The sequence below is a fragment of the Cryptomeria japonica genome, chromosome 6 (genome assembly GCF_030272615.1).
Source record: "Cryptomeria japonica chromosome 6, Sugi_1.0, whole genome shotgun sequence".
In the NCBI taxonomy this organism is placed as follows: Eukaryota; Viridiplantae; Streptophyta; class Pinopsida; order Cupressales; family Cupressaceae; genus Cryptomeria; species Cryptomeria japonica.
The window spans coordinates 244,494,280-244,638,458 of NC_081410.1; the positions used below are offsets into that span (position 1 = coordinate 244,494,280).

Here is a 144,179-nt window from a genome sequence, read left to right on the forward strand (position 1 = left end):
GTTTGAGTATTTGCCCTATTGTTGTGTTGTATGCTTGTTTGTAACCTGTCTAGAACTTGATTCTCCTAGCTCGGGGGTGGCTTCTGGTAAGCCTAGGCTGGGAGGTGAGCATCTCATGGTCACAGTCCTAAATCTTACATGCAGGTGGCTTGGGAAAAAGACTAGGAGTTGCAGTTTGTTTGGTTGCAGATATTTCAGACTCAGATTTTTATTTAAATGCAGAAAAGCAAAGAAAGAAAATGTAACTTTATGATTTGTAGCAAAAAAAAAAAGCGAAAATGTATATGTAAATATAGGGCTTAAGTTGATTCTTTTTCTGTTTAAATAAGTGTATTCTTTTATTCTATGTGTAAAGATTAAGAAAGAGAAGACTGGTTAGATTATTCACCCATTTGTATATATGGGCTATTGAAACTTATTATTCTGGAAAGCAATGTAATTTTTATTTATATTTTGATGTCTATTATGTTGATGTAGACTACATCTAAATCTGGTCTGTTAACTTGTTTATTTACTGCAATATTAAAGAAAAGAAAAGAAAAAAATGCATTTGGTTTCATTATTTACTTGTATAGTTTAGATTACTGTTATTTTATGACTGTTAAAAAAGAGAACTAGTATTTTTACATTGCTGTAGAAAGTAGGATGTATGACTACTAAATAAGAAGATAAATAAGACCTATTCTTAATGCTGTTAGAAGACTAAGAACAGAATGTTTAATGGTTAAAATCTCAAACCAATATAAGGGTTTTCAGCCCTATTACTTTAACATTTAAATTATATATATCTATAGGTATATAAGTATATATATTGAAAAATATATACCTATATATATATAAATATATATATATAAATTCCTGTATGTGCATACCCCTGCAACAACAAGAAAAGAGACATATTTTGAACTTGTGTATCCCTGTTACAAAATATATAAAAGTATTGCATGCTGCTGTGTTAAAAAAAAATAATATTGCAGAATAAACTTCTTAATCCTATATATATATATATATATATATATATATATATATATATATATATATATATATATATATATATATATATATATATATATATATATATATATATATATATATATATATATATATATATATATTTCTGCATCTGAAAACATACTCTGTGGATGCTTGTAAAAAAAAAATATAGACATATATGTTATGTTCTGATCATAGCAATGTTTATATGTATATATAAATATATATATACAAATATATATATATATATATATATATATATATATATATATATATATATATATATATATATATATATACATATTCATATAAGATATTGTGCACCGTATATATATATATATATATTTGATATTCAAAAAAAAAACACATCATATAATATTTAAAAACCACGAAACATTAAAATATTTTTTTTTTAAAAAAAAAGAGATGTGGAAAAACGCAGGCACGAGCTGCGGGCCACTGTGTGTAACACAGTGGACGGCCACGGCCGAGCCACTGTGCTACACATAGTGGGCGGCGTCGAAGGGCACCGCACTGTGTGTAACACAGTGGAGCGGTTGCGGCCGCCACTGTGCTACGCACAGTGAGCGGCGCCCGCCACTGTGTGTATACACAGTGGGCGGCGGCTATGCCGTCCGCCACTATGCGTACACATAGTGGGCGGCGTTGCCGCCACTGTGTGTATGCACAGCGGCGCCCGAAAACCCCACCCCACTTCCTCCGCCTCTTCCCACTTTGAAACCCTCCGTCGTGCCCTAACTCTGCCTCCGTACCTGCAATCACACCACTAAACAACAACAAAAAAAAAGGTATTAAAACCCTAACCCATTTCGGGTTAGGGTATAAAATGATAAGAAATTAAAACAAAGTGTAATATATAGAAATGCAACCCTAACCCAATTTCGGGTTAGGGTTAGCATTTTAAGAATTTTATATATATATGGGAAATTAATATTGGAATTTTAAACTTTGATTTTAATATATATTTGGGGTTAATTTAATAATTGAATTATTATATGTTTCCATTCTTTAGAAAATTTAAATTTTAATATAGTTAATTCAAGGGGGTTAATAATAAAGGATTAATATAGTTGGATAAACTATACGTTAAATCCATTAATATATTTAGTTAATCAATAGACTTTCCCCCATATATTTGGACGTTAGGAAAATTTAAAAAGGAGGGATTTGTAAATTTATGAACCTTAAGCCCTTGAGACCGATTTTTGGTCGGACCGAAATTAAATCATCGAAATTAAGGGGTTAGAAAAATTAGAATTGGCTTTAGCTTATTGTCGGTCTTAGTGGGCAAATGATCTTATAGAAATTCGAACCCTCATCGGTTGGATTTAAATAATAAATTTTGCATGAGCATCAATTAATTATTGGTATTCTCATTATATGAATGGGAATGATTAAACTCACGAAGATAACCAATTAACCTTTGTTTTTAATTAGCGACAACTTGAGTTTGGTAATTGAGCTAGCCAATAATCCGTGATACTAATTTAATCTTCACTAAACTAGTCGCTCGTTCGAGTTGGTTAATTAACCCAACCTTAGTAAACAATTTTATTCTCACCCTAGATAAGACAAAACTCTAATAAAGTTAATATTATTATTAGGATATATTGCGAGTTCTTGATGTCAAAAATAAAAATTTGTTGTTCCGTTTTTGTGCCCTAAAGTTTGGGCACGACAGAAAAGGCATATGAATGTAGATAGAGCGAATGAGGGATAATGGAGGATGAAGGATAATGGAGGAAGATGGATGTACATGGATATAACTTGCCCCTAATGTAAAGTGCGAAAGGATAATGGATTACACATGACGCCTGTTTACCAGGTTTTCATCATGGTACTTGCCCAAGGCGCCACAAGAAGTGGTTTTCACACAAGGACGAATTTATTTCTTTTTACTTCTTTTTTTTCACTTTTTTTCATCATTTTTTTCTTTTGGAAGATAATGGAGGCATGAGAGGAGATGGAAGAAGGACCCCAATGTCTCGCTGCTTTGGATGGTACCTTTAGAATATGAGTTGCAATAGACCATGGCTATGAAGCTATGCTCAAAGATGTTGGCAGGATAATGAAATGAAACTAGGGAAAGGATTTATGCAAAGGATTGGATAAGAGGGATGGAAGGGTGAAAAAGAGGTGTTGGATAATGGATGGGATGTTGGAAGAATTGTGTATGGCTAGATGGAAATGCTGGAAAGATCAACATTGACACACACCTTGAGGGATGGTGGACATATGGAAGAGAAGTGAATCTCATATTTTAAGATTTGGATGGAGGAAAGGTTATAGATTTTGGGGCATAATAACCCAAAATGGATGAAGGAGGTGATGGAGGAATAGACTCGGAAGGTTTGGATGGAGGAACAACAATTTTGGATGCTAATTTTGATTTTTCTTTAGACTGTTGTGCTTCAAGAAGCCGCTTAGGGATCCACATGGTTTTTGATTTTTCATGCTTTTGTAGTTCCTTAGAGCGCATTGATTGTACAAGTGCCTTAGGAACCCATGTAACTTTTGACTTTTCTTCTTTCTTTGTGGGCCTTTGTGGCATTTTGTATTTTTCTTTTTCTTTTTGGATCATATTTTGCTTTGTTTTGACATGCTGATCAGATGGGACATGTTGATCCTTGAATACATGTGGATTACTTGACTTATGACTTTTATGCTTGGCATCCAAATTGCTTGGAGGGAGAAAAGAATGTGTGGATAGATAGGAATGATATGGAGGTCTTTTAGATGGATGGAAGGTACTCGAAGATGTGTGCCTTTGTTGATCCTTCGTAAGGGATGGAGGGATATAGGGACCTAGAATGGATGGAAGTGATGATGGGGAAAGCATATATTTGGATTTAACTAGAGAAATGTAGGATTTATGAGGGATACCAACATCTTGAGAGTGATAAATGTAGCCATAATAATCAAGATTTTCTTTTATAGCAGGGGGTTCTAATATACCTTGTCCATGAATGTCTAACCCTTTTCTTTGATAATGCATGCTTTGAAAGATCTTTTTAACAAAGGGTTTCTTCTTACTTTTGATGCTAGAGGCAAGTCCATTTTGAGGTGGAGGTGGCTTGCAAGGTATGATAGGATCATGAAGTGAACATGTAGGATTATGACAAGGAGATGAAGGGATACTTTGATCTTGACATGGAAGAGGACCATTGGATAAGGTGTTTGACTCTTCATTTTGAATAGGATTGTTTGAAAAGGTGTAAGAGGCATCATGATCTTGCCTAGGAAGTGGATTAGGAATGGGATTTGGAAGGATGCTTTGTTCTTGATATGGAAAGGGATCATCTCGGAAGAAGTGAAAAGGTATAATGGGATCATCATGGGATTCTAGTGAAATAGGATATGTTTCAATCATTAGATGGGATTGAGGAGTTTTGGTGTCTTGATCTTGATTTATGGTAGGACTTATTCTTCCATTTTCTAGTTTATCCTCTTGACATGGAGTCATTTCTAAGGAAGGGATAGGATTTTTCATAGGCGTAGGGGATTCTTGGAAGGTCTCCATATTTTGACATGATGGGGAAGCATTTTGGAAATGGCCTTCTGGAGTGGGTACGTTTGGAATTGAAGTGTATGATGGCATAGGATTTGGGATTTTTAAATCTTTAGAGGAACTTGTATCACTATTTCCATTAACTTGGATTTCCATAGGAGATAGCCCTTGAAGGTAAACATGAGAAGTTTCATTGTTTGAAGGAGATGGTATGGATTGTTGCTGAGAAGTTTTAGGAGATGAAGGCATCATGGAAGGGATGGAAGCTACATATGGAGCCTTGCTAGACATAGGTTCATGATTTTGATTATGCTTAGAAGTAGTTCCTTCTTTTTCTTTAGGTGAGTCATTAGGATCTTTAATTTCAATGACACCATCATCAAGGAGATCTTGAATCCAATGTTTTAATTCCATACACATTGAAGTCTTATGTTTGTTATTCCTATGATATACACAATAACTACTTCAAACTGCACATCCCCATGTGGTCTTTTTAGGCAATATGATAAGATTGTTCTTAATAAGCTCTTCCAAAGATGACTCGATAGATTGCCCCAAAGGTGTAAACTGTCTATCTAGGGAATAGATGTCTTTTTGTCTTGGTGAAGGTGTCTCATGAGCTTGTTTGAGATTTATCTTTTGATTGTCAATCATTTGTTGGTATTTGCTTGTCAAATCACATAATCATTTTAGCACTTCTTGAAGTTTCTCATACTTGATATCATACATTTGTTTTTCAAATGGAGTCATTGATTTATTTTGTTGGATTGTCATATATTTCTTCCTTTATATCTTGAAGCATTTGAGCATAGGTAGCCATGGGAATTGGAGCTAAGGTATCCAGGAGATTCTTACTTTTGTCAAAAAAATTAGAAGAGCTTTTGGTTTGAATAGACATTTTTAACCGACAGGACTGAGAGCGAGATGTGTTGTAGAAGTCAAGATCAAATTGTAGCTAGTAGTTCATTTAACGTAGCGATTAAGAGAAGTAACTAAGATCTGGTCTGGTTTCAGGAATGATCTATCCTGTGTAAGACGTTATCTAAGTTAACTTAGGTTTGATAAGATGTTTGTTTGAACTAGCTTAAAGATGATCGACAAAATCATGCAACGCAACGACAAAGGTACACTATCAAGGTTGTTTATGCTCTAGAGGATGATAACCAGTTTTAGACTCACTGTAGACTATTTTGGACAGGTTTGATTGTTCTGGACTAGCAAAATCAGGAAATCATACGATAAAGGATTGGACAGAGACGAGATTCTGACTGACAGAGTTTCAATGACTGACGACTACTAGTTTTTGATAAGGATTGATGTTTCAATGACTGACAGAGACCAGTTTGGACACAGACAGATTTTATCACTGATTTTGTTTGTTGTTTTCTCCAGTTTTGGTATTCTAGTTTTAGTTTTAGGGATGAAAACATAGAAAACACACAAGATATATAATAATTCAATCACAACACACTAACCATATGGAAGTTGGCTTAGAGAAGAAAACCTTTGCTTGCTGACTTAGGTACACACCCAATAGCTAATCAGAATACGACCGTTGAGTCTCACGCAATGGATTCTCAACGCCGTATTAGCCGACTCCAAACGCTAATGGGGGTAGGATATGACAAGTGTCTTGGGAGAGTTACTATCTCTCTTGCACAAAGATTATCAACCTTTCGGAGGTGAATCAGGTAGCTTCTATCTTATAGTTCGTAGTTAGGAATTCCGTTTGAAATTACCCCTTGAAGTCACACAAGCATGATTGAGGCCTATAGCCCAACAAGGTACCGAAACAAGATGTAGTCACGTAAAAGTGATTGAGACCACGAGGCCCTACAAAATGCTCGATATGAGAGATCTCAAAGAGAAAACTCAAATAATCCCATCCTCTGAGACTTTAATCACCAGAGGCCTATTTATTATAGTGAGTTGGAATGCTCAGGTCCAGCTGTAGTCACTTGGGTCGTTCTCACAGGGTGATTACTTTTTCCCACTGTGATAGGCCCGCTAAAGGTACACAAATCTCAAAACATAGAAAAAAATTTCGAGGGTCTAGATTTTTGATTGCCTATAAAAGACAAGAGCATACTCTCCTACCTCTTAGATTTTTCTGAAAACATGAAAGACAGATTTGTTCATTAACTAGATAGCAAGTTAGGTGCCTAAAAAAAATGAATTTAAATAATACACGATATTTGGTTGATTCTCTTTAGGCAACCTGCAAAAACAATGCATCAGTAGTCATGTTGTTTTTTTATTCTTTGACAGGCGTATGTTTGATTGATAAATTCTTTGTCAAGCGAACCTACAAACATTAAAAGCCCAAAATTAGTTTCCAAAATAATATTAAAAAAAATCATCAAAAGAAAATTCTAGCATGCAAATTATAAATTAAACTAATCTAACAAGAATTTCCATTTTTATGACTATCCTAGTTATGACAGTTTTGATAGTACTGCAGTCTGTCATTTATAACTTTTGAACCAAAAATAATTTGGAAAATCACTTCGGTGTAAATGTGGAAAACTTGGATTTACAAAACATATTAAAATTTGGGTTAGATCCAACGGTTCAATAAAACGTTATTTTCTCCGTACCGAGACCATTTTTGACTGTCACAGAAGAATAAGTAAAATGACAGTCCTGCACTCTATCAATCATAACTTTCAAACCCAAAATATTTAGGAAAATCCCTTCGGTGAACCTGTAGAAAACCTTTTTTTACACAACATATCAAAAATTGGTTTAGATCCAACGGTTCAAAAAAAAGTTATGCTCTCCAAACCAAGGCCATTTTTGATTGTCATAGAAGAACAAACAAAAAGAAAGATTTTTATTTGCAAATTTAACACATGTTTATTAGTTATAAAAACCAAACATTAAATTTGTTCAATAAATATTATGAATCTTGTATTTGTGGGTTCGAGCCCCACGGTGGGCACCAAAAATGTGTGTGTGAAAAGTGAACCTGTATTTGTAAGCACAACACTTCAATCAAGTCATTACATGCATGGTTAATCAGATATAATCAATGAATAATAAACCATAACAAATTGACCCATTGCCTTCTAAAAGATGAGAGTATAAGATTGCTCTCAGATTATAAGCAATACCAGTGACTAGACAACATCAAGACGAAGGATTTTATTTATATGAACATGATGAATGCTAGATGGATGCAATATTAATCTAACAATATTTTGCAATATTAAACTAAATGATTTAATCAATATGAAACAATTAATATTCAATATCTCAATGAAATCCTAGAGCAAAAACAGAATAATAACAATATATTCTCCAGCCTTTTTTTGAATGAGAGATGAACCTGAATTTATAGAAAATTCAGAAAGAAACCAACGGCTAAGATTAACTGATGATGAGCAGTCAAGATTTTCCAAGAGGAAGCACAATCCAGGTGAATTGATATGATTGGATGCTTTCATCAATTTTAAAGGAAGTTGAACTAAATTTAAGATTAAAATCAGGAAAAAACTGATTTATTCTCTATTTCATTCAATTTTAATATTTAATTGTTTTAATTGCTTTCTTTGAGATTATCTATCAATTTTTAATTTTTTTTTTTAAGATTATCTCCAATTGTTTTCTTTTTTCAAATTTTTAATTCTTTTTTGTCAATTAATTCCTTTTTTGATTTATTTCCATTTTTGAAGATTTGTGCTCATAATTTCCAATTCCTCTTTCTTGATTTGTTTCCTTTTTTGAAGATTTAATGGCAAATTGATTTATTTAATTAAATATGCTAGGATATTTAATAAAATAAATAAGATAATTGTTTAAAATGATTTACTTGGAATGATTTAATTAATTAAATAAATATTTAATTAATATTGAGTGATTGATTTTGCCATGTGACATTGGATGATTAAAGAATTAATTGTGTGCTCAAGATTGATTTAATTGCCTTTGGTTAGGACCTTGGTGATGTTGTCAAGATTAGGGGCTCATGGTTTAGATGACCATTTTTCAGGGTATTACATTTATGAATGAGGATCTCAAGCACAATAGGACAAACATCAACTACCAATAGAATAAAGAGCATTAATTTTTGGTAAGTTTGTTGTGACCTCTATTTATTCCTCATCAAGATTTGGAACACGTGTTCAAGGACCCCATCATGAGTCTACCCAATGAACATGATAAATGTTTTAGCTATATTGTTATGGATGAAATAAATAAATATGCATGTTCCTTTGCTACTCATCTTGAATTCAATGCACATCATCAAGCAGAATTAATTTTCTAAGAAGTGATTGGGCTTCTTGTGATTGCCCTAAAAAAATGAATAGTAATATGTACAACATAATCAATAGTTTATCTTGATAGAGATTATCCTAATTGTTACATATTGAACTCATCCCAACACAAGTTATCATGATGGAAGAACATCCAGACTAATTGATATCAAAATCGACTAAAAATATTTCCAGTTTACTTTTCCAATTTTAATTTGGTTTGGTGATCATTAGCATCTCTAGACTAAGAACACTTTGTACAATCAAATTTGCTAGAGTCCAATTTTCGGCAATTGCAGATTTTACACTCAACAAACACTTCAATGGAAACAATTGTTTAGATGGACGTGGACGTTAGATACTTGTCCAAGCAAGGGTATATGATTTCATTTGTTTGCAACCATTGTGGAGGCTACAAGCGACGTAGGGAATTGAGAAGTTTATAAACCAACACATATGTGAAGTTATATTCTGCCATCACTTTGACCCGAAGGTGGTTGTATGGTATTTGGCTACTGTGTTTCCATTACTTTTGACTTAGAGGCAGTGTAGGACAAATGAAAAAGGCACACAACTTGGAACGTTGGGCAGCATTCAGCTTGGAAGAAATGTGTGGCCACTGAAATCTATCTTTAGCTTTCCATTTTCTTCAAATAGGACAGCGTAGGAAGGGCAAAAGGCCACACTGACTAGAACATGGACCAATCCATGATTAATCAATGAGTATTTTTAAAATCTCTTCAAAAATCGCAAATCTTATGGGTGACTGTTGAGTAGTCCAAGAGGGAAAGGGATCGGCCAAGAAAGGTGAATGAGGAGTCATTTGTAAAAGTAGATTGGTTGCAGATTTTAAAAGGGGGTCGCAACAGAGATAATGTGTAGAGTTAGCGATGGAGAGAAAATAAGGGTGTGGGCAGAAAAGGAGAAGAGCTACGTTGCACAAGAGGAGATAAACATGAAGGAAAAGAAGAGTGATAAGAGAGAGGTGAGGCATTAACAGTGAGGAAGATGTAACCTAGAAGAAGAGACACCGTGAAAAACAAAAGAGACAAAGAAGAACAGTAAAAGAATAAGGGTGAATAAAAGTCTATGCTAGATCAGGACTAGTAAAACCGCATGCAAGGAGGAGGAAAAGAGACGACATATGAGACAAGGAAGGTTCTACATGAATATAAGAAGGGAGATGCATAGGGAAGGATGTGAGTAGAAGAAATAGAAAGGTGAAAGGTTGCAAAAAGAAAGAGTAGAAAGAAAACATATGACATGTGCACAGAGAAAAGAAGGGACTGCGAAAAGAGGAGAGATAGAGACCGCATAGGCCACGCGAGAGAAAAGACAAGAGAAGGATGGTGCACAGAAAGTTGAGAAACACGTAAGTGTAGGAGATAGTTAGAAGAAAAGAGAAAGCGTATGGTTTTGTTAACCAATTGAACAGAGGAAGAATGCAAAACCTTGAAAAATGACAATGTTAAATAGACAGAGGAGAGTGTGGGCATTGTAGATAGAAAGGAAGATTCTTTGAGCTGAGCGTGAGCTCTAAAGATAACAGAACAAGTAAAACTTTGTTATGACTGAGATGTAAATTTGAATTCGTATTTTGAATTAGTTTATGAGTTGATTTTGATATTGTGAGTGTTTGTAATTTGTTAGGTTCAAATGGGATTTGAGTTTATTTGCATATTTTACAGGAAATTTAGTCTATGGCTTATCCCAAATCCAGTCTTGCATCATATCAACCACCAATAATGGGCATAACAAAAAGGGTGAATTAGAGGTAGTAAGAAAACCTTAGAGGGTAGTAAGAAAACCTTGAAAAAATATCTTTTAAAGTATAAATTCATATGCATGGATTAAATAGTTGCACTTTGCATAGTGTTCTTTCAATAGGTCCTAGCATATAACTCTTGGAATATTTTCATGCTTGGTAAGAGGTGTTATGATGTCCTATTTTAGATTCATTTAGTGTTCATAGATAAAGGATTGTTGTTCATAAAGGGAATGAATGCCATCATTAAATCATAATGGTGAAAATTTTGGGGCGTGGGGTCATCTTGAATTAGTTGGTTCATGGATATTGTTGGTGTAAATAATTATTCATCATGGATATTATTACACTTACTTAAGTTTACTTAGGATAATGCATTTCATAGTAGTTTGGATATGAGACACTTGGGTGTTTGTGCCACATTGGGATAGTGTGTGTAGGAGAAATTCCACCTCTTATGGTGTTGATCTTGTTATTACACTATCATATCCACTTATTGTGGAGTGATAATTCCACCTTCGGTGGGTGATCCACCTCATGTGGAATATTATATTATTTCTCCTACCTACCCACACCTATTTCCTACCTACCCTTGTTTCTTATTGAGCCACATGTCATATTTGTGTGCTCATACATATCCCTAGCCTTGCCTATATAAGCAGGCTCATCTACATTGTATGCAACAGTTGTTGATCATTTTCTATTGATGAGAATACAGTTTATTCTTATCCCATATTATGTCTCTTTCATGTACATTTCAATGACTTCTTGATCTTGGCAAAATCCAACAGATATAAACTACCTACAAAGGACCTGACTTGAGAAGAATCAGTAATTCTAAAAAAAAAGTTGAATCTGCCTTGTTTGAGGGCAAGCAATAATTAGTAGGATAGACTTTTCATGTCTCCTTTTTATAATAACTTGTGTCATTGACCAAATTGCCTATTTCTTGTTTCCCAGATCTCCCTTCACTCAATTTTATGTAGGTGTTCTCCATCTCCCCCATATTTGCATTGGCCTAAGGTCCCCAAGGCTTACAAATGTGGAAGCATGTGTAATTTTCTAAGTTTGTGTAAGTCATTAAAGTTGCAAAGTTTTCCTTTCCTCTATTTCTATTAGGGTATTGGGCTTCCCCAGACTTTCATGCCTCTTATTTCTTATTCGCTCTCATTCCTTATCTCATTGGTAGTTTAAAGATTTTTATATGGTCATACCTCTCTGCTAAATCCCACTCCCTCACAAGCCTAAATGTCAGATAGTCAAACTTCCTCTCATCAACATGACTCCCATTCAAACCCCAATCATCAATTTATGGTATGAGTCATGGAGTACCCCAAACATCCAAACTTTGATATTCCCACCTTTTTTTACTAATCACCTTGAACCTACCTCCTTGCATGACCAAACCATTGTTGATGCTCAATTGCATGATGCGCCCTCTAGAAGATTTTATGAGCATAAAATGATCATTTAATAATGGCGATGTGGATCCACATGGACCTTTAGTGGTACAAATATGGGAGAAGACCTTGGCTACCATTAATGTGGTCGGTAGGGTTTCAAACCCTACAAGAGCTCTCATCATTACTTTAGATGATAATTGTAGGTCATGGAAAATGTTTCCCTTGCCACTCAAGTACACCCAAACACACATGGTATAGTTTCAAGTATTATTATACGACATCAATTTAATTGTTTGGTATATATACTATTAACCACGTATGTGTCGTTAGATCTTGGCATTTATTATACGTTTCGACATTCCTTTTGGTGATATTAAGAAGTTAGTATCAAAATGAGGAATTATCATAATTTATTTTTTTAAATCCTACCTAAAAATAATTTTGAGCAATTGTGTTCAAATTTTTAAATTTGTTGGAGGTAAAAGGATGAAAACTTTGAAAATCTCATGTGCTAAAGGATGAAAGCCCTCTTTGTTGAAGGATCAATATCACTTAGAGGTTGTATTTGAGCTTTGATAATAATATGCATGACATCATAGTTGTCATGGGTTCTAGTATTTTATTTCCAATTTGTAGTTGCAATTGTTTAGTCATTATTTCCATCATTGGTGTACATTGTTTTATTTTTCAGATGTTGTTGTCACTACCATAATTACATTTATAATGTATTACAATCTCATTAATGCAATGAATACTCTCCAACCTATTTTATATCTTTATAGGCTTGCTTTGTAACTTGAATAACTCATGTTAATACATAAATCATGTTTTGTAATATGGGTTTGTGTTAGATTTAACTAAATTATATAAATTCAAATTCTTTTTACTAGTTAATCAATAATAATGTGTAAACTATGAGAACTCTAAGGTTTAGCAATACTAGGTAAAAATTTAAATTTGAAATCAATCTTTAATGGTGAACCCTACTCATAGATTTAGGGTTGTCGGATTAGGGCAAAATAATTAAATTTGTAGCTCAACATTAAGCCAAGAAGGTTGCTATGTAAACATTAATGTATTTTAGGACTTTGAAAATTATTTGTATTAATATTTTAGTTGAGTACAATGTTATCAAAGCATATCACTTAAAATATCTAGCAAGTTGTAGGGGACTTAATAAATATTACCATCAATATTTGGCTCGAGAAATTACAAAATGAGCATCTATGGAGTACAACAGAATCATCACCAACTCTTTCCATTTTACCATAAAGGAATATATCTTAGGCTCAGTCTTAGCTTGAAATCTCAAATTCATTGTCCCATGAAGATAAACCAATGCTCTCATTGGTTGTGAGCCTATTGGTGATGGAAAAGACTTATGTGACAAAGGGTGGGGTAACTTGAATGATCACGATCCTCCTCCCAACATAAGTTTTATAATTTTGTCTTCTTATTTTTTATCGTCTCTGATTGTTATATGATTTTGTGAATACTTGCAGCCACATAATACTTTATTTATTAGATTAATCTCATTTACATGATAAGACGTGACCTTCCATTCTATCTATATTTTAAAAATATAAATCAAATTTACTTCCCATAATTATATATAATTCTACTTAATTAAGAAATCAAACAAAATCATTTATAACAATAATTTTGAAATGACATTTAACATATAAAAAATAAACTAAAGAATTAGTGAAAATGCGCCTAGAGCCCTTGGAGTACCTGATACCCAAAAAATTTCCAAAGGTTTTATTTGATTATATATTAAAATGAGTACAACATGGATGATTTTCAGTGTGGAGCACTGTGAATATGATTCTAGATACACGTGATCCTATCATGTTGGGGGTCTTATTGATTAAAGAATAATAAAATGAAATAGTTCGGTAATTATTTTAATACAAACAAACAATAATAGTGAAGGAGCAGGTGACATTAATAATTACATTAATTAATAAACATTAGTGGTGGTGGGGCCGGGGAAGCAGAATTCAAAAATTATTTTACTCTGCCAATATAATTTAAATAAATAAAATTTAATATGTATTTTCGTAGCTCGCATCAGAGTTGACGTGGGAAAATCCTGAGCGAGTTATGAAAATTTAAATGGTCCTCAACTTGGTTATGACACATGGAGGAAGCGGTGGACATATGGGGCCTGCTGCCGATTAATGAGTCTCCTTTGTGTCTCTTCCCCTGCGCCTGCACCATATGACCTCCCGCCACACATTTGTTTTTCCCGTTGCACTGCAGACACCCAGTAGAACTCGTGCTCATGCTACCTAATTCTTGTGCTTAAACTGTATTAATGTGGAACGACTGTAAAGCGGAGTTCTGGATTCTAAATTTAATGGACAGATTATAAAGAGGAGTTCTGGATTCTGTATTAATGGACAGATTATTCATTTATCTTTCAGTTTCGTAATGTCATCCGACACGTTTGGTGAGAAGTTGTTTTTGGAACTTAAAATGTATGATTTTGGCGCACTGATTTGCTCAGCAGATAAGTGGGTTTTGCGCGTTTTCGGGCATTTATAGACTACTTGCTCTCGTGCACTTTATTAAAAGCATTCGTTGCTGTTAGAGGAACAATTGAGTTGTTGTGATGATTTTTGTGAAGTTTCTGGGAAAATGTGTCTGCCACATTGTGCTATTTTTGGTAGAATATGGTGCCTCTTCCGGCTTTTAGTCCAGTAATGGGGGTTTATATTTGGTGGAAGTAATTTGACGCGTCCGTACAAGCAAATTGGTGCATTTTTGTGTTGGTTTTGGTGGAGCGGTTGATTTCTGCTATTGGTGGATGGAGATGTGATGAATGCTGACATGATTAGCTTGGATAACATAGGATTCAGGATCTTCCCTACTGGTATCTGCCGTGCATTGGTATAGCGGATTAGTTGCTCATTTTTGCTGTTTTCCGAGGGAAGTCTTGTGTGTGCTTGTGGCTAAATGGAGTAGTTTGGACAATTTTTTTGTGTGATGTGTGCTTTTGGAACCCGAATCTGCTGTATTTTGAAATAGTTGAGCAAAGCAGTGGATTCGTGCTCTTGCGAGATTCGGAGTCGAAGTGCAATTTAAGGCCAGCACATGAGTTTTTGCAAATTTTCTGTAACATTTGTGGAATGTAGTGGTGCTAAAGCGGTGGCTCAAGTAGAAAAGAAAAGAATGTAGGGGAGTAGAGCAACTCACACTTGCCAAGGTCGTGCAGGAGGCGCTGAAATTTGAGACTCGGGGGAAATATATGAAGAAAGATCCACCTGGAACGGTGGCTTAGGAGGAATATTTATCGACGGCATTAAGTCTTTTGACTTTTACCGGACGGAGAGTTTCTCGCGCCCAATTAGGCCTCCTTTTCCAACTACTAAGATGGCAGGTCCCTGATTGCAACGGTTGAAAATATAAACCACACTTTTTATAAAGTATAAAATTAACAAGCACGATCAAGGTCCTTTTCTTCTTGCTGATCTAGTTCTCTCACGAGATTAGATGTCCTGATTTTAAAGTTTCCAGCGATGATGATGTCTAGATTGGCATGGAGGTGATGTAGGCGAGATTCATACCGCTTTGTCTTGTATGATGCGTACTATCAGAGCTCCTGAATCTAAGCAAACGACCACATTACTGGTCAGCAGACCTTTTTATGATGACAGTTTTTTGTTTTCAAGTGGTTTTATACCTGTTTTAGACATTAATTCTCTGATCGGTTGACACAGGTGGCCGTTAAATGTCGGCCTCTAACAGCAAGAGAACAGAGCAAATGCCGGGAAATACTCAAGGTAGCTGATGAAAAGGTGAGGTGCATATTTTGAAATGTGCCAAATAATCCTCCTCATAAATTAGATTAAAGGATTTATGTCAGTTTTGTTTAGCATTTGGGGTTTGGTGTAATGTGGTGTTTACAGGTGGTGGTTGTTTCAGACCCGGAATCATCCAAGGATTACCTTGATCGTGTACAGAACAGAAGGAAGGACAAGATATATGCCTTTGATTTTGCCTTCGGGCCACAATTGACAAATCGAGTATGTGTCTTAAACCTTTCTCATTTACTAGAATTCACCTGCTCCGTCTTCTGCCCTCCCGTTGCTCACGTTTAAGTAACATTCAATTTTTTTTTTCTACCATCCCAGCCCCAGGGTTAGAGATTAGAGTGTATGCAGACTTTTATGGTAGTAATAATCTTTCATTCATTGAAAATTAGCTTGGCATTTGGTCATGTCATTCCATTTCAAACAAATAAGAGAATGTAGATGTTTTTCGGAAACTTTCAGTAAGATCCTTAATGCATTGTGAGATTTCATATGATTATTATCCAAAACACCGAGTGACATGCCAGTGGGAGGTCAGCTGTTTGAAACCTGGGCCCCCGTTTGTCCTCCTCTAGGCAGTTTAAGTTATCTGAGGCAGGGGGGGTTATAGAGGTAACTCTTTGCAAATTGAAGTCACTGATTCTCCTCTGAAACAAACAAAAAAACAGATTGTAGAATTAAGTGCTTTAAAGTTTCCAAACCCTGGTGAATTGTCAAGGTCTTGTTTGCTCACGCCTAAGCTTATTCGTTAGCCCAACCTAGGGGTACAAATTTTAAACAATATATAGAGTAAATGGGAAAGAAATGGCATGATGGGTTTACGCAAGGGGGGTTGGAGGTGGTGGGAATCGAAGACGCCAAATTGGTTCTTGGCTTGACTATGACTCAACAAACAACCTTGATATTTTACCTTTTACAATTTGCCAATTGCTTAGAGAGCCTCTTTTTGAGACATTTATGAGTATGCTGGTAGTTTATCTACAGTCTTTCAAGAATTATCCATATTTTTTCCAATTAGGAGAATCTTACATAACCATTCATACCCCTTTGCATTCTATCATTAATTTCGTATCGTTGTGCTTACACTGATTTGCATCTAGGTCCTTGCTACCATGAGTGAATCCTTAACTCACTGAAGTTCAGTTGCTTTACTAAAAACAATTGTAAGGTTTTAGATTATCACCACGGTCCTGTTGGATAGGCTTTTAATGAACCTAGGTTCCTTAATAATTAAATAATTTCACCAACTTTGAACCCTAAGACTTTGTGGGTTCCACCCCTTTTCAGTTACTTATGAAGGGACACTAGAGAGCATAGTCACAGGACTCGCTTGGACTCACCCAGACTTGATGAGTCCAGATGCAAGCTAAGCCTGCCGAGTCCTAGGGACTCTAGACTCGGAATCTCCGAGTTTGGTCAAGTCTTGGCAGACTTGCAGAGTTTGCAAGGCTCACAAGACTCGGTCAAGATTGGGGAGAAAAAAATTAAAAAAAGATTTAAGAAACAAAACAAAATTGTAAAGCGTTTCACTGACATTTTAGGTGCTTTTTTTAATAAAACTTACAACCTTTCAATGCTTGTTTAGTTTATGACATGCCCAATTAGTATTCTCCCCATGTTTGTCTTCAAGTCGAATCTCATTCTCTTCATCATTATATATACAAGAAATATAACATTTAAGTATAAGACACATTATACTGTAAGTTATATTTCATGTATATATTGGCAGAATGTTTGAGAATGGTTTCAAATCTCTAGAAGTTGTAATGTAGATTCTAGGTTTTATAAGATTTTATAAATTTTCACTTAGTCGAATTTCAGTAATCAGTAGGTTCCTATCAACGTTCTTTCGCTCTCTCTATCTCACTCTCTTCATCTCCCGTGAACTCTAGACCTATCTCTCTCCCTATCACTCTTCCTCTAGTCCCTTGATTCTGTTTGTAAAAATCAATGATTCATTCAACTTGATTCTGTTTGTAAAAATTTAAAAAACCTTTGTGAATCTTACAGGACACATAAGAAGGGTGACGGATCTTCATCCTTCCACTGTCTGTATTTTGGAGCCTTTGGGACTATGTGTAATGAATCTAAAAGCAAGCATCTTACAGTTTACCATGGTACAGAACTTAGAAAACCTTATTGACAAATGGACTTTTGTCCTTTATAACTATGGGCTAGTTTTCACAAAGTTCACAATGCAACTCATAACTATTGATGCTTATCTACCCTGTTTTATCATTTTACTGAATGCATTTCTAGAAATCATTTATGAGTTCTTTATATTGAGTTGAAGAGAGAGCATGGTACTAATACATATATTATATAAAATATGAAATATGAACAAATATAATCTTCAATTGTTTTTTTATTTAATATTCTTAGGAAGCAATATCGACTTTAGAGGATGCATTCATATTTTTAGTGTGCATCATTAATTGTATGTCTTATTATGTTGAACTGCCAATATTGGTTTATTCTCTCTCCTCTTCGTGGGTCAGCATTTTTAGTGCATAGTTCTTTTTATGTTTCTCTGCCATAGTTGGACTACTCTCGCTTTTTCATAATGACAATGGTAGTGTAATAGCTTAGGGATCTCATAGTATATGCTGTGAATTACGAATGCAATGTACCCATTTTATATAGGTATGGCTGCATCTTCTCTAACTAATAAATTATCTGCAAAAATTATCAAATTTTGATCCTTTGATTTTGGGCTTTAATTTGTTTATATTTCATGAGAGGGCGATAACTATCACTCGATTTTTGTTTTCACACATAAAAAATTGCCTGATTTGAGATCTTCTTTCTCTTTGTTGTTGAAAGTAGAATGCTCCATTTTAGACCTTTAAAATAAAAAGAAGTTAACAAGAAAATGGATACTGCATTTCATCTGTTAAATTGGTAGTCTCAAATTTGTAAACTGTGGATAATTGTATTAAGTTCTTTTTTAATTTGCAACCATATTCTTATCATGTTTAATTGTCAGGATGTGTACAAAACTACAATTTTGCCTATGATTGGTGGAGTCATTCAAGGCCTCAATGCCACTATATTTGCTTACGGAGCAACGGGAAGGTATCTTCTAGACTTTGTTGAGTTTATCTACAATGTGAGTTGAGACTTGAAACATCAGAATTTTGTCATGCCAGTTGCACATTCACTACCAACAAACAAACAAATCTGAGAAAGAAAAGTGAAATAAGTACAATTTTCTACCCTAGGCAATCATGACACCAGATGTACAATGAGTAAATTACTACACCTATTTTAAAAATTGTCACCTTAAAAAGCATCCTATGTTGTGTTTTGTATTTGTAGCTTGAAACATCAGAATTTTGTCATGCCAATTGCACATTCATTAGCAACAAACAAACAAATCTGAGAAAGAAAAGTGAAATAAGTACAGTTTTCCACCCTAGGAAATCATGACACCAGATATACAATGAGTAAATTACTATACCTATTTTAAAAATTGTCACCTTAAAAAGCATCCCTGTGTTGTGTTTGTATCTGTAGTAATTGCATTTTATTGGCATCTATCTAGAAACATTCACAATAGAAGATTGTGACCAAAATTGTCAATTTTTTAATTGTCTATGACAAGATTATCTAGGAATGCAGTGCTCATCAACTTTGAATAAAACTGAACATGGAACACCATGTGACATAGGCAATGTCATTGGCTATTTCAAGTTGGCCACATAATTGCAATCCAAAATAAATTTTAGACCTGGACATTAGCTGACCTTATACGTCCCACATAATCTTTATGTGAGGGCGCAAAGGTTTTTCAAAAACAAGTTAAAGCTCTTGGATATCAACTTGAGGCTCTCCAAAAGTTACATCCCAGGTTTGGTGGATGTGATCTAAATATACTCTCTATACCTTATATATTTGAATTCTCAATTTGGCAGATTCATTGCATGAGTTGTTAGTATTTTGCATGAAAATTGTTGATTGTAACCAGGTAGAATGCGGATTCCAATTGCCTTAAGGCAACATTGGAATCCGCCAAGGGCTAGGCCCTTCTCCTCTCACACGCTACTCTTAGGGCTGGGCCCTTCTCATCCCACATGCCACTCTTAGGGCTGGGCTCTATACATCACGCACTCCTTAACACCACGCTACTCCTCAATACCACGCTACGTGCAAGATAACATGCTTACATGAATAGGGACGACCCTATCTAATAAAGGGTTTCGGTTAAAGTGATGCAAATAAATTAAAGGTTATTAATTCATCATAAGCCGACTTGATTAGGAGTGGTTGCTCTCCTATAAATAAGACATATACCTCTCACAGTATCAATAATGCAGTTTCAAGTAAATGTGAAATATATCCTTCTTGGTTAGCGAACTCCTTTGCAAGCAGTAGATCACAGCGAACTTCATTCATAGGCAGCAGATTATCAGTTAGGTCACAGCGAACTCCATGTATGTGCTGATCTAATTGGTGACCACAGCGAACTCCATGTTGTGCAGATCTAATTGGTAATCACAGTGAACTCCATGTATGTGCAGCAGATCTAATTGGTGATCACAAGTTATCATCAAAGACAGGGATCTCCATTGAAGGCTCAAGCAAAGGACTGTGAACTAGTTGAAAGGTGCATGCACAGCAAGACAAGTTAGAAGGACTGTAAATCATGATCACTGCCAACAAACTAGGTGTGTAGTCTTCTATATCATCTTCCTTGTGACTGCAACTTCTATACTCCAGATAAGTGTGTAATTGTCAATTGAATCTAAAACCATAATCAGATCTGAGGATCTTTTCTGGCTGGGTTTTTCCTCCTAGGAGGTTTTCCCAGGGTAACTTTTTCTTGTCTCTTTTGCATTCATTTCTTACTATGCTTAAATCTGAAAACCAATAAATCTAATTAACCTAGTTAGAAACAAATTTTGATTTTCTGAGTTTCATCTAATCTGAAAGTACTAAAATTAACATGGTATCAGAGCTATAGGCTAGATCAACTTTCAATTTTCAGAATTAGTACTCCTTTATTTCCAGATTGTTGTCTCATTCACAGGTCAGGTTAATGGGGCTAGAAGTTGAAGATAGGCTTGATGGAAATATCAGAGATAGGTTCGTACTAACCAGCGATCAGATTTAATCATGTAATTTCAGTCTCTTGTCCTTTCCTTCTTTGATGACATGTTTGTAAATATAAGGATCTCTCAATAAGACGAATTTGATAACAATGAAAACATTAAATGTTAAATGAACGAATCTTCTATTTTAGTCCTTGTTGAACCAATTATTATAAGAGGATGCTTGGTTAATTAAGATTGTTGTTAAGGGCTTATTATTTTTGGTTGCAACTTTATGTACTGGTTAAGATCTGATTTAAATAAGAGTTGCAAATCTGATTGTGAAAGGGTGTGTCTCTTGCCAAAGAACATATATGATGAGGAGGTGTGACCTCTCCCTCATATGAGAGACATAAAGGAAAGAAATCAAAGCATCCAGTGATATCACCTCGGATCGGATTGGATCATAACTATTTTTAAGTTACAGGTAGTAACATCTTTGTTCTAGGTGGTATGCATGGGGATGTGCTTAGTGCATGCTTAATATATGATACCTAATAATGATCTTATGCAGAATTTAATAATAATATTAATATGGACTGCAATATGTATGACAGTTATACTTAATTTCATTCATAATACAGGACAAGTTAGTATACTTATAGCCTAATGCTTGTTACTACTGTCAGTATTTAAGAAAGTTGAGAATGGAGTTGTTTCCAAAGAGGGGCAGTCTAAATCCAATCAATAGGATGATTCCCAAGATAGGGTAAGGATTAGCATCCCGTAAACTTTGAGGGTATGGTCTCAAGATAGGGTAAGGGATTGGAACTGTAAACCTTGAGGGAGCCTATTGTATCTTGGTCTCTGAGCGCTTTGGTAACATAGCCATCCCCTTCTTCCTTAGAACTGAAGTAGTAACGTAGGTTGACTCTTGCATTAAGAATTATGGATGATAAAATTAATCATCTAGTATGATATAATTAAGTTCTCTAGTATGGTAAATGAACAATTTACTTATCAATAATTGATAAATTAATTGAAGTCATAAGTATTTTGAAATAGATTAAATTATGGTTAAAACAGACCTAAACCTAGTAGGGGAAATTTTGTGTACGTGCCTGTCTGTGACCTGATCAATTAAATACTAAAATCAAATATGGAAGTATGCCCACATTAAATATCTAGTGCTTAATTGTTCCAATGAGTGAGATCAAAACAAAGAAGAAAAGTTGAACTTCATATATTTGTAAAGACATTGCGAACTTGAATATTTCCTCTCTGTTTTGAACTTCGTTTAATTTTTGTGTGCCTTTATCTATGTGCGTAAGGGAAAATAAGCCAGTTACATAAGTATCGCTGCTAATTGAGTAAATGAAGTATTCATTAATGCCATAAATAAATGAGTTAGGAATTTATTGTTCAATGCTTGTATTTGCTGTTGGATATCTAGAGTTACATAAGTATCGCTGCTAATTGAGTAAATGAAGTATTCATTAATGCCATAAATAAATGAGTTAGGAATTTATTGTTCAATGCTTGTATTTGCTGTTGGATATCTAGAGGTTGATCTGAAATCCCTTATCAGAATTACCTTATTATATACTGTAGCTTACTAATTGCTATTGATTCATGGAAGTATAGGCTCTTACTATCATTGCTTGGTTAGTATCTTCATTGGTAAGTATATTTCTTGTAAACATTCTATTATTACTTCCTCACTTATGATCTGATTGAGTTTTGACTATCAATTGAATGATTCTATAATAGTTACATAAAACTGACTTTTCAGTTGAGTATTTACTATCATGAAGTGTGAAGTATGGTGATGTACAAGTTTTCAAGGTTATGTGTTACAGGCTGGCTCTTTTAATTTGTGTCATATAAGTATTGTCTCAGCATTCTATGGATCATTGGTTATACTGTTAAAAAGAACGCATCTAACTTATCATGAATGTTGTGATCCTCACCCAAGGTCATTTTTATATAACCTCATATAGTAGGTGATGTATGTCGAGGAGCAAGGCCTTACTGACATCAGAAATCCATAAGCTTGGATTGATGTGACTTCAGAGGGAGCTTTGAAGTAAGGCATAAGGATCTTCTCACTCAATTAGAAGAAGTTTGAAGATATGTCCTGATCATAATTGCACCATGGGTCCAATTCATAAAAGGTGAAGTTGGCATTTCCTATCCTTGTTTATGAATAATTATGATCTATGATGCTTGGCTATCAGTCTGATATTGAGGATTAAGAGGGAGCCCTATGACCTTCAATAAAACTCTTGGTATGAAAGAGTATTTGATAAGCCTAGGGTATTTGTATAGATTCTAACCTGTTCCTTAAAGTATTTGAAATGTTAATTCTGATGATCAAACTCTGACATAAAAATAGTCTCATGATTTAATATAAGAAAGAATTAGCTCAGAATTGAGATAGAAGATCTAAACCTAAAATGCATTACTTCTAGGTTAGAAGTGTGGCAAGGATCTAATGAAATTATTCTAAGTCAAGTTTTCTATTGTTGTGTCAAAATTATGGATTGTAAACTTATATGGAAACTAACTTGAAGAAGTTGAGTATGTTTGCAGCCAACTATGATCTTGCAAATTCATCTGAATAGAGGCAGGTTGATTGGCGAGTGCTTCAGCTAAGCATATTGTTGCAAGCAAGCATATTTTGATGTTTGCAAGACACAATTGATTATGGGCTGAAGTTGCTTAGGTTCAGATTGGTCAAGAAGTGTTACGAACAAGGAAAACACTTCAAGCATTCACCCGCTGCGATCTCTTGGACCTACAGGGACAGTCCTCAGTTGCATTAAGTATTACTGTAGTTAAATACATTGTTGCAAGTGTTGCATCAAGAGAAGCAGTGTGGTTTCTCAAAATTCTTGTTATGCTGTTTTGATTTATTATCAGAATTGTATAGTGATACCTGACAATTCAGTGTTTTATGGCAGGACAATCCTGTGTTGCAGATGTTCTCACCAAGTCTCTTGAAGCTTAAGATAGACTTGGAGCTATGGAGAACACCGCCTTGGTTGAGAGGGAGTCTCAACCTCTGTGATACATTGTGTTGTATCAACCACCCTCTGCGGACAATGTAAGGTGGTATTGTAAAATTCTCAGGGAGAAGTGTAATTGGTAACCATCCTCTGCGGGCAATGTAAGATGGTATTGTAATCTTCTCAAGGAGAAGTATAATTGTTAACCATCCTCTGCGGGCAATGTAAGATGGTAGAAAAAATCCTCTCCACCCTTTGCGGGCAATGTAAGGTGGATCCAGTCTATGCTTGTGTGCGAGTTGGAAGATTATGTTATGTAGTTCCATTCTATGCTTGTGTGCAAGATGGAAGACTAAAATATTTCGATTATGTTTATTCCATTCTTTGCTTGTGTGCAAGATGGAGGACTATGTTTTGATTCCATGCTTATGGAGAGCAATGATTATGTATCTCCACTCTATGATTGGGTGCAAGATGGAAGATTATGATGTTACATTCTTCTTTGGGAGAAGACTGAGGTAAAACAATGTATGATGGATATACGCGATTGATGGCATGGAAAGACTCCATGATGTGCATGAATAATTGTGCATGTACTCATGACTTGCAAGTGCGCATCCACTCTCCACAGGCAGTACAAGATGGATACTATGGGCTACTATTTGTGGCTACTTGTTGTGATCCTCTCTCAGGAATATTTGAAGTTGACAGCTAAGTTCAAATTACAATTTAAACATTGTATGTATTACTTAGGGTTGGGCCCTAATCTTGTAACCAGGTTGTAAGATTATCCTTCTCCCTAGTTAAGAGGGAGTGTTGATTGTAACCAGGTAGAATGCGGATTCCAATTGCCTTAAGGCAACATTGGAATCCGCCAAGGGCTAGGCCCTTCTCCTCTCACACGCTACTCTTAGGGCTGGGCCCTTCTCATCCCACATGCCACTCTTAGGGCTGGGCTCTATACATCACGCACTCCTTAACACCACGCTACTCCTCAATACCACGCTACGTGCAAGATAACATGCTTACATGAATAGGGCCGACCCTATCTAATAAAGGGTTTCGGTTAAAGTGATGCAAATAAATTAAAGGTTATTAATTCATCATAAGCCGACTTGATTAGGAGTGGTTGCTCTCCTATAAATAAGACATATACCTCTCACAGTATCAATAATGCAGTTTCAAGTAAATGCGAAATATATCCTTCTTGGTTAGCGAACTCCTTTGCAAGCAGTAGATCACAACGAACTTCATTCATAGGCAACAGATTATCAGTTAGGTCACAGCGAACTCCATGTATGTGCTGATCTAATTGGTGACCACAACGAACTCCATGTTGTGCAGATCTAATTGGTAATCACAGCGAACTCCATGTATGTGCAGATCTAATTGGTGATCACAGTGAACTCCATGTATGTGCAGCTGATCTAATTGGTGATCACAAGTTATCATCAAAGACAGGGATCTCCATTGAAGGCTCAAGCAAAGGACTGTGAACTAGTTGAAATGTGCATGCACAACAAGACAAGTTAGAAGGATTGCAAATCATGATCACTGCCAACAAACTAACTGTGTAGTGTTCTATATCATCTTCCTTGTGACTGCAACTTCTATACTCCAGATAAGTGTGTAATTGTCAATTGAATCTAAAACCATAATCAGATCTGAGGATCTTTTCTGGCTGGGTTTTTCCTCCTAGGAGGTTTTCCCAGGGTAACTTTGTCTTGTCTCTTTTGCATTCATTTCTTACTATGCTTAAATCTGAAAGCCAATAAATCTAATTAACCTAGTTAGAAACAAATTCTGATTTTCTGAGTTTCATCTAATCTGAAAGTACTAAAATTAACAAAAATGACAGCAAAAATTACAGATCAATTGAGTTTTATACTACATTTAATAATTAGGTTTAGACTTTAAATTACGGGAGTATGCACGCTTGTATATGAGGATTATCTCGATAAAGCTATCCCCATGCTTTCTATCATTTCACTAAAACTTTCATTGCGCTTTTAGAAAATTTGGTGGTTGATATATTCCAAAAACTAGGACATTTCGCATCCTTTTAATATTTTTGTTATAGCATGCCCTAAAATGAAATTGCACTGCAAAAATGAGGGATGTCACCCAAAATTATGATGTGTGGATGATTTACTTGTCCAATCATGTAAAATGGTCTACAATGCTTCATTCAAAATGCTGAATGTACAGACAGAGTTTGTTGATTAGGTGCATTAGACATCTGTTGTTATGCGTCTAATATTTCAAATCAGAGATGGGTGGATCTAGACAGTTTCCTCATATCAGAGCTGGTTCTTCTATCTACCCAAAGATAATTTATTCTCTCTTGAAAAATCACCGCGTATGCTAAGATTGCTAGAAGATCATATGGCGATTCCAAGGTTTCTTTAGTTAGGTCTTGACGCGTGGATAAGCTCAATGGGCATTGTGATTTGCTGGTAATACACAAAGGGACTTACGCTTGGATTGTTCAATTCACAATGAAGGTTTAGACAATGAAGCTCTATCATTCGGGACTTGGATCATGGAAAAAACTGAAAAGGAGACAAGGGTTTAGAAATTCTAATCTATTCCTGAGAATTCAAGAGACGATATTGATTAGGTGATCTCAATAACCACACTTGGCTTCGCCTTGCTTAGGATAGCTACACAAAGTGGGTGCAATCTTCAAAGGACGTGCTTATGATTTGGAAGTTAAACATGTACAAAGGAAAGCTCAGACTAACTTTGCACAGTGAATGAAAATCATCCATTCACCAAAAGTACGAGCGGAGATACACCATAAACCAATACTTATCAGATCTTTCATTCATTTAACATACATGAAATAAAATCTAGACTATTTGGTGGAAGAAATTGAAAACCTTGCTTAATCACTCAAACTATAGGGATTACAAAGCCTTAAGAGAAAGCACACATGTAATATATTATCTGGAAATGACCTTCATGCAACAATATTTCAAAAACCTCACACTCTCCAAATGAGAGGAGGCAACCTTATATAGGCATACAAAAGTTTTGAATGGCCGAGATCGAACAACGATCAAGGGCCCAGATTGAAAGATAAAACCTTAATTAGGGTTTCCCAAAACTAACTACCCCTTGACCAATGAGAAAAATATATTTGGGAACACTTGTTCTTCTTGCTAAATATGAACCAACAATGAAAATAGAAGGTTGTTGCATTGTGAAGTGTGCCCTCTAGAAGCTTCTGTGGATAAGTCAGGTTCATTGAACCTGGACATGTTGACTTGGAACAATCTGATTGGTTGGAAGATGACGAGATGCCACCTCAACGCATTGGATATCCTCTTGAATTCTCCAATTTGTGCAAAGAAATCATCTAAGTATGGAAATTTGTTTCTTCTTGTCACCATTTGATTCTGATTGGGAGCTTGTCTTTAATCTTTTAGGAGATGAAATCCTTCAAGAAGTTGTCCTGATTGCTTCCATAGGTTTGGGATTGTAGATGAAGTTCCCCAAGAAGTCTGAAATTCTTTTCTATATTTTCACCAAGTCTGAGAACTTTTCTCTCTTGTTATCTTGAAATTCTTTAAAGTGCCTTGAATCTGGAGAAGAATTCCTCTAGGCATTCGTCATAATAGCTCTTCCCATACTTAGCCAAATTTTGGCCATCTCTATGCTCAAACGAACCTTGTTCGTGGATTTGTCTTCAATTCTGAATTTGGCTTGAAACTCCATTTGTGTTTTCTGCGATGATCCCACCTTAGCTCTCATTCAAAACCCCTGCAAAACCAAAAGAAATTAAGTTAGAATCCTCATTTTGAGCTCGAATTTTGAAGGTTTGATGGCAAAGTGTGCTCTGATTCTCCACTTCCTCAACATTTTTAGCTTTCAACAAGCTGCGAACACTTAGAAATTTTAGAAACCCTTGAAAACTCAATCTGATTTGAAGGTTTGGGAGTGAAATTTGTCTTTGATTAATTAAAAAAAAGAATAACTTAGTCCCAAAATCTGTGAAATAAATGTTGAAATCAGATTGAAATTTTGGAAAATATGTGAAAATCAGACTAAGTCCCTGAAAATCTCCTCCAAAATTTTGAAAAGTGGATTGAAAACCACCGAAGATGCCTTGAATTCTTGATCAAAAGGTAAGGAAACAAACTAGAATACCCCTGTCACCTTGGGAAATAGATGAAAACCCTTGTTTGCCTTCTCTTCAATGCCTTAGAAAATTTTCAAACTGCTCTAGAGGCTCTGAAAATGCTTTGGAAAACCTGAAATAACAAGTGTCTTGTTCTCCAATTTCAAACTGCTTGAATGAGAGAAATGAATGAATGATTCGCTATAAGTATAAACTCCAAAGAGTTCAATTTCTGCATTTAGAAACACGATTCATCCTTCCCAAATCGAACTTATCTTGTTTCTATTCTCGTGATCTTATTTCTTTATCAATTTTAGTTCTTTGAGAAAGTTTCTATTTTTGATTTCAGTTGAGTTTAGTCACTTGGGAAAGTTCTGATTTCGAATCAAGTCTGAGTTCAGTTCAATAAGAAAGTTTCTATTTGGAGATTGATTTGAAAAAACTTTCTTCTTTCCTTTAGCAGATTTTGAAACTTTATTTCTTGAATTCTTTGTTCGAACTTAAATACTTGATAGCTGGGTGGATTTTGTGAAGTTTTTTTCTATTTGCACTTGAGGTAGGGCGGACTTCACTGATTTCATGACTTCTTATCACCTCCATGGCAGACTTTGCCACATTCATGACCCATCTCTTTGGGCGGCGTTGAGGAGACTTGTGCACCATTCTTGTTATTGCTTCACACCCCAAGGCGGACTGTGTGATAGTCAAGAACCAAGGTGAGGGCAGACTTCATTAACCTCATGCACCTTACATTCAACCAAGGGCAGACTTCATCCATCTTAGCCACCAAGGAGGGTGGACATGGTGAAGTTCATGCTCATATCTTAGGCAGATTTCATCATTTCCTTGCACCATTCACAAGTTACTTCTTACATTCTTGGGCGGACTTTATCAAAGTTGTCCACATTTCACTTAATCAAGGGTGGACTTCTCCACACTTAGGAACTGCTGGTTGCAAGGTAGGACGGACTTGCTAGCTGTTAGGAACCTTGACACATGATTCAGGGTGGACTTGGTGAAGAATGTGCACCACTTATTATTTCTCTAGGGTGGACTTCATCTCTTCCATGCACATTGTTAATGCATTAGTAGCTTCTGCAAGATAAGATTTTCCTAACTCGTTAATCTCCTCCATTCTGTTTTGGTTTACTCATCTATGCTATTAGATTATCTGATTTATGCTTTCCGAACTGAATATGTTTATCAGATTGTAACTTTGATCTTGATTATGATATTGATATTGGATAAAGATGGTTTAGATCGATGACCTGCTTAACATAGTTAAGCGTCGATCTAAATGCTATTAGTTATCGGGCTTGTTTGCGTTGACACCGATTCATTATCGGGTGTGTTTATATCGATCTGTTATCATTTGCTTTGACACCGATTCATTATCGGGTGTGTTTATATCGATCTGTTATCATTTACAATGGCACGGATTAAGTTATTATAAACACTGAGTGAATCGGTAGACAGTCACGACCAAGTGACATCTTGGTCGGACATGTCTAAAAGACATGTCCGATCAAGGTGCCACTTGATCGTGACTGCTTTACTATATATACATCATTCAAAAGAAAAGGAATGACATTGAAATCGATACATGTTTATCCTCCTTACCTGCAGAAAAGAAAGACGATAATATTATTGTCATAGCAATAATACCAAAATCTTAAATACACCATCTAGCATATAACTTGTTCATTAAATTGGAAATTGCAATAACATTTACATGGTATCAGAGCCACGTTGATCGAACTTGAGGCTATTCAATTTTGTGAATAATTTAAGAACAAGGTTATATACTACATCACATTTCTCCAATGGCCAGCGCTATCAGATTCGAAGACAGACTCGGAGGTGGCGATGATTTTTCAGCCTGGAAGTTCAGAATCTAGATGATCTTAAAAGAGAACAAAGTAGATTCATTTGTTCAAACTAAAAATGACCAACCTGAAAATGAACCTGACGAAACAGCACGGATTGAGGGAAATGAAAAGGCCATAAAAATAATAGCTGATGGGGTGAGAAACAACATAATGCCCATCATAAGAAAACATTAGACAACCTATAAAATGTTCAAAGCACTTGAAAGCACATTTGAGATATCAAATGCAAGTCGAATTCTGGCATTAAAACGAGAAATAAATCATATCACCATGAACAAGGGGAGACAATCAACGCCTACTTTATGCGGATATCAATTCTAAGAGATGAACTAGCAACTCTGGATTATGAGATCCAAAGCAAAGAGTTAATACCAAAGTTACCCCGAGTTTCCGGGACGGGGACGGTAGGGGACGGCGGGACGCGTTTCCGGGACGGCAAATTTTTTTGCCAAATTTGGGGACGGCAAAGGGGACGGCTATTAAAATATAGGAAATATTTAAAATATATAGGAAAATTTCAAAATTCTAAATGTTCATATGAAAACATGGATAAAGCATGCATACATACATTATATTCATATGAAAACAATAAAACATGGAAATGGCATGTGTATGATACTATGAAAAGTTGAAGACATTTTAGAATGTAAATTCTGAACATACAACATTGTTAATACTCAATAGACAATATGCAATTATGCATTCATAAATCAGAATTTCAATTCATTCACATTGTCAATATGCATATCATAATAGATATTAAAGAAATAACATACAAAATGTCAAAACAAAGAGGTTAAATTTTCCCTACTTCTATCGACGCGGTTTCCCCCCATATTTTTCAACGGGGGTTTGGGGGCAGTGCCCCCAAGGTGGGGTCAAGGGGCAGCGCCCCTTGCGCGCTCCCTGTCGCGATACAGGGCGGGGTCGAGGGGCAGCGCCCCGCGAGGCCAAAAAAACTTATTCTTTCATAAAGGTGTTGGGTGTTATTTTTCTATTAACTCGTCGAGTTTGGCGATTTTTGGGCGATTTTCTAATCTCTGTGTCAAAATGCCCAAAGGCTGCACTGCTGCCATATAGTTTCATTGTCAAAATTATGAATTAAATTAATGTTATCTTTTAATTTTTTTATTTTTACTAACAATTTGAATTAATAAGGGGCCTATATTAGAAAATTTTTTAAAAAATTTGAAAATACAACTTTTTTTAGTTTTTTAATATTTATTAATGGCCTTAGATAAGGGGGACGTCTAGCCGTCCCCGGGACGGATTGGGGACGTCCCAGCCGTCCCCAGCCGTCCTCGGGACGTACGGACGTCCCCCAAGGCTAGGGCAGGCGTCCCCCCGTTTCGGGGACGTCCCCTAAAAATATAGGGCAATTTGGGGACGGGGGGAAACGTCCCCTGGCCGTCCCCAAGTCCCCGAAACGTCCCCGAGACGGGGACGGGGGTTTTCAGGTCGGGGACGCGTCCTCGGGTAACTCTGGTTAATACTCATTGCTCTAGATGGGTTGCCTAGTGGATGGAGTACATTCGTCCAAGGCATCAGTGCAAGGTCCAAGTATCCTAAGTTTGAAAGATTAAGGGACAATTGTCTCCAAGAAGAATCAAGATTGAACAAGATGGGAATAAAACAAAAGAACATAGACGAAGACCTTCAAGTTCTAAATACTAACACAAATAAAACAACATTTAGGAAGAGGAAGGGTCATCAAGGTAAGAACACTTCAAAGAGAGACCTATCACATATTCAATGCTATAGGTGCAATAAGTTCAAACACTTTGTTGCAAAATGTCCAGAGAGAGCCAAACAAGCCACATTTGCCATAGTAGGAAAATCTAAAAGAGAAGATGACTCCCATAACTATGTCCTCTACTCAGCACTTACAAGCCATGCATCAAATAAATCTAACTCCTGGGTGATCGACAGTGGCTCATCCAGACACATTACAGGGTTTAGAGAAGTGCTAGACTCCATGACAGAGGATAATGATGAGGAAGTAACCATCGGAGATGATTCCTCACATCCAGTTAGAGGAATTGGTTCTTGCACCATCAAACTGAAGACATGCATATCATTGCAACTCGAAGGAGTACTATATGTCCCCGACATCAAGAGAAATCTAGTCTCCATATCAGCCCTAGAAGATAACGGATATAGAGTAACCTTCATGGAGAACAAGGTGTTGGCTTGGCCAAGAAAATCTTCCATCAAGAAAGCTAAAGTCATTGGTCAAAGACAAGGCTATTTGTATGAGCTGTGCACAGAGCCCAACCTAGCCCTAATTCATGAAGCAACAAATGCAAATGAGGTCTGGCATAGAAGACTAGGCCACCTGAATTATAGAGCTTTATCATCTATGGGAAACCTTGTCACAGGTTTACCTAAGTTGCAGCAATATCATTCAAAGGCATGCAAGGGATGTGCCCTAGGTGAAAATATCAAGGGTGCCTTCCATAATAGTACTAGGAAGACAAACAAAGTTTTAGAGTTAGTTCATTCTGATGTATGTGGACCAATGTCCGTTCCCTCTCTAGGAGGATGTTTGTATTATGTAATATTTGTTGATGACTACTCTAGGAAAACTAGGATCTACTTTCTGAAGTGTAAAGAATCAGAAGAGATCCTTAGTAGGTTTAAAGAGTTTAAATCACTGACGGAGAACCACTCAGGAAATAAAATTAAAATCCTAAGGATTGATAATGGGGGGGAATACACATCAGAATTATTTAAAGATTTTTGTAAAAACTCAGGGATTAAGAGGGAGCTAACAATACCTTAGAATCCTCAACAAAATGGGGTAGCTGAGAGGAAAAATAGGACAATTGTAGAAGCTGCCAAAGCCATGATTCTTGATCAGAATCTAAATATCAATCTTTGGGCAGAAGCAACTAACACTGCTGTGTATATACAAAACAGATGTCCTCACTCACATCTTGAAGATAAAACTCTTGAAGAAGTATTTACCAAACTAAAGCCAAATATCAACCACCTTAGGATATTTGGGTGTCCTGTCTATATACATGTACCTAAAGAGAAAAGGCTAAAACTAGAACCTTCTGGAAAAAGAGGAATACTTGTAGGATATAGTGAAACATCCAAGGCCTATAGAATATATATACATGGTCAGAGAAATATTCAACTTAGTAGGGATGTAATCTTTGAAGAAGATTTAGCTTTCAAAAGAGCCCTAAGTACAATAGAGCCTGAAAACTATATCCCCACTCCTAACATAGAAGAAGATCCTACTCCTGAGCTTTAGAGGGAGAATCTTGAGGAAACTATAGGTGAAACTCCAATCCTACCTAGAGAAAACCTCAAGAAAAGACCTCTATGGGCCACCAAGACTGTAGCAGAAGCTCAGAAGTTTGTTGCTCCTTCAGGAACCTTCAGGGAAAGCAAAAGACCTAATAAATTCACTAGCTATGTTGCTCTTTTGAATGATTTCTCTAAAGCTGAACCAAACAATGTATCCGATGCACTTAAACATCAAGTATGGAAGGATGCCATGTCTGAAGAGTATCAGTTCATTATGAAGAATGATGTTTGGGAGATCGTTCCTAGGCCTACTAAGAAATCAATTGTTTCATCAAAATGGCTGTTTAAAATCAAACATGCTGTAGATGATAGTATTGAAAAGCACAAGGCCAGATTTTGAGCTAGAGGGTTCTCTCAAAGGGAAGGAATAGACTATGAAGAAACCTTTGCACCTGTGGCCAGATATACTTCAGTAAGAACATTACTAGCCATTGCAGTAGCAAAGGGGTGGAAGGTGCACCAGATGGATGTTAAAACAACATTTCTTAATGGTGAGATCTCAGAAGAAGTCTACCTAGAGCAACCTGAAGGATTTGAAATTCAGGGTGCAGAGTCTCATGTGTGCAGACTCAAGAAAGCTCTCTATGGGCTTAAACAGGCTCCCAGGGCCTGGTATGAAAGAATTGACACCTATCTCTCTACACTAGGCTTCTCTAAAAATGATGCAGATCCAAATCTCTACTACAAACAAAATAAAGGTGATATGTTAATATTGCTTCTATATGTTGATGACTTACTAATCACAGAAGAAGATCACCTCATAAATCAATGTAAGAAAGATTTATCTAAAGAATTTGATATGAAGGACTTGGGACTCCTTCATTACTTCCTAGGTTTGGAAATATGACAAAATTCTGAAAATATTATACTAAACCAGGGAAAGTATACCTTGGACATTTTGAAGAGATTCGTAATGCATAACTGCAAACCTATGACCTCTCCCATGGAAACAAATTTACATAAACTTAAGGAAGCATCAGTAGAGTCACAATCCACTGACCCTACTCTTTACAGACAGATGATTGGGTCTCTCATGTATCTAGTGATTACAAGGCCAGATATCTGTTATGTAGTCAATGCCTTAAGTCAGTTTATGTGTGAGCCTAAGGAAATCCACTTGATTGCAGTGAAACACATTATGAGATACTTACAAGGTACTCTAAACCTTGGTCTCAAATATGAGAAAGTCGATCTAGACCTACATGGATTTACAGACTCAGATTGGGCTGGGAGTGTGATTGACAGGAAAAGCACTTCAGGGTGTTGCTTCAGTTTAGGATCAACTATGATTTCTTGGATCAACAAAAAACAGTCTTCTGTAGCACAGAGTTCCACCGAGGCCAAGTACATTGCAGCTTCCATGGCTGCTCGAGAGGCAGTATGGCTTAGGAAGTTGCTTGTGGGACTATTTGGTGAACCCATGAAACCCACTGTCATTCACTGTGACAACCAGAGCTGCATAAAGCTTTCTATAAATCCAGTATTTCATGACAGATCTAAGCATATTGAGATTCCATACCATTATGTAGGAGACATGGTAGACAAAAATGTGATCAAATTGGAATATGTTAGTACAGGAGATCAAACTGCAGATATTCTGACCAAACCACTTTCTAGAGTGAAGGTTGATCACTTCATAAAAGGTTTAGGTATGATAGAAAGGTAATCTGCTTTGTAAATAAGATGTTTAATGTGTAAACTTCTTTTGTCATGTTGAGACATTCTGGGTTTCACCCCCTGTGTTCATATCTAAGAGGTGACGATCTCTCAGCTTATGAACACTTGTATGTAGACATCATAAGGTGATGATCTTATGATTCTCTAAACCAGTTATCATGTTGGATCTCTGGTATGTCATGGATGTGCCATGATGGTGTTGTGATAAAACATTTGTATAAAATGTTTGTGCACATATCACAACCTGGATAAGATGAGAATCTAACCATCCTCATATGTTTATCCTTAGTATTGCGTGTTTAGGCAATACTGATATTACGTGTTTAGGTGATATCTTGTCATAATGAAATGATGAATCTTTTATATCACATGGTTAGGTGATACTCTATGTCACATGCTTAGAGTGATGTTTAATATTTGTATATTATGTCCTGATGATACTTCATATCATATGTATAGATGATATATATTCTTGGAGACTGACATTATGGAAAAAGAAATGTGATGTAGGTTACTTTATCTATCTTCCAAAGCTAAGAGGGAGTGTTAATGCATTAGTAGCTTCTGCAAGATAAGATTTTCCTAACTCGTTAATCTCCTCCATTCTGTTTTGGTTTACTCATCTATGCTATTAGATTATCTGATTTATGCTTTCCGAACTGAATATGTTTATCAGACTGTAACTTTGATCTTGATTATGATATTGATATTGGATAAAGATGGTTTAGATCGACGACTTGCTTAACATAGTTAAGCGTCGATCTAAATGCTATTAGTTATCGGGCTTGTTTGCTTTGACACCGATTCATTATCAGGTGTGTTTATATCGATCTGTTTTCATTTGCTTTGACATCGATTCATTATCGGGTGTGTTTATATCGATCTGTTATCATTTACAATGGCACCGATTAAGTTATCATAAACACCGAGTGAATCGGTAGACAATCACGACCAAGTGACATCTTGGTCGGACATGTCTAAAAGACATGTCCGATCAAGGTGCCACTTGATCGTGACTGCTTTACTATATATACATCATTCAAAAGAAAAAGAATGACATTGAAATCGATACATGTTCATCCTCCTTACCTGCAGAAAAGAAAGACGATAATATTATTGTCATAGTAATAATACCAAAATCTTAAATACACCATCTAGCATATAACTTGTTCATTAAATTGGAAATTGCAATAACATTTACACACACCACATTCCCTAGGGCAGACTTCTTCACACTTGGGAACCATATGCTCATGACCTTAGGCGGACTTCATCTCAACTTGTGTTCTTTCCCCATCATCTATAGGGCGGACTTGGCCTGATGTATGACCCTTTGGAGGGTGGACTTCAACATCTGCCTGCACTTTCAACTTCATGATAGGGAGGACTTCAGCTTATTGGTGACATCTCACAAGCCAAGGCGAACTTTATCATCTTCATGACACAAAACCTTAACCAAGGGCGAACTTTATCATTTTCTTGAACCATGGTGGGGGCAGAGTTGGATCCTCTTCAGGAACCCTCATGCTACTTCCATACCCTTGGGCGGACTTGAGAAACTTCATGGCTCAACTCCAAGGCGGACTTCACCAACTTTGTGATCCACTTTCATGACTTCCAAGGCGGACTTTGTGAAGATTGTGCACCAACTCATGGCGGACTTTGCCAACTTCAGAAACCAAGACAAGGGCGAACTTCGTGAACTTCATAACCCATTGCTTCATTTTCAAGGCGGATTTCACCAAAATCAGGAACCAAGGAGGGGCAACTTCATGAATTTCAGGAACCACATGATCAAAACTTGAAATTTCCATAACTTGTGCAATTTTTGTTAGATCATCTTGAAATTTGAAAACCACCTCCCATTTATCCATCAAATTCCTCAAGATCCCTAAAATTTAGGAACTTAGCTTTTTTGAACAAAACTTGATTTTCAAAGGAATTTTTTGATCATTTTCAATGTAATTCAAAGCCGATATTGCAAACCCTAGATCTACTTTCTGAAAATAGAAAAAGCAAGGTTCCCTAAAATATAGGAAAAACTTTCTAAAAATAGCTATTTTGGGGATTGTTCTCAAAATGCAAAAAACGAAACTTTCTAAAAAATAGGAGAAAGCAAAAAGCAAAACTTTCCAAAAATAGAAAGTTGTTTAAATTAGCTCAAATCAATTGCGATCTTCGTCCTTTGGGCTTTCTAGACACAATGACGATGTCTAGACTCTGTTCTAACCATGGCTTGCACACACTGACTCATAATGTTCAAAACTCAGGTCGCTCAAAACCGACAAACTTGACAATACTGATGCAGGAAGGTCACAAGGCTCTAACAAAAACCCTAGAAAGTAGGAAAAAGGGAGGGTCCCCATTTGCAATGGGGTGGTGTGTGAAAAAGGTCACAACAATACCACATTCTTATTTCAAGTCTTGGGATGCTTCCTTTTGTATCCTCCTAAGAACTTAACCATGTAACTTGGTTTGACCATCCGTTTGTGGATAGAAAGCCATTGACCTCGTCAGTTTTGTAGCTATCTTTTCTCACAATGTATTCCCAGCAATTCTCCACAAAGTGGGAGTCTATCTAATACAATGGAATTTGACAATCCAAAGTATATCCATATATTAGTAAAAAATAATTCAGCTACCTTATATGATTTAAGGGTCTTTTTAGAGAAAGTACACACATCCAGTGTTACAACTTACAAGACTCTGCTGGACTCAGCTAAACTCTGCTAGTCGAGAGGTGAGTCACCAATGCAGAGTCTTTGGGACTCTAGATTCGGACTCGCAGAGTCTGGCAGAGTCTTGGCAGACTTGCCGAGTCCCAAGCCTAGGACTCTGCTGCCCACTCAAGGTAAAAAGTAACAAAATTTAAAAAAAAAAGCACTTTGACGATTTTTTTTATTGTTGGTTGTATGAACTCTTCCCTATCTGCCATTATATTGCTGTTCAGTGGTATTGAAGACATTGGCTGGGTGTGAACCTGCAAATTGCAAGGAAGAGTGATCAGGAAGTTTGTGTAGCAGTAGGGTCGTGGGAGCCAAGGAGCATTATTCATATTGCTGAGGATTATTAGTTGAGGGTTTAATGTATTCTACTATTCTCAGATATATATATATTGGTCAATGGTATTGTCATGACTGTAATCAGTCTCCAGTCTGCTGCGACTTATATCAAGTCAGAGATTTGTGTGCTTTGTTATGTGTGTGATCTACCTATATGTGCACATTATCCTGAATTTCAAAGGTGCTGCTGTAAACATTGATTTTCAACATCCTAACCTGGAACAAACACCCTGTTTTGGTCATCTACTGTGAAAAGATATTACTGATGCATTTGTTGTCTGATTTATCTTCATATTAAGGGCAGAAAATAGTATTTTTCAATCTGTGCTTTGAATAGCAGTGTGTTAAAAGGGATTATTGTTACTTCTGCTCATTGTATTTCTATTATTGTTGAAATTAAGGCATCTTTGTTATGACAGCAGTCACTGTAGTTGGCATTTAGTAAATCATTGCTGTTAATAACATTTCATATATGAATGCCCAAGTGTGATAGTGAATTTGAATTCGGACTTTGCAATGAACACACTATAGACTGGTAAACCAGCAAAAAAACCTATCATGCAAGCCATTTGACGAAATTACCAGCAGTAGGGTAGTTGGAAAGTGAAACAAAGTGCATCAAATAGGGTGGCCTCTTACAATGGTATTATAGCTGGTGAACCTGCCAGCCTGTGGAGTTGAGTGTTGAACTTGAGTTGCAAGACAATTTGGAAAGCATTTAAACTTAGTAGATGGAGAACATTGGTTCTTTCTTAAAAAATTTCAATTATTCATTTGTGTGTATAGGTGAGGAACTTACATAAAGAGGATGAAGTGGGAAATTAGCTCTTTATATTTGAAATAGAATTGGAGTTCGTGCAATTTCCAAATCTGTCTAATGTGTTATTTCCTTCAGCTTAATTTGCGTTTATACTTATGTGATCAATTTATGGTTGTGTATGTGTTCAAACTTCAAAGTAACCTCTATTTCATTAGATTATTGTGTCTTTATGGTTTATTTACTAAAGGGTGCATGAAAGAAGTTTTAAATCCTTAGAAGACTCTAAATTTCTTGGGTTTTTTCAATTTGCTGTCTGGGCGCTGAGTCCAAGTAAAAAATCAGCTTGCCGAGTCCAAGGTGAGTCCGAGTCTTGTAACACCACACATCTTTCTCAATGGGTCCATTACTACAAATGAAGTTGTGCCATCTCATGGATATGGGTAATCTTCCCACAAAATTCCATCAAGATACTCTTCCAAGTTCCATGGTCTAGAAGGAACCAATAAAGACATGCACGTATTCAACTTCCTATTGCTAGGCTTGTTTATGCTACACAAGAAATGGCCCCATATGAACTTTGAAACTTAATTCGCATATTTGGACAATTACACGTATCTCTGAAGATTTGTAACTGTTATTATGATCTCAAAGGGATCGGCAACTTGTGAAATGTGAGCCTCTTTCATTACTGGAATTGTCTTTTCTTTTTGCACCCAGATCTTGGAGTTAATAATGTTCTTGAGGCCCAATCCCTGCTGTTTTTGGCTTTATAACATGCTGAAATCATCCTAACATTGCATTATGTTCATATGCTTTCATGTAAGTTATTGCACAAAAGGATCAAGTTGAGTTAGTGTACTTAATGCTGAAATCAAAGGAGTTCAAGACAGCATGTCAGCCTATTTAATATTTATTGTTCATTTGTCTCATGTGTTTAATAACCAAATGAAAGATCGTATGAAACCCATTCATTTATAGCTCCGCTCCTTGCTTGTTACAACTTTGATTGAGCTTACATATATTGAAGAGGTTGATGATCCATATGCACTGTGATTTCCAGTTTCCTTACACATCAAATAATGCTTCTATTTATTTATGACGTGCACAAGAGCATACAATTCTTAATCATAAGTTCAATAACACAAAACAAAACTATGAAATAATAGAATGATAACACATGAGCTTACATCCTTGGAGTAGGAAAGCCCCCATGTTATATTCACCAACATTTGTTTCTCCCTCCAAAGGTTGCTGAAAGTTAGGTAAAAGTCCATAATTTGCCAATTCACTGAATACTCACATGATATTCCACCAGGCGAGTATTTGAAAGTTTTACTTGTGGGTTTTTGAATGCTGAGTTTTTTGCAAGTACTTGCCAACTATTCAGTGAGTTTGATTACTTCACTTGGTGTGCCAACAACATGAAAGAAAATGTGGGTTAAAATCTTCATAACTTTTTTTTTGCTTCATAAGGTTTTTTTTTTTGCCTTTTAAAAAATTATGAAAATGGTGTGCACCATGAAGGCTCCACCCTTTGATCCCATCGGGGACATTGCTCCCAAACCCTCACCAAACTCATTTGATACATGGTGTAGCTATATTTTGCATAAAACTTATGTTCTTTTAAAAAAATTAAGTTTTTTTTAAAGTTACCAACTTGGAAATTTTTGGCTTGCCAAGTACGCTTCAAGTACAAGTCTACGAACTATAGTTAAAACCAATACAAGCTCATTGATATTCTTCTTTCTAAAGTCATCAAATGATTTTGGCTGATTCTTACCCCAAGTATAAGACATACTACCCACTATAACATATAGAGGTGCTACTATGGAAAATATAAATGATAAAATTTCCTCAAGTATTGGATTGCGCTCACAAAACTCCTTGTTTCACTCACATTGGAAGGTTTGTATTAGTTGATGTTTGCCTTGGCCCTCAAATTTTCCCTAAAAAAAATGAAATAGTCTTTCTACAAGCAAATTCTTAAGCTAGATAAGTGATTGTGTAAAACTTTGTAATGTCCCCTTTTGGGATTGCCCTAAATCTTGCCATAAAAATCACAAGTTCCATTAAAATAAGAAATGTAATATAGTTAGAGTTACAACTTTACCAATTTACAATGGTTTAGGCAAGATAAATCCTGGTTTAGGTCCTGCAATCATGTTAGACAATATTGGAAATATAATTCATAAGATCAATTATTTTTGCAAGGGTTAGGAATCAAACATATCTATATTAATAATCATCTTTACCCATTTAGACAAATCATGTAATGTCTATAGCTCATTTTTAAGAGTTCAACCATGATAGGGGTTGAATGAGGGGAACATGATAGGGTGCCCAAAGCATCCCTCACACTAGGTCTAAGGGTTGATAAAACACCCCCTTGGACCACATGTGGCAGACACGTAAGACATCCAACATGGGGCGGCTTACCTAGTGGAGGAGCTTATCTCTGCTCTCCTAATTTGTGTCACTTTATTCACCCATATATGATTGTGACTTCAACAATCAACCACCGTAAAGGTTGGAGAGGAAATTGCAATAGGGCACCTATAAATCCTCCTATCTAACCCCAAGGGCAGAATGCAATACCCCCTTGGCCCACATATGGCAGACATGTCAGTCATCCATTATGGGGTGGCCTACTTAGAAGAGGATCTCGTATCTGCTCTCCCTCCTTGTATTTCCTTGCTCACCTCCACATGGTTACCTATTGGGGAAATAAGTAATTAAATAAATAAGCTAGGAATCTACATTGAATAGCATCTCTTATTATTTCTATATCCAATGTATATATATATGAGAAATTATGTATTAAACATATTATCATTGTAGTGCATACCCAATATATGTAGAATACAAGTTTATCTGCAGGTTATTCAATTCTAGTGCTGTTTCAGGTTAAGTATATCTGATTCAACATGATTTCTTTGATGAATGCTGCCTTTTGCTCTTACTCAATGAGTGCAGATTAGATAATGATCTCCGATCTTTTTTCTGATTTGATCTTCCTTGATGCCCTCCCTTGAGTGCCGATCTGCAATGTATTTATATATCCCTCAACCGGTGGTGGAGGATTGTGTCTTTTCCATGGCCATGTCTCTTTCTAAAGGTGGCGTCTCTTATCCATCTGGCTGTTGCCCTGTATACATTGTTTTTAGTATTTTATATTAAGAAGGAAGTCCTCCGTGATTAATTGTTGTTTGTTTCTCCTAATCGCTGCCCTTGTGATGGCCAGCCTTTGTTATGTAGTGGTTATCTTTTATTATTTGTGTGCTTAAACCCTAGGTTGGCTTCTCATTCCTTTAGCTGTTCACTTTTAGTGCTGTGATTTTTTAGGCGGGGCATGACAAATTTCACATTTCTTTCCATTGAATTGTAATTTGTTTTCCTTTGAAATATGTGAAACTTTTTTTGACATTGGTCAGGTGTTGATAAAAAAGCTTGTTAAAATCAAAATGTAATCCAAGTAAACAATGACACAAGAGTTATTCAATGGCCTAAGAAGTTCATTCATCAATCTCATGAAAGCAACAAGAGCATTATATAGCCCAAAAGGAAGTACCAATTGCTCATACTATTGTTGCTTTGTTTTGAATGTTGTTTTACACTCATCCTCTTGCTTGGCACTTGGTGATACTTGAATTTCAAATTTAACTCGCTAAAATACTTAGCATGTTGTAGCTTATTTTAAGAGATCATCTATGTACCTTGAGGATGCATCCCTTGTATTTTTTGATCTCGTCTCCCATCAGAAATGTTTTGGGGACACGGAGATGGGTAGAAAATTTTATCTTGCCATCCCATATCTCCCCCAAAATGGAAATGTCCACAATACTGCAAAAAAACAAGAAGCAGAGGAAGATGGCTAGGGGACATGAAGATGTCCCTCGATTGTCCTGGGGACAATGGGGATGACTACGACGTAGACTTAAAAAAAAAAGAAAAGTTCTAGAACTTGAGTTTTTTTGTAATGGACACCCTAGAATGCCCAAAAACTAAACCAGCCGCTAATAGGAATTTGGTCAAACAGTTTGCAGCCAACTCCTTATTTCACCGTTTAATGTTTAAACCCCTTATGGCTTCGGAAATGAAATGCTTGTTTGTTTTTATGTCTTTGCATAGATTTGAAATCACATAACATGAACAAGAAGGAAACTACAATAATATGCAAACTGAAGATTGAACTACTGCTGATAAGATGTTATTTTCAGAATCAATGAAATCAAATACATGGCAGATTATCAACTCACTAATTATTCCAGCATTATTGACATAATACTCCAGCAATCATTTTCAATCTTGTTGCTACAGTGACATGAATAGTAACCGCGTGAATAGTACCCGTGGCAATATTAATTTGTTTTCAATAGGTCCAATATCTTCATAAAATCATCTCCTCAAAATGGCATAAGCATCGGACAAGTAGGGAAGAAGATATGAACAAACATTAAATCTGCCTGTAGCTGGAAATGCACTCAATCTGCCTGATAATGAAGCTGATAGCAATGGATTCCAAAGGCCAAACCCCAGGGGAATGACGTCTAGAATGTCACAAGAGAGGATAGACGTCCTCTAATGCCAAGAACGGATCTGCAACTCACACACACCAATTCTTCTCATATTCAACATGCTGAATGAAGCCACAAAAGCTTCCTTTTATTCTTTCTCCAAGGGACGACCCAACACACTTGAGCAATGTGGGATAAAAGATGTGCAATATAAAACATATTAAAATATTCACTTATGTCTCCCTTGGGTGCCCCTTTGATTTGCACACATCCCCATAAAATAAATATTAAAGTAACACTTTAATATTTTACAATTAAATTAAATGTTACTTTAATAACACTTCAGGCATTAAAATATATTAGCAATCGGACTTCGAATAGCGCGAGTGATAGCTTGTCGGAAAGCTCTCGCTGAGGAGTATCGAATCCAATCACCAAAACTAGCCTCCGTTGTGTCTTGCTGACTTACGAAAAATAGTAAGTATGCCTGAAACTAAGTAAATCAACTCCATTTTGGCCCAAACTAGAAATGACTAGGCCAAAACACTCCAGGATCCCCTTAAACCCTTCGTTAGCCCTCGGGACCATGTAGAGATAGGCTAACGCACATACACTTGGTCAACTGCTAAAGTGGGGACATTACATTTTTGCACTTTAATAAACAGGTGCACACCTTTAAATAACATTCAGACAATTATAAAAAAAGCCTAGTTGGCCCTAAAAATTGTGTGCCACCATATTCAGGTGTGTAAACTTTAATTTCACCATTCAACTGGCCCTAATAATGGCATCCAACAGCATATGGTAATGCAATTTTTGAAACCTAAGTATGTTTCCTAAAGCCTAGGTGTGCTCTAATGAACATGTCCACATATTGATATTTTGCAAACTTTAAAATCTATTTTCTATCCCGAAAGTGTGTGCCTAGGTTTTTTGATGCATTCTTTTTGACTTTGAAAATTGGTCCCTGATTGACTGTGGTGTGTGCCTAGGATTTCTGATTTTGAAATTTCTTATATTTTAAAATTTTCCCTATTTTTTGAATTGCTGCCCCTAGATGTCCCCTAAAAGATGGGAAGATGAATTCCTCGGAAATTCATCTTGGAAACAAGTCCCCTCGTTCCCTAGCATTCTCGTCCCAAAAACTTGGTGGAACCTAGCAGATCCATCAATCCATAGAAGGGGATGCCTATTTTGATGGTTATCTTGTCAAGGCATGAAAATCAATACAAATCTTTTCTGAGGTACATTAGATTTAGGAAAACCACATGGAGAAGTACTTCGATGAATTACATCTTGCTTTAACAAAGATTGCAATTAATTCTTTTCTTCATTAGCCTTCATTAGTGATTGCTGATAAAGCTCAATGTTGGGGAGAGAGCTATATCGTAGCAAGTGAATCTCATGTTCAATGGCTATTCTAGGAGGCATCTTTTAGGCTCTTGGAACACCTCATTGAACTGCTGCAACATCTCTTCCATTCTTATGTGCTCTTTATTAGTAGACATAACATGATGAGTGTTGCATTGAAGAAATTCATTAGTTTTCTTTTCTTTCAAAAGAAACAATTCAACTTTTGACTAGCATTTATCACCCTCTTAGCTTGAGTATCCCTTATTAACATAAGTTTTGATTTATATCCATAGGAGTTCATGATGTAGTGTTTAGTCTTCACCAATCTGTATTAGTTGGCTCTCGTTGAGAACATAACATGAGAAGTATTGCATTGAAGAACTTCATTAATTTTCTTATCTCTGAAACAAAGCCAACTTCTGACTAGCATTTATCAACCTCTTAGCTTGAGTAGCCCTTATTAACATAAGTTTTGATTTACCTTCATAGGAGTTCATGATGTAGTGTTTAGTTTTCACCAATCTGTATTGGTTGGCTCTCCTTGAGAACATAGCATCTCTCACATACATGTAAAGGCTGCCAAATACTGTACCACAAACAAGGGGCATGGCATTTACTATGATTTCATCAATAAATGCTTATGAATAACAAACTTTCATTGCATCACTTAGTGACCCGTATCTCAACTCTTTGCTTCATCCAATCCAAAGAATAAGGATTAGAATGATAATTGACTTTCAACCAAGCTTATCTACCAACTCCTTAGAAATTGGATTTGCTTGTTAGCAAAACTAAAAAGAATGATAAACTTTAGACTTTAAAATATAAGTTTTAACAATAAAAGAGATTTGTTAGTTCACCTTTTTTCTTGAGCCTCTTCGTTGTTCAAATATACCTCTCTATGCATGGAGGAACAAACTATTTTCTCATCCACATTCAAATCATAATCTATATCATATGGAGGAACAAACTATTTTCTCATCCACATTCAAATTATAATCTATATCGTATGGAGGAACAAACATGCTTTATCTGTATGCCCATCAACCCCACAGTGTCCACAATGTTTCTTCGTATTCTTCTTTGCAAAAGTATTTGTAACATTATGCTTGTTTTTCCATTTACCCTTTTCGCTTGTTCTTGGTATTAAAACCACCTTGACCACCTTGTTGTTTTTGCTGACTTGAAGAGGAAGATGAGCTTTTTTTTGTCTATCTCAAGATTATGGGCTTGGGAATGTTGACGGGTGTGCTCGTTTAACCACAGGCAATGACACAGATCATTGTTGCCTTCCCAACCATAGGCGATATACTGCTATTGTCTCCCCCGAGCACTACTTTTCTGGATAATGCAGATTAACTGTATATTCGATCTGCCTATGTATTGACCTGCTTGTCTTCTACACTCTACCCCAATTAGGAGGAAATTAACTTATATATATATACACCCGTTACTGTGAGTCTTCATGAAGAGTTGGCCTCTTTCAAAGTGAGGTGACTTTTGGACCGAGTCGGCATAAATATAGAGTCGGCTTCAATAGTTATAGATGATTTCGAACTTAGGAGATAACTCCCGCTGCTACTTACATCAACAATCCCTCTTAGCTAGGGAGGTATCTTTCCAAATATCCATGTCATGGAGTCTCTCAACATGACACCCACAATGGCTACACCCATCTATGGAAAAAAAGAGTTTATCATAGAGCCTCTCAACGTGATAACGTCATGGAGTCTCTCAACATGATGTCCACCATGGCTACACCCATATGTGGAAAGAAACACAAGTACAAAGAGTTCATCACAGAGTCACTCAATGTGATGTCCACCATGGCTACTCCCATGTGTGGAAGGGAATATGTGCACAAGTGCCCATCATGGAGTCACTCAACGTGATGTTGTCATGGAGTCACTCAACATGACGTCCACCATGGCCACTCCCAGAGGGTGGATAAACACAAGAAAGAGAATCATCACGGAGTCTCTCAACGTGATGTTGTCATGGAGTCACTCAACATGACATCCACCATGGCTACTCCCAGAGGGTGGAAAGAACCACATCTCTGTCTCAGAGATGGACAAGGGCTTTCACCTCGAATTTCTCTGTCTCAGAGAAAAATGCATTAACAATAGATAACATAAATCACTGATGCTAAGCCTCCTTCTCAGCAAGGGGTTCAATTACTAGTATCAACCTCCTGACCTTCTCGTCCAAAGTTGTCTTTGTTGGTTTGTTAGACTCCCTCTGAATGTTAATTCCTCCTCTTTGAAGAATTTGATAGTAATGACAATCAGTATGGGTTCTTCCTCTTCGAGAGATGTCTCCAGCTACCAACTCAGTCCCATTTCGATCCAAAATTATTGCCTTTCTTGATTTCTGTTAGCCTCTGCCTTTGCTGAACTCATTTTCACACGGTCTCTTGCAGATTCATTGAGGATGCGTGGGATAGTGAATTTGCGCCAAGAAGAACCAGACTCAACAAGTTAACCATTCACCACTTCGTGTTTCTTCATATATGTCAAAATTCATTATTATCTGGTGTTTATATACATGTTATGGTGGTGAACAAAGTGCTTAAAATAGCACTCATACGGTTCGCAACAAATAACAAATTATCACACGAATTGAAAACAAACCAAACAAATAAAACGACACTATACGGGACGCATTGTTATATGTCACAATTACGGGGCTTCTATAATATCTTTAACTTAGAACCGTCTTCTTTCCAATTTCCCTAGCTTGGAAAGTAATCATAGCAGAACTTGGAAAGTAATCAGCTTGATCAACAATGCAAGCCTGTTAATGCATGGTAGCTTATGCAAGATAAGATCTTCCTAACCTTCCTGTTCTGTTATTCATCTACATGCTTCATGTCTGATTTATATTACATATGATTATCGGATTGTACAAACATTGCTTATCATTAAGTTATCGGGTTAAATTAGCCGATACATACTTGCTATCGGATGCATAAACATTGGCACCGATTCACATCTGTTATCGGGCTTAATTATATCAAGCATATTTGTTATCGGGTTTAATGAATACACCGCTTCATTTGGCATTAAACATTGGTTAACAAATGCACCGGTTGGATTATATTCATCGTGCACTTTGAATCATCGATGTTTATCTGAAACGATTCATTAAATAGATCAGTCATTATATTATGATATTACAATATGCTATCGGGGGTTTTTTTGAACCGATAATCAGCATTGTGTTAATGGTATAAATGTAAAGGCACCGATCAATGGGTGCATTGATCGGTCATGCCTAAAAGGCATGACCGGTCAATACACCAATTGACCGGTTGCCTAAATGATATATATGCCAATTGAATTCATTTGGAGAAGACATAGAAAATATTAAATGATCTCTCTCCTTCAGACCTGCAGATAAAAATCAGAATTATTAGACATTGACATAATTCCTCATATCCATATATAGCATACATAGTTCATAACTTGTTCTTTAATTGAAATTGAAATAACTTTACAAAGCCAATGAAAGTTGACACCACGCTCTCTGCTACAAGCCTTGCATTGTAATGGTCACGGGCCTTTGATAGATCCGCTGCGCTGTGGTCTCGACACCTTCATTGCATGATAGACTCACCTGCTCAGCAAATGATAATATGGTGTGGAAGCTGTAGAAGTGCCTGGCATAGCTGTGTTACATTGATTGAGATAGATTCTTTAGCTGGCAGCTGTTTTGGGTCATCGCGTTGAGCTAGCTTATCATCGAGAGTTTCAGTTTCCATTGGCTCTCTCTAATCGCATCGGCCCATAATGGAATGAAGTTGACACCACGCTCTCTGCTACAAGCCTTGCATTCTAATGGTCACGGGCCTCTGACAGATCCGCTGCGCCAACTTCATTCCAGTATGGGCCGATGTGATTAGAGAGAGCCAATAGAAACTGAAACTCTCGATGATAAGCTAGCTCAACGTGATGACCCAAAACAGCTGCCAGCTAAAGAATCTATCTCAATCAATGTAACACAGCTATGCCAGGCACTTCTACGGCTTCCACACCATATTATCATTTGTTGAGCAGGTGAGTCTATCATGCAATGAAGGTGTCGAGACCACAAATAACCGCCACAAATATTTGAGTTTAATCTGGCCAATACGCTATCCAAAATAAAACGCCTCTCGAAATGATTGACAATTGAATTGGCATGTACACTGTTTGATGTGGGGCTATGTAGATACGCGGCCTCTACTCCTGTTGGATCGGCTTACACATGACTTTGAGCGATACCAAATGTAGGGTCGATATCAATACTCTAATGTTGAATAACAAAGCTCCTTCCATCATTATCAAACAGAGAGTAGCATTGCACTTCTGCTATAGAGTCGCCACTATGCCACTTTCATTCTATAGACTTGGAAGTCGCCACGACCTTTAGAATGTGTTAGCAAAGAATCAATCAATTTGAGCATGTAGAAGAGATGACATGAATACACACACACGTATGGCTCTCCTGTGGCTGTGCTGCCAAAAACTTCTGAATTGAGGCCCACTCCCTCATGCAACCCACGCTGCTTTTTATTCTCAAATAATGCTGGAAGATAACAAAATACCAGTCTGCTCTTGAATCTTCAACGTAGATCTCTGCGGAGGTTCTCCATCTTCAATGCACAGGCACAAGACTTCTATTGTTGCTTTGATACCATGTTGACGGGTGTGCTCGTTTAACCATAGGCAATGACACAGATCATTGTTGCCTTCCCAACCACAGGCGATATACTGCTATTGTCTCCCCCGAGCACTACTTTTCTGGATAATGCAGAGTAATTGTATATTCGATCTGCCAATGTATTGACCTGCTTGTCTTCTACACTCTACCCTAATGAGGAGGAAATTAACTTATATATATACCTGTTACGGTGACTCTTCATGAAGAGTCGGCCTCTTTCAAAGTGAGGTGACTTTTGGACTGAGTCGGCATAAATATAGAGTCGGCTTCAATAGTTATAGATGATTTCAAACTTAGGAAATAACTCCCACCGCTACTAACATCAACAGGGAACAAGTCTCATAAATGTCTTTAGATTTGGCCCTTATTTGACAATGCAGCCCACTTATGCACTTAACAAGCAAATTATGATCTATCTCTTCTCTTCCAATTCGCACACTTTGACCCTGTCTTTGCCTTAGATATTGCTTATCAATATATTTATCCTTTTCATAACAAATAAGATGATATTGTTTCTTAATCAATGTTTTGAATTCGTCACATTTATTTATTGGTGGTAATTTTCTCATAGCTAAGGAATTGTCATAACTTTTGAATCAAATTAATGCATGGCTCCCAGTTTTATTTTTGCAAAATACATTTGTTTTTCTTCATTGAGGCAATATAGACTGAAATATATCTCTAATCATGCTATCCACTGGTCAAGTTTTTCATTGTCAATTTCACCCACATATGGATGAATTTTTAAGTTGGCCTCCACTCTAAATGGAGTTGAAGATTGGGTGGTAGAGGACGCTCCTTCACAGGTTCTTAGGTCCTTAACTCTTCTTCCACTTTTAGAACTTCCGTAGGCGCTGCCACTCTAAATGCCTGTGGAGATTGGGTTTTAGAGGGGATGCTCCTCCTCAGGTTCCCAGGTCTTTAACTCTTCTTCCACTTTTGGAATCTCTATAGACATTCCCAACTTACGTATGAGTGGCTGCGATATTTTATTCATTAACCATGGACTTAGTGATATTTTAACAGCCTCCTCCAGTTTGTCGAATCTCTTATCACCATTAGTACGTCTTCCTCCTTCCTTTTCAAAATTCATGCCTTTGGTTTACAGAACTTTTCTAACTTCGATAGGCCTTCATTGATTCCTTACATACTCTAATGGATACCCACACACCCACACAACAATACTACTTTTCTAGTCAAATGAAACCACTTGACTGATGCAAAATAAGTACAGTTACAGTCATTTACAACATGGAAGCCCAAATGCCCAATGTCATATATTGCTTAAGTGTCCAATGGTATAATTCATAATTCAAACAGATAATCCCAAATGCTTCATAATTAAAAAATACATTATTGCTAAGGCTTCAGTTCATTCTCTATTCACGTGCATCTGATTTAATTGATGATAAATTCAGGCATGGTCAAATTTATATGACGTGTTTGAGTTTGATTGAAACCGTCAGTAATATACCTTTAAGTCATACATCCCGAGTGTCCAGATCACTTAGGTGCGTCCTGTTTCTGTGTTTGGCTTTTTGGATTTTTTTTAAACTCTCTTCTTGATCTTTGCCTTAGGGTATATAGTTTTGTGTCTTGTCTTAGTACCAGGAAATCTTCAATAATGAGCCAGTGGCAAAGTTAGCCAATTCATTAACCTGTTGTGATCCAATTTTGAACTAGGGAAGTGTTAGAATCCTAATCCACAGGTAAATTAAATGGGGTGATACTCCAAGATAGTCAATCATAAATCTATGCAATAGAAGGGAAAATGGCAAAACGCAAGACATTTACTCTTTTCTTTTTATGGTATAATGAAAACATAATTCATCTATATGTAAAATATGAGAAATATTGGGAAGCACATACATAGAAACCACAGGTAAATTCAGACCAAAAGTATAACATAACCACAAGCTCTTTTATTAATTGCTTCAAAACACACAATTATGTACAGCCTTGAAGGCTGAGGGATACATGGAAATGCAAATAAAGAAAATGCTAAGACCAGACTTATAGCAAAACTGCAGGGAGCTAGAGAACTTCTAAAGACTAAAGATATGTACAAAGAGGATAAGTTCCAATAGATACAATCAAAAGTGCAGCAATTAGATGTGCCACATGCAGTTATCTGGACCACACAATGTAAGCATAAGGTACAAATTCATTTGGCTTTTGAACTCACTTGACAATCTGTGATGATGCTCTATCATCCTCCATTCTTAACTGTTTTGATGCTTTGACTCTAAGCCAACCTTCGGGATCATTATGGGTGCAGATATCATTTGGGCACCAGTGTCATGGTTGCTTTGGTTTTTGATGTATCAACTGTGCATACACATTATCTTGATCTGGTGGTGGGCCAAGGTCCAGTTTGAAACAAAGTTACAAACAACGGTTGATGCTCCAGAGGTAGCCATCAGATCAAAAGGAGATCTTAAATATTTTCAGATTCCTTTGGGCTCTAAGGGGAAGGGGATATACAGTGTGAACTTAGTTGTGAGCATTGTGGGTGGAATTTTCTTCAGGGGGCTTCTGCCATTGGGTCATGTTGTCAGATAGAATGATGTCAGGTGCGATGTTGAGGAGTTCTGAGATCTGTGGATCTTTTGAATTAGCATGGATGGGAGGTGTGTCTCTCATTCCTTCTGCTCTTGAAAGAGGTGGGCCTCACAATATCTTCTTTGTTGGGTTGCAAGGAACTCGTGAGATCAATGCTCTTTAATTCTGCATGGTGCAATTGAGATGATTAAGGGTGGAAGGAACTTAGGGAGGCTGTCAAAACTAGACCTTCCTCAAGAACATGTGAATAAGACACGACTGGGAGTTTGCACCACTTTGTTTTTATTATTCACCCACAAGGCTCAAATCTTTCATGGTCCTGCAGGTTGTTGGATCAACTTGGATCTTTGGTGGACATTTATCTTAAGCTTCAACTGCATTGGAATATGGTAGAGTCAAGTTAGAAACAAATTATAAATAAAGTGAAAAGTTTTCTTCTCCATGCGGGGAGGTTCCCATATTTGGGGCCAAGGCAGGGGCTCTTGCTATGCAGGGACCTAAAAGCCCTTAGCGTCTTTATCTTGTATTTGGCCCTTTTAATTTTCATTCCAAGGTTAATGTTGGAATGCTTTTATCTTGTTTTTATTATAATTTTTTGCACTCCCAATTTCGCACTTGCAACATGATGTAAATTAACACATCTTTTCTTTATTTAGAATTCATGTCATGTTGAGTGTGGGGAATTTTTATGGTTTTTAATGCTGCAAATTGTGACACTAACAAAAGGGAATCTGTATTCATCTAGGTTCAGAAGTGTATTACATATATTGAGCATGCTTCATAACATTGTTGAAAATAGGGATTCGTTTTGCACTATATTTAGTTTATGACATTTTTATGCTTTTATGATGATTATTGTTTAACTTGCCAGAGTATGAGCTGTAGAGTTCTTGCATATAGGGTGTTGTTGAGTTGTACCATAAGAAAAATGAGAGGTGTATGGGTGCATGAATTGATTTTGTGTCTGTAAATGGATTTAACTATGGAAAGCACCTTAGGAGGGGAATATTGTGAATCCATTCTAGTCTATGGTACAGTTTTATGCTTCTAGAAATTTTTATATACCTACTAAAATTGAAAATCATATTACAGTTGGGATTTATGAAGGAATGCAATTAGCTGATTATTTTCATGGTCTTAGATTTGTGTCATTTGTGCTGTTGAATTGGTAGGAATTTATGCCAATTTTGGGTACAAAATGTCTCAGAATTAGATTCAGCTTCATAGCCTCTGTAGATTGACTAGAGTTAGCATTTTCATGGTTGAAATGCTTTTGTCAAACAACTCCCAAACCGGTGCAAATTTGACAATGATGTGGCCCTTCCAAATTGATTCCGTCATGATTCTAGTTGTTGATGTTGATTTGGTCGGATTTTCTTGACTTGTTGACCAAGGAAAACCTTAAATGCCAACATTTCCGTCATCCTATTTATTGCATGCTGATTTTGTTTGTTTTATGCATCAGAGAGAAGGAATGAGACGAATGCAAATAACATAACAGAAATGTGAATGCAAGTGAAAATTGCTAGCTCACCAAGTCATCTATGCTAAAGTACAAAATGAAGTGATTTTTGTGTGAATTTGCTTTGTGCCAGGTGCTTTTTACTTTGTTCGATTATCTTCATGGTTTCATTCTACCACTTGCCATTTATCCTTTAGGTTTAAAATTTATGGTACTAAATGTTTTAATATTAGGATTTAGCATTTTGTTAATTGAACTATGCTATATTTATTTCAGTTAGTTACCATAGATACTATGGTTCGTACCTACATATATAAATAGTAAAGTTATCGATATTAGTTTTCATACTGATATGGTAGAGATAGTATGGTGTTAATATTTTTCTTAAAATATAGTATTAGTTTTACATAAAGGCCACACACACACGTGCACACACACACATGTTTTAAGAACATGTTGAACATCTCAAGCAGCTTTACAAAACCATCAAAAGAAATGGTATTTGTCTATCAGAAAAGAAAATGGTCATTGGATAGACTGACATAGAATTTCTTGGTTTTCAGCTTGACAAAGGAAAGATTAGATTCCACCCACATGATAAATGCATTTCCTTACGAGCTTAAGGATAAAAAGAAAATGCAGAGATTTTTGGGCGGCCTCAACTATGTGACCACTTTTCTTCGATAATCTTTCAAGTGCCAGGAAAATACTACAAAGGCATCTCCAAAAAACATGGACCACAATAGAATGGCAAGTCTTCTCAGGATGTTAAATACATAAAGAAGAAATGTGTAGAACTGTGACAGCTTCAAATGCCCTAGTGCGATATACCATTGATTTTATACACTGATACATCTAATGATACATGATCTACAGTATTGACACATGAATATCTAGATGGTAAAAAATAAATATACAGCTATACATTAGGCACATTTTCCCATTCTAAGAAAAAATATCATACGAAAAGGAGATTTTGGCTGTAAAAAGAGATAGAGAAAAATTCAAAGTTTTTCTCAAAAGTTAAAACCGAATATTTTATGGTAAGGACTGATAGCTAGGCATGAGGAAACTCTTAAAGAAAAAACCAAATAAAGATTTGGTGCATTGGAGAATTGCAAGTTGGCAAATGTGGAGTTTTATCCTAGTCCTGAGTTGAGTTGAAATTTGGATTGCTGAGTTTTTGCTAAGTTTGAGTTTTAAAACTATGGCTAACATATCAGTGCAGGACTTCACCCTAAAATACTGTGTCAAAGTTGACGAAAATATTGGTGCATGTAATGCCTTGTAAATCAATCTGTCCTACTATTAATATTGTGGGATCATTCATACCCAACACTTTTTTCAATTTTTAAGTAGAGCATTCGCAGTAGAACTTTACCTAAATTTTTTTTTATTTTTGTGGAAAAGTTTAACTCTTTGTAACTTTGTAGTATTTAATACACAGTCCTCGTTCTTGGTTAAATAACCACTAACCTCATATCCATTTAGAGCTGATTGGAAGTCAATTATGCTATATGCAGCTTTCTTAGAAATAAGCCTGAAATCATCCAATATTTATCATAGTTTAAGTTCATATTACATGGCAATAGCACCTGACTAACTGCCAGTACATAAATTGTTTCATTAAAAAGAGAGTATCTCTTGAACAGGGAAATGCCATTTCAAAACTTGAGAAATATTAAGCTTCTCTTGGCTATTAAGATAATTTTTTAGTTTACCTTAATACAATACAAGAATTGTATTACATACTTTCTTCGTTAACTGCTTTATTTTCTGCATTATATATATGCAGTTTATTGCTTAGAAAATTCACCTTTTGCATCATATGTATGAGCTTTGTTTTTCTCTGTTAAGACAACGTAATTTTCTCTTTATAGCCCTATTTATTAATTATAAAGATTGAAAATTGCTAATGTTTCTGGCAGAATCAGAAAGAATTTATTCTCTACATGATATATTATGATTCACCTCAAAAAGTTAAGTGTTTGTATGAAATTGCATATTTAAAAATAATCAGTATTTTACTCAATAGTAAGATATGCATATTATGCACTTTCAATTAAACCTGTGTTATTATTTCCTTATAAACACTTTCTTTTATTTATAATTTGTGCTTTGAATCAAGGATTACATAAATATATAACTCAGCAGATAAGCATTTCAACACTAGTAGTATACAATGTAATTAAAAGATTCCATGGAGAAACGAATTCTGGTTCCCAGGCCAATAAAACAATCATAATATATTTGCAATTTTCTCCATTGACACGTCATAGCTTATGGATAGTACCACCTTCTTTTGTCAGTGGTAAAACCTACACAATGGCTGGGACTCCAGAGGATCCAGGACTTATGGTACTCAGTTTACGAACTATATTTGATCTGATTTCAAAGGAAGAAAGTTCTCTTGATTTTGATGTCACTTGCTCCTACCTTGAAGTATATAATGAGGTACATGATAGATAAATGGGCATCAGTAAATAGCTCCTTTAGCTACTAGAGCTTCTTGGAATTTAGGCTGTTACTAGGGACGATTATCTTGATAAACTTGGTATAATTTATTTCCGATGCAGGTCATATATGATTTACTTGATAAGTCATCAGGCCATCTAGAACTCAGGGAGGACCCTGATCAAGGGATAACAGTTGCTGGTCTCAGACGAATTAAGGTATTTTTAATTTTATCAACTAAATAAAGAATTTCTTTGATTCATGAACTTTTGCTTTTGTCAATGCTCTTTGAAGTTTCTGTAATGGCTGTAATTATAAATCATAATGGGTAGACGATATCTTACTTCCCAGATACCCAGTGTTTCTCCAAGTTTTTAGGGTTTCAGGGATTGGTTATTTTTCCGGATTTTGAGCATGGTGGGGGGTTTGCTATTAAAATATTATAAAAAGAAGCTGAAATGTTACAAATTATATACAATATATTGAATTCATGATGACATTTTATTGATCTAGTAATTCATATGATAATCATATAATTTTTTGATTGGAAGGTGAAAAATGGGGGTTTTGAAAGGTCCCCCAACCTTATACGGTAACAAAGTTGGATAGAACCATTAAGACTCCAAAGTAGAAAGATACAAAGATAATTTGAGCTTAAACAACAGTCCACATATATATAGACAATAGAAGACAGCAACTTAACAACAGACTACAACAAATAAACAACAAAGATACAATAAAAGTTCAAACTAAGGAGAGCTTAAGATACTCATTGCTTTTATGGCGTCCCACTCCTCAGCAATGAAATGAATGTAAACCTCTGGCAATTCCAATTCTGTATTCGTTTCTTCATTCATCCTACCTTTCTCCTGTATTTTGGATTTCTTGTTGGTTCTGGATCCCATGGAGTTATATCTTTCTTGGCCTTGCTTCCTTCGTTGAGCATATTCATGCTTGCTGCACATTTCTCAATAGTTGCCCTGGTTAGATAAGCAACCTTATCCAAATTCTCCTGCAGTGATTTGTTTTCAGCCTCCTTTTTAATCATTCTCTTTGAAAGGGCTGTAACCTTGTCTTTAGGTGCAGAATCCTTTGTCTAGTGAGTGTTATTGCTCATTCCATTTATGTACAGCTGTAACTTCCTTATGTTTCCTTAGAGTCCACCATTATCCTTCAGAATCCATTTTATTATCCCCTTGTGCAGACTAATATCATTCTCCAATGCAAATTCTTTGTTTTGGGGATCTTTTGGAGCTTATTTGTCAACCCTTTTTTTATTTATTCCAATAGTTCCTCTCATCACTTAGTTTTCATAAGGTGAGGTGTATTTAGAACAGGAGTCACTTGTACATCCTCAATATCAATTACAGGGCTCTTGCCCTCAAACTTCTGGAGATTTGAAGCCCTTGTAACCCTTATTGTGGCAGAGGGGCCGTCCTCAAGGATTTTAACATTGGTTGTTTAGGGGATTTTTGGGACGTCTTCTTGCCTCTACCAAGGGGATTCTTTTGGTAGGGATTGAAATTGATATGATACAACTTTTGAGTTTTATTTATATCAATGAAAGTTACAAACTACAAATGAATTGAGAATCATAGGTGAAAAACATCAATATGACAAAATGGCAATGGCCAAAGAAGATTAACTAGCTGGTTTGAGCAACAAACTTGTAAATTGGAGCCATAATATCATGGAAATTTCCAAAATTGCTTCTCATTACTAGACTTGCTTAATCTAACTAGCTCTTGCAACATGACCCCAACCAACCTTGGCTACATATCTTAATGTTCATTATGGCCACTTATGCTCTACATCATACCATGTTGTGGAGCTTTGCTTCTACTTAGGCGTTTTGTTGTTAATGAGGGATAAGGCATTGTGTACAACAACACGGTTTTCCATTCTTTTAGAGGTAAGTTTGCTTCTCTTGAGAGAGTGGATAAAGCAATATGTGGATCAATTTCTCTTAAGATAGTGGTTCCTATTACTAGCAGAAGAACTAGAAACTTGCGAGAGGAGGTGAATGGCAAGCATGTGGAACAATTTAGGAGGCCCATATAGTTGCCACCAATTAGTTATTTGGCTTGTCTTGTGCCAAAGTGTTTCAATCAATCTTTGGTTGAACTCTAGTAGCCATGCAGTTCAATAACTTTGTTATACTCAATTGTAGCCAATGAATCTTCCTTTGCACTTTTAAGATGCCCCCTTGCTAACCACTTTTTGTACTTTTTCCACTCACTGTAATTTGTCAAACAGTTTGCTTGCAAGCTGATTACTGGGTTCTCAGTTTGCAGTTTAATATGTTTTGTTTGTTGTTATTTGCTAAGTGAACTTTCAGATTTCATTCAATATAGGAAACAATGCATAACAATATACTTGCAATATAACATAAAGATTAAATGCTGATGACACATAAGCTCATTCAGATTTCATAGAACTTGTTTCAAGCCTTACAAATCAGAAATAAATAACATTGCAGACCTGGTAAGTCTTCAGTACATAATAATGGGTGCTCAGGATTGTAGCAGCATTAACAAAACTTCACCAGCACATATATAATGCCCAAGAATGATTCCACGGAACTTTGTACTGCAGATTCAAACCCTTTCAAGTGTTACAGCTGCCTGTAGCAGAACTATATAGCAGAGATCGTCCTCCAAACAGAAAATGTAGTTCCCAAACCCTTTCACACAATGTCCAACTGTCTCGCATCAAGCCCAGAAAGTAATATTATCAGACTGGTAATGTACGGCCAGCATAAACCAATGACAGCAATAAACTTCTTTACTCTCTCCTGGTAACAGCTGCGACCATGCTCTGTATACTCCTCCAGTAACGATGGGAAATGCAATCTCCGAACCACAAGGAACTCACGCCCAACTTCCTATTACTGTCACAGAAACTCTACAGAAGTTCGAACTGTATATATTTAATCTGCTAATGCTATCTTTAGACTCCGCTCAACTCCACTCCGAATTCTGCTATGAAGTTCGAACTATGAAATCAGTGTAAGTAAACCCTTTAAATTTGGTTTGTTACTTGTTCGCAAACACCAGTTGAATTTCTAGACTATATCTCTCAATAGCATAGAGATTGTTAGCGAAGAGGGTTTTTGTCCTCCAAGCCCATGAAGATAAACTCTCCAAATAATTTCATCAATTTCTTATTCAATCCAGCCTACTGAAAATGAACTCTTAAGAGTCTTTTATAAAATTCCAGCCCACGCACATCTCCAGCCAATGTAGGATAAATAGAAATGCTTCCCTTTTAATATTAGAGTCTCCAAGTACCTTTAATGAAGGGGAACTTTTAATATTAAATAACTTTCCCTTTAACTTAAGTCCCCATATCAGTAAAGTTAATGTTTTAATTTTAACTTTATAACTTAACTTTATTGATAAATAAATTAACAATCACAAACGATTATCAAAATCTCTAGTCGATATCAACAATTACCATCGACAATATATTATTCATGAGTCCATTGATGATCTAGACCTAGCCCAACTGGCTTACTATAAATGATAAGTATCCCAAAAACACATCAAAACATTTTAGAATCGCCTGCGACTAAAACTGTGTAATGTCCCCTTCTCCGCAGTGATTAGTTCTGTTGGCCGGCTTGTAGGCTAGTTGGGGGCAGAAATTAGGGTTTCCTATTTTCTAGGAGGATTCTTTGGTGATTTCAGGGGCTATATGTGGGAGTTTGACAGTTTGGATTTTGGATTCCTTCTGGGTTTTCAGAGAGCTTCAGGATGGTTCGACATGCATCTGCATCAGGTGACTTTTTCCAGACTTACTATTTTTAGTAAGTACGACTATTGCTCAGAATGTGGTTAAAATCACTTTGGAAACACTTACTATTTTTAGCAGTATGCTATTTTTAGTAAGTACTATTTTTAGCAGTTCTATTTTTAGCAGAATGTCAACAGGCTTGTTCAGATGGCTATTTCCGACAGGTTAGTTTGAGCAGTTGGTCTTCCCTCATTTTTTGGTGCTATTCTTGGCAAGGGTTCCTCAACTCAGTTCAGTGACTATTTCTGGCAAGGCAATTCTCTTAGCTTGTTTCCAGATATCCTTGGAGCTTGTTTTGGCAGGTTCAGTATTTGATGAAAAATGGTGTTTTAAATTAAATTATAACTTAAGGCAAAGGTTGGACGATTTATTTAAAAGGGGTTGCTTAAGTTATATTCATATATAAGTCATTTCCTTAATTATATATTGGGTGATTTATTGTTGAGGAAAAATACTTTATAAAGTGAAATATTAATACGACAAGATGGACGCCTTATGGAGAAATAAGTTAATTTTATAATATATTTCACTTATCTACCTTGGATTCCACATTATGATTTTATTGTCATTTTTATAAAGAATATTTGCTCCTATGAGAAGGTCGGTTTGGAGAAAGGAGAAATGAAATGTAATTTCAAAATAATGTGAAGTGAATGTGCATTTGGATTTGGCGTTCATTTGGAGGGACTGTGAATTTGAATTTGAGCCCTCAAAATCTATAAATGAGAGTCTTGGGCTTCTCATTTGGCATGAAATGAATTTGCATCGTTATGCTGCCGAATTGGTGATTGAAAAATCCGAGCTTCGAAGTATGGCTTCCTAGCTAAGTCTCAGTTTCGTAGTTGCAAGATAGTACCTAGCTGTGTTCATGTATTCCCAGTGCTATTGGTGAGTGAGTTGCAGATTGTGGAGTGTTTTGATTGAGATTGGAGTGTTTTCTGGTTGCTGGTCGCGGGACTGCTGAAAGTGTATTTTGCTCGCACCTCTTGGCTAGGCGATTCCATCATTCTGGGTATTGGCTCATCCTTCCTTCCTACCACTGGCGATGCATATTGTAAGTTTTTAGCATCTTATTTTGAGTGTGGATTTTTATATTGAAAATCGAACTTCCCAGGTTAAGCATGGGGTTTAGTTAATGCATTGGGAAGCGTGCAAAAATAAATATGGGTGTTTCGATGGCTTTCCTTGGGTTTGTTCTCATTGTGGCGGGTATAGCAATTGTTTAGAACAGATTTTGGGTGAACTGGGTGAGTAATGAGAGAGTTATGAGCATTTTAGTGAATCCACAAGCTGCTGGTTTCGCAATTCCAGCCTGCAGATTTTTGATGTTAGCAGAAATTTCATGTTCTTAATTGGATGTTCAGCATTACTCTCTTCTCACATTATCGTGATTATTGTAAGGTTAATTAGTAGTACTACTAACCAATTCTGCCTTGTAAATCTCACCGCGCTGAAAAGTGGAAGAGGTTGGCTTGCCGCTTATTTTCAAGTAAATTGTAATTTAGTCCTCCCACTGCATAAGTGGTTGAGTGATGTTTGATTGTAATGATCCTCCCGCTACATAAGTGGTTGAGTTGAGTTTGTTTTGTAATTTCAGTCCTCCCGTTGAAATATTGCGGTCGAGTGATTTGTGACTTGTGTGTTTCTCTTGGTTGGTTCGCCGCCAAGTTTCTTGCATTCCCGCTGGATAAGCGGAAGGGGCTGGCTTGCCGCCCAGTATTGTATTTCATTTCATCTTTCAGCAGTTTGAGATCTAATGATCCCCTATTCACCATATGCTCTCACCTTCCCACATAGGGCACTTGGTGATTAGAAAGTGGAAGGGTTGCAATCTTCAACAAGTTTTCAGTTTATGCTTTCTAACCTTAACGGGTTATTTGTTGTGGATGATTGTTATTGGCCTAAAAACAAAAAAAAAATAACTGGGATATTACAAACTGCCCAGGCCAAATATCCTCAAGATCCCTTAAATGTCTTGGTTAGCCTACTAGGCCATGGAGAAATAGGCTAAAGACAACATCATATAACGTGTGCTAGAAAGGGGATATTATAGCACTACATTTTCATTAGGTCATTCCTCACCTTGTGCTTGTCAAAGGTACAAGTTTGCTAGGTCTTCTTCAACTACCACTTTGGATTCAATGTATATACAACCATGTGAAGAGGGGCATTCAACTTCTTTTGTCTTTTGTTGATTTTGGATAGGATAAATAGAAATGCTTCCCTTTTAATATTTAAGTCTCCAAGTACCTTTAATGAAGGGGAACTTTTAATATTAAATAACTTTCCCTTTAACTTAAGACCCCATATTCAGTAAAAATGTTTTAATTTTAACTTTATAACTTTACTTTATTGATAAATAAATTAATAATCCCAAATGATTATTAAAATCTCTAGTCGATATCAATGTTTTAATTTCAACTTTATAACTTAACTTTATTGATAAATAAATTAATAATCACAAACGATTATTAAAATATCTAGTCGATATCAACAATTACCATTGACAATATATTATTCATGAGTCCATTGATGATCTAGACCTGGCCCAGCTGGTTTACTATAAATGATAAGTATCCCAAAAACACATCAAAACATGTTAGAATCGCCTACAACTGAAACTGTCTAGGCCAAATATCTTCAAGATCCCTTAAATGTCTTGGTTAGCCTACGAGACCATGGAGAAATAGGCTAAAGACAACATCATATAACGTGTGCTAGAAAGGGGATATTATAGCACTATATTTTCATGAGGTCATTTGTCACCTTGTGCTTGTCAAAGGTACAAGTTTGCTAGGTTTTCTTCAACTACCATTTTGGATTCAATGTATATACAACCATGTGAAGAGGGGCATTCAACTTCTTCTGTCTTTTGTTGATTTTGAGGCTGACTATTCTCATGGTAAAGTATTTCATGAACGGTGGCTTTCATTTGACCAAGCATGCTATCAATGCATTTGGAGATCTCTTGAAGGATGGCATTGTTGAGATCTCCAAATTTGATGAGGCTGAAAATACATGATATAAAAGATTTGATGTATATCACATTTGACCAGAAAACATCACTACTCACAATAACCCTCACCTTCTCTCGTTGACTTGGACTTGCTTTGCCTAGTCTATTCTTGTGTCATAGCATTTTAATTTTCAGCTTTAAGTGCAACACAAAATGAAACAGATGTTTGTTAAAACTGTTCTTTGAATGTGAAAGGGGAAGCTTCTTGTATAAAAACAATCCCAATCTGCACAATATATACTCTCTATGCACAATCTTTATAGTGTATCCTGGGATAGTTTAGAATAATTAAAACAAGGCATTTCAACACATCAGCACTAGATGAGATTTCTGGGTTTTTTGAATGAAAGAAATCCATACAACTACATAACAAACATTTACTTGGTTGTTGTTTTCCTCTCCTATCAATTGCTAGTTGTGATGAGAAGAGTCTCCCCTCTACACTCTTGTAGATCTTGAACAATGAGCATTTCCAAATTCATAAACAGATAGTCAAAGTGTCAAACTCAAATTCAATAATGAACATTTCCGAATTCATAAATAAAGATAGAGAAATAATGAACATTGTCCAAGATTTCCTTTAACTTTAAAATCTTCGTTTGGAAGATTTCCCGCCAAGATTTCCTTTGTTTGTGGATCTTGGTTATATTCATTAAGGATCTCTTCTTTCCAGTCCTTTGAGATATTGGTGATGACGTTGAGGTGAACCCGTCGGGATAGTGCATTTGCCGCCCCGTTATTTACCCCTTTCACATATTCTATATCAAAGTCGTAGGCTTGTATTTTGCTCACCCATTTTTGTTGTCTATCATTAAGGTCCTTCTGGCTCAGGAAGAAGCGTAGACTGTTATGATCAGTTTTCACACCAAATCTCCCACAGACAAGGTATTGGCGAAACTTGGCCTAGGTGTGCATTATGGCTAGCATTTCTTTGTCATAGATAGAATAGAGTTTTTCTGCTACGGTAAGTTTACGACTCTCAAAAGCTATGGGGTGTTTCTTTTGCATGAGTACGGCCCCAATTCCCTCCCCCGATGCATCACATTGTAGTTCAAAAGGTATAGAGAAGTCGGGAATGTCTAATACTAGACAAGTGCTCATGGTGATTTTGAGTTGTTCAAAGGCCTGTTGGGCCTGGTCATTCCATGCAAAAGCCCCTTTCTTTGTTAGATCTGTAAGGGGTGCTGCAATTTTGGAGAACCCTTTTACAAAGTGTCTATAGTAGCTGCAAAGTCCCACAAATCCCCTTAATTGTGTTAAGGTCCTAGGGGTGAGCCATTCCTTGATGGCTTTGATCTTCTCTTCATCTACACTTACTCCTGCTTCACTAATTTTGTGTCCCAGGTAAATGATTTCTTTCATTCCAAATTCACATTTGGAGGCTTTAGCATATAATGATTTAGACTCCAAGATGTTTAATACCTCTTCGATGTGCAGGAGGTGTTCTTCCCATGTTTTGCTGTAAATGAGTATTTCATCAAAGAATATTAGAAGAAATTTCCTCAACTGTTGCCTGAACGTATGATTCATACAAGATTGAAAGGTGGCTGGAGCGTTGGTGAGACCAAACGGCATGACCAAAAATTCGAAATGTCCATAGTGACATTTGAATGCTGTTTTGGGAACATCCTCTTTCCTCATTCTAATCTGATGATATCTTGACCTTAGATCGATTTTAGAGAAGTATTTTGCTCCATGGAGTTCATCCATGAGTTCATCAATCCTTGGGATAGGGTACCTGTTTTTTATAGTCTTCTTATTCAAGGCTCGGTAATCTATGCACATTCTCATAGTTCCGTCTTTCTTCTTAACCAATACTACTGATGAAGCAAAAGGACTGTTGCTTGGTTGGATGTGTCCCATTTCTAATAATTCCTTTATGTTTTTTTCAATCTCCTCTTTGAATTTGTGTGGGTGGCGGTAGGGAGTGGTAATGACAGGTTTTGCTCCTTCCTCTAATTCAATGGAGTGCTCAAATCCCCTTTTTGGGGGTAACCCCGAGGGAATGTCCTCGAAGACCTTTTTGTGTCTTCTAAGGATAGGTTGTATATCCCTTTGAATGTCTTGGCCTTCGGTTGGAGATTTGTCCAAGATCATACATTGGGCGACCCACTCTCCTTGATCGTGTCTAAGGATTTTCTCCATTTTGTTGCATGATACTATTTTTGGAGAGCCATCGGGCACCCCCTTCAATGTTATCTCCCTTCCTTCATGCTGGAAGCATATCTCTGGGTTTGGACTATCCATGGTAAATTTTCCCAATGAATTTATCCATGGCATTCCCAAAATGATATTGTTCTCTAGGTTTACCACAAAGAAGTTCCTTGTAATGGTATGTCCTCCCAAGGTGACTTCCAATTGAGGTATAATTTGAGTGCACCTGTCCAGGACTCCGTTGCCCAGGATCACTTTAAATCCTTCAAATTCTTGGGTCTTTAATCGTCTTTTTGCTGCTAAATGTTTGCTAATGAAGTCATGGGAGGCTCCGGTGTCCACTAATGCGATCACTTTCTGCCCCTTGATAGTTCCTTTGATTCTGAAACATCTATTCTCACTTCCTTGAGTGATTACTGCCAAAGTACTAGGTGTATTGTTTTCAAATCTGGTTCTTTTATAAGGTCTTTTCTCTTCTTGTATTTCTTCTGTGTTGTTTAGCTGTCCTCTTTTACAATCATGGCCTCTCACCCATGGGGTCTTGCATTTGAAGCATAACCCTTTCTCCATGAGCTCGTCTCTTTCCTTGCATTGGTGATTAAAGCTCCAAGGTTTTTTGTACAAGTGGCAAGGTTTTTCCCGGTGGTCTCTCTGGGGTCCCTCGTTCTTGTGCGGAATTTTGGTTGAGGTATTCTTGGGGACATTAAATTCGACCATCCTGGTTTTCTTAATGGCTTCTCCTAAGTTTTGTGGTTCTAAGGGTTTAACAAAATTCTTAATGGGGTCCTTCAACCCTTCTAAAAACATGTAGGTAAGCCTTTTCTGGGATAGGTCGGGGACCATTACTGACAAGTTTTGGAATCGATCTACATAATCTTCAATGGTCCCTACTTTCTTAAGGTGTGTTAGCTCTTGGAAGTACCATTCAGAATCTTTCTGGTTGAACCGACTGATGAGCCTTTGGGTAAACTCATTGTAGGTGGAGACGTTTTTGTGTCCTAGGGTAATGAGACCGTTATGCCACCAATTATGGGCATTGCCGGTTAAATGTAATATGGCAAATTTTATAGCATCTCCTTCGGTCATTGGGCTGTATGATAGGTAGGTGTCTAATTTTTGTACCCAAGCTTGGGCCACATCCTTCCCTGCCCCATCAAAACAGGGTAGGGACATTTTGTTAATTTTAGCTTTGAGGTCATTACACATTGGTTTCTTCCTTCTACCCTCATTTGTCTTGGACTCACATAAATCCCTGAAGGACACCACCCTCTGAACTTCTGGTTCCAACCTAGCATAAATTTGGGCAATTTCTTCCACCCCAAGTATGGCCGGTTCTTCCTCCTCCCTCCCCTGTTCTTCCCTAGGGAGAAATTCGGGAATTGTTTGCCTAGAACTTTGAGGCGATCGTTCGTTGTCAGCGTGATTAGAGTGTGTCTCTCTTCTAGGGTTTGACATATCTCTATTGTTGCTGTTGGTACTTTGGAGGATTAACTGGCTCATTCTTTCAAATTTCTCATTGGTTTGCTCCATGAAGGTCTGGAACTGTTTGGCTAGTTGATCAGCCATTGCTTTTGTTCCTTTCTTCCTCCGATATGTGATCATAAACGAGGAACGTTTCCCACAGGATGGCAGGATTATGCTCTGATACCACTGTATGTCCCTACTATTTAGAGATCATTAAACTTGCTGTCCGCTGACCCTCCTCTTTATTTTCCTGCAGTCCGCTGACCTTCCTCTTATTTCCCTGTAGTCCGCTAACCTTCCTCCTATTTCCCCGTAGTCTCGTGCCTTTCCTTTTTCTCCCCTGTAGCTTGATTGCTGCCTCCCTTAATACCCGTGAGGGGTTGTGCCCCTCCACGGGCCCCCTTCTGCATGAAGGGGTGAGGAGGTAACCGCAGCCTTAGGCTGTGTTTACCTACGCACCACTTCATGCGGGGTCACCCACCCTGTTTAGGATTGCTTTATTTTTTATTAAGTATTAAATGTTAATAAATAAATTGCAATTTATTTCCTTTTTAATATATTAAGTGTTAATTATATTTCATACAATATTTCCTTCCTTTTTAATATACTTCCTTCCTTTTTAATATACTAAATTATTAATTACATTTCTTTTTAAATATATATATATATATAAAATATTATGTATAATTTCCTTTTTTTAAATATATCCAAAATATATTCGAAAATATATTTAAATACCTTTCCATTGAAATATTAGTTATTTAAACAACATTCCTTTTATTATAATAAAATAAATATATTTCCTTTGGATTATTTATGTTAATTTATTCCTTTACAATATCCTCATCCCCGCAAGTGATTTTACATCTTGCGATACCGTAGGGTTATCACATAATGTCGCAATGAAAGTGTGCATATCTCCCTTAATCTCTTTTTACTTGTTAGATATTGATTTCTCAAAGTTTTACCATGCTTATGGTGTTGAAAGAAAATGTATTGGCAATGCTCTAATAAAGTTATGTTTGCAAAATTCTTTTAGGTATTTGCCAATATATTTCTTCTCAACTCCAAGTCACCTTCACCATCGGTCAGGAACTTATTCATATGTAATCTCAAAAAAAAAGTAATCATGAACATTCTGTAAAAAGTTATTAGTTTGAAATACTGGACTATGACATGACACTCTCACCATTGGATTGAAAAACATCATTAGACCTTGAGTTGACACACAGATGATGTCATGCCCCCGCCATGACACTCCTCACAACCTACCTTAAGGGAAAACGAATAAATAATATATATCTATCAGAAAATTGTCTTATTAAATAAGACTTCACAATTTTCTGATGTAACATGTTAGGCCAAAGATTATATGACCAGACAGTGATCATGCAGCGCATGGTTTTAAGAGTCGTGGACTCGCGAGTTCATGGGAGCCATGAGTCGACTCGCCAAGGACTCGCGAGGCGATTCCATAGGAAAGACTCGCGAGTCTTTTGCTTGGACTCGCGAGTCTTCATATGGACTCGCGTAGCCCAGAAAACACGCCGTTTAACCAATAAAACTCGGTTTTTTATAATTTTTTCCCCTCATTTTGCAGTTTTGCTTGGTTATAACAGGTTTGTAGGGTTTGAAGGAGGAGAGGAAAGAAGATAAAATCAGCAAAAGAGATCTAGGTAAGGATTTTTCCTCTTTATTTTTTTTTTCATTTGAATCATTTCCATGTTTTGAAAATCCAAAAACTCTTGAAAAACAAGGGGATATGCTGCCAAAAATTTTTCTATTTCTTTTCCTAAGTTATTTCCTCATGTTTTTTTCTTGTTTTTGCTTGTTATTTTTCCCAAATGATTCATTGTCATTTTTTTTTGTAGATTTCCATAAAACCTTGCTGATTTTTTTATTTTTTCATGTTAAATCAGCAATGGCAAGTTCAACTTCAAGGGCAACCCCAAGGTCAGGAAGACAAAGAGATAAAGCATGGAAATATGGGATTCCAGGAAGCAAAAAGGGGGAGGTCACTTGCACCGAATGTACAAAATGGATGACGGGTGGAATCAATAGATTAAAATACCACCTTGCACAAATACCTGGATATGGTGTGGAGGCATGCCCCAAATCAACTCCTGAGATTATTAGAGAGATGAAGGCCATTCTTGCTGAGAATGATATGCAAAAGGAAGAAAGACAAAAAACAAAAGAAGCCATGGCAGCTGCAATGAATCCCACATTGTCCACTTCGGGTCCCATTGGTCACACTCGTGGTCGTCAGTCACTTTCATCTTTTGGTCACAATGAGGGTGAGGCTAGTGACACTCTTGTTAGATCAGACCCTAATTTTTTTGTACCACGCAATGTTCCAGGTGTACAACATTCCCTTGAAGGTACAAGATGGAATAGAGAGAAGCATGAACAAGCAATGATTGCAACTTCAAACTTTTGGTTTTACAATAATCTATCTTCCAATGCAGCAAACAATGTGTATTGGGAAGGATTGGTTAATGCATTAACAATTGCGGGTAAGGGGTTTAAGGCCCAAACAATTCATGATTTCAGTGTGCCATTGCTAGAGAAAGCTATAAAAAATACGCAAGTTGTGGTTGATGATCAAAAAAGGTATTGGAAGAGAAAAGTATGCAGCATTTTATTTGATGGATGGAGAGATGGACATAATATGATTCTTCTCAACTTCTTGGTGGCTTCAAATGGTGCAATGGTATTCCTAAAGTCTATTGATGCCTCAAATGAAATAAAAAATGCAAAGACTTTGTGTAATCTATTGGATGGGGTGGTTCAAGAAGTTGGAGTTGAGAATGTTGTCCAAATTATCACGGACAACGCAGTTGCTATGTATCTGCAGGTAGAATGCTTATGGAGAGGCATACTACGATTACATGGAGTCCTTGTCCTGCACATTGCTTGGAGTTGATGCTATAGGACATTGAGAACATTGGATGGGTGAAAAAGGTGGTTGAAGATGCAAGAAGTCTCACCAAATTCATCTACAACCATACTTGGGTGCTTTCTTTGATGAGAAAACACACAAATGGCAAGGACCTTGTGTGACCTGGAGTGACATGATTTGCTAGCCACTTCATCACTTTGCAGAGCATTCTTAGTGCCATTCCTCATCTTAAGTAGATGTTTGTGTCTGATGCTTGGTTGGGGTCTGCATACTCCAAAAGACCTGGAGCAAAGAAGATTGTGAGCATTGTTTTTGATGAAGGGTTCACCAAAAGTGGAGAGGAGTTGATTGCAGTAAGTAACAAACACAAAAGTAAACTTTATACAATCTTGTCTATTTGCTGATTTTATTTTTTAGGGGTTAATTTTGTACTAATTTAAAATTTGTTTTCATTTTTTTAGTTTACAGGACCTTTGGTAAGGGTTCTTCGTATGGTGGATGGAGAGGGCATGCCAATGGGTTTCATTTATGAGGCCATGGATAGGGCCAAAGAGGCCATTTCACATTACTATCGTGGAAATAGAAGAAAATGTGAAATCCTTTGGCGCATCATTGATCGTAGGTGGACAAACCAAGTCCACCAATCGATACATGCCTTCGCCTACTTTTTGAACCTGAAATTCTACTTCTCTGATTCATTTAGGGCTGATGAGGAGGTCATGGCAGGTGTTATTGCATGCATTGATAACATGGCACCTGATCCTGAGTTGAGAGACAATGTTCTTGATGAGTTGGAGGTGAGATTTGACATTTGCAATTGCTCTATCTTTATTTATGAATTCGGAAATGTTCATTATTGAATTTGAGTTTGACACTTTGACTATCTATTTATGAATTTGGAAATGCTCATTGTTCAAGATCTACAAGAGTGTAGAGGGGAGACTCTTCTCATCACAACTAGCAATTGATAGGAGAGGAAAACAACAACCAAGTAAAAAAATTAGTAACTTAGTTCAATACTGCAAGAAGAAAACTACAAACTTGATTGTTACATTTTTTTCTCAATTCTAATATTTCTAAATGTTTTTTGTATATTTATGGTGCTGGCATGCTTAATCTTCAAAAGATAGCCATCCGTGTTTTGTCTCAGCCATGCAGTGCTTGTGGGTGTAAATGAAATTGGAGTGTATTTGAGAGCATTCACAAAAAGAAGAGAAATAGATTGACACAAAAACGGCTCAATGATCTAGTCTTCATTCTATACAACCTTCGCCTTCGAGTTAGACAGGTGGAGGGTGTTTCACATGAGGCCATTGACTTGGATGAAATTGATCCATATGGTGATTGGACCGTGAATGAACAAAATGATGGTGACGATGTCCTCCTTACCAAAGAAGAAATTGCAGAAATAGAGAGAGGAGCAGCACAAGATGCAGAAGGAACAAGATTGGATGAAATGGAGGATGAAGATGAGGACGAAAATGAGGATGAGGATGAGGATGAGGACTTTGAAGAAGAATCATCTCACCATTTAGATACCACAACACCCACTGCTACTACTTCTAGCTCAGGGCCTCAAAAATTGAGCTATATTAGGAGAAATACAAAGAGGAAGACGTAGTCTTCTGTTTAGTTTGTTCATTGTTGTTTTTCACATTTAGAGTTGGACATATCATTATATGCAACTTTGTAAACATTTATAAACTTATGCTGCTATTATACATTTTAGAGTTGAAACTATGAGTATTGTTGGTTGAAAATTTTGTACACTTGGGGAAATATACAAAATTGTGGTTTCAACCACAGTGTGTGAGTAAAACTCTCCTAATTAAGGGAAGACTCCCCCTATCTAACTACAACTTTAAAAATAAAATAGGATAGGACAACAATCTTTCTTTTTCTTTGAAGAAAGACAATATCTTTTTCTCTTCACAGAAAAGTGATAACGATTCGATATAAAACAGCAGTAACAACTTTCGAAATGAAATGAGAGAAAGGAAATGAAGTTTCTTGAAAGCTCAAAGACTTCCGTCGCTTCCTTTGGGACGAGACAACAATATCAGGCTTAAAGACTTGATTATATGAAGTCCTATCTACCCTTTTCTATACTAATTCTATTAAGAACAAATTATAACAGCTCAAAGACTGAAATATCTTATTCTTTTCTACTCAAAACAATGGGAAGTAGTATAAGCTCAAAGACTCACAGCTATTTCTCACAAAATCTACTCCTAAATTCTCTTAAGAACAAGTGAAAGCACAAAGACTTACAACTTCTCTCAACAGAATATTTATTTTAATCTTTATTAACCTCAAATACTTGCAGCACAAAAACTGCAAATCAAATGTGATTAAGCTCTTTAAGGAACACTTGCAAGAAAGATAATATAGAACACAAACTCAAGTATGTAGCACAAAGACTCAAAGGTTGAGCAATTTCCTTCTATTCCTTTCAATTCTTGAATTTACACATGAAAGCTCAAAGACTTCTTTGCTGTAAATTTGACAGAATTTTTGCTTACTTTCCCAAAAGATAAATATTACAATAGACCCCTCAAGTATTTATAGAAGAGGAGCCTTGGGAAAAGGTGGGAGGATCCTAACTAACTTGAGAGATTCTCTTAACCACCAAGACTTATTCAATAACTAACTAAGACTTATTCCAACTACAGTCCTAATTGGACACAACTTGTAGTTGCTTTACATGTAATTACAAAAGTGCAAGTAATAAGTTAACTTGCAATTAAAAAGTTATTTTTTTACATGTAACTTGTCAAAACGAAATTACAAATGCATAACTAAAACTATTCCATGTGTCTAAAGACACGACTCTAACTGTATCATCCTTTGTCTGTGCTAGAACTTGAAGTATTCTGGATTGGTAAAGACATCTTGAACCGGAATGGGAACTTGCATCCTTGTCTTCTTGCTTGGGGTAGTACTATCTTTTCAGGAGGGAAAGGGTTGCCTTCCTCTTTTCATGTCATGACCATCTTTGTCTTGAAAGCATTCTATGCTCTCAACCATGAATTGTTGTTGTATCTCTTCTTTGTATCATCCTCCAATCTTGAAACCTTCTTGCAAAATAAGGCCCATGCCTTAATCCATTGATTTGGTAGATCGTGTGTGGAAACCGAGCTAACAAGGGAAGAGATAAATTGATGCAAAAATGGGCTCACAAGTGAATTTTGGGTTTTGGAAGTTGCATTACATGTGTGGGGAACAAACATGCAACTTCATATGTGTAATGGGTAACTACAAGTTTGCACTTGTAATTGGACCTTTAAAACTCATTTTCAAGTGTTTTTTGAGTGCATTTTGGACCAATTTCGGGTTCTGGATGGCTGACCGCAGGTAGACTTTTAATGGGGAAAATGAATGAAGGTGTGAAATGAGTGGATGAAATGGTATGAATGGTATGTACGGATGATGGAAATGAATATGAAAAGATTTTGGGAAGATCATCTTCAAGAAAAAGGGAAGAACTTTCAACAAAAGATGGTTAAATCTTTTATCCGTAAGGGAAGAACAATGATTTTCATCCAACTTGTAATCGGGATTTAAAATCCCGAATACAAGTAAAGAGGGAAAATAGGGAAGAACAACGCAATTCACAAATTGCTATCAAAGGGGAAAATCTCTCTCACAAGACCGATTTTTGGGGAAGAACCAACATATTTACAAATTTACAACTAGAAAGGAAAAACAAGAAAACAAGAAAAAAAAACAAGAGGAAAAGGAATCTTACCTTGCTCCAATCTGAAAATGCCTCTTCAACAAGATGATTAATCAATCTTGGAATGAAGAAGACAATCCAATAAATAAACAAAAAAACCGCAATCCCAAACCCTTGCCACGTTTTTGAAAAACATCCTTTGCATAAAAACATGGTGTCAAATGCATGGAAAGTGGCCAAGACTCCTTCTAACCTCAACGCCTTAGCATACCAAGCCAAAACGATTCATAAGATTGCTGATTCGTGGCATCTTTAATGAAGAAAAACGTGTTTGCTGTTATAAACCAAGAAACCAGCAATCTTAACCTCCATGTGGCGTGAAAGGTGTCTACCAATGCATGAAAATAGGAAGGAATCTTAAACGCCTTCCTCCTCCAACAAATTCTCCACAAAAATTTGCTAAAAGTCCTTAAAAAAAACGTTTTTCCTTGCAAATCGAGTTTTTGGGAACAAATAGCAAGTTCGAATTGCATGAAACAATGAAAATCGGGTTTTTTGGAGGATATAACAAGTTTAAAATTTCACTTTTTCAACATGTTAGGCAAAATTGGGATTTTGTGACCAAATAACAAGTTTAAAATGTCAAAAATGCACTTTATAAGCAAAATTGGGTTTTTGGAGACAAAGTGCAAGTTTAAAATTGTCACTTTTTCATTTTCAAGGCAAAATCGGGTTTTTGAGAGAGATATGCAAGTTTAAAATTACTTGCAAAGGGGAAATAAAATCCCTACAAGTTTTTAATCACTTGCACACATGTAATAGGGGTTTAAAATTCCTATTACATGTAAAAACCATTAAAGTAAGGGTTTTTGGAAAGAATTACAAGTTTACTTGTAACTTAACCAAAAAATCTCTATTTTAACTAAAAAAGCCAAAAAACGACAAAAACAACAAAGGGGAAATAAAAAGCAAATTACAAGTTTTTATTTTTCAATAAAGTGCACATGTAATAAGCTAAAAATTTCCCTACAAAGACCAAAACATTGGAAATCATTAAAACTTGCAGTTCAAGGAAAATTCTCCCCCTGCAGTCGGGATTTTAAAACCCGAAATTGAAGGAAAGACATAGCAAACGAACCCAGAATGTGACGAAATTTGAAACGTAGTTCGAGGATGGGCTGAGGATTAAGCCAGTCCAAGGATTAGTCGAAATTTTGCCTCGGGAAGCGTGCCATAGAGTAATTTTTTTCATTTTTTCACAAAAAATTCATGTAATGGTCCTTCATTTTTGAAAACAAAAATGAGGACAACAAGTATGAATGATGAAATTTCAAATATTGCGTGTTTGTAGATCATATGACATGTGTAATGTTTTAATTATGGCTCTTAGTTCTCTAAATGCATTAATTTCTTTATGTTTTTTTTGTAAAACTACGGTTTTTTTTTTGCCGAGTCCTTGGCAAGTCTTTCGCGAGTCCGAGTCCGAGTGATTTTTGGTTTTGCGAGTCCGTGGCGAGTCCGAGTTTTATAACTTTGATGCAGCGACTAAGGAAGTTGAGAAAGGTTGCATTTAATAAACTAAATGAAAGACAAGTTACAGTAAACTTTTATTGCTGGCTAACCACAATTGATGCGTAAAAGATTTATATATTATTAATTGTGCCCAAGGCATTGCTGACCGACCACACTCTATGATTGTCTGGCATCCTTATAGCTAAATGTGTTTCCATCACCCAAGTATTATATATATAATAGATAGCGAAGGGATAAAACATATGACAACGATCATTATTTTATAGTACAGTAATTTATCTGTGCAGCAATTTCATTCTAGTAAAGGCTATGATTAGTTTACAAAAGGAAGCACTTATAAAAGACAAGTCTATTAATAATAAATGAACAAATTAAAATCAGTAATTAGTAAATGATTTAGTGATTAAATATGTTTACAGCAGCGATTAAGATTAGTTTTAAGGTTGAAAGGACAATTGCAAGAGAGCTGAAAGAAAGAGTCACCATTTCTGGAAAGGATATGACTAATCAAGAAGCACAACCTTTCACGCCCTCTTGAAGGATATATAGGCCAGGTTAATATGTCAAGCAGGCCATCAAGTGATCAGCATTGAATAGAAGAGGAAGAAAGATAGATCAAGTAAGAATCTGAATAAATGAATAATATTCAACATACAATCCTCGTGCATTATATAAGTGAGTGGGTCTGATGCACAATGCATAGATTTTGATCTTGCTGATCTACTGTTCTATATATCTCTAACATTGCTATTATGATATTGGGCATAATAAATTATATGGTAGACTCCTTAAAACTTCACACGACCAACCACCTCATTATGGAAGGTAGAATGGAACACATATGAAAGATCTAAGAACTTATGATACCTCTGTCATCACACACACAATTCCCCTCAAGCAGGACAGTAAACCTTTTAGGCAATGCCAAAGGCCGGTCAACCCACTATTGGAGCCCCTCATATACCAGGAAGTAAAGAAATTGTTATCAGTAGGAATCATATTCCCAGTATGCCATTCAATGTGGGTCGCCAAACTGGTCCCAGTCAGAAAGAAGAATGGAGAAATCAGATTATGTGTTGATTTCCGGAATTTGAACAGAGCCTCAGAAAAAGACAGTTACCCCTTGCCATCCCTTGATGAAGTTTTGCAAATTGTGAATGGGTCACAGATGATGTCCTTTCTGGACGGATATTCAGGTTACAACTAGGTACTTGTTGAATACGAAGATAGGTTGAAGACAACATTCACCACAAAGTGGGGCACATTTGCTTATAAAAGGATGCCCTTTGGGTTAATCAATGCCGGGGCCACATTTCAGAGGGCCATGGATATTGCCTTCAAAGAACTAATCGGAAAGTGTATAACCATTTACATGGATGATCTTATTGTGTCCTCAAAAGAAAGAAAGAATCATGTTGAAGATCTATGGAAGATATTCGAGAGGTGTCGAAGGTATGGGATTTCCTTAAATCCGAAGAAGTGCATATTCAGGATCATCGAAGGCAAACTGTTAGAACATAATGTTATTAGGGATCACATCCTTGTAACATTTATATATAATGTTCTAATATAAGGTCATAAAACCTTATATATTATATGCTTTATAAGCATATCCCATTTGAAATAATTATAATCTAATAACTATTAGATTATTAATTATTTATGAGTGGGGGTTATTGAAAAGGTGTGACTAGTGAAGTCACCCTTCCTCCTATATTTAAGGAGGTTCTCTCTCATTTGAGAGGTGTGTGAATTTGGAGCTTTATGGTGAGTTGTATCACTATGCATATGAGGTATTATTGGCCATGTGGAAGTATTGGAGGAGTGTCCCCAGGTTCATGTCTATTTTATGATAGACTATATTTGTAAGTGTTTTAATTAAATGATGCTTTATGGGGTTTTTTACCCGAAAGGGTTTTCCCCATGTATATCTTGTGTAATGTTTACATTTATGCATGTATGATTCTCATTTCATTTATTTTATATCTTGTTTATAATGATTAGTATCCTAAGATCCTAATTTCTAACACAAACTTTTGGGACACCTAATCACAGAGAAGGGTATATTGATTGATCCTGAATGCATAGAAGCCATTTCAAGAATCAATTTACCCACCAGCCAAAAGGAGTTGAGATCTTTGTTCGGAAAGATCAATTTTGTCAGAAAGTTTATCATCGGTTTTGCTGAAATAGTAAAACCTTTAAATGAAACGTTGAAACAAAATGCAAAGATGGAATGAACACCACAGGTAAGGAGAGCATTTGAAGAAATCAAGCTAGCCATAGCTGATGCTCTTGTCGTGGTCAGTTCAAATTACACCAAGTCGTTTTACTTATATTCTTTTGCATCAGAGCATCCCTGTGTTGCAATACTCATGCAGCGAACAAAGGAGAAAGATGAGCATCCTATAGCTTTCATGAGTTCACCTCTCAAGGGTGTATAATTGAGGTATCCCAGTATTGAGAAATAGGCTTATGCATTGGTAAAGGCCATTAAAAAGTTAAGGCACTATATTCTAAGAAGCAAAATTTTTCCCATCGTTCCTGATTTTGCGGTTAAGACACTCCTGATGCAAAATGAGCTAGGAGAAAGACAAGGAAAGTGGGTCATCACTATCCAGGAATATGATATTGAACTATAGCCGATGAAGCTAGTCCATGGACAAGCTCTAACACAAACTATGGCTATTGAAGGACCTGGATTAGTGCAACAAACATATGTTTTAACCGATACTCCACAAGAGGAATGATACCATGATATAATGTCATATTTGCTGAATCATAGATATCCCGCTCCCATGAACTCAGCACAGAAAAGAGCTTTCAGGCTCAAGTGTCAACGTTACATGCTCCAAGGATCAGTTCTTTACAGAAAAAATCATGAAGGTATATACCTCCGATGTGTGGGAAATGATGAAGCCAAAAGAATCATGGAGCACTTCCACTCCAAATTTGGAACAGGTCACGGAGGAAGTCAGGCAACTGCATACCAGATCCTAAGAGCATGATACTATTGGCCTGCTGTTTTCAAAGATGCTTACGAGCATGTAAGGATATGCCACATTTGTCAAGTTGCCGCAACATAGAAAAGAATCCCGCTATGCCACTACAACCAATCACAAAGGTGAAAATATTTGCTATGTGGGGACTTGATTTTATCGGTGCAATAAACCCACCATCATCAATGCAACATAAATACATTTTGACTACAATCGATTACTGCACTAGATGGTCTGAAGCTCAAGCACTGAAGAATTGTACAACAGATGTAGTAACCAAGTTTTTAGAAGAACACATTATCACAAGATTTGGATGTCCTAATGCTCTAGTGTGTGATAATGGGTTCCGCTTTCACCTCTTTAAGATTTTCAAACTGGGCATTCGATTATGGGTTCACCCTAAAGTTTTCTTCAACTTATTACCCCCAGGGTAATGGACTGGCAGAGTCAACCGATAAGAATTTGCTCAGTGTAATCAAGAAATTGCTAGAGAAGAACCCAAAAGACTGGCACACTTAGCTAAGGTTTGCTCTATGGGCAGACAGAATAAGAGCCAAGAAGTCATTGGGCACTTCTCCATATCATTTGGTTTATGGACATGATCCAGTTTTCTCGATCCAATTGAGGATTCCAACACTGAGATTTATGCAAGAATATTTGGATCCAAAAGAGAGAGTTCAGATTCGTCTCTCACAATTGTTATTGTTGGAAGAACAAAGAGACCAAGTCTTGGAGAATTTTGCAAAATATCAAGGGGTAGTCAAATGATGGTTTGACCTACGGGCCACTGTGAAAGCATTCAAAATCTTCGATTTGGTCGTTTATTGGGACAAAGCCCATGAGCGAAAAGGAGATCATGATAAGTTCGATTGCTTGCGGAAAGGACCTTATCAAATTGCAGAGATATTGGGAGAAAATGCATTCAATTGAAAACTCTGATAGGAGAAGACATTCCGTTGCCTATCAACAGGCAGTTTCTGAAGCATTATTTTAAGCCTTGAGTTCCGTGGTGGAATTTGTTTGTACATAGTTAGAGTAGTTGTTTTTCTTTGTTAGTTTAGTTGCTCTTGTTTCTTTAGTTTAGCTTGTCGATGTTTTCTTAGAGTAGTTTGCTTTCGTTAGTTTAGTTGTCTTTTCTTTCGCTTGCTTTAGGTTAGGAATAAAGAGGATTCCCATTAGCGAAAGGGTGATGTTGCATAACACACACACTCCGGTTTGACCTTGCTAAGTTATGTTTGGGGTATTCCTTTGGTAAATATTTGTGAACATTTGAATCTTAGATTAATTATTTCTAAAGTATCTTATAGTTAGGATTAGTACTTGACTAGAAAGGGAATCATCCATTGTGTCTCGACACTGAATCTTTCAATCATTATATCTTACACACTTAACGAATTCTCTGAGTCATTTTGGTCTCCTAGGAGAAGTCATGGCAAGAAAACATAAAGAAATCATCAAAAGTCTTACTTCAGCGCCACTATAATGCTCAAGCCCATTGTGAGCTTCATTTCTTACGAGCCAAAGTGTGGAAATATGTGAAAGGAAAAGAATATCAAAAAGAAGTAAAAGAAAAATGAAGAAATCAAAACACTTGGCTTTGGGTGTGAGGAAATCTCTATAAGTGTCCTCAATAACGCAACATAGATAGCCGGAAGTAGAGCAATCTCCGTGAGATTATAGAGATAACCTCGTCGGGGCTATGGACGTTCGCTGGCAGCGAGGCTCTATCCAAGGATGCTTTTGGAGTTAAGACAAAATAACACTTAAACTATAACTTGCCATGATGGAACCGAAGAGTCATCTTGTTCTCGTGAGACGAGAATGAATGCATATGCACACACTTATAATTGAAGGAGGAAAGATCTTGATACAATCTAGGATTCCTCTTCCTTTTTGAGTACCCTTCTTAGCCGGCAGATAAGTTAGCTATAATTAATTTTTGATTCTATGTTTGAAATGGGTTTTATCTTAGGAATCTTTAGGAACATTCCCCTCGTGGAGTCGCCAGATGTTGTGACCTTTTCACACATCACCCCATTGAGAATGGGGACCCTCCCTTTTTTCCCTGCTTTCTAGGGTTTTGTTAGAGCCTTGTGACCTTCCGACATCGATATTGCCAAGTTTTGTTAGTTTTGAGTGGTCTAAGTTTTGAAGTCATGGGTCAATTTGTGCAAGCTAAGGTTAGAACAGAGTCTAGACACCGTCAATGTGCCTAGAAAGCCTGGAGGATGAAGATTGCAATTGATTTGAGTAGATTTGGACAACTTTCTATTTTTAGAAAGTTTGCTTGTTGCCTTTTCCTATTTTTTAGGAAATTTTGTTTTTGGTATTTTAAGCACACTCCCCGAAATGGCTAGTTTTAGAAAGTTTTTCCTATTTTTTAGGGATGCTTTCTTTTTCTATTTTTGGAAAGGGGATCTAGGGTTTGCATCGTTGGTTCTAAGTTACATTAGAAACGATCGACAAATTCCTCCGAATTTCAAGTTTTGTTCGAAAAGACAAATTCCTCTGAAATTCAGGTTTTGTTTGGAAAGACAAATTCCTCCGAAATTCAAGTTTTGTTCGAAAAGACAAATTCCTAGATTTTAGGGATTCGAGGGATGGTAGATATGTGGTTTTCTATTTTCAAGGCAATCTGAGAAGAATTGTTCAAGATATGAGGATTTTAAGTTTTGATCTCATGGTGCACAAGTTTCTCCATGTCCACCCAGCAATGGAGTTCAATGGGTCTAATATTTGGCAAAGTCCGCCCAAGCTAAGAAGAATGATATGTTGTGAGGACATGAACTCAATAAAGTCTGCCTAATCTGCAAGATGATGGTCAAACATCTCTCCAAGTCCGCCTTGACTTAGTCACATGAAGAGCAAACTCCGCCCTTGATCAAAGTAGAAGTGCACAAGGCAGGGAAAGTCCGTCTAGCAATGGAATTCATTGGGTCAAGCAAAGTCCGCCCTCTTAAGAAAGAGAACTCATCAAGGTCCGCCCAACATCATATGTAAGGGGGCATGAAGCAAGCAATATCCGCCCTAAAGAAAAGAGCATCACATAAGGAAGATGCCTAACATCAAGCAAGTCCGCCCTATTTCCTTGCAAATGAAACAAACTTAACCAAGTCTGCTCAAGTTTGGAGAATGAAATCAATGAAGTCCACCCTCATAAGATACTTGCTAATTTGGAAGGAAAGAAGATGTTGTCAGCAAGATTTATCTTCCAAGTTCGAACTGACACAGATTTAGCAGGTTTTTGAAAGGAAAGGATTGAAGATCAAGTTCGAGCTATAACTGAAAATTGATTTAGAAACTTTCATTTTTGAACTGAGATTGAGAGTTCGAACTAGATAAGAGATGACAGTTCAACTAAAGATCAAATTAGAAACTTTCTTTGCAGATTTGAAGGACTGAGGACTAAATAGAAACGAATTTTTGGAAGATTTCCGAGTTTCTAATTAAGAATTCGAACTCTAATACAAATACCTTCTTCATTCTTTCATTTCTTCATTTGAAGTTTGAACTTTCAAGAGCAAGTTGAGAGTGTTTAAGAGAGATTTTGTGCAGGTGAAGGACATTTTGAAGAGTTTTGCAGGTTGGAAGTGATTTCAAAGGAGATTTCAAGTACAAGTATGAGATTTTCAACAATTTTTTACAAGTTTATACACAGATTTTGGAAGAACCTTGACTATCTGAAGGACAAATTCTCTGATTTTCTGAGATAGACCTCTGAGTTTTACCTTCAAGCAGCTTCTTTTCCTTTCTTCCTCATTCTTTCGAAGGTGAGAATGAATCTTATAGGCAGATTATTGGGTTTCTTACCTGATTCTTTTCAAAGTTTTCAAAGAGAAAGAACAAATCCAACTAATTTCCCCTATTTTCTTTCTCATTTTCTGCCCTATAAGCGAGTTAGAATGAATTTAATTGAATCTTCATGGACTTAGCTTGTTCTCAGATTCTGATTTTTGATTAAAATCAGACCTTCAAATTCCTAAGTTTGGTTATTTTCAGGAGTTTTTCTTGAGAGTTTTAGAATATCCAAGTGTTGAAAAACCCCATTTTAAGGCTAAGTATTGGAGAAAGAGTGAAAATCATGATTTACTTAGCTGCCAAACTCCAAAATCACACCTAAAATGCAGATCCTAACTTGAATTTATTCGTTACTTTTGCAGATTTGGATGACCTCAGAGGTTGGAACGTCACGCAAGGTCAGGATGAAGTTCCACGTTGACAAAGATTTCCCTCCGGAATAAAAAATGAACTCCAAATGGAAACAAGTGGGAGATACAAACTTAGGACACATCAACCTTCGAGAGTTAAAAAAGAGGATGCACGACATGTATACTCAATTACCCACAACAATTGCACGAAGAATGATGCGCAATGGGATAGTGCAGGCCGCTGGTTTCCTTCCAGCAATGCAGTGTACCGAATTGATTGCAGAGTGTTTTAAACATTATGACCCCAAAAGCTGAGAGATAATAGCGCCCGATGGAAGGATTCTTGCAAATATTGGAGAAGTGGCAATCATGGAGGCTTTCCGTATCCTTGAGTATCACAATACGGTCTATATGGCCAGGGATGAAGCAACCTAACAATGAAAATGTAGAAGAATATGAGGCTAATATCAACCATTCATGGTTGGAGAAACCTATGAAAGGTGTTTCCAAGATACCTAAGGTCTTTGTGAGGGCATATTTCAAAGAAGATTACAGAGACCTCATCGTTTTACTAAACAGAGTCATGGGCAGCCAGCATGGTGCTCCCTTCGAGCCATGGATGTACTATTTTATCCATGAGGTAACTGCTGGCGTTAAGATGATAAACTGGGCTAGAATCATCAGTGATAATTTGGATGATCAGTTGAGAAACTTGGAGAAGAATAGAACACTTTATATGAGTTCCTATTTGATATATTCTTTAGCCAGGACATACAAATATAGAGGCCTTGTGTGCAGAGGAGCTGTTGGAAATAAGGAGAACCAGTTCACTGTCTATGATTGTTATTTACAATTGCACTTGGAGGAGAAATTCCATTTGAAAAGAGTTAATGATGCATTCCTAATGCATATAACAAGAACCCTTCAGGGAGGTCTTCATTAGCGACTCTTCAAGAGAAATTTTTTTTTATCAGCAGGTTTGGGTATTGGTATATCCAATATCCCAGGTTCACCTACTTAAGGATCCAGGGATTCTCCGGACAGCTGTATAGACTACCCATGTTTCCTACAAACAGAATGGCATTACTTGAAGTAGTAAGACAGTTGGAAAACTTTATGATTGTGCAAAGAAAGAAACAAAAGACAGGTGCGTCTTCTCTTAGTATGGGAAATGGATTGGAGACATGTCCATCAACCCAAGCTGCTACACATACCGACAAGGAGATTCAATGGTACCCATTCTTTCAATATCAAGCAAGGAGCCATTTTGATCCTTTTCATTGGATGTAACAAGTTGATGGAGAAAGGTTCAAGCATAAACCAGACCTTGAAGATTATTGGGCTAACGTAGGTGATAACTTCAAGATCAAAAAGAGATTTTGGTCCAAGATTCCACTGAGCTTGATCAAGGCATTCGAGGTATTTCGAGTGGCAGACCAACTTGGGGAAGATAATGAATATGAGCAGCCACATTACGCCACCCTGAAGAATGAATCTCTTGCTCTAGTTGATTGGACATAATCTAAAAGATCTGACTTGGGTGATCTTATGAGACTTGCGATCGAATACTCCAAATGGTGGGCAACTCAGAGAACAAAGGAGCTCAAAGCAAGGAACGTTGTCTTCACCTATGATCTCATGGGGATTGATGAGTTCATGTCTTCGAATCACAGGAGTACATCAAGTAACCCAAAGAATCCACAGGGTGTTGGGTCAAGGAAGAGAAAAGAGTCCACTGAGAATTCCTGTTGGTTGAAAATTTTGTACACTTGGGGAAATATGCAAAATTGTGGTTTCAACTACAGTGTGTGAGTAAAACTCTCCTAATTAAAGGAAGGCTCCCCCTATCTACCTACAACTTTGAAAATAAAATAGGATGGGACAGCAATCTTTCTTCTTCTTTCAAGAAAGAGAATATCCTTTTCTCTTCACAGAAAAGGATAGTGATTTGATATAAACAGCAGTAACCACTTTCAAAATGAAATGAGAGAAAGGAAATGAAGTTTCCTGAAATCGCAAAGACTTCCGTCACTTCCTTTGGGACGAGACAGCAATATCAAGCTCAAAGACTTGATTATGTGAAGTCCTATCTACCCTTTTCTATACTAATGCTATAAAGAACAAATTATAACAGCTCAAAGACTGGAATATCTTTATTCTTTTCAACTTAAAACCATGGGAAGTAGTATAATCTCAAAGACTTACAACTATTTCTCACAAAATCTACTCCTAAATTCTCCTAAGAACAAGTGAAAGCACAAAGATTTGCAGCTTCTCTCAACAAAATATTTATTTTAATCTATATTAATCTCAACTACTTGTAGCACAAAGACTGCAAATCAGATGTGATTAAGCTCTTTAAGAAACACTGGCAAGAAAGATAATATAGAACACAAACTCAAGTATGTAGCACAAAGACTCAAAGCTTGAGCAATTTCCTTCTATTCCTTTCAATTCTTGAATTTACACATGAAAGCTCAAAGATTTCTTTGCTGTAAATTTGGCAGAGTTTTTGCTTGCTTTCCAAAAGATAAAAATTACAATAGACCCCTCAAGTATTTATAGAAGAGGAGCCTTGAGAAAAAGGTGGGAGGATCCTAACTAACTTGAGAGTTTTTCTCAACCACCAAGACTTATTCAATAACTAACTAAGACTTCAATAACTAACTAAGACTTATTCCAACTACAGTCCTAACTGGACACAACTTGTAGTTGCTTTACATGTAATTACAAAAGTGCAAGTAATGAGTTAACTTGCGTTTTACAAAAAGACTTTTACATGTAACTTGTCAAAAGAAAAACCACAACTAAAGATTACAAATGTGGAAAAATACAACTAAGTGTTGAAAAACACTTGAGCTGTAGCACGTGAAGACGCGAATCCTTCAAACTTCTGGATAATCATTTGTAGTTCATCGGGATCCGGTTCATGGGTGTTCTTGGCAACAACCATGGTCTTCACAATAGTATCATGACATCGGAGGAGCGCAAAGCTGTTTTTATCCAGGATGGACTGGATTTCATGCAAAAAGATTTGGTGCTTCATCAACATTTGAATTGAAGCGGCCGAGAATTGTTCGCTCCTCTATTCATTATGTATCCTCATTTGTAAATCAGCAAGAACTTCTTCTTCTGGAATCAACTCTCCATCCTGACTTAGTATGTTGCAAGAGGCCTTTTCACAATGAGAGACAATATTTCGAAAAATTTCACCCCGTAATCTCATTGTGTCACCAATCTCCTCAATGAGGGACTTAAGAACAAGGGCTTTATTTTCTAGAAGCTCTTCAAATTCCAAGTACATGACCCTGGAAGAGATGATGGCATGCTCCTGTAGAACGCTCAATTGTTGTTGGGGCATGGTACGCCAGATTGTCAAACTATCTTGAACACTTTCCAGATTCTTTTTGAAACTATCGGAAGTCTGATCCAGTTTCTCTTCAACGGTTTCCAACTTAGACATCATCTGAAAAATGTCTTTCATCAGTTGTGCAAATAGATCATGAAGCTGATCTACCCAGGAATCCAATGCTTATACCTTCTAAGCAGCCCTTTTCACTCCACGAATTGATTCTTGAGAACCGGAAGAACCTATGGAGTTACTCCCTTCAACAACAGGTTTTGTGATTTTATGAACAACTGCCATAAGTTGTCGGTTTTCCTCTTCTAGTTTATCTTTCTTTGCTAGCAGTTCATCACACCGCTGTACCAATGAAGCTACAGAAAACTGAGCATCATGATTAATCACCTCATGCGTTTGCTTACCCAATTCTATCCTTGTAACTTTGTAATCAGTAGCTGACATTTCTTCAATTGGCTTATCTGCAATGGGTTCGACAATTTCGGCTACCTTCATCTTGTTGCTGTCAACTGTTACTCTGGAGATAGTCTTGGCCTTTTTAGCAACCTTGGATCTGGACTGTTTTAGTTGCTGATAATCAAAGGCATCGAGAGAGATTTCTTGCTTCTTCCTCTTTGGAGTAAAAGAACTAAACCATGGAGGTAAGGCCATCAACTCTCCTTCTGTAGCAGCTGTAGGCAAAGGAGAAGCAGTTTCTGTTTGAATAAAAGTGGTCATCCTGGGAGGAATATCTGCTTGGATGGCGACCACGGTTTGCTCAGTAACCAATGGGCATGAAGATTGCCTCATGAATTCTTCAAAACCAGAAGTGGAGGTATCAATTTCTGACAGCTGGATACAAGCAGGAGTATCTTTAGGGACTTCGTGCACATTCTCTTGTTGATGATCAGGAGGTGGCTCTTATGCCGAAATAGGAATGGCATTCTGAGGAGATTCATCCACAAGCAAGTCAGGAGGAGAATGGGGCGTCTCAATGGAAATTGGAGGAATAATCTCATGAGGCGAGTCGGATGCGGGAGACTTGGGAGCATCATCAGATTGCTGCCCTTCTTCTGGATTATCCAGATTGATCACCTGAACATGAATTCGTGACTTTTGCTTTCCACGAACTGTCGCCTCTTCAAGAGGGAGCACTACTACCCGACTAACTCGCAATTTGATCCTTGTACTCGAAGATGATGCGCCTTGTTGTGAATCTGAATCTCAGACTTACGTCCAAGAGGCCCCGTAGAATTATCTTCTTTTCCAATCTTGATTTTTATGAGTCTAACAGCATTACTTTTCAGCCAAGCATTGGTGTAAGCCAAGATAGGTTGAAATCTCTCAAGAATGGATATGCACTACTTGTGTGACCATTGGATTAATGGAAGTGGAGCTTCCTCAACCCTTCGTGAAATATATTAAGGATCAAGTACGTGCCCATCATCAATCATCCCTTGTGGAATGTCCACCAAGTTCAAATCAACAACCTGCTCAACAGTGAGCCTGCAGTAATCCATCTTCAGAACCTCGACCTCTGTGCGGAGATCTACCCAGATATCCTCAATGCAATGCACGTGCACAAAGGATTTTTTGATCTTCTCCTTCATACCCCGGTAATCAAAATCAGCTCTGGACTTAAACCTTTTGAGCTTAATTTGCTGCATTTCGGTTTCTGTGGCCTTGGCTTTAACGGATGTGACAAGAGAATACCGGCCAATTCTTAGTGGGTTTGTTGTAGAGATCCCCATTCCAACCTTGTGTCTGGTAGACTGATGAGTGTGGACAGCCATAATTTGTCTTCCCAACTCCATAAGAATGATCTTATCACTTGGGTATCTAGGAAGCATGTATGGCTGCCCACTATAGCATCCGATTCTCATATAGGTGAAGGTCGGGAACTGTAGAAACAGGCATCCATACTCACTCACCCTTTTCCATGCCTCATCTGATACCCTTTTGTTCTTCAGAGATTTGTCAAAGTGACACATGAAGTAACCGAAGAATGCATCCTGGACTCTTCATGAACATGATGAACTGGTACATCCTAGACTCTTTATGAACATGATGAACTGGTACATGATGAACTGGTGCATGTCTAAGTGATGCTGCCAAATACACCAAGTATGAATTCATAAGTGATGCTGCCAAATACACCAAGTATGAATTCATATAGAAAGTCATGGTGGAAGGGACTGCTGCAAGTTGTTCACACAAGGCATCGCTGATGACTTCCCCTCATGATATACGATGAGATTGCTTTATGAACATGATGAATTGGTACATCCTGGTCTCAAAAACATTAGAATGTTCAAAGCCCATTATGCTGTTGAGGAGGGTTATGATGTCTCCTATTTCCCATTTGAAGTCACAGCGGTACAACTTAGCCCACCTTGAGAAGGTGGCTTGTGGCTCTTGGATCCACCTGTTGATATGTCGTTTACAATCTTTTTCCCTTTTTACATAATACTCAGCTGCACTCTCTTTGGAGATTTCCATGTAAACAGGTGCGGGAGGTATTCTGAAGACCTTCTCATTTGTGTCTGCATCAAGGGGGATTATTGCTTTGCCATCATCTTTTTTAATGATTCTTGTCTCCTTGTCAAAGTGATGGGCGCAAGCAAGAACAAATTCAGATTCTAGGGCAGCCACCGGGAAAGAAGATGCATGATGGATATGGCTGTCCAGCAGCCGCTGCATATTGTTATCTTGTGGATATTCCACCCTCTTGACAAACTCTAACATATCCACATGCCCTATTTCTGTATCTCCGATACGATCCAAAGGGGAAGAAACTTGGGAAGGCGCAACTTTGTTTTGATACTTGTCATATTTGTACTTCATCTTTTTTGGAATTGGAGATGACGACAAATCTGACATTGATTGAAAACTTGGAATACTGTGATGAAAACTTAAAAGTGTTAAGGCAACATCATATTCAGTTGCAAATAACATTCTTCCTTCTTCAAATGGGAAAAACTTCGACTCTTGACCAATTTCGGATCTTTGGGAAATTTTTGCAAGTATACAAGTTGGAAAGAGTACATGCAATCAGATTTTTAAAACCCGAATGCAAGTACACTTGTATATTTGCAAATGGAGAAATGGATGGAAAATGAGAATTAGACTTGCGGAAAATGACGAAAATGGAAAGTACGGATATGGGTGACATGAATGGATAGAAATGGGAAAATCCGGGAATGTCATTTTCATGAAAATGGGAAAACTTTTCAACATGTAATCCTGTTTTTAAAACCCGATTTTGAAAGGAAGGCTATTTCACATCTTTTCAACTTGGAATTTTAACCAAAAATGGTTAAATTCTTTAACCGTAAGGGAAGAACAAATATTTCCAGCCAACTTGTAATCGGGATTTAAAATCCCGAATACAAGTAAAGAGGGAAAATGTGGAAGAACAATGCAATTCAAAAATTGCATATCAAGGGGAAAATCTCTCTCACAAAACCGATTTTTGGGGGAAGAACAACATATTTAGAAAATTACAACTAGAAAGGAAAACTAAGAAAAAAAAGAAAACAAGAAAAAGAAAGAAAGAAAGAAAAGAAAACATACCTCGAATCAAACTGAAAATGCCTCTCCAAAAGATGCAACAATCTTGGAATGAAGAAGACAATCCAATAAATAGAGACAATCCACAATACCAAACCCTAACCACGTTTTTGCAAAACCGCCTAAAACTGAAAAACGTGGCAGCAAATGCATGAAGAATCGATCAAATAAGGCTCCAATCTCCACGTCTAGGTAGGAGAGTTATAAACGATTTAGAGGATTGAAGATTCATGGAACTTTCATGAGGTAAATCGTGGCATTTGAAGAACACGTTTTTTGCTGTTTTAATGCCTTATGACCAGCAAAAACGATTACCGTGTGGCATAAAAAGAGTTTCCAAATCCATAAAAATCGCTTTAGGATTCAAAACGTCTTCCTCCTAAAATCTCTCCTCAAAAATCGATTGAATCTTTCAACAAATTTGACTCCAATAACTAATTGGGTTTTTGGAAAAGAAGTGCAAGTTTGATTTTGCATGAACTTGTGAAAATCGGGTTTTTGGGAACAAATAGCAAGTTTAAAATGCACTTTTCCAACTATAAGGCAAAAATCGGGATTTTTAGACGAAATAGCAAGTTTAAAATATTCAAAAATGCACTTTAAAATCGGGTTTTTGGGAGAGAATAGCAAGTTTAAAATGTCACTTTTTCATTCCAAGGCAAAATCGGGTTTTGGAGAGAGATGTGCAAGTTTAAAATCACTTGTAAAGGGAAAATAAAATCCCTACAACAAGTTATATTTCACTTGCACACATGTAATAGGGGTTTAAAATCCCTATTACATGTAAAAACCATTAAAGTAGGCGTTTTAGAAAAGAACTACAAATTTACTTGTAACTTAACCAAAAAATCCCTATTTTAACCGAAAAAGCCAAAAAACAACAAAAAACAACAAGGGGGAATTAAAAAGCAAATTACAAGTTTTATTTTTCAATAAAGTGCACATGTAATAAGCTAAAAATTTCCCCACAAAGACCAAAACAATGGAAATCATTAAAACTTGTAGTTCAAGGAAAATTCTCAACCTGCAGTCAAGGAGAAAAAAAACCCGAAATTGAAGGAAAGATATAGCAAACGAATCTAAAATGCGACGAAATTCAAAACGTAGTTCGAGGATGGACTTATGATTAAGCCAGTCCAAGGATTAGTCGAAATTCTGCTTTGGGAAGCATGCCATAGAGTAAATTTTTCATTTTTTCACAAAATTTTTTATGTAATGGTCCTCCATTTTTGAAAACAAAAATGAGGACAACAATTCCATAAGGGCTAAAGGAAAGAAAATCACTGGAGATGCAGATGGGAGTAGAATGCACAAGTCTGGCAAAGGTCATTCGACTATAAGCACTACATCTACTGCTCTAGTAAGAATTGTAATTGATGAACAAGAACGGGATAGTAGAATGGGAGCTAATGAGACAGAAGTTACTCCTCCCATAATTAAGGAAATCATGGAGGAAATGGTTCAATAACCAATTCAGCTCCCTATTCTCACCAAGGTTCTAGAAGTTTAGAACCCAAAACCTCTGAGAGAATTCCTTGATGGCATAGTTACCACGCCTAAGAGAGTTGAAGATAATTTTGATGAGAGTGGCATGGAACAATCAACCATCCCCGATTGGTTGAGGGAAAGAATGAAAGCCAAGGTTCCTGAGGAGGTTCATTAGGTAGAGAATACAACAACATTCTTGGCTGAATTAAATAAACCAGCTGAAATAAGACCACCTAAACCAGCTAAGAAGTTCTCTTTGATTCAAAGAAATAGTGCAGGGTTCAGATTAGTACAGGTAGCAGTACCAAAGGCAGGAAAAACTTAGGACAACAATACTTCTAAGGACTATGAGGTCACTACTATAAGTTTGGGAAAGACCACCAAGATTCAAGAAGTACATGAATTTGATGATACCTGCAAATCCATGAAGGAGAGATTGAACAAGGAAGTTGAAAAGAGAAAGAAGGTTGAAGCTGAGAATGAGCAATGGAAGAGATATGTTCAGCATTTGACAAAACCCATCGATCGAGAGGAAGTACCAGTCACTCCAACCATACCTCTTCCACAAGAATCAATGAAAGATTATGAAAACATGAAGGACACTTTCAGAGAAGTCAAGGGATGGACTTCTGATGCCTCGGAGCGTGCTGACATACTTGTTGAGGACCTAGTATCAACATATGACTCCACCTCTTCCTTATTGAGTAGAATTCAGGACATAGCTGAAGCTTGGGAGGATATTGAAGATATACAGAACAAAATAATTCCATGTTTGAAGGCCATCAGAGGGCTTTCCCAATAGGATCTAGTAGATGGAAAAGTCATTCAACTCGGTGACATATATGATTTCAGCACTTGGTACTTTGCTTTGATAACCAGGGTTGAATCTTTGAGCAAATCCGAAGCTAAGTGTTTAGAGATAGAAAAGACTATTAGAACTATTCAGGACAAGGTCTTCCTCGTAGCAACTGAGATATTGTAGCAAGATGAAGTGCGAGAGAAACATTTACATGCATAGAATCTAAGGCCCAAAATTCAAGGATACTTCCTCAAAGTTTTAGGGCCGATTCTCAAGGATGATCTCACGAGGATTCTGAGATTCTTACTCATCGATGAGAACTTCCTAGAACAGGCGGTTGACTGGGAAAACACTCTCGCCACATGTACTGATGACGTGGACATAGTTGATTACCAAATTGGCAGTTTGCCAAGTGTTACCATGGAGGAGGTTCGACCATTAGTGTTTAGATACATTGCATCTACTGAAAAGGAAACTGGATGCCCACCTCAGTGAAATTAGCAGCTGCGCCACTTGTCTCCTCTTTTGTTCAAACTGTTAGGGAAAACACTCTCGCCACATGTACTGATTACGTGGACATGGTTGATTACTGAATTGGTAGTTCGCCAAGTGTCACCGTGGAGGAGGTTCGACCATTAGTGTCCAAATACATCGCATCTATTGAAAAGGAAATTGGATGCCCACCTCAGTGAAATTAGCAGCTACGCCACTTGTCTCCTTCTCTTTTGTTCAAATTGTTATTTTGGGAAACCCTAATTAGGGTTTTGATCTTTCAATCTAGGCCCTTGATCACTGTTCGATCTTGACCATTCAAAATTTTTGGACTCCTATATAAGGTTTCCTCCTCTCGTTTGGAGAGTGTGAGGCTTTTGAAATATTGTTGCAAGAAGGTCATTATCAGATAATATATTACTTGTGTGCTTTTAGGCTTTGTAATCTCTATTAGCAAGGTTTTCAATTTCTTCAACACCTTAGTTAGATTTTATTTCATGTTGTTAGATTGAATGAAAGATTTGATAAGTATTGATTCGTGGTGTATCTCCGCTCATACTTTTAATGAATAGATGATTTTTATTCATTATGCAAAGTTAGTCTGAGCTTTCCCTTTTGTGTATACTCAAACTTCCAATCATAAGCACATTCCTTGAAGATTGCATCCGCTTTGTGTAGTTGTCTTAAGTGAGGCGAAGCAAAGTGTGGTTTATTGAGTTCACCAAATCAATACCGTCTCTTGAATTCATAGAAGTAGAGTAGACTTCTAAACCCTTATCTTTTTTCATCCTTTTTGAAAGTCTTAATCCGAAAATCCAAAAAGAGAAAAGCATCAATTGATAAACTTGTCTAAATCTCAAAGTTGTGAACAATTCAAACGTAAGCCCCTTTGTGTATTACCAGCATATCCCCTTTGTGTATTACCAGCATATCACAACGCCCATTGAGTTTATCCACATGTCAAGACCTGACAAAAGAAACCTTGGAATCGCCATATGATCTTCTAGCAATCTTAGCATACGCAGTGATTTTGTTCAAGAGAGGATAAATTATCTTTGAGTACTTTATTCCAAAGTTCCCAGACTTGGACTCCGCTCAGACTCGGCAAGGCCGACTCGACTCGTGACTCGGCAAGGACTAGGCAAAATAAAAAACCCTTGAAATTTAGAGATTTTTAACGATTTAAAACTTGTTTCATGCACCCATTATTGAATAAAGCTTAAAGACACTATACATCATCAAATAGAAGCTAATTTGATCATATACATAAACATACATCCATCACATGCATAGAAATGTAAATTGTAGCTGAAGGAAATAGAAAACATAGATATATAGAGTTATAAATGTTGTCAAATGTATATAAAATCCATGACATCAAATGTTCCCAAACATATATGTAATTGTAAACAAAAACAAGTCTATAGCTCACGCTCTAGCTCATCCTCAACCTCAGAGTAGTCTATCTGCCTCCTACAAATGCGTCTAAGGTAGGTCTTGGATGACTGAGTAGCCATAGTCTCTGCCTGTGAGGTGCCACAATGATCAACATCAGTTGTGCTTGTGCCGGATCGTGCTCTATCCTCCTCTGCCATAGCCACAACCTCAACCTCTCTGTCTACCTGGTCAACCCACTCATGGTCCTCCTCAGTGAAGACGGGATCGGTAGACTCAGTGATCCACTCAGACTGTGGATCGATCTCCGCTAAAGTGATTGGAGATGAGTCAGTGTCCAAAATCTGTCTAGTCTTAAGATGGAGGTTGTAATGAACAAAAACAAGATCATTCAACCTCTCCACAGACAATCTATTACGCCTCTTCGAGTGGATGTGCTCGAACATGGAGCAATTGCTCTCACATGCAGAAGTGTTGCATGGCTGACTCAAAATACGGATGGCAATTTTTTGAAGGTTTGGGGTTGAGGGCCCAAACATTTGCCACCATCTATCTGAAATAACAAAAAGAAAAAAAAATCAAACTCATTTTCCAACTTTAAGGCTAGATTATAAAATCAAAAATTAAAATGCATAAGCCATAAATTTAAGAATCTTAAGTTTACATATATTTCTACCTGGCTCCAATTGTGTCCGAGCCTCTATGCACATGCTGCTTGCGAAGATTGCCCCTTCTCGATTATTATATTTATCTAGCTAAAGTGTTGTACTTGAGGTCGTGCCATCAGTACACAACTTTTGTACCACTGTATACAGGCCACTAAGAACCTCCTCATCCGCCTTGAAGTCATCACGGAATCGAAATGCCGGATTGAGGTAATAGGCTGCTGCATGGATGGGCCTGTGAAGCTCGTTCTACCATCTCCTATCAATAATCTCCCAAATGGGGCCATACTTATCCTCATCTCTTGTATATATGGACCTAATGGCCTCCTTGGCCCTATCCATACCCTCATATATATAGCCCATAGAGGGCTTCTCCCCATCAACAACTCATAGGAGAACTACGAGGGGCTCAGTGACCTACACATAATGTTAAACAAAAACAATTAAGTCACAAATTAAATAAAAAAAAACAAAATTACAAAGTTAAAATGTTAATAAATTAAAATTAAATTACTAAATTTTAAATTGTAATAAATTTACCTGCACGATTTCTCCACAGGGGGTCCAAAAACCTGGCTCATCAAAAATGCAATTTACCACATCTATCCCTGCAGTGGTCGCAACATAGGATGAAGAAGTCCACTCCTCACCAACAAACATACGCCTCAAAGCCGCCTTTGATTTCATCAAGGATTTCAGTGTGAGGAAGTTTGAGGCGAACCTTGTGATACCAGGACGAGCCAACTCCTTTTGCCTCGTGTATTGTCTCATAATGCTAAGGACCAATGCATGATTGTAGATAAACTTGCTGATATTTTTGGCCCTTTCAACTATTGATTTCACCCATTCAAGCTTACCAATATCCTCCAACATGAGGTCAAGGCAATGGGCCACACATGGAGACCAAAAAATTTTCGGATGCCTCTCCATCAAAAGTTTACCTGCAGCAATTTTAAATTAATTAGAAATTTTGATGTGTTAAGAAAATTTTAAATAATCATAGATGCCTCTCCATCAAGACTTGAAAAGTTCAAAGTTTACCTACAACAACATAACTTGCTGCATTATCTGTCACCACCTGCACCACATTTTCTTCCCCCACCTCTTGTATGACTTCTTCAATAGCCTCACATAAGTATGTGGCATTTTTCACATGTGAGGAAGCATCAATAGACTTCAAGAACATGGTGGATCCTGAAAATAGAGTTTCAACAAATCAAAATTTAATTTATTCAATGCATTTCGGGAAGTACAAATTAGAATGAATCATGATCAATCACCTCCGTAGGAAACAAGAAAATTTAGGAGTGTTCTATTCCTCCTATCCGTCCAACCATTTGTCATGATGGTGCAACCCTTTTGGCTCCAAGACTGTCAGTGGTCCTCTAGCTCAACTTTCATATCCTCAACTATTTCTAACAAGAGGGGGCCACTTAACTCAGCATCAATAGGGGCTTTAAACCCTGCACCACAAATGGTTATGGCATCTACCATGCCTGGCCAATAAGGAGACCTGTCACAAATAGATTATGATTAGACAAAGTAGAGTTCAACTTCAAACTATAATTTTTTTTTAAAACTTAAAGCAATCAAATCAAAAAGAATTACCTGGTTGCAATAAATGGAATGTTGCAAAAGTACCAAAACTTGCAAATTTGTTTTCTTGCAGCATCATGAACCTCCTTGTTCCAACCCATGCTCTCAAGCAAGGGTTGTGCCCTAGGAGTATTGCGTGGCACAAAATAACTATCCAACTTGGATTTCCGAACTCTAGGGCCAAAGGTAATAGTGCCACTAGGAGGAGTAGAAGTAGAAGCACTAGCACTAGCAGAAGCACTAGGATGAAAGGGAGGCATGGAAGAACCCTCTCCAACACAGCCTGCGGATGTGGATGCGGATGCGGATGCGGGTGCATGGGAGCCAATAGTGCTTAACTCTTCCAATTGCCTCTTCTTAGTTAACTTTTCTTGTTCATGTATTTCTAATTGGACATAACAAAAACGTTTTGCCTCAGTAGTTTGTTTTTTACATACCTCAATATCATGGCCAGGTATGCCGGCAATATGGTATTTAAATCTATTGATGCCGGCAAAATTAATTTCTTTACAAAAAAAACATTTTGTTTGATTTTTTTGTCTGCCAATAAAGTCTTTAGTATATTTCCAAGCCTCATCCTTTTTAGGCATTGTGAAAAATGAATGTTTTTTAAACGTGAAGGCTGCTACAATAAGAAAATTTTATAAAGTTATAAACTAATAGAAAAAATCAGCAAACCCTACTTTTAAAAAAAATAAATTGTAAATACATGTTTACAAAATTTTTCTTAAAAAATGTAGGGTTTGCACTTTGCTATTATTCTACTTCTCTCATTGAAGTCAAGCTAAAAAAATAAAAACATTCAAGATTTGGAAAGTTAACTGTTAAAATAAAAAATTTAACAAACAAATGAAAAAAATCCATTAACATATCTAAAAAAATCAACAAAATCTACAAAGTTTAACACTTACCTTTTTCAAATGAGTTCAAAAGTCTTGCTATGGACTCCTTGATGCTCTTAATGCAAGCCTATGGCCTCCCCGATGTTATTTGTGGTCTCCTTGATGCTCTTTTTCCCTGCTGGTTGTAAACCTATGGCCTCTTGTTTTCCTTCCTCTCTCTCACTTTTCCTCTCTTCTTCTCACAACTAGCAATTAGAAGACCTTTTAGGGTTAAATGAAAGAGAAATTTAATAAAAAACATGTCAAAAAGCTTTCATTTTTTTTGTTTTTTAAAATTGAAATTTTAACATGCCGTCGGCCGAGTCCTGGAGCTCGGACTCGGCGAGTTTTGGCATAACTCGCCTGACGAGTTATGGCCAAAACCCGCTGAGTCCGAGTCCCGAGTCAGCAAAACTCGCCGAGCTTGGCTCGATTCGCCAACTCGGCAAACTCGCCTGACTTGTGGCGAGTTTGGGAACTCTGCTCTATTCTAATGTTCGGTATATGATAAAACGCACACCAACAATAGGAAAGATGGATTTTGTATCCAACATGATTGAGGGGCCTCAATCAAGATCTAATTGGTAAATGATATCTCTATTTCATTTCTTACTTTACTTAGGATTGTGATTTTAGGGCAAAAACTAGGGCATTTAGGACATTACAGATGATAATGAATTAATGACAGTGATGGACATCAAGTAGTAGAAACATTGAGTTTCAATTTGGCATAACATGCATCATGATCATAAGTTGCAAGGGCTTCTACAACTCAAGCATACTATCTAGTAGAATGAAGTATGAAGCAAACTAGGTCTCAAACTCCAACTGGTTTGAAGAATTAGTTTCAAATGAAAATTTGCACCTCCGTTTGTCACAACCTTCTTAACTCACTAAATTTTGTCAAAGTTCTTGAGTGCATTGTTCATGGCATGCACACTCATGGCCTTATGTAATTGATTTTTGTTGATGCTAAGCATATGTTCTTCTATATCCATCCATCTTAATTCTGCTTCTCAACACTCAAATATCACAAATGCAGGATATTAAGCTCCTTGTATAGACATCGTAGAGGAAGTAGTAGATGGTATAATGATTGCTTCTTTGTATGATCTGATCATCTCAACCCTCTCCTCAAGTGACAGATTGCCACAAGGGTTAACTTTCTTGACCAAGTATTTGTAAGATGTGGGCATTAACTTCTGCAATGCTTCCCTTCCAATTGTCTAGGTAAATGTTTCATTTACAATGCCTACTCTCCCATGGATTAGTTGCTAGTTGCTTTGTTATTGTCAAATGAAACTACAAAATGGCACAAAGGGATTTCTCAATTCAATCAATTTTGATGATGTTTTTGAGTTATTTGTTCATGGCATGTTCACTTGTGGCTTTTGTTTATTGATTTGTTGATGCTAAACATTTGCTCTTCTATTTCCCCCTTGGCTCCTCCTCACTCGGCTCAAATGTCACAACTATAGGAGGTCTAGCTCCCCATGAAGGCATACTAGTGGAAGTGGTTAGATGGTACAATGATGGCTTCTTTAATAATTTGATCTTACCCCTCTCCTCAAGTGATAGCTTGCCACAAGGGCCAATCCCTTGACCAAGTGTATATAATAAGTGTGCATTAACTTTTTTAGCGCTTCCCTTACAATTGTCTAGGCAAAGGTTGCATTTACAATTTCTGTTATCCCAATTAGTTGCTTTGTTAGTGTCAAACAACACCACAAAATGGTGCAAAGGGGTTTTCTTGTTATACATACCCATGGCATATGGTGTCAATATATTGAAAGCACAATCAAATTGCAATATACTCCCAATTGAACTATAGGTCAATGGGTTTTGTTGGCCTCATCTGTTTCTCCAATGTCAAACCCACTTTCATCTCCCAAATCAAGGTCCTCATTGTTGCTCATTTTAGCACGTTTAAAGTGTAAGGGATTGGCAATGTTCTAAAAACTGTTTAGGGCATTAGAAGTGCAAAAAGTAACAAGACTTTTTACACATTGTAAGTGCAAAAAATCAGTACATTCAAGCATAATAGAATAAGAAAACAATTTTAAAACATAGAAGTATAGCAAACAAGGTTTTTAATGTTTTGAAATGGAAAGAAACAGTTTATTTGACTACAAGAGAAAATTAAAACACATTGTGATTGAACTAATTGTTTACAATACATGCAGAGTGTAAGTAAACAAAAATGAATAGAAAAACAATTGTTACAAACATTATACACAACAAAGAAAATAAAAACAATGGATGGATTGAGTCATTAACATACTTGATGATTTGAACTGCTTACACCTTCCTCTCTTTTCAGTTTGTGGCTTCTTGCTTGCAAAAGTAGATTATAAAGATACAAAATTCAAATGCTGAAATCATGGAATTCAAATGGGCTAGGGTTTTGGGTGCATCTTTGGATTGAGAGCCAGTTTGTGGCTTCTTGCTTGCAAAAGTAGATTATAAAGATACAAAATTCAAATGCTGAAATCATGGAATTCAAATGGGCTAGGGTTTTGGGTGTATCTTTGGATTGAGAGCCATTTAGGTTTTTCTTTCAAACTTTCTAAATTTTTGATGGTAGGGGGAATGATTGATGTCCCAAGTACGGTGGAGAGGTGTTTGGGACAGTTAAATATCTCCAGAATGTATTAAAAGAGGGATTTTCCTTTTTGGGATGAGGGGGGTGTTTTGTCATCATACCAATTTTCGTAAATTGTCCCTGAATGAGGGGATGTGTCTGTTGAAATGTAGCTAGGTCGAATCCCTAGCACAATTAATTTTAATGTGGCCCTTGGCCTTAAAATTAATGGTATTGATATAATTAGGGCTGATCCCCAATTTGTATAGCTTGTAATTGGGCTGGGCCCAAATAGATATCAATGTAACTTGTGTATGTTAAGGGCAGGCCTTATTTGGGCGCTCAACTTATGTAACTTATAATGGTTATGGGGCAAGACCTATTCATTGTGAAACTTGTAATTCAATAGGTTGGGACCTATTGAATATGTAACTTGTATTTAACCTAGACCTATTCTTCTTGGCGGGAATATTGACAAGGCCGACCTAAGGCAATTTGGAGGGCTAGTGTCACATATATATGTAATGTAAACTTCATTGTTCTAACACAATTCAGCAAATTCCTCTATCTTCATCAAGTAGCGAATTGCCTTCTGTAATCAGCAAATTATCTTCAGTGATCAGCGAATCTCATTTAGAAGACAGCGACCATACCTAAGGACAGCGAATCAGTATTAGAAGTCAGCGAACTTGATTGGAAGATCAGCAGACATGACCTAAAGACAGCGAACTTGATTGATGGCACATCGAACTTGATTAGATGCACAGTAGAGGCAGCGAATATCATCACTGTGACAGTGAACCAAACTTCAGTCTGTCATCCTTTGTGTGACAGCAACATCAGTACTTGAGATAAATTTATCACTTTTGTATGTTCTAGGTTACTGTGCTGTTAGCTTCAAGTGTGAAGCTTATTGTAAATTCAATTGATTATTGCCTAATCAAGATCTGAGAATTGTTGCTAGGTTTTTCACCTCCAAGAGGGAGGTTTTCCCAGGGTACTGCTGTGTTGTTCTTGTGTTGTTTATGTGTGTTAAGTGTATGATTTACTTTGCATTCTGATTTTCTGTTCTATACTGCTAATCTGATTGCTAAAACTAGCAGTGTCTAGATTCTAGAGGCCTGCAGGACACTGCAGATATCTTCAACTTAGTGTTGAGTCTGTTGACAACATGGGACACTTCTAAGTGAATAGAATTTAGTTTGTTTTTACGCATTCTTGTTTCCATTGTTAGTTTTTTCTATTCATATGCTAAGAAAAAAGTAAAAAAATATTTTTTTAGAGAGGTGAAAGGCTTCAATAAAATGTATGGTTCTAAAGAAGCTTCAAAGGTTATGATCAAATTACTAAACTTGATAATTGTTGATGATTATATGGGCCTCCAAGAGTTTTGCTTACACTTGCCTTTTGCTTCTTCTCATAGGTTTTTACTTTCTTTGCCGCTGGGGAATTTGTTGACATATAGTTTCAATGGTTTTGTTAAGAGAAACAAACTTACGTAAAATTCCTTACTAGGACTGACTGCAAATAGATATATATGTCCAGTTTATGTAGTATTTAATTAACTGGTTGATCATTGAGGGCCTACAAATTTCATTTGGAAGTATAACCTGTGTAGTCTCAAATTACATTGCACGTTTGTTAATAAACATAACAATTTCTAAACAATAATTTACAGCATTCAATATCGTAAAATTCATGATGCACCTTTTGAAGTTGCAGTGGTTGTTGATGCCAATCACGTGGCTGTCAGCTATCGGGAGGTCTTCATGAATGCACCATTGAGCGTAATAGAAGGTCTTCCATGTACGAATGCGTTCTGCACTTAGCCCCACGGAACAATGGTTCATGTGATGAACCTGGATCACACTTCTTCACGATCCGCCATGCACAACTAATCTAGAATATGCCTCTCCACGGTATATGCTACGCACAGTTATGTTCTTCGTGATTACAGGGGCAAGCAAAGATAGATCCGATATCGGGTTTTCTGGATAATGATACTCCCGCTAGTTCAACTCCGCTACACCACGGGCAGGGATGCTTCCGCTACACCACTAGTTACGTTACTTCCGCTACTCCACTGGGGACGCTGTAGACCTTCGTGTCTGCGGGGACAAGACGGGAATACACCCGAAGTCTGGTCTCTATCTCACGTGAAACGAACAAGAGTTCGTATTAATAGCTGCACCCAATATCGGGTTTCTGTGACACATTGTAAAGAATAGGATTTGTGTGCCTTTCCGCTAGGCTACCGGTAGTCTCCGTGAGGAATGGAATTAGCGTGCCTCCCTGCCAAACTTCTGATAGTCCTCTCCAGTTTGTGTGTATGAACTTGCGTATACTCCTGTCATAGATTACTCCTTGGTTCACAGTTCCAATAGGCCAGTTATGGCTGGCGAAAGGAAATCATTAATATGCTTTGATACCTCGCATATAATCAATCTTCACTTCAGGCATTGTTTTGTATAAAATTCCATGCTTCTCCTTATTGCCAATCCTTATTTAAAAGACAATAGCGGGTAAAATTCCCGTAGGAAAACCAACTCCCTCAAGATTAAATAATTAAATAATAGTTAGGCAAAGTATTTAAGCAAACTAATATTTAACTTTTAATCTTTATTGAAAAATCAAATATTGAACTCTTATTATAATATATTAGTCAACATTCGAACTAATATAAAATAAGGAAAGTTCATTTTATTCATAATTAATACCAAATAGTATTAATTTGATGGGGACATCACAATGTACCTGTAGGAGAGTGGAGAATCTTGTTGTTCTTAATGCCTTGCAACAACAAGAGTCCAACAACATTGTGAAATATAGAGCCCACGGAGATCACATGGATTAATAAGGGACCAAGATGTGTAGCCAGTTGGTGATCTGTAATCTCATCAAAATGTGTTTGTAGAAATTGAGAACCAATGAATTAATGGACAGGCTGCTTATTGAAAATAAATGAGAGTTAGGAACTAAAGAATGCTATGAAAGATAGTGAACACAAATTTTATCCTAAAAACTCCTCTAAAGGATAAAACCAGCTTTGGCAGTGGCACTGGTATCAAATTATTATTAAAAGCTAGACAGGTACAATGAGATGTAAAATATCATGGATACAATCTTCCCCTTGTTCCACCTAGTTAGATATCTACAGTCAATTCCATCACATAGAAAATATATTTCTACTTCTCAATGTCCTACAACACTAAAATCTGCCTCCCCTGATACAGTCTTAGCTCTCTCTTGTCCACAAATAACTGCTGAGATTTCCTCCTCATTTACTAGGAGGTCCAAAAGTGGAATTGGAAGAAGAAACATTGAACTACTTGTTTCAAATTTTGTCTGTTGGTGTTGGGATGAAACACCGCTTTCAGACAACCAACTGTTACAAAACCGCTCTTTGTTGGGAACCGACAGTTTTTCTCTCTCATATTTTTTGAGTTGTTTATGAGAGTTCTAACTATTGAAAGTGTTTCTTTTTATAAGTTTTGACTTTCCTAATCCATTATGGATTGCACCTCCCTTCGTAGAGAGGCTTTTGGTCCTACAAAAGATCTCTTGACATATAGAAGGATTCTTCCCTCCATCTCTGGAACTTTTGTGTCCACATGCTTCATATGTCTTGGAACAAAACTCATTCCCATCAGCCTCTTCAAACTCAAAGGCAATGCTCCATGTTAGGGTACAATGAAGTAGAAGGTAATGATGTTTTATCACACTGTGAATCCTGCAATTGCGAAAGAATTGGAGTTTCCTTGGAGTCCTTGCCATGATCATCTCAATGGTGCACTTTCTTTTACAACTTCGTTGTTAGCTAAACTCTCTGTGCAACAACCCTTTGCTATGCTATATTGGTTGCCATGGGGTGGAAACCTGTCATGATCATCTCAATGGTGCACTCTCTTTTACAACTTCATTGCTAGCTAAACTCTCCATGCAACAACCCTTTGCTATGTTATATTGGTTGCAATGGGGTGTAAACCATCGCACAACAATGCTACGATGGTTTCTTGCTATACACAAGTGGTGCTAGTTCCCTTTGCTTGCTGTACCATACAAAAGTAGAACAAATTGCATGTTACAATAACATTATTGCCATGGAAAGGTGTGCATGCTTACAATATCTGGGAGATGCCCATACTCCTGCACTTGCTTCTGATTTTTCACAAATCCCAAGGATTAGAAACTTCTTAGATGCAAAATTGACCTTGAATTTCACCAAAATGAGCTTTTAGAAATTAAGAGTCAGTAAATCAATGGACTATATACTACATATTTAAAATAAATGACAGTCATAAAGGAAAAAATACTATGAAAGAGAAGTAGACAGGCAAATTTAATCTTGGAAACCCCTTGAAATGGTAAATTACCTTTGGCAGTGGCAATGGCACTACTATCGAATTACTATTAGAAGCTAGACAAGTACAATGAGATCATTAATATTGTGGATACAATCTGCCCCTTGCTTCAGCCAGTTACATACCTGCTGTCAAGTCTATGGCATAAAGGACAATGCATATCTAATTCTCAATGTTCTACAAAACTTGAATCTACCTTCCCTGAGACAATCCAACTCCCTTTTGCCCATAATTAAGTGCTGGGGATTTCTCCTTGTGCACCATAAGGTCTCAAATACAAAGCTACTCATTTGTAATTACATCAGACTGCTAATTTAAAAATTCCATCTGTTGATGTTGGGAAAAAAACCACTACTTTCAGACAGCCACTGGTTAGGGAATTGCTCTGGCAATTAGGGGATGTTGTTGTGGTTTCAAAATTACTCCTATTTGGGAACTGGTGGTTTCTCTCTGCTGTGTTTTCTGAGAGCTGGGACAATTGAAAGTGATTCCTCTGATAAGTTCTGAATTTCCTGATTTGTTATGGATCAGTTGGGGTTCAGGTGGGGTTCTGTTGCAGGACACAGTTGATTCCAAATTTCCAGTAGTTCTACAAATGGCGAAGAGCTGTTGAGGTAACAATTCAATGACTGGGTTTTGAATGTGCTTCTCAATGTACCTATGTACAATGCATGATGTGACATGCCTTTGGCATCTCTTAGTATAAATCTTGCTTTGGTGTTCATACTATGTCTCTGATAGTTGGTCTATCAGATAGCTTATGGATCAGTAGATTGTTATTATGCTTTATAGTATTGCAGCTTCTTTTAGCTTTAGTATTTTTACGATTTTTAATTTATTTGTATAATAAAAATTCGAATATTATTTTCTGTTTATTATAAATAGCTGTCTTCCCACTGTCCCCAAAATCTGGAAATTTTTTGCCATCTCCGAAACATAGTTTCCCTATCTCGTCCTTGTAACTCTGGAGAAACACTGGTGTTATTTCATTTGAACTAGTGCATTCAGCATTGCTAAGGTGTGGCTCTAACCGAATTAATAAGGTTAATAAAGTCTAGAGAGCTATTCAATATATTCTCTTACAATATTAGAGCTGTAAAACAACTATGCTGAGGCTGCTAAGGAAAGAAATTTCCCCTGTTGTTCTGGCTAGACTGAACTGTTTAACAAGGTTGAGAAAAATGGGTTTGTTATGAATTTCCCTGGGATAATATGGATTCTCAACTTCATCAGCCAAACAGATATTGAGCCTTACTTTTGGTAGGATATTTATGTATTCTTATCTACAGTTGAAGACACTTTCTGAACTATATGAACTTCAAATGTATAAGCAGCCTTTTTTTTTAATTGTCCCAAAACAAAATACAAGGTTCCATGGCTAAGCCCAAAATTCATAAAGTTATCTATATTCTTCTTGCTTTATTGTTTTTGTGTTTCCTTGTAATATCCGAGTAATTTTTTTTTTTTTGATTTTTTAACAATAAGAAATACAAGCAATCACCACAACCCTTTAAGGTTAGAGAAATAATCCAAACTGCTGAAAGGGAACCCTTCCACCTTTTGTTCACCGAGAGCCCAAGCTGGGAAGGTGAGAGCATACGGTGTTTGGGGGATCGTTAGCAACAACAATCAACTGAAATTACAATGCCTGGGCGGCAAGCCAGCCCCTTCTACTTATCCAGCAGGATAGAAACCAAACTCTTGGCGGTAAACCGAACAAGGGAAAAATGACAAGAAACTGAGATTCAATCACTCTACCGCATATTTCAGCGGGAGGACATTGCATCAAGACATCACTCAACCGCATATTTCAGCGGGAGGACAATTGCATTAACTTATCACTCGACCACTTATTTAGTGGGAGGACTGAAAATTACAAATTTGCTGAATACTAGGCGGCAAGCCAACCTCTTCCACTTATTCAGTGGGATGAGAGTTACAAAGATAGAACTGGTTAGTAGTACTACTACCTAACCTTACAATAATAGAGATGAAAGGAGGAGAGTAATGCAGATTTCTACAATAAGGATATAAATTTCTGTTACAACCAATCTGCAGGTTGAAAGTACAAACCAGCAGCCTATAGAAATACCAAAATACTCATAACTCCCTCATTTTACATCCAAATCAACTCAAACTAGTCCCAAACCCACCGTACATCATAAGCAATGACAACCAATCAAAACCACACCCCAAACAAACCCTTCTTTATTTTGCATGCATCCCAATGCAACACAAAAAACCCACGCCTAGCCTAAGAATTTCGATTTGGCATAATAAATTCAAAACTCCAACAAACGTGCTATAAACTTACAAAGTTTATCGCCAGTGTTGGGAAGGTAGATAGAGTTGATACCCATAACCGTCAGTCGCTTCAGCAGAGAGGTGTGATCGAAAATATGCTTCAGCCACAGGGAAAACAAGCGAGTCTCCAGAATCACTTCAACACCAAAAATGTCTATGGTAAACTCTGAGAATGTAGGAGAATACAATGCACAGCTAGGTACTGTATTTCAAGTACGAAACCGGGTAGCACCAGGGAGACGCACTCCGAAGCCTCAAGTTCTGTCGCCAAACCGGCAGTGTAACATTACAAATTTTCAAGATGATCCAAAAAGAGAGCCCAAGGCTCTTCTTTATAACTTCTTGCTCCACCAAATTCAAATGCAAATGCACACAAATTCGCCCAAATTACATGTCCTCCAATGCACCCAACACATTTGAATTTAATTAAACATGTCCCTTCAAAATGCGGTCCACTTATTTCCAACTCCCTAGGCAAAGTTCGAACTTTTGCTAGGTGAACAACTTGCAATATTAAAACAATATGAACATGACATGTTTAATCATTCTTAGCGCCGCCTGACTCAGGGAAATAATGATATTAGTAGCATATATTTATCCTTTTTCGTAAGTCACCCAAAACACGATTAATCAGTAATAAAATAATTAAATATCAAACCTTAGGATAAGGAATTAATATTTAATTAAATAACTTATAACTCCAATACTGATTAATACCAAAATCAAGGATGAAGCTGTGTGATGAAGACCACTGAATTGTGCTGAGTCAGAACCTTGTCCGAGACTGCTAAAAATAGAAATGCTCAACACAACCACTTACTAAAAATAGTAAGTCAAGAAATACTGCTCCGAAAAACATAATCTTCGCACCTAGAGAAAGAGCTTGGTAAGCTTAGTAGAACTGCATCAACCAAACAGCCAAACCCTAACTTACTAAAAATAGTAAGTTCTGACTTCACCAAAGAAACAAATGCATGTTATGCCACCCTGGAGTTCATGGAAAACCCAGAAGGAAACCATAAGCAGAACTGAAGAATTCCCTCTTGACAAACCCTAGAAAGCTCGTGCAGAACTCCACAAAAGTTGGAAACCCTAATTCTCCTTTCCAATTAGCCAACAGGTCTCCAGAATAGGCCAATGGACCACTGAATGCACATCACTTAGAAGGGGACATTACATTCCTCAAGTGTGATTATTTGCTTATTAGTTATCTGTAAAGGATGGTATTACAACTGTGGTGATAATAAATTTCTAACTTCAAATGTATTACACACAAGTGAAAATCAAAGAACAACATATTCTTGTGCAAAATATGTAGCTCAAATGAATCAACCAGGTTACAGTGTAGATCAAAAGTGTCTTGACTGCTTAAGCCTCAGGGTGACCTTAACCGCCTTTTCTAATGTCATATAATGTTCTGTCAAATGCATGGTATCTCACAGAAAACGGTATGCACTATCTCTGCACCTACTGAGAGTGGATACGAGACATGAACAGAACAACCTGTCTTGAAGCTAGACATGAATTGCTTGATAGGATGCCAATACAATGCACTGTCAAACAAAAATCTAATCACTAAATAATCAATGTTTCCAGGGACTTCATGTTGCCTAGCAAGATTAGATATTTCAGCTCATTAAAAAAAAGATTTTGCATCTGTCACACTATTTAGGATTGTGTGCTACATGCAAAATTGGTTATTGGTGTGTATCTGATACATTACAGTAGTGTCAGCGGGAAGAGATTTGGATTACTGTGGGATTCTAAGTCTTACACTTAAAACAGTTGCTGGTATCTGCTGCACCACCAAAATCAAGATCCAATGAATCCATCTCATTGAGTATGGTTGCATATCATTCTTCACAAATCTTTTCAAGAGCCAATGACTAGCTGCATCAAATTCTGAAGTTTGCCAATTTGTTCCTTTGCCTGAGCTGAGCACCAGAATGTTTTAATGTCATAATGCAGCAAGGACAATCCCAGCAATCTGTTTTTTGTATCCTGCTTTCCCCATCAGATGCTCTCAGCTTTTTCACTGGGGAGGAAACTAAGACACTTCCACAATATACACATGGCTGACCTTCTTTGTAGAATTCTTATTCCTGTTGTCACTTGCACTTGTAATTGTTCTGATATAGCAGTGCCGGAGGGCACAATTTAATGGAGCATAGGCAGAGCGTCAAGTTGAAAATTGAAGAATGCATATGGCTTACCCTGAATTGTTCACTTTCCCAGCATCCTTAGAGTTTCTGAAGTTTTCTAGAAACAATGTACCTGTAATTAATTTACAATCTAAGTTTATCCATTTGAATTTTGAAACCCAGAGCTGCAAAAAACATAAATCACAGAATCATTTTATCATGAACCAATCTTGTGGTATATCTTTTTACAAACTTAATATAATAATATTTTTCATTTTTTTCACAAAATGTCTGATTATTAGTAAGCTTCATGCTTGACTGTGTTTCTTTCCATGAAAAGGTCAATTCGGCTGACAAAATATTTGAGCTACTAAATGTGGGCAACAGTCGACGGAAAACAGAGAGCACAGAGGCAAATGCCACATCTTCACGGTGAGCTGCATTCTGATTTATTTTTTGTTGTTGTAATGTAATGCTTCCTAAACATTGGTGTGTACAACTTGTAGAAAACATCTTTATTTAGGTGAACAATTGTTAGTAATGAGGATTAGGTAATGTCTTACCCCTGGAATGTCAATGTCAGGTCACATGCTGTTTTAGAAATCACTGTCAAAAGGCAACAGAAGAATCAATATCGATCACAAGTTTTGCGTGGCAAGCTTGCTTTAGTCGATCTTGCTGGCAGGTGAACTTTGGTTGGACCTTGTTTGATTTAATATTGAGTATTTCAGTCCTTATGGAACATGTGTATTCTGTCCATATTTTTTTATATATTCACTCTTTTATCATGTCCGGTTGCTTTGACTTAGTAGTTTCATTATGTCTTATTTTCTAAAGCTTTTACTCATCTCAATCATGCAGTGAAAGAGCTTCAGAAACAAACAATGCTGGGCAGAAGCTCAGAGATGGAGCAAATATTAATCGTTCTCTCCTTGCTTTGGCAACATGCATTAATGCTTTAGGAAAGCAGCAGAAGAAGGGTCTTGCATATGTTCCCTACCGCAATAGGTATTTGATTCAAATGCTCAAAACTTTTATAAAAAGGACCCTTAACAGCAGTGATGAAACTAACAGCCAAGATAAATTGCAGCAAGCTGACAAGAATTTTGAAGGATGGTCTTAGTGGGAACTCTCGTACTATTATGATTGCCACTGTATCACCTGCTGATGATCAGTATCACCACACCATCAACACCTTGAAGTATGCTGATAGAGCTAAAGAGATTAAGACACATATACAGGTAACTTATTTTTATATTATTCATTTTCTGCATCTCTAATCTAGAGTCAAACGCCAACAAGTAACTTGCTACATAGGTGCAACTTACAATTTACAACGTAATGCTTTCTCTATTAGGAGCCTTGGAACTGGTTCTGAATTCTTTGTGTTTTCATCAATATAATGAATTTATACTTAAGCACAAAATTGGAAAGGTAGATGTAAACATGAAGCTCTTCCTTCTGCAGAAAAACATTGGCACTGTTGATAGTCATGTTGCAGATTACCAGCGCATGATCGACAATCTTCAGGTACAGCAACCTAAAAGAAAAAAGTTAATGCTGAAAGCTGAATTGCATCTTTTGAATGTTTCAAGTGGAAGGTTGTTTTTTTGGTTGCTTATCACTAGATGGAAAATGCAGGTTGAAGTGTGCCAACTAAGGAAGGAACTAGCAGAGAAGGAATCTCAATTGAGTATCAGACCAGCTGAGAAAACAGTTGATGATGAGCTATCTTGGTTGGATGAATTGAGCCGTGATACTAATGAGAATATTGAAGAACGTATAAATCTTCAGAAAGCTTTATTTGAACTGGAGGACATTAACTTACGTAATCGGATTGAACTACAACATCTTGATGATATTATTGCAAAACAACAGGTATTTGAGCTACAACTTCTACTGGGTCCCCCACCCCTGAATTGTGAGGGTTTGTCCATGGGATCTAACTCTCTACTAGCTAGGGATACCACTGTAGTAATAATCTCTTACTCTTCCTGTGGTGCTCCTATGGCTTTAACTGTTAACACCTTCTCTTTCTCATATCTCCTCCTATAGGGCATCCTTGTAATTGCTCCTTCGTCTACCAGCATCACTTGTAGGCCTACCACATAGTCTCAATGTTGCACCACCTCATATCCCCTCATGTACAGCATCCTTATTATGTTCCATTATCATCACTTTGGGCCCACCACTTACTCTCAATTTCGCACTTCCTATCTCCTCTTGTAGGGCATCCTCCTGATGCTCCATTATCAGCACTCGCGGGCCTACCAAATACTCTCAATCTTGCACCTCCTATCTCCTTCTGTGTGGCATCACTATTTCATTCTCTAGTCACCTGCAGGCCTACTGCATACACTTTCAACTGAAGCAGGTCTACTGCTTCAGCATGTCATTTTGGTACTATGATGTCCTTGGGGAGATTTAAACCTTGGTCTTCAACATGAAAACCATGTCTTCCTACCAATTGATCACAACCCCGTGGACTAAACTTCAATAACAGATGTAGATAAATTTATAAGCTTGGAATGAGTCTAAATGTCGATTATTTGTTTTATTGAATGATAACTGCAAAGCAACACTGTTAATGCAGGCTATTGAAAAAGAAGGGAGAATTGTACAGGCCTTAGGCGCTAGGAGACAGGTTATTCTTGACAACATCCGGGATAATGATGAAGCAGGAGCTAACTATCATAAGGTATTTATTAAATTATTTCTAATTGTCTTTGCACAAACTTTCAACTGGATTGGAATTTTAACAAGGAAGCAGAGTTCATGCACAATATTTGTGTAGATCTAGATGTTTCATCCTTCCCTCTTTTCCTGGTACTGTAGGAAATTGAGATAAATGAGGCCCACCGCAGCAAGCTTCAAAAATTGATTGATGAAGCTATTGATAACAATGGAAACAAAACGTACCTGCGTATTCTTAGACAGTATAGGCTACTGGTAAGGAAACCTAAATCTTTGGATAACCCATATTTTCTTTGCGTTTGATTGATAACTGTAGGCTACTGGTAAGAAAACCTAAATCTTTGGATAACCCATATATGCTTTGCATTTGATTGATAACTGGACTTTAAAATGACATTTTCTAAAACAAAATGCAGGGCATGACAAACACAGAACTTCAATTTCAAATAGCAGTACGTGATCAAATAATACATAACCAAAGAGAAACACAAAGTAATTTATGGACTTTGCTTGGAAGTTCTGGTTTGAATCACAAACAGATACAGGAACTGGCTACCAAGCAAGGGATAACAATAGAGGACTGGATTATCCCCCCTGGAAGCCCTGTGCTAAGGAAAATATCCCCAGCTCCAATTTCTGGAAGATATCCACAATGCTTACCTCCACCACAAAGTCTTACACACAGTACAAGTTTTGAGAAGACTTATGTAACATCTCCAAGAAATTGGAATTGTGACTTACTGAAGCTGCAAAGTTCCAACAATCATAGGAGTTCTCAGATCCATAGTGGTCTTTTGAGAGGAGCTGATCCCCGATCTGTTGAATATGGAAGTCCTGATGTTAGGGGCATGAATCAATCTGATGGTCCATTGTCTAGGAATTCAAAAGTTCCTCCTACAGAAGCTGCAAAAGGAATTTGCACAATGAGGCAGGAGCATCACAGCTCATTTGAGATGGTTTCTCATCTACATACTCCCTCAGCATTGTTGGCAAGGAGAGCAGGAAATCACATGGGACAGAGAAGCCAGCAATGCTCTGCAGAAACTTGTTATCAAGATTGCTGTTCTCATGATACAGTTTGTGTGGATCCCATGCATGACAACAGTAAAACTCAAGGCTTAAATTGTGGCTGGAATGAAGGCTATGGTGGGTTAGCTTATTATACACCAGGAGAAACTCAACCTTTCACAGCAGATGCACAGCTCCGAAGGGTAATTCAAATCTTACTTATTGAGTTATTTTGCTTAAAGAAGTTATTCTTGAGCATCTCACTTCAATTTTTGGTATCTGCTTTTGTATAGGAATTGTGGAATGTAAACCATCAAATGCAGAATCTTCATGTTACTGGTGATGGAAGAGAAGTATTTGCCAATCATGTTGCTAATGATAGTAGCAATGTTAATGCGATTCATGAAGCGAAGGTTGGAAGAGTTTTGTTTCCACAATCTTCCGATCGAGTTGGAACACACTTCATTCCAAATGATAGCCCAAGTCGCATCTCTCCTATGTTGAATTCTCATCATATAATTTACAACAGTCAGAGCACTTACTACCAAAACTATCCAGTTTTCTCCTCACTGCAATCCCCTTCTTCAGAGCACAAAACAAGGGAAGGCAGTAACATTGATTCTACATGTGGAGTATCTCAAATGTGGTCTGATCACAGATTCAAGTATTCTTCAAATAGGCCATGTCAGTTATGGCCTGAACAAAGTGATGGTTGGAAACAATAAGTTTGCCTTTTGGACATAACGCGTGTCATAAGTTTACATTTACCACACACCACAATACGTAGGCCTATTTGAAGGTGCATAATTTCTGTGGGCATTGGTTTTGCACTAAGCATATAAGTTGAGGGCCTTTCAATATTAGCACTGCAGCCCGTATTTCTAGTAAGATGTTATGCTCAGGTTTTGGCTTCTTGTCTACTGGCATATTGTGATGAACTCTGATCAAATTTGTAGTCCGGCTTTTCCGAGTTTAGGAATCTTTTGCAATGCAAGAGGAGCGTTATGAATATGAGCTTAATATTTAATTTTAAATGTGTTCGAGGGAAAGCAATTTAGATGAGTTTACAAGCTTGCTGATATGAGAACTGCTCCAAACTATAGAGATCTATTCAGCATTCTCTATCCAGGTAGATACATATGCCACCATATGCAAAAACAACATTTTCAAAATGCAAAGGGGGTTCTTACAAAAGTATAAAGATGACCGTATTAGTAATGCAGTTGCACGTTGTTTCAACTTTCAACAAAGCATGCTGCGATGAGCCTTGGCTATTTCACGTAGTATAATTGTCACACCATCAAGTTTTACTTGATAAACCAATGCGTGTTTCTATAGACATATGTTAATTCTCAAGGGCTATTGGTGATTAATTAAATATCGAGCAGAGTATGCGTAGCTGTGGAGGGAATTTAAATCTGACCCACTTTACATGGATGAAGACACCCTGAGTTAACAACAAAAGTATTCCAAGATTCAACAAAGAGAATTGAAATTTCATATGCCTAATAAAATCGTATACACACAATGACTTATCCTATTTTGAATGTCATGGGTAGTTCATGCTTTTGGGAAATTTTGTGCTAAGAAAATTTTCAGGATCAACAATTGAGATTCAAGGAGATCGATAAAAGTTTGGTCTCTAAGGAAGTTAAAATGTAATGAAGGATTTAGCTCCTACAATGGTAAAGAAAATACAAGAGCTATGATCTAATAAGTTCGAGTGCTTCTCACTGTGCTTTTTTTCAGTAGAAAATATAGTCTAATATGTAGTCATTTACAAAATCACTAGCTTTCATTGTATCATCTATTCTGGATAATTATATATAAAATGACAACATCTTTTGATCTTCTAATGTGGATAATTATATATAAAATGACAATACCTTTTGATCTTCTAATGTGGATAATTATATATAAAATGACAGTATCTTGGGGAACATCAAATTGCGTTTTGAAAGGGGTCTCTAGAGGATTTGGGATTGCAAGCTACAGTTATTAAACATTATTTTTAGTGGACTCAATGATTGAAAAGTAAAAAGGCTAACATTAGTAGTATCTTTCGAGCCGTGCCAAAGATGATATGAAATCCTATATCTTCTTGCGCAAAATACTACATCCATGAAGCCTTTTGTGGCTCCGTCTCGCCAAGGATTGAACTTCGAAAGCTACATGATGAGGATTTATACGGTGCATGGGATTTTAGACATACGTTAACTTTAATTATAATGTTTTAGGTTATATTTTTTATATTTCAGATTTATCATTGTAATGATGAAATTTGCATGTCAAAGTCCGTTATCATTTAGTTTTGGGTCCATTTTAATGAAATGACACAATACAATTTACATAGTAACAGATGATCCTCTTGTGCAAAGTTGTGTTCATTTTGTATTTTTTCAACTATTCTACATTCATTCCCATGCATTTGATTATTATCCCATCCTTATTGTATAAACCTACCATTGTTATATGTATGCAAGCACTTGCACCTATAAATTCATGTTATATGTATGCAAGCACTTACACCTATAAATTCATTACCCATCTTGATGTTAGCACTCTTTTTTTTGGGTTTGAAGCCAATCCCATGGCATACATGATGGATCTTGCACCATGAGGAATTGACCTTGAAATTTAAAAGTTCAAAATTCAAATGTTTGCCAACTGTTGCCTATTCCGCTCATTGTTATGAGCCGTATGGACATATTGCATAATTACTTTATATACTATGGTATTAAATGTACATTCATTTATCATTGATTATTCATTGAAAATCTAATACATTACAAGGAGCATTATTCTAAGAACAATTCACTTTAGAGCATTAAAAATAATATAAATTTGCATTTAATAATTTTGGCACATTTGAGTGATGCTTTTGATCATTTCTATGATTTGTGCTTTTGTGTTTTTTCTAATGTTATTTTAATTATTATTAGTCCTTAATGGTCAATGAAGAATAGAGATCATAGTGAAATTGGTCATATCAGTTGGTAGATACATTCATTCTTGTGGATTACATATCACTTCCATGATAAGTTTCGTTTATCCATAAAGATTTAAAAAGCCATGTTCTCTAGGAAAATTCCTAGATAGAGGGATAGTATTTAGTACCAAGAAAAATGAAATTTCATGTTGCATTGGGTTTTTATTCTTCATTATAGTTCTCATATATAAGTACTACATCCCTTTACGTTTAGTTTTTTCAATATTGTAATATGTACAATATAGTTTAAAGAGCATCAAAGATACCAAGCATAGAAGACTAAAAAACCATTAGAGTATCATCATAGGACTAAAACAACAAAATCTAAAGCAATTCCAACCAAGGATGCACCAACCTTCAATTCGTAGGATAACGTGATATTTAGTTGCAATCCTAACATACAACGTCTACCATGTCTCTAAATAATTTGGAGATGGTAATGGATACCCTCTTAGGTGGATGAGAGAGTATTATTTAATTATTCTCATGATTGACTTTGGATATTATTTGTAGTGACATTCATGAAGGAGTTGGTATAAGTTGAAATAATGACATTTACACCACTTTCACAATTCTAGTTGCTAGAAGAGAGAGTGGAGCATCTTTGCATTTATTGGGTGGGTACCATGTGAGTTCGTTCTTGGGAGGTGTGCCATGTGGAGTAGTAATGAAACATAGATGTCTATAATACCACCACCATCATCCACCATCTCCTTCATGAATGCCACTACAAATAATATCCAAAGTTAATCATGAAAATAGTTAAATAATACTATCTCTCATCCGCCTAAGAGGGTAATATTATCAATCTACTAGTCTTAGAAGATGCCCTTTACGCGAGGTGTGGTTTTTGCATGAAACCATGGTTTTGGTAATTCATTATTTTGGGAAACCATTTGTGGATTTCTCTCCCGTTGTTCTATAAATTGAAAGCATAAGATAATAGAACTTTTATAGGTTATTTGTAGGTATATAGTTGCTACTAGACTGCTATCTAATTGAAGAGAGAAGTGTTGCATATGTAATTTTTTATTGAAGATTAATACATACATGAGCCTCTCTTTGATAGAGGTTTTTTTCATAAGGGTTTCTTCGTGTACATCCTATGTTATGTGTTGTAATTATATGGTTTGTTGATTTCTATTTATTGATATACACTTCCACATAATCTTATAATGATTAATCTAATGTTGTCTCAAGAAAAAATAGATTTGCAAAAAAATAGATTTGCATACTCATTTAAGAGCTTTCATTTGTAATTATCTACCTTGTTTTAACAATAAGACCTATCATAACCATGATGCTCCATAAGTAATGATTACATAATAGTAGTAGTTTTATATCCAAATAAAGACAACATTATCATAGGTCTAAAAGTTGAAATAACAAAATAAGGTATAGCTAGTATAAAAACTATTCATTTCTTTTTTTCTTAGTCTTTTCAATATTCTCTTTAACTTTAATAACATCAATAATCTTATCAGCCAAGTCTTGAATAATGTAACACGCGCACTTTCTAATCCACCGCTAAAAAAAGGAGATTTAGGAATATCATCATAGTCCCCACACTTGGAGATATCACAACCCTTATATATGGTGTTGCTACCTTTTGGATCATTAACACATTCTTTAGGAACAACACATTGTGTATGAAAGTTCCATTCACTAGCACACTGCCTAAACTTGACCTTCAAATAGCCCTCAATAGGTTGGTGGACCTCTTCTTTTGTTGTATTGAATTGTTCACAAACCCACAAAAGAATGAGAGAAACTATGATTTGTTTATAGAAGCCAACAACATGCCCAAATATATGAAATCACTTTTGTAGAAAAAGTTGACCAAAATTTATCAAGCATCTAGAGGGTACATGGATTTGTTTTTAAAAAACCCAAAAATAATGTCCTAGCAAAAAAGTTAATTAACGTCCACCCACATAGACCACAAAGGAGTGAAAAATTGCCAAACAACCTTGGAAAAGCACCAACGAAGGAAAAAGATTGACAATAGATTCCATTTCCTCACAAACCAAACAAAGATTATTTTCAAAGGACAAATTTTTTTCAATGTCCAACTTCTTACATAACAAGACCTATGCAAAAAAATTCTTTTTAGGTTCAAGGAAATTATACCAAACAAGATTAATCCTATGCGTCCACTTAGCCATTAAGTAATTAACCCAACCCCCGAGGGGGTTGAAGAAAACATAAAAAAATTGTCATCTTAGAAAGCATATTAGCAACGTTTTTAATAGAAACCTCAATAAGATATAGGACCAAGAAAATTTATTCCATGACATAGTAGTATACATATATTTTAAAACCAACCAATTATCCTCCATAGTATTCTTAACTAAATAAGAAGTTTTCTACAAGAATTAGGAATACCAAATTTGGTTTTGATAGCATTCGAATTAATATGACCATTCTTATTGATAATTTAGTCAAAAGTTCTTATCCTTTTATCATAACAATTAAGAGTAGAGGAAACTTAATGCAAATCAAGAGGTTTGTCATTAGATTAAACTAATTGCCAAATAGTTTTTTAGGGACAAAAAAGAACATTTCTAATATTGTTCACAACCCGCTTCACAATATTTTTCTTAACCTATTTCTAAGCCTCCAAATTGACTTGAAGACCAAATATCTCATAGTAGAAACACTAAAATTTCCAAATAAAATTTCAACTAGATCAAGACCCTTCCAACTAGATCTAGGATACCACAAATATTATGCATTAAAGCACCTTGCAAGGATCACAATCATCAATAGTTTTAAGAATCAAATTCACAACAAGATAAACACTTTGCAAATACATTTTTTAAGGCTCATAATACCTATACCACGATACAAATAGGCTTACAACACCAAATCCATTGTCTTGTTTTGCCATTCTTACAATCAAACCAAAGAAAAGCCTTGATCAAATCTTCAAATTGCTTCAAATGAGAAGAATAGATCAATTGTGTGGATGGAAAATAAATAGAGGAAAACACGTTTTGGCATACTTGAAATCTCTCATCAAGAGAAAGAAAAAAAAATTAGAAGTCCTATTATTGAATTTCTTAATGATCTTATATATATATATATCTTTCCAAGGATGCATCAAAGAAAAAGTTTTATCAAGGAACCTCACCTATTTGCTAGGCATACCCCATTGTTAACCCTCAAACAATCTACTCCACAAGTTCTTAAAGTTAATACAATCTATCTTATTTTATTTAAAAAAGTGATATTATCTACAAACTGACATTCTAATAACATCTCATTATTTGGAAAAACTGAACCTTTGAAGGAGACCCCTTAGAACAATTGCCTAAGCACATAATGTGAAGCTTTAGTGGAAGTGGAAAAGATAAGACCCAAAGGACACCACTATCTTATAGATATTTGAAGAAAAAATGGGAAGGAGATCATCATAGAAGCCATTAAAAGGATTTATGATTTGCCTCATCCTTTATAAGACAAATCATTCAATTTAATGGTAGGAAATCTTTCTGTTATATCTTAGTGTTCACAAAATTAAAAAGAAATTTTGAGCCCTTACCACCCACCTTAAGCCAATTAAACCTTTGGCCTTGAACACATCAAAACATATAATTTTATGTTATAAGATTAGAAACTTGAACTTGAAAAGACCCATTAGAATTATCATCTTGTAAATTTTCTTTAGCAACACAAAATTTGATTTACAGTTCCCTAAAACAAGAATTTATCCTACACCTTTTTAAAATCTCTGTATTGCAACAATAGTATACCATTTGAACAAAAAAGACTTACCTCTACCATTGGCAAGGAAAATATTGCAAAAGCTTTCCACCTCATTGGAGCAAGTATTACCATTAAGAAACAACACATTAAACTTGAACAATCCATTAAAGAAAGATTTGTACTTTTATAAGAAAAGAACCCAACTAAATAAAATATTCAATTCAATGATGGTTAGAAAGAAAAAAATTGAGTGCAATCTTTGTATTAGAAAGAACAATATTAAAAAAATATTTATCTAAGATAAAATTTGTCCCTTCTATATAACACTTTCCTAATTCCTTTATACATGTTGGACCAAGTGAACCAGATACTTTTATTGTCATTTTTTCCATCGCTTAGAGGATCACTTAGATTAAATCTCCTTTTAAAATTAGATCAAGAAAACATAACAGCCTTTGGAAGAAGAAACCCAGTGTAATTGAACTCAAGTTCACCCCTAGAAAACTAGCATTCACCAAAGTGAAATTCTAACCGAGGAAGGGAAAAGTAACTCATTTAAGGGGTCAAATAATTGGTGAAAGGAGCGGTTACAAATCAATGCGGATATCTTTACCTACCTGCACTAAGATTTCATTGGATATAAGTCCTAAGTTTGATGATAATTTAGAGTTTGTATATATATAGAATACATTGGGTTACACTCGATTAGATATTGTTCAAACAATGAGAGTTCTTAGTAAGTTATGTCTAATCTTAGTATTGGGCATTATACTCATGTTAAGTGGGTATTTATGCATTTGTAAGGAATTTTTTTATTGTTAATTATGTTATCATGGTTTTAATGATGTGAGTATAAATGCATAAAAATGGGTTGCAAAAAGGGGTCGAAAGTGGAAACTTTTTTCTTGAAAACAACTAAAACTACATTTGAACAAGTAATTTGATATGTGTACATCAAAATTTGAAGATATGATTTGATCAAGAATTGTAGTATTTGTATATAGTTTTTAAATTTTTTTTTAAAAAAAATGGTCAAATTAAAGAAAATGAAATCATAAGTACACACAAAAGTATTTCCATTTTCATTACTAAAATATAACCTAGTGCCTAGTGTGTGCCTCCATTTTCTTTTGTTATGTATTTTTAAGAATAGGTCTACAAATGTACTTTTTAATTATATTTTTAAAAATAGGTCTACAAATGTATTTTTTAATTTTATATATATATATATATATATAGAGAGAGAGAGAGAGAGAGAGAGAGAGAGAGAGAGAGAGAGAGAGAGAGAGAGAGAGAGAGAGAGAGAGAGAGAGAGAGAGAGAGAGAGAGAGAGAGAGAGAGAGAGAGAGAGAGAGAGAGAGAGATCTCCTAAAAATTGTATCGTTGAGTATGCACATCATATAACTTGCACAAAAATAATTGGAAATATATTTTTTGCGTGAATTTGTGTAGAATCAAGTGTAAATGGTCCAATATATATTTTCTAAATTTAACAGAGCACATCAATTATTACAAAGAAAAAATCATATATATTTATTTAATGATAATGAAGAAACTATTCAAAGAAAATAAAAATAAATGTGCCTTATTCAAAATATTAAAACAATATATGTCTATAAAGCCAAGACATAGCTCATTTTTATAGAATAAATCAATTTGATGAGATTTAAGTTTAAATTTTTATTGAATATGAAAAACATGTTACCGTGAGGCAATAGAGGTCCAAGCCTCAAGCATGTTCATCCGGACCAAGCCTATTCCAATCCTAAAAGGGTGGGACGAAATTTTGAATAAATAATGTGCTTACATTTTGTAACACGAGCATATTTAATAATGTGCTTGCATTATGTAACATGAGAACATCACAAAAGATTCTTATGTTATATAACACTAAGGCATTACATAGTGTTCTCAAGTCACACTGTGTGACGACATTTTGTGCACCTATATAAGTATGATAAATGAGTAAAATTTATGGTAACCTATTATATGGTCCCACTTATAACTTTTGCAAGCTATGGTGAAGCACAGTTTAGCCCTTTTATCTTTCCCTTTCTCCTTGCTCCCCTCCATCTCCATCTCTATCACTTCCCCTATCTCTATCTCTACCTCTACCTCTATCTCTATCTACATATCGAGCTCTCTATATCTCTACCTCTCTTAATCTCTCTCTCTCTCTATATCTCTATCTTTTCCTATCTTTATCTTTCTCTCACTCCATATCCATATCTTTATATTACTCTATATCTCTTCCTCTCCCTATCTTCCTCCCTCTCTACCTTGATCTATATTACTTTATCTCTCCCTATCCTTCTCTCCTCTTCTCTCTATTCCTCTATTCCTCCCTCTCTCCCCCTCTCTATCCATCTATCATTCTCTCTCAAAATATATCTCCCTCCCTCTATCTCCCACCTCTCTCTCCCCTAACCATCCCCATCCCCATCCCCATCTCCCCTCCCCTCCTCTCTCCCCATGTCAACCTCTATCCCTATCTCTCTATTTATACCTATCTATCCCCCCTCTCTATATCTCTCACTCTCTATCCCTCCCTCTCCCCCCACTTTCTCCCCCCTCTCTCTTCCGCCATTTCTCCTTCTCTCTCCATCTCTCTATCTCTACCTCTATCCATAATATAAATTAGCATTGTAAATCTTTATTTAGGACCCAAGTAGAATAAGTTTATATAGAAGATGAAATATGTTTTTCCTTACCATTTGATATAAATTTATTGATGTTAAATAGTGTATTTATTTATATTTATCTATCCAAGGTCTACCAAGTAATATATCAAATCTCTTCTAGGAAGGATTGATGTGACATGAAAATTATACTATTTTCAACCAATGTCTAAAGGTAAGATATGACATCACATAATTAATTCAATGTCATTTATTATTTTTTATGAGACTTTAGAATGTGGATAAGATTTTTTTTTGAATATGATGATTGAATAAGAATTCCTCTATGAAAATATTAATTTTTTATCTTGAAAAATGATTAGTATAGATTTCCAAATTCTAATTAGAGGGAACCACTAAATGATTCCCCCATTATTAACACTAGTTATTTGTATCATGTAGTACCCCTCTCTCGATTAGACTTTTTCGATACTTATTTTGACCATGGTTGACTTTTCAGTGGTTATTAAGGATACACTATGTGGTGATGTATATATTCAAACATTATGCTATTATGGACTATGCTTTGATATATGATTCAGTGAATGTTGTTTATGCATTATTTCCTTATGGATGATTAGATGTTAATTTTATTATGTGTTATTGACCATGGACTAACACATTTATCCTTTTGAATGAGTTGCATCATTTATCTGTCTTCATGCATGTGTGGCATTTGTATGGGGTGCGAGGAAATGATTTCTTGTCACTCACTCCGGTGAGACACTAAACGTCACGATTCTCCTTCATCGGTGTGTTTACCGTGTTTGTATATATATATGTATGTATGGTTAGGTGATGTAGGAATTACAGGTAGAACGTATTGACTTCACCTGGTTCCACAGGTCTGAGCGTATGTAATTAATCCGATGGAAGTGGAGGAGATAGTCTTAAGGCCCTAAATTTTATCCCTAGGCTTACTCAATAGTGAGCTTTGTCAGTTGTCTGTCAACCTCCCCAATATTGGTATGAGGATTGTGTCTTTACTTCATTCAGTTGAGTTTGTGTGTTATGTTTTGTGACTTTATTAATTCTCTTCTAGTGTTATTTAAGGTGGAATTAATTATTAATACCTTATGGTTATTAATAATTAATGTGCATTTCTTTTATAAATTAAATTAAGAATAAAGTATTATGGGCACCTTTTTATAGTTAAATAGATAAATCAAGCATTCTTGGTTGATTGAATAGATCAATTGTTTAAAAATTTATCATCTAGAAGATCTAATTTTGTGTCTTGTTTATTTGTAAAAAAAAGTCATTTTTACTTTTAATAATTAAAATATCTAATGATTTTTGTGTGTGAGAAAAATTGAGTCTTCTGAATTTAAACATGTAAATGTTATTAATTGAAAAAATAAATTCATTTTCATTTTCACAAGGAAAGAAATTTGACTTAAAAGATATTTTGGTAATTTTTTCCAAAATAGGGAGTTCTTTGATTTTGGAAAATTTTCCTCTCTGTGGTTGAATGGGGGTTTTGTTGGAGGTTTTGGTGTTTTGAAATTTTACTCCCTATGTTGAAGAGCTCTTGCATTTGAAAGGATAGGTGTTTTGAAATTTTACTCCTGGTTGCTGAAGAGCTCTTGCATTTGAAAGGATTGGTGTGATCTTCTCCAAATTTCTTCCAGGAATAGCTTATCAGGTTGGGATTTGAAAACCTTTGAGTTAAATTGTTGTTTGATAAGATGTGTTGAATGAATTGTTTGATTTATAAATTATTTTTGAAATGAAATAGTTGTTGGGAATAGTGATTAATCAGGCTTTTGTTATGGTTGAATTAAAAGAATACATTGCCTGTTGTTTTACCAAATTGGTTGGATGTTTGTGCTTTTCCTGTGAGCAAAGAAAATTAATTTTTGTTAAATTTGGGTTGGAGAATTTTATAAGAATTCAAAAATTTATGGTTTAGCTGTTGTATACAGCCATTTTTTGGCCATTTCCATTTCCTTTTCTATTAAAAGAATAAAATTGAAGACAATAATTTATACTCTGTTATTTATCAAAATCTAGGGAAGTGCTGTTATAATTTTCTTTTTTTATTACTTTGGGTGTATTTATTTTTTAAGTTATTATTTAAAAAAAATAAAATAAAAAAATAGTGGGGTTTCCCATTATGGGGAGCCACGATTGTGGCTTCCCCACAGTCGTGGCTTCCCCATAGGGCATGGGAGCCCACGACTATGGGGGAACCCACAGTCCGTGGGTGATCCCACGACTGTGGGGGTGGACCCACAAACCCTTTCCTCCCCTTCTTCAGCATGGGGCCTGGTTTAAATTATTTTTAATTTAGTTAAATATATATGACTCAAATTTATATATTGTTGTTTTAGAAATTTTGTAAACTGATTGTGAATATTGACAGGAAGTTTTTATTGAATTTGGGAAATTACTGTTAGTAATTGATTTATGTCGAAATTTAGAAATTATAGAAAACTTTGGTCAACATGAACTTGATGTAAAACAAAATCTATTTTCGAATATAATGATGGTTTTTGTTTCTTATATGATTGGCTTCGTAATTAAGTCATATTGCAATTCCTTTGATTTTATGTGGAATTAGACCTTTTCATGTTGTTTTTCCTTTGTGGTCATGTCTCGTGAGTAGACTGAATTTTCCAGTTGGTTAAACCTATATGTCAATTGTTTTTGAACTCCCTTCGTAAGGTTGGCTTTTGCATTTTTGCCTTGGAGTTCTTTGGGTTTGTGTAGTGTCATAAGGAAGAGTGGCTTTCGAGTGGGGGTTAGGCCCAAAGAGGCTAGCAGGATAACCCCTTGAAAGTTGGATAATTAAGTGATAACCTAACAATATATTAGGGGTTTGGGTAGCTTAAACATTAATTAAGATTAATTGTACCCCGCTCATGGTTGAGTGGTTGTACAGACTCAGGATGCAACGGGAAGGCCTGAAATGACAAACCAACAACCTTGTCCTCACGAAAGGTTTGTTGGGTCCGCATGAGACTTGGATGGGGTCGGGGGTTCGGGAGAGACTACCAGATAACCCAAGATGGGGGTCGGGGCCTATGGAGGCCTACTAGGATAACCATTCCAAGCTATGTGATGACACTCTTCCCTTATGTTCACTAATGTCTATGTGATGACACTCTTCCCTTATGTTCACTTATGTGTAGACTTGTTGATGTCATCTGGAGTAGTATTGTGAAGTCATATCTTTTTGTGTTTATGTTTTATGAGGTCACCCGATGTCATGTTTAGACCATGTGTGCATTCTTGTAGTTTGCTAGAGGGTCTTGTTTCTATCTCCTAGAATGGTGGGGTGGTTCTTTTGGAGCCACATGGTCGGGTGGTAGTGCCACTTTCCATCGGGTGTTCGTTTCTTCTTGCAAGAATTGTTTTCACAGGTGTCATGCATTTGTATGGTGGTAAGACCAAGGCGATATGCGCTATCATGCATCTCAGAGATTTTTTTTCCACCTGGTGGAGACTTGAGGAGAAAAATATTAACATGGATATAGGTTCAACATCATTGGAGTTATTTCTAGAGAGGTTGAGGGCTTGTTTCCTTTCAATTCAGTGGAGGTAGCATCAAGAAGATGAGTTCCATGAGTTGCACCAGTTGGGGATGACTGTAGAGCAATATTAGCACATATTTTATGAGCTCAAGCAGTATGCCGATATAGGAAATGATGAGGCGATGTTGGTACAACACTTTATGAGGGGTCTGAATGACTGTATTAGTGGAGGAGTTAGGGTGTTTGAGCCGACACCTGTAGAGTTAGCCGTAGCGAAAGCTCAACTAGTGGAGAAGAATATATCCCGTGCACTTGGTGGATAGACTGGGGTTCGGATTGGTAGTGCACCATCTAGTGGATCTGGGGCTAGAGGTGGTCAGTCTCAGGCTGTTGTACCATTTGGGAGTTTTCAGGCACCTACCAAGGGTGGTCAGCAGTAGTAGTAGCAACATCAGAAGTTCCAACCTAGGCCGAAGCAGTTTCAAGGTCATCATGGGGGTATTCTTTAGTTCAGGAAGGACAGGAATTGGCAGCGAGATAGGAAGAGTTTTCCGGGATAGTCCTCGCAGAGTGTTTCTCAGGCCCCTAGTAGAGGTAGTTTTCAACAGTCTAGTGGGCCAACTGGAGGTAGAGGACTCGACAAAGGAGCATGTTTCTCTTGTGGTCAGTATGGTGACATAGTTGCACATTGTCCTCAGAGATCACATCAGACAACTAGTTAGAGATCGTTAGCTTCAGAGCCTACTATTGGGGATGCAGGCCAATCTCACAGAGTATTTATAGTGGTTGATAACCGCCACGCAGAGCATCAGGGCACCGTTATTGAGACAACAGGTGTGTTGGGTGGTATATGTATTTTAGTACTATTTGATTCGGGTGCTTTTGATTCCAATATAGCTTCCTCCATTGTGGAGCGGTGTGGGCTCGCGTCTGGTAGACAAGCGGATAGGTGGCAAGTAGAGTTGGCTACCGATTTTCGTGTGGCTGTAGATTCCTTCATTCCCAGGTGTGACTTGGACCTAGGACCCTTTGCTACTATAGTTGACCTTCGAGTCATTCCTTTGGGGTCTTATGGAGTTTTGTTGGGGATAGATTGGTTAGCATCACACAATGCTAGTGTGGACTGTCGTCAGAAGACAGTAGAGTGTTTAGATGACCATGGTAGGAAAGTGGAGATAGTTTGGGTTCGTAGGCCGATATCCCTTTGTATGATCTCCGCTATGTAGCTTAAGCGATGTATGCATCAGGGGTGCTATCTTTTTGCAGTTTCTCTTGAGGACTTGGATGAGGAGAGAAGTTAGGAAGTCACTTTTGATAGTCACCCTCTTCTTCGGGAGTATGTCGATGTGTTCCCTAGTGATATTTTCGGTATGCCTTCGAAGCAAGATATAGACTTTCACATTGAATTAGTTCCTGGAGTGGAACCTATTTTGAGAGCACCATATCGGATGACCACTCAAGAGTTGAGTGAGTTGAAGTTCCAGATGGAGGAATTGTTGGCTAAGGGGTTCATTCATCCTAGTTTTTCTTCTTGGGATGCGTCAGTTATCTTCGTGAAGAAGAAGGATGGTTCCCTTCAGTTATGCATTGACTACTGACAGTTGAATAAGGTGACCATCAAGAATTGATATACATTGCCTTGTATAGATGATCTCTTTGATCAGGTAAAGGGAGCCAAGGTGTTCTCTAAGATCGATCTGAAATCCGAGTATCATCAGCTGTGTATCCATGATGCAGACATTCATAGGATGACCTTTCGTGCCCATTATGGTCACTATGAGTTCACAATGGTTCCATTTGGGTTGACGAATGGACCTTCAGTGTTCAAGAGCCTCATGAATGGGGTTTTACGTACCTATCTTGATCAGTTTGTCCTTGTGTTCATGGATGATATTTTGATTTACTCTAGAACTATGGAGGAGCATGATGATCATTTGAGACAGGTATTGCAGTCTTTGAGGGAGAATCAACTTTATGCCAACTTGGCTAAGTGTGATTTCTTCCAATGTGAGGTAAATCATCTCGGTCATGTGGTTTCAGGAGAAGGTGTATCCGTGGATCCTTCTAAGATCCAAGCCATTGTAGATTGGCCAATTCCGACTAATTTTTTTGAAGCTTAGAATTTTTATGGGCTTGGATGGATACTACCGCCATTTTGCTTAGAGTTTTTCCTAGAGAGGTCACCCGATCACTTCTTTTCAGAGGAAAGGGAAGAAGTATGTTTGGTCAGAGAAGTGTGTGGCATCCTTTCGTACTCTGAAGGAACTCCTTATTAGTGCGTCAATTTTGGCAATTCTTGATCCATCGAGAGATTTCATGGTTTGTATAGATGCCTCTTTAGAAGGCATAGGAGCAGTGCTTATGCAGGATGGTTGTGTGGTAGCCTATGAGTCTCGCAAAATCAAGGACCACAAGATAAAATATCCCATTCATCACTTAGGCTTGGAAGCTGTAGTTCATGCTTTAGTCAGGTGGCATTATTTTTTGTTAGGGCGTCGGTTTGAGCTGCACAGTGATCACTGTAGCTTGTAGTATATTTTTACTTAGCCAAACTTGAATGCTCGACAACGGAGATGGATGGAGTTCCTCTGTGAATATGATTTTGAGGTTCGATATATTCAAGGGATAGAGAATGTAGTGGAAGATGCGTTGAGTCGTAGATGAAATGAGGTTGAAGCATTGTCCCTTGGGGTGGATTTGAGAGAGAGAATCCTTGGGATTCTTCCACAGGACACCTAGTATTAGGAGGTTAGAGCCATGACTGAGACTAGAAGACCATTAGAGGGAAAATATTCTGGATATAACCTTGAGACAGATGGTCTTCTTCGACATCTTGGCCAAATCTATGTACCTCCATTGGATGGACTTTGTACTTTGATCATGACTGAGGCCCATCATGCACCTTACTTGGCACATCTTGTTGTCAAGGAGATGCAAGTAGATCTGAGACAGATATATCATTGGGCTAGAATGAAACATGACATTGTTGATTTTGTGTCAAAGTGTTTGGAGTGTCAGTGGGTTAAAGCCGAGCATCAACACCTTGTAGGGCTTTTACAACCTAATTTGGTACCGGATTGGAAATGGGACATCATTTCCATGGAATTCATAGTAGGGTTGCCAATTTTTTTGGGTCGTCACGACACCATCATGGTCATTGTTGACAAATTGACCAAAGTTTCTCATTTGTTCCTATACGATCCTCTTATACAACAACAGTGGTGGCATGAGTTTTCATGGAAGATGTGGTGAGGTTGCATGGTATTCTTGGGCGAATCATCTCAGATAGGGATCCTGTCTTTACGCCAGCATTTTGGACCTCACTTCAACATGCATTAGGGACCCAGTTGAACTTTAGTTCAACTTATCACCCAGAGAGCGATGGTCAGATTGAGCACATGAATTAGGTTTTGGAGGACATGCTTTGCATGTATGTTATGGACCAACAGTCGGGTTGGGAGGACTATCTTTATCTTGTGGAGTTTTCTTATAACAATGGATATCATAGCTCCATAGGTATGTCTCCCTTCTAGGCGTTGTATGGTCATCCTTTCCATACTCCTTTAAGTTGGGACCGATTAGAGGACAGGGTGCGTATAGGTCTGGATATGCTTTGGGAGATGGAGCAACAGGTTGAGCGAATTTGTGAGCATTTGGTAGCAGTGCAGGATAGATAGATGAAGTATGTTGATGCTCATAGAGTGGATCATTAGTTTTCTGTTGGAGATCGAGTATTATTGAGAGTGCATCCGCGAAAGAGTGTGATCCGTTATGGAAAGGGTTCTAAGATGGCGCCTTTCTTTGTTGGCCCTTTAGAGATCCTTGAGAGGATAGGACCTATTTCCTATCGTCTTGCCTTGCCACCAAGCCTATCCTGCATCCACGATGTCTTTCATGTTTTTGTTCTTAGACCATATCATTCCGATGTGACCCATGCTATTGATTGGAATACATTGCAAGTCAAGGACGCTCAACTTTCCATGGATCCCATGCGCATTCTTCAGCATCGTGATTTGACCCTCATGGGTCGTACCATCAACCAGGTAAGGGTCCTATGGGACCCGAATGATGAGACCTCGACTATGTGGGAGGATGCAGCGAAGATGAGAGATCTTTATCCATATCTATTTTAGGCTTTCAGGAGTAAGCCTAGTTTTGGGGGGGAGGATGTAGTACCCCTCCCTCGATCAAAATTTTTTGATACTTATTTTGACCATGGTTGAATTTTCAGTGGTGATTGTGGATACTATGTGGTGATGTTTTTATTCAAACATTATGCTATTATGGACTATGCTTTGATGTATGATTCAATGAATGTTGTTTATGAATTATTTCCTTATGGATGATTATATGCTAATTTTATTATGTGTTATTGACCATGGACTAACACATTTATCCTCTTGAATGAGTTGCATCATTTATCTATCTTCATGTATGTGTGGCATTTGTACGGGGTGCGAGGAGATGATTTCCCGTCACTCACTTTGGTGAGACACGAAAAGTCACGATTCTCCTTCACTGATGTGTTTACCATGTTCGTATATATATATGTATGTATGGTTCGGTGATGCAGGAATTTCAGGCACAAGGTACTGACTTCACTTGGTTCCACAAATTTGAGCATACCTAATTAATCTGATGGAAGTGGAGGAGATACTCTTAAGGCCCTAAATTTCATCCCTAGCCTTACTCAATAGTGAGCTTTGTCAGTTATCTGTCAACCTCCCCAATATTGGTATGCGGGTGGTGTCTTTACTTTGTTCAGTTGAGTTTGTGTGTTATGCGTTTTGTAACTTTAGTAATTCTCTTCTAGTGTTATTTAATGTGGAATTAATTATTAATACCTTATGGTTATTAATAATTAATGTGTATTAACTTTATAAATTAAATTAAGAATAAAGTATTATAGGCACCTTTTTATAGTTAAATAGATAAATCAAGCATTCTTGGTTGATTGAATAAATTAATTGTTTAAAAATTTATCATCTAGAATATCTAATTTTGTGTCATGTTTATTTGTTAAAAAAAATTCATTTTTACTTTTAGTAATTAAAATATCTAATGACTTTTGTGTGTGAGAAAAATTGAGTTTTTTAAATTTAAACATGTAAATGTTATTAATGGGAAAAATAAATTCATTTCAATTTTCACGAGGAAAGAAATTTGACCTAAAAGATATTTTGGAAAATTCCTTTATATTTTGGGGATTTTTCCAAAATAGGAAGTTCTTTTGATTCTGGAAAATTTTCCTCTGTGGTTGAATGGGGGTTTTACTGGAGGTTTTGGTGTTTTGAAATTTTACTCCCTGTGTGGAAGAGCTCTTGCATTTGAAAGGATTGTTGTTTTGAAATGTTACTCTCGGTTGTTGAAGAGCTCTTGCATTTAAAAGGATTGGTATGATCTTCTCCAAATTTCTTCGAGGAATAGCTTATTAGGTTGGGATTTGAAAACCTTTGAGTTAAATTGTTGTTTGATAAGATGTATTGAATGAATTGTTTGATTTATAAATTATTTTTGAAATGAAATAATTGCTAGGAATAGTGATTAATCAAGCTTTTGTTATGGTTGAATTAAAAGAGTACACTGCCTGTTGTTTTACCAAATTGGTTGGATGTTTGTGCTTTTCTTGTGAGCAAAGAAAATTAATTTTTGTTAAATATGGGTTGGAGTGTTTTATAAGAATTAAAAAAATTATGGTTTTTCTATTGTATACAACCATATTTTGGCCATTTCCATTTAGTTTTTATGTTAAAAAAATTAAATTGAAGAGAGTAATTTATACTCTATTATTTATCAAAATCTGGGGAAGTGGATTTAAAATGTTCTTTTTTTATTACTCTGGGCATTTTTATTTTGTAAGTTATTATTTTAAAACAAATATATAAAAAAACAGTGGGGTTTCCCACCGTGGGGGGCCACTACCGTGGCTTTCCCACAGGTCGTGGGAGCCCACAACGGTGGGCAGTCACAACCGTGGCCACTCCCACAGTCATGGGAGCCCACGGTTGTGGGGGAACCCATAGTCGGTGGGTGATCCCACGACTGTGGGGGTGGACCCACAAACCCTCGCCTCCCCTTCTTCAACATGGGGCCCAGTTTAAATTATTTTTAATTTCATTTTTTATATATATTAATATATATATATATATATATATGCATATACATATACATATACATGTATGTATATATATATATATATATATATATATATATATATATATATCTATATGCATATATGTACATGTATGTGTGTGTGTGTATATATATATATATCTATATGCATATGCATATATATGTATGTATGTGTATATATATATATATGTATATGCATATGCATATGTATATGTATATGTATATGTATATGTGTACATATACATACACATACACATACACATACACATACACATATACATATACATATACATATACATATTTATATGTATATATATATTAATATATTTGAAAAATAAGAAATATGAAAAAATCTGTTTTATAAACTATCAGATTATATAAAACCTTGGTCAACTTGAACTTGATGTAAAACAAAATCTATTTTCGAATATAATGATGGTTTTTGTTTCTTATATGATTGGCTTCATAATTAAGTCATATTGCAAGTCCTTTGGTTTTATGTGGAATTAGACCTTTTCATGTTGTTTTTCCTTTGTGGTCATGTCTCATGAGTAGACTAAATTTTCCAGTTGGTTAAACCTATATGGTATGGCTTGTGTGACCAAGTGTATTATTCAATTGTTTTTGAACTCCCTTCGTAAGGTTGGCTTTTGCATTTTTGCCTTGGAGTTCTTTGGGTTTGTGTAGTGTCATAAGGAAGAGCGGCTTTTGAGTGGGGGCCGAGCCCAAAGAGGCTAGCGGGATAACCCCTTGAAAGTTGGATAATTAAGTGATAACCTAACAATATATTAGGGGTTTGGATAGCTTAAACATTAATTAAGATTAATTGTACCCCTCTCATGGTTGAGTGCTTGTACAGACTCAGGATGCAACGGGAAGGTCTGGAATGGTAAATCAACAACCTTGTCCTCACGAAAGGTTTGTTGGGTCCAAATGAGACTTGGATGGGGATGAGGGTTTGAGAGAGGCTACCAGGATAACCCAAGATGGGGGTCGGGGCCTATGGAGGCTTGTCAAGATAACCATTCCAAGCTATGCGATGACACTCTTCCATTATGTTCACTGATGTGTAGACTTGTTGATGTCATCTGGAGTATTATTATGAAGTCATATCTTTGTGTGTGTATATTTTAAGAGGTCACCTGATGTCATGTTTAGACCATGTGTGCATTCTTGTAGTTTTCTAGAGGGTCTTATTTCTATCTCCTAGCATGGTGGGGTGGCTCTTTTTGAGCCACATGGTCGGGTGGTAGTGCCACTTTCCATTGGGTGTTCATTCCTTCTTGCAAGAATTGGCTTCACAGGTGTTCCAATTGTTCTTTTGGATTCGAGCATCTTGTATTTTCTAGTTGGATCCTATTTGTTCTTCTTGGATCATTCTTGTAGTTCTTGGACCTTATATGGTTAGTTGTATCAATTGGTTATGTATGCCTTCATGGCACATTGTATTTTGATGTAATCATTATGTACTCTTTAAGACTTGGTGTGTAAAGTGCAATGCAATATTATGAAGATCTTGTAATGTTAAATGCAATGTATTATGATGATAATTAGATGGAAGGATTTATATCTTTAATTTAGAATCATTGATGTAATGTAAATAAATGTATTATCATGAATGAAGCATAGAAATGTTGATGTTATCACATGCAAAGTATGAATCTATCATTGTTTAGTGTAATTAAGTTCCTAATGGTTAAATTTATCTTAAAGTGGATTAACTGACCTTAAGTAATGTTTAGTTTAATTAATTAATCCATTTTGGGAAACCCTTTAGGAGTTTAAGTTAAGTCTTCTGTTTGTGCAATTTAAATGCAATGTTTATCTTGCATCTTTTAGTTTAGTAATGTTTAAAAAAAAATTTAGTTCCACTCTTTTTCTAGTGTTTTAGTTTAATCCTTTAGGGTTTCTTGGTGGGGCGTTACATATCATAAATCATTATTTATCAAATCTTCCATCTTATGCTTTAGACCAATACAATGTTATGTGTTATGGCCTTGAACTCTATGATGTTTGTTAGTTAACATTCTTTTCTTTTTAAAATAATAACAAAGTTGAATGTCTTTGCCCAATTGTGAAGACAAATTGCTAACAAACAATTGGAGAGATCACCATTGCATTGGTGATCTTCCTCTGTGTTTGAGAGGGATAGCTCCTTCATAAGAACTAATACAATTTTTGGGGGTATAGTTTTAACCCCAAAGCAAGAAAGGCAAAATTAACACCTGCACATAGCCATGACACAAATGTGATTGTGAATTTAGAACTAAAGGGAAAAAAATATAAATGGCACAAATATCATCCACTCAACACCCATAGAGGATAACCAGGAAAATAACTAGCAATTCCTTTTAGATGATATGAACAATTCAAGACTCACAAATCATATAATGAACACATTCATGATCTAATACAACAAGTGAAAACATCAAGGAGCGATTGCAAATCACAAAGGAAAATGACAATAAAAAGGAAATACAAATGAACACAAAAATTTAGAAAATCTCCTTTATTTCCTTGACAAAATGAAAGAGTTCAAGGCTTCACATTCCTGTACAAAAGATCAGGTCTCAAAAGAAAAATTTATTGCTATGTCTCCCTTCACAACTAAATTAAAAACACCTCCTTCTGATTTAGTCTCACTCATATGTCAAAACATAAGAGGATCAGAAATCAGGACCCTTCCATAGTTTGTTAATTGCCTATTTAAAGATTTTCCTTCCCATGAGGCTTTTTAGTTTCAACTTATGTAACTGCCTCTTGAAATGTAATTCTTCCTTTTTCTTGTACAAATAATTATAAAATCTTTTTATATCCTGTACATTTTATATTTTAATTCATGAAAATAACTTAATTTTAATCAAGATTTTCTTTTCTCATTATTTATGTTAGTCGAAGATGCCATGGTTAATGCACACACTGCTTCTAAAAGGATAGAGTGGAAAACAAAGCATTTCCTCATTTACCCAATCTTCATATTTGACTGACCTTTCTGACATAGAATGAGGGGTGATTTAGAATTAGCTTATGAGAACTTTGTTGCAATCCTCCAAATCCGTGACTCTTTCCCACACTATAATGCTTCTTTTGATGTTAAATTCATCAATCATATCTGTTAAGTGCCTTGATTTTATTCACAACAAAAATCATGAAGTGTTCTGTTTTGCCTTCTCATTTCATCTTCAATTTGTCATGTTTAAGTTACACCCTCTTTCAAAACCAATCGCAATCACTTGCGACACAAATTGCAAAATTCCATTCTTTCAATATTCAAAGGAGAAGGTGCAGGATCTAACCACACATTTGTTTGATCAAAATGTTCGAGTGGGATTGGATACTGTCCTGAATTGTGTCATTATTGGCACAAGAATGCCTCACCCGGGCGACTTGATATTATTTTTGGTCTTGGGTGAGACCATTAACTATTACCCCTTTTTATTGGAATTAAAAGGCCCCGATCTTCAGCGTCATAGGGCATACACGACAATGACAGCTAGGTTTTTAAAATGGAGATTTCTAGGGGATGAACTGGACAATGCAGGTAGAGAAGATAAATTCCTTGACTTTGCCTGGTTGAACGCCCTTATTCCTCCAAAATTGGAACGAAATGGGAGGGCTATTGATGGTTGAAGAGCTGTGAATGTAAGGGGTTGTGGTCGTGGAAATATCCTAATGCAGAACAAGGGTCATGGCCATTTGAGAGGCAGGGGTCATTCCCGGGCTGAGGATCCAGTTTAGGGCTGCTTAAATTCTATGCAAAGCATATATGATCTTTGTTTATAATATTTGTCTCTGTTTTTATGTTTATAGATACGTCTGGACTCTATAATTTTTTATCCTAATGGAGTTAGTTCTAGACCTTGAAGGCTGAATGCCAACCTTTTTCAATTTAAAACTTTGCAATTCTTCTCTAATGGAAGAGTTTGGATAATTGGGGTTGCAGGTCCAATTTTTTTGATTTTCGATCAAACAGGAATATGTAAATTTTTATATATATTAATATAATCCTCTGGCTCTGCCATTTACCAACCAAAATAAATAAATAAAGGATAGCCATTGAAAATCTTGATTATAACAGAGTCGTCAAGTGAACGACACATTCTTGTGTCTGGAAATTGTAATTTAGAGCATCCCAAATATGAAGTACTCCATCCAAACCACCATTTGCAAGTAAAATACTAGATGCCAATGTCTATGAAACTCTTTGTACTTTCTTAGTGCAATATACAGATCACATTCAATCTCTGTTGTTTCACATATAATCATTCATAGGATGAAAACATCAGTTTGATGTCTTGTAGCCACCTTTGTCTTCATGCCTATCAATCACATTGGCATAAGATTATGCCCATCCTTTACCATTCACCACTATTCTCTTTATCTCATTCCTAATTTCACTTGTCCATCTCAAATTATAATGCATTGTCACTTTTTGGCTTTACCAGAGGATTATACACGAGCGCAAAGATGAATGTCAGTTTGGGGCATTGTTTCCATAGCTATTTCAGAGTCTAATGGTTTTGAAACATGTACAAAATGTCGATATCACTTTATTACATGGTTTTAAATAATGTATCGATGCAGCCAATGGTTTTCGAACTTGAATCAAACTCAAAAAATATAGGAGGAAACATTCGCTATCTCATTTGATTTGGTGGCGTCAGGAAAATGAGGAGGTTTTAAAACTTATCTTGGGCTTTGAAGCTTGTATCAAAACTTGTGAATAGTGTTGCTATCGCTTTCACTTTGTCTTTTTCAAAAATAAAGAAGCTCTGAGTTGGTCTTTGTAGGGATTTTCATAACTATGTCAGGGATCGATATGTTGGGATTAAGTGTCTCAATCTTGGAGTCTTAACATTTGTTATTTAATAATTGTTTATTCTAATTTGTTAATTTCCTAAGTTGTCATTCACTTTGTGGGTCCTCTTGGTGAGGTGGCATCCTACATGGCATTGATGAGATGGCATAATCTTGTTTTTTAGGAAATTGGTGTCCACTTGGAAGATTCTACATTTTGGGAAGGTGTTGTCATATATTTCCAGTTTGGAGTGGAAATTTATTTGGCAATTTCTTATGTTGACTAAAGCGTCTTGGCTTGTGTTATCTATTATGGATTGGATTTGTATTTGTGTAGTTAATATTTATGGTGGAGTTCATTTTCGACAAGTGGTGTGAGGTAAGGAAAGTGCCTATTCCTAGTTATGGGAGTTTCTATGTTGAACTTACATTACATTGGGCAAGATAACCTTTTTGGATGAGATAGGTGTTAGTTCTTTGGAAGGTTGCTATGTGCAACATGTCATGATAATGGTAATTGTATTATTTATGACATGAATTACCTCTTAGGCTTTGAAGTTGGTTTTGGAAACCATGGAAGCCTACTACTTTGTATTGAGCTTTATAAATATGTGACGCCTTGGCTTATTTTGTAAGAAAGGTTGAAGATTTTGTGAGACATCGGTATGTTGCCATAATTACTTCTGAATCCTGTAATAGTGTGAAGACTCCTGAAGAGCATTGGCTCTGTGCATTGTATTGTAACTATTGTTATTGCTGATAATACAATTGAGTCTAGCTTTTGGAGTGTGGGTTTTTTCCTAAAAGGGTTTTCCCACGTATATTTTGTGTTATATGTTTAATCTATTTTGAATATCTGTTAATGTTTAATTAGATATGCATTTGAATTTGTAATTATCAAAGGGTTTAGAAATTTTTGCATTCACTCTCCTAATAGTTCAGTGTAGGAAGTTGTATTCCACTACCTAGTTTCCTTTCAGTTGGTATCAGAGATTGATCACCTTTGATCTTAGTTGTGGGGATTATTGGGTTTTTTGTACTGATCTAGTTTCAGTGGGAGTTTTGTAGAAGTGATTGTATTGATATCCTATTGCAGAAAAATATGGCAAGCACATCTAGAAGGATTGAGATGGAGAATTATTATTTCGGTGAAGCATTGGTTGCAGCTTTGGCAACACAAGCATCTGAAGATGTGTGGTTAATAGATTCTAGGGCATCTTTTCACATGACATCACATAGAGATTGGTTCTTGAAATATGAAGAATTTGATGGTGGAAAGGTGTACCTCGGTGATTATTCTCATTTAGAAATAGTTGGTTGTGGAAGAGTCTGAATTAAATTCCCCAATGGTAGAGTGAAGGGAATTGATGGTGTGTTGCATATCCCCGGTTTGGCACAAAACCTCCTTTCAGTGAGTAAATTGAATGATGTGGGTGTGCAAGTTGTCTTCTCAAGTGGAGGATGTAAGATGACTAGAGGAGCTATGGTTTTGGCTAGAGGAGTTCGGATAGGAACTTTGTTCAAGTTGGTTGGTTGCATTGTCTAGTGCAATAGTTCTTCTGATAAGTCGAAGAAGATAAAATCTTTATATTCTTCATCCTCACCATCAGATAAAGCAATGAAGAAATTTGTTGCATCTACTTCTGATGGTTGTACCTTTTGGGTACCTAAGGGTGCTCATTCTTTGGAAATGAAGCTTCTTGCAGAGAAGACGATGTTATGACACCAGAGACTTGGCCATATTGGTGAGAAGTGTCTCCGGACCTTAAAATCTAAGAGTCTTGTAGAAGGCCTTGAAGATTGCAATCTCGAGTTCGACTTCTGTGAACATTGTATCTTTGGTAAACAAAACCGTGTGAAATTTTATAAAAGTTCTCATAAGTCTTCTAGGATGTTGGACTACATTCATGCAGATGTGTTTGGTCCTATAAATGTTCCTTTGTTATCAAAATCTGTATACTTTCATGGTCTTTTCCCCTCACACTCCACATTAAGTGTTAAAATCACCAGATAACATTATATTCATCTTTTCTTAAACAAATATGATTTGGATATTATTTATAACAATATGTATCATTCCAAACTACTTATTGAAGGTTTTGTAAAGGTCACCTTTTTTATCTTATCTTTATACTTACTACCAAATGTTTATATACATTTTAGGTTCATTAATATGCCATTTTATGACATCCTTGTCATAATTTTATGTTTTAAAATATTTTAGAATTTTACAAGTAGATTTACCAATGTTTAATTATTTATTTGTTTATTTCTTACAAAAAATAGTTAACAATTTATATTTAAAAGATTAATATTGTTAACATTTTTATTTGATTTCATTTTCAATGAAAGTAAGCTTGGATTGTTTTTTTCTTAAAAAATCCCTTAGTCATAGAGCCTTTATATTAAATCAAACTTGTAGCTTCACAACTTACTCTATTCTTAACCAAAGAAGTTACTTATGTTATTTTTATACATAAAGAAGTTGGTGCCTATTTTCTACATTATTATTAGAATTTGAAAATTGCACTCTTTTAACAAGCATTCACTACTAGTTTGCCTTCTTTTACAACAAAGGATATATGCTATATTACATGCTATGTAATGACATTGATTTACTACTATTTATCTACATTGAACATGACTATGGGAAATTGTTGAATCGCTTATGAATTTAATTTTTCCCAAAAGAATTTTTCTATGTACATCTAGTAACATATGTTTAAATTATATGATTTTCTATATTCTTATTTTTTGATTTATACTTCAACATTTTCCATTCATGATTAATTGACCAATGGTATAATTAGAATTTCAAAATTGCACTCTCTTAACAAGCATTCACTTGTACTAGTTTACCTTATTTTACAGCAAATGATATATGTCATATACATGTCTATGTAACAACACTAATATACTAATATTTATCTACATTGAACATGACTATGAGAAAATGTTGAGTTGGTTATGAATGTAATTCCTCCCCTATCGCCCCTCTAGGCCTCACCCTCCCCTACTCTCTCAAATATTTATAGTTTAAGAATACACTTATTGTACATGTTCATGTGAAGTGCCATATGACTTCTTTTAACTTATAGAAGGAAATAATCAACATGTGTACTTTAGGGTTATTTTATTTAATAGCCAAGTAGAGGGGTCATTACATTTTTAATCATTCACTTGTCAAATCATAATAGGATTTCAGGTCTTGGAGATGTTTTGAGATAGTTATATGCATGAATCATGAAAAATGAGAATCATAGATAAGGACAACTTCATTGCATCTTCCCTAAGTTTAAAATTAGTTCCAAGTTTGAAATTTTTCTTGTTTCCATAATTTTAGTTTAATATATACAATTAGACTATTATTTATGTTAGAATACATTAATTTAATTGGTTTTAGTTAGATTATAGATTTGATTTCCTTTTCATTAGAAGCATTGGACATAGATCAACATATTTGCAAGTGACTTTTATTTATTTTTCTTGTTAATCTTAGATATCAATGGTTCAAGTTGGACTCATTCTATAACCCACACCTCACTTTTTTGAATCAAAAAATCGCATTTCTATTAATTTATAATAATGCTTATTTCTAAGTTTGAAAATGTTCATTAGAGGTTCAAGGGAGACTCTTTCATGGTCTTTTCCCCTCATACTCCACATTAAGTGTTAAAATCACTAGATAACATTATATTCATCTTTTCTTAAACAAATATGATTTGGATATTATTTATAACAATATGTATCATTCCAAACTACTTATTGAATGTTTTGTAAAGGTCATCTTTTTTACCTTATCTTTATACTTACTACCAAATGCTTATAAACATTTTAGGTTCATTAATATGCCATTTTATGACATCCTAGTCATAATTTCATGTTTTCAAATAGTCTAGAATGTTACAAGTAGATTTACCAATGTTTATTTATTTATTTATTAAAAAAATTAGTTAACAATCTATATTTAAAAGATTAATATTGTTAACATTTTTATTTGATTTCATTTTCAATGAAAGTAAGCTTGGATTGTTGTTTTCTTAAAAATTTCCTTAGCCATAGAGACTTTATACTGAATCAAACTTCTAGCTTCACAACTTACTCTATTCTTAACCAAAGAAGTTACTTATGTTATTTTTATGCATAAAGAAGTTGGTACCTATTTTATATACTATTATTAGATGAGAACACATATCCTTCTATCTCGGTCTTGTCTATTGTTATTTGTTTACAATAGTTGTATACCTCTAAAATTTGTGCTCTTATTACATAATATTTTTTTTTGGAATTATGGTAATTTTAATGAACACATTTGGAGACTACTATGATAGGTATCAAGTTTTGAACTTCATTTAATCTTTGTTATATCACTTTTATGATTTGTGTGTATGAGTTTGCAAGTATCAAAAGCACGCAATATATAATATGCCTAGATCAATATCTATTTATGAAAATATAAATGCTCTAAATGATCTGATGCTCTCTAAGATGGGATGACATGATCTATTTGATAATTGATTAGTGATCTAAGGCAGTCTTTAAACATGATGCTCTAGGTGCCAAATTCAAATATTTTTTCTCTTGAAATGACAAGCAACAATCCACTTTTGGAAAGGAGTTAACTTAATATGGGTACAACTCAGTCTTGGATAAGGTAGAAATGATCATATGTAATTATATCAAGGAAGTAGAATCACATCCATAAAGGTTAACAATTTTTTGATCTTTAAGGCCTTGTTGAGTCCTTAGAAGGTGAGCTAAAACCTCAATAAAAATCAATAATTTCAAAAACTTAGCAATCATACAATTTAACATGAAAATAATTCTCCCCTTTTCCAAACAACCAAATTCAAGATGACAAGATCAAAGCCAACAATGCATCAGTAAATAGATTTTCAACTACATCCATCATGTCTTCCATATCTATGCAAGTAAGAGATGCCTATAAACAATTCAACCATCACATTTTTGTTTGTATGAACAACAAAGTAAACAATACAAAAACTTAAAACTATAACTTCCCTTCATTACAAAAGAAAGTGCTAATCACATAGTATCATGATCTTTAAGACACGAGCTTTGAACAACTGAAAACTATGACAACTAAACATAAAAAAATTATAAAACCACAAAAGTAAGTAAAATTCAGCAATATTATATATTATTAGATTTTATTTAATAATTAATTTTTTAAAATGAATATCTAATAATATCTAACTATCCTCTAATATGTACACACCTATGCCAAATGTATATGATATGCTTGTCTGAATTCTACTGTTTCAAATGTAACCTAAATCCATGGCCTAAAACAAAACCCAAATTAATGCTCACATAACTTCCAACCGCAAAAGCTGAGAGCTCACCCATCATGAGACTAGACACCACAAGTTGATACTCCTTGAAGGAATTGAAGGGCCTCCCCCACCCTCGATCTCAACATTGATGTGTATAAACAAAGTACATTTAGTAATACCCTCCAATTTTAGGGATAATGATAGAATAACACATATGTTGAAGGGAGACCTTGGAAATGTTTTCATAACCCCCATTAAATGATTGTGAATTCATCCCAAAACAATCTCAAGACCTAGGGAATTAGGGTTAATGGTGAGAAAAGATATTTATGTGGTATGTTTTCCCCATAACTACCAGAGGCAACGTTTGGGGAGAGAAAATGAGGCAATTGCATTATTATTTATTAAAATGCATTAGAAACTCGAAATAAATTTTTTTCAAATTATGATTTTTTTAATTGGCAATATTTATAAAATAAGCTTCTATGCATTAAATTTGATGGTTGTATGCACATCAACAACAAAATACAATCAAATTTTTAAGAAGAATAACATGATGAAAATTGAGGATGCAACTATTATGTCTCCAAAATGTTAGCGTCGTACCGATGGCATGCATAACATACATGCATACCCATGCCCAATTGCAGGTAGGCCCCCGCACAGGCTGTGATGATGTGGACATAGCGGGACATCATGTGGGCCGGGGCTGTGACGACGTGGACTCACCGAAAAGGACGTCCACAAAGCATGTCATTTCATCAACTTTGGAGGGGCGTATAACACGCAATCGGTGAAACTGCCAGGAGACCGCAAAGTGCTTTGTTGGGCAGGTGGAATAGTAGTGGGAGATAGCTGTCTCCCACGGCTGATATCGTATTATAACATGTAGGTAATTAACTTAGAGAGTTAGGTCAGGTCAATAACAACACATTTAATATCTTTTTATATGTTGTGGCCAATAGCATGCCAAGCCATTAACCTGGAACACAAGAAAGAGCAGTCATATATTTGTGGTCATTAACATGTAAAGCCAATTAACTTGCAAGGAAAGGAAGAGAAAAACAAGACCATAGTAGATATCTGGGAAGGTTAAATACACATTATATGATCGTGATTAGCAACATCAGCGTGGGTGAGGGCTTGGATGCTGTCGAAGCTGCCAGGTATGCTAAGAGAATTGTTCACAAGATTCTCCCTTTCCTTATGTGTTCATACGATTTTCCTTTTCAACTTCTGTTCATACATTTTTCCTTTGGCTTTTTCTTGTAGAGGGTTGGAATCGAAGACTAGATGCGCATTATAGGAGTGATGGGAGCAGTAGGGGGGTGTTGAAGAGGAAGTTAAAAATGCTAATTATAGGAGCGACAATAGTAGCACGTGCTAGGGTTACGTTGGATCTGTGAAAGGTATGTGTTCTCATGGTCGGCTCTGGTTTTTATCTATTCTTGGTTGAATTTTGGTAGAAAAATGGCTAAATTCCCATACTCCTATTGTCTGCACTACTGCAATAGTAACACTATTATCTTTTACCTAGAGAATTTTCCTATAACGTGTATCATTACGAGGTGGATATACTATTAAAAAATACCATTAATACTAGCAAAAAGTTCAAATTCCTCATCTCGACCTACAGGAAATAGTTTTACCCCACCCCAATAAACCTCAGGTTAATTTAATGAGGCCACATCTTTCAAAGTTTGATATGTACAGAAATTAAAGTGCTTTGATTAGCTTCTTCATGACCATTCAAGTTTCTTTCCATGACCGCGACTAAACTGGCTCCAAAATGGGGTTATGAAACTTGTGTTATTGACTTTTTTGAAAGTCAATAACACGAGTTTCATAACCCCATTTTGGAGCCAGTTTAGATGTGCCTGTGATTAACAAGCATTGTTTATGCCACGTACAACTTGGATTAGACAGTGTGTTTTGACGTATTTATCTTATAATCTGTTAAAATTAAGTTTTTTTTTTTAAGGTAAGTGTTATCTTTAGTGGGGATAGCTCCCTATATTACTTCATAAAAACATACATATAGATATTTTAGTCTCTTTACATATAGTAGCAACATCCCAAAAAAATACACTCTTTAACCTTCCTAAGACCCGATTCAACAAACTATCTTCCCATACAATAACAACATCCTTATCCCAAAATAGGCTTGACACAATTTACGATCAACATGCCAACAACAAATAAAACCACCATCATTACCCATTCATCAATAAGTGCAACAACTGAGAAGCCAGTTATCCCAGATTGAACAGGTTATCAGAGGATGCCTCTGACAATCACCAATCTTAAAAGTTCTTGAGTTGCCTGAACTCAGTCAAATCACCATTCCTCACCCCATCTTTGAAGATCGGCCATGCCTTTATGATGAAATCCATCTTCCTCCTCTTTGCAGCTCTCCTCATCCTTTCCTCCCTTTCCTCATCACTATCATTCAGAGTCTATGCGTTGGAATCCATATTACCCAATTGATCCTCATCTACCTCTATCTGGTCCTCATCCGCTTCGGACTCCTCTTTAAAATCTGAGGAATAGTAGTTTGAGGGGTTGAAGTAAACCTTCAGGATACTCTCCTTGACTCCATCTTGTAGTTCGCATAGGGCGTTAGCCACCGCGACCCTAATTTATTTCTTCATAAAATCCCCCAGCATTTCGACACACCTCTCCTTCGATTCTAAAATATCGACCAATGACACTAACACAACCTCATAGATGAACCCATCACACTAGTGTCTCTCCAAATTCAGTGATATATCAACCATTTCTAAAATCACCTCATATATATCCTCTTCTGCATTAAAAATGACTATACATTGATGCTCCAATGTCTCTTCACAATTCATGCAAACCATACTTGCAAAAAATGCCATTATCTTGGCTCTTCTGTTTTCTTTCTCCAGAAATTGCCTAGATCTATCTAACAAGTCTCCAAATATAGTCTCGTGTTGCTTCTAGATCCTACTAAATTGGTCTCCAATAATCAATAGCATGTCAAATCCTGTATCTAAAGAATCTTGATCAAATCTTACATAGAATCTCATTTATCTGCTATCTCTGCATCTGCCGCCATCCTTGAGCTGCCTTATCTTCCTAGAAACTGCCACCTCAATCTCCAAATTCATGTCTCCACCTCCCCATGGCATGGTTTGTTGTGATATATTTTTTTACTTGGTATTCATCATTTCTATTCTCCCATGTCTGTGAATCTTTCCTGGGTTTTTGATTTCCAAGTACACTTAAGACTCCTTTTGAAAAGATGTGCTGGTTGCCTCACCCGACACATACAAGATTCTACCACTATTGTTATAATTAAGTTAATAGGTTGGTATTAACATAAAAGAATTAAATGATCATTGGTTTCAAAATCCAGTCATCACACAATACATGCAAGGAACACGTTTGGATCATTGAAACAAATGAACAACTACCAGAACTAGAGCACCGGTTGCCATTAACCAAAATTCCCGTCTTCCATTTGGTTAATGACATTATTGAAAAAAAACAAGAAGATGTCAACAGAGAAACAAATGCAATAACACAAAATACACACAAACTCAATAACACGAAATAACATGCAAAGTCAATAACACAAAATAACACACAAAGTGGCTCTAAAAAGGTATGTCAATAGCACACAAATTCAATAACACAAAATACACGCAAAGTCAATAACCATAAATTTTTCAAAGATTACAGACCATGATAAAAATCAAAGCCATAGCTAAATCTGATGGTCATGATCAACGATCTGTAATTTTTGAAAAAATTCATGTTATTGACTTTGCATGTTATTGACGCACCTTTTTGGAACCACTTTAGCTACAACCCAGATTTAGCTGTGGATGTGATTTTTCAAAAATTGTCGGAAAACTCAACAACACGTGTTTTATAACACCTTTTTGGACTGCATGTTATTGACCGAAATCAAAGCGGAGTACTTGTCGTGATTATTGATCATAATGTTTTTAATACCCAACGTTAACATCTGTATTCTGATATGTTAATGTTTTTTTGTCATCACCAATTATACATAATCGATAATATTTTCTTTTTGGTTTGTTCGTTTATATTCGAGTCGGTTCATGAACAGCTATATATGATTTGTTAATATCGGTTATGAAACTGGTTGTATTAATCATCGATTATTATGGCATGATTGATTTAGTTTATCATCTCTACATAACCGATCATATTGTTTTCATTTTTCTTATAATACAAGTTGTGTTATGAATCGGTTTGTGATCGATTAAGGTTATAAGACACCTTTCAGTTATCTAGAGTCACGTTGTATACTTTGCTATCGGTTGTTGTATATTAGCAATGTACATTTCCCTTGGAAGATTGATAATTAATAGTGATAATATAGGAAATTTATATATATAAATTTGTGTATAAGCAATCCATA

General features: G+C 36.3%; 1 protein-coding gene across 1 annotated transcript; it reads left to right on the forward strand.

Annotated features, from left to right (window-relative positions):
- The first annotated feature begins 14,118 nt into the window (after nt 1–14,118).
- On the forward strand, nt 14,119–111,691 carry LOC131079755 (kinesin-like protein KIN-8B). Its single transcript, XM_058017789.2, has 16 exons — nt 14,119–15,582; nt 15,672–15,749; nt 15,861–15,977; nt 18,751–18,839; nt 55,536–55,680; nt 55,803–55,898; nt 107,321–107,412; nt 107,564–107,665; nt 107,842–107,988; nt 108,071–108,221; nt 108,448–108,510; nt 108,622–108,858; nt 109,574–109,678; nt 109,816–109,929; nt 110,091–110,885; nt 110,976–111,691. Exons 1-16 carry the CDS (start codon nt 15,532–15,534, stop codon nt 111,405–111,407), a joined length of 2,814 nt encoding a protein of 937 aa, XP_057873772.2. The 5' UTR covers nt 14,119–15,531; the 3' UTR covers nt 111,408–111,691.
- Nucleotides 111,692–144,179: the final 32,488 nt, after the last annotated feature.

Excerpts from the sequence above, each read along its gene's own strand:
- LOC131079755 (XM_058017789.2), top strand. The coding sequence starts at position 15,532 with ATGATGCGTACTATCAGAGCTCCTGAATCTAAGCAAACGACCACATTA. Across the intron at positions 15,978-18,750 it reads GGCCACAATTGACAAATCGA|GATGTGTACAAAACTACAAT; the intron begins GTATGTGTCTTA and ends TTTAATTGTCAG. Across the intron at positions 18,840-55,535 it reads GCTTACGGAGCAACGGGAAG|TGGTAAAACCTACACAATGG; the intron begins GTATCTTCTAGA and ends TTCTTTTGTCAG.